At 36.3% G+C, this 144179-nt stretch overlaps 1 pseudogene; it reads left to right on the top strand.

Annotated features, from left to right (window-relative positions):
* The first annotated feature begins 81638 nt into the window (after positions 1-81638).
* LOC122127001 lies at positions 81639-81738 on the top strand (annotated as a pseudogene).
* The last annotated feature ends 62441 nt before the right edge of the window (positions 81739-144179 follow it).

Raw genomic sequence — 144179 nt, 5'->3', positions numbered from 1 at the left:
CGGTTTTTTGGACTCCCATTCCTTCTGTTGGGTTCCATTCAGCATTCCCTTTGTGGTCTCCCTGACTTCCTTCAGCTCTTTTTTAATGGATTCCATGAATGCCTTTAGTGATCTTTTTGCATTCTCTTCCTGCTCTCTCTATTTCTGTATTACTCTTTGATTAGCTTCCTCCCATTTGTGGGATTCCTGCAGTTCTCTTTGAGTGTTCCCAACCTGCTCACGCCATTCCTGCCTTTCTCTTTGAGTATTCTCAAGCTGCTTACGCAAATTCTGTATCAGTTTTTGAGTTGTTTCCTCACGCTTATGATATTCCTGTATGAACTTTTGGATTGCCAGCTCTCTCTCCCTCTCACACTCATACAGAGTCTTTTGTATGCTTTCTATCTTTTGATTTATCATGTTTGCCCTCAGTGTTTGTAGAGCTATCTGGGAATTCTCCTCTGGATTATTCATTATCTGTTCTGTCCCTTGATTATCAGGATTGGGAATTGAGATACCCAGATTTGCCATTTTTCTTGTGTTTTTCCGGCTTACTCTGCCCATTTGAGATGAAAATAGCACCAGTTTTGTGCTAGAACACTATCTTAAGGCAACCATCAACCAAAGTCTGAATTTGTACAGTCAATAGTCTACAGATACAATCTAGTTCAACAGATACATCTATTTAACATCAAACAACTAATGTTAATGGGCTTCGAACCGCAGAGAAGAATTTGGAAAACCAGAAATTATTAGGGTTAGGGAGAGATGTGGGTAAAAAATAGGAATAGATTGGTGTGGGGTGGCACAGGGAGAGTTAACTATGTCCTAATCTGAATGCAGGAAATAGGTTGGGTAAGATGCAAGTAGAGAGGGAGAGAAAAAGTAAGGAAAGGAAAATGAAAAGAGACCAGAAAAAATAGAAAAGTAAAAATTAATAATATTATGGAGAAACAAAAACAATCTATTTAGAGAGGAACGTGAATATCTTGATAGAAGGAGAGGGACATAGAGGAGATGTGAAAAACTTAAAAAAATGCTTAAAATATTATATAGGTATAAAGAGGTAGTACTGCTATTAAGGAATTTGTCTCAGAGGTTTTGAATTGAGTAATAAATTTGTGGATTAAGTGTGTGCACAATGGGAGATAGGGTCTACTAATTAACTACAGGTTTATCTGAGGATGTGCAGGACAAGAGTTAAGTCACATAAAGAAGAACAAAAGACAGGAAAAGGTGAAAAGGATAAGAAAGGAAGAAAAAAGATCAGAAGTTCAGTAGAGCTAAACAAAAAACAAATAGATAATTGAAAAAGAAAAAAAAGAGAAGGAAGACAAGAAAAGAAAGAAAAACGCACATTCACATATCCCTAAAATAAAAATTATAAAAGGAAAAAAAAAGGTAGTGGAAAACTTTTTTTTTCAAAAAAGGCAAAAATTAAAGATTAATAAAAGTTTTAGAAAAGAAAAAAATTTTTTTATGTATAAGACACCAAAAAAAAAAATAGAAGAAAAAAAAAGTTCTTTGATTTTTTTTTGGGAGGGGTGGGAAAAATCCTGTATCTCCCTTGTGTCTGTAACCTGCCTCTTGTTGGTGTCTCTGGTCTGCTTGTGGTCCTGTGGCTTGAATGGTTTCTTAAGTCAGTTTGTTCGAACAGGCAGAAAAATGCTCTTCTTTACCCAGGATTTTGAGATCCCCCTCCCAGGTTAGTTTAATGGGAGGGTGATCTGCTTTGAGAATCACAAAAGAGGGGGATGCAGTGATGAGGCTTTGTTCTGGGTAGAGTTGAGGCCTTTCAACAAACAGTAGCTTTTCCCTGGGGCTATTTTGTGAAAAACTCACAGATCCCAGCCTGGAGCCATTCACAGGGTTTCTGTTTTTCAATTGATTGTCCAGGTTGCTAGAGGGAGGTGCAGCCTCTGGCTCTGATTACCCACTGAGGAAAGCCACTCCTATGGCTGGCGCCCAAGCTGGGTCACTTTTCCCTGGATGGAGCTGAGTCTGGCAGGTCACGCTGCCGTTAAGTTCTTGTGACCTGCTAAATGACTCGTTTTATTCCAAGGCCTGAGTTGGAGCTAGCAGCTCCTCTGAGCTTTGTCGGTATCCAAGATGGAGATCTCTGGTACTGGGGGGCCAGAGGTGGCCTTCCCTCCTCTGCTCCCTGAGAAGGAGTGAGGATGTCGGGCTTCTACTCACGCTGAGTCTTGGTTCCTGGGTCGTCTCTGGTCTGCAAACTGCAGTATGAAGATGTCCTCTCCTTGTCAGTTCTTGCTGGTGTTGAGTAGAATCCGCTCGCCTGCTGTGTCTGGCTCCTTCGTCCCGGACTCTCTGTGGCTCAGGTATGGTGTCCTGCAGTCGCCGCCGCAACCGCTGCCAAGGCGGCGGCGGCTGCTGGCAAGTGCTTAGATGTATCTCCTTGCCTTGGCTTCCCCTCTCTTGCCTAACTCTCTGTCCTGTGATGACACACTTGGTGTGATTCTCTGGCTTAGGACTGTTCACTGGAACTCTAAATCTGCTTTCTATGCGAGAGCTTGTTCAGATTCCAGCTTCTCGTCTGCCATCTTCCCGGAACTCCATCTCTGTTTTTTTTTTTTTTTTTTTTTTTGAGATAATTGCTTGTATTTTCATGATTGAACAGTGGTCTTCAGATCACAGACTCCCGAGTAGCTAGCTCTGCTTATTCAGCCTCTGAGTAGGTAGTTAAAATTCTGGCTGTCCTCTATGCTTCACTGCTCTTTTATTCTTTTCCTGAGGTATTCACAAGCCTAAGTCATATATATGTCTAGTTGTTTTAAAATATTCTTACTACTTGACACCAGGCGATCCCATGTGTACTCTTAACTATTTAGGAGGCTTGAGAACAGAACGCACACCAAAAGTTTAGTGGACTTACTTCTCAATCTATAGCTGGGTGAATTGGATCATTTCCACCATCCTGCGCTATCTAGAGACTTAAGATTGGAAGGACTGTGAATCCAGACCAGTCAAGGTAGCAAGCTAGACAAGTTGGTGTGCAACTCTGATGCCATTGATGATGGGAAGGCTAAAAGGACAGATGAGGTGCATGTTCTTGTGGAAAGGGAAACCCGGCCTGCAAGAACAATATACCCAAGTTGAAATCCCCACATTTTCCCACAACCAAAATAAGTATATACATTAATATCCAAAAACTTAAGACAATCTGTTCTTTGCTCTAATATCAGCTTTATCTTATTTATTTTATTTTACCTAGAAAATTCTTTCTCACTTATTAAGTGCAGATGAATGGCAAATTGCCTCATTTCTTACATATTTGACTACCACTATAAATTCGTCTTATGATTATTATTAATAGTAATATATTCTGATTTATTACTTTACTTTGTAACAGTTTTTAAACGTTTTGCTTTTCTGCTGAGGTTGAAGTATTTAAATAGTATCATCAAAGTATATTCCTTGGGTATTTAGGGAAGTTTTTTAGAAAATTTTTAACCAATGGCTTCTAAGAATTCTTAATTGGTATACATATATTTTGGTTTATTTTTAATTTCAATTTAATTTTATTGTAATGGTAATGTACACAGAGGTTAAAGTTACATAAATGAGGTAATGAATACATTTCTTAGGGAAGGAACATTGTTATATCTTCCATCGATATATTTGTACACTCAAAACAAGAACTACTGATGCTTTTGCTGTTGCTATTGATCAATGGGTACTTTTGCTTCCTTTGTTCATGCATTTTTTATTATAAAATTGATATACAGAGCTTTTCCACTTAATTAAGTCAACTAAAGAGTACACTTCATTTTCTTTTCTATTTTTTTTTGGGGGGGGGTCCAGTTGTGGAGCCTGAACTCTGGGCCTGGGCCCCGTCCCTCAGCTCTTCAGCTCAAGGCTAGTGCTCTACCACTTGAACCGCAGCCCCACTTCCAGCTTTTTCCTTGTGGCTTATATGGTACTGAGGAATCGAACCCACGGCTTCATGCATGGAAGGCAATCGCTCTACCACTGAGCTATCGTCCCAGCCCCTACTTCATTTTATTTTCTAATTTTCAAATTTTGAGCTTAAATGTTTCCTTTTGTTTCTTTAGGGTAATTCTTTTTTCAGAGTTATAGGATCAGTAAATATAATTTTGCATGATTTCTACACATGTAAATTATTCACTCACATATATTTTGCTTTTAAAATATGTAACATGTGGCTATTTGAAAATTATTTTCTTAATTTTTAAATGTTTCGTGAATTTAAATACATTTATTTTCTTATAGTCATAAACATATTTGTCCAGGTAACAAATACTTACTGTATTTTCAAGAAGCACTTACTTTATTAAGAAAGCCTGCATTACCTGATCACTTTTTGGAAATATTTGTACTTGAATTTAAAAAAAGTTTGAGCTCGGCATGGTGATTTTTTGCATCCATTTTCTAGCGATGGTGGGAAGTGTAAATAGGGTTTGTAATTCGGGAGAGACTGGGAAACTATGAGACCTTATTATAAAACTATTCAGAGTGAACTGATTAGAGATATAGCCATCGCTAGTGTTATATACAGCATCTCACTATCACATTCTAAATCTTGAGTTAAAACACCAGTAACATCAATCTTTTGTCAAAATAAAAGGACACTTGTTTCAAAATGATTATTATTTAAAAGTTATTTGCAAAGGTTCTCATGTCTTCTATTAATTTTTGATTTACTTAATCTATTAAAATCCCAGTATATTGTGACTATTTTATTTCTACTAAACTTTTAAATAGTACGAGCAATATTATGATTTCATATATTAACATACTTTTACTGTTTGTGATAATTTCCTCCGTTTAATATGATAAAATCAATATTCCAAATGTGTGTATGTGGTGTGTGTGTGTGTGTTTATGTGGCTTGTGTGTGTGTGTGCTTTGTGTGTACTTTGTAATGCTTGCGAGATCACACCATTGCTTCACATATGCAAGGCCAATGGTTTACCACTGAGCTATTCTGTCTAGTTATAATCCAAATAGTGTTTTAAACCATGACTTTCAAACTTTCATTCCTAGTATGCCTTTTCAAAATTATATATGATAACATGTGATCCATATTCTATCCACGTTATCTATTTTTATTGTTATTTAGAATATTTCCACTGCCTTTCAACTTCCAAACTCTTGTGTTTGTTATTTATAAAGGTTTTACTTTGCTTCTTTTGTCTCTTCATTATTTTTCCCTTTAGAGTTTAACTATTCTTTCTCTTATTGCTTTGGAAATTAATTATCATATTCCTATTATAATTTCTTTATATTGTAACAGGTATATACAATGCTTTAATTTCTATTTTAATTTTTCCCATTTTCACTGACTTTTAGTACAAACTATTAGATGGATTAAAAAGAAACTTGTCTCAGGACACGTTATTTTTCTCCTTCTCTTCTCTGAAGTCTTTCTGTTTTGTGAAACACAATAGCAATGACATATAGCTCCTATGTGGTCCATCATTGTTTCCCCTCTCACTCTCCTCTGTTGTACAGCTCAAGTTGTTACCATTCAGCTTTGTTATGTTACAGTGTTATCTAAATCTTAACTCATTCTTGAATTAATTTTAGTTGTTTCAAGTATTCTCTGAAGACATTTTTCTATATATAATATCTGGGGTCTTGTGTTTTTACAAGGTACAAAATATGAGTGACTTTCAAACATCTAGATATCTCTGTAGAGTATTGGTCCACCTGCTCAATAAACTCGTATGTAAATTCAAGGAATACAGGTCAGTTAGAACAATCTTGTAAAATGGTGTAGCTTCAGCCTTCATACTAGCTTTGAATCTTTTTACCATGTTTAGTAGTAAAGACAACATAGTTTTACTACAAGAACAGACACATAGAAGAATGTAACAGATTGGTCAAAAATAAATTCTCAGTTTATGGTTAATAGATTTTGAAAACTATCCTATGACTTTATGAAATAAAAAATAGAATCTTAAATGGATGTATTGGCACTATTTTCTCTCGAGATTTAAAGAATGATCTTAGACTACTACCTCAATCCCTTTTTTTGTTTCTTTTGTTTTTTGTCACTCATGGGGCTTGAACTCTGGGATTAGGCGCTGTCCATGTGCTCTGCAGATCAATGCGAGCACCCTACCACTTGAGCCACCGCATCACTCCTGGCTTTCTAGTGGTTTATTAGAGATACGAGTCTCATGGACTTTCCTGCCCGGGCTGGCTTTAAACTGTGATCCTCAGATTTTAGACTCCTGATTAGCTAGGATTACAGGCATGACCTACAGGCACCTGGCCTACCTCAATCCTTTTACAAAAATTTAAAATAAAAAATGATTATCAAACTAAATGTGAGATGTAAAACCCTATAAGAGATAATCGTAAAAATTCATGACATTGTATCAGTAAAGGTTTCTAAATGGAAAGCATTAGTGGCTAAAGAAAAGCAAGAATATACTGGATTATATCAAGTGATAGCCTTTCATAATCCAAAGGACACTATACTCATAATTCAAAGAACACTATAACCGAACTATATCCAACAGATAGAGGTAACATATTTGTTAATGCTAAAATGTGAATGCTACAATGATTCTGAATCTTAAGTATTTTTATATCTTCTAATTCTATAGCATTTTTCCTGAATAGGATATTTCTTTAAAGAACATGTGTAAATTAATAGTCAATAAGAGGAGCATATGAAATAAGTTCCTCTTTAGTATCTTAGAAAAAAGAAAAAGAAAAATCACTAGTATGACTCTAATATAAAAAGATGACACAAAATATAGTAATGCATTTGTGGAGGAATTCATAAACTACTCATAATGATCGATTTGTATAATACTGCAATCATTTTAGCAAGCAAGTTTTCAAGTCTCAAAGGTCAAAAAGAATTGTATAGGATCAATTCATTACACTTCTATGAATGTATTAAAGAGAAGTAAAAAAAGTATTTAGACAGGAATTGTAGTTCATTGACAGTGCACTTAAATAGTATGTGTGAGACCCTGGAAAAAATCCCCAAAATCAAATTTTGAAAATACACACTATAGAGGATGTATGCTGGACAAATTCCTGTAACAGAAGTTTTTATCTATTTTAATGTCTGTTCTAAAATTTTTAGCATTTCTATTTGAAGAAATGCAAGTTTGTGAAAATTAGGCTTTGAAAACCTAGGAAGGTACAATTCACTTACAAAGCACTAAAGTGTATACAATAAAAGGAGATAGTATATTGCAAGTGAATTACATGTCAGCAAATAAACTATTGTTAAAAATTCTTCACACAAAATGCAGAATACCTAAATAGACGTTTTGGGTTTTGGCTAAAAACTCTGTAAAATACAGCGTTTAAAACAAACATGTGATTTCTGTTTATTTTAAGGGTCTTTTTGTCCGTTATTTTGAGTTTATACAGAGATATCTCAATCAAGAGGGTATGTGATAACAGGAATACCTAGGAATTATGCATCATTTATAAGTAATTGATAACCTTTTCCGGACGAAACTTTTAGCAAATGACAGAAGACACAAAACTATTCATCAGCATTTTATGAAAGCCATTGGAGCATTAAAGTAGGAAAAAGCCAAGTAAATATTTTGCATGTATTCTATTGGTCTCTCTTTAACTTGAAAGTTACAGATTATGTCTTTTTATATTCTATTGGGACAATGATCTGCTGTCACTTATTTTTTTCTCTTCCCCTTCTTTTGCCCTTCCACTTACATAATTATTATTTAAAGAGACATACTTGACCTTGCATTTCTAAATATTTCAAAATTATCTGAACTACTTTATACTTCTGGCAGGCTCCTATATCTTTCTCAAGGGAAATATTTTTGACACTACCATTTTTATCCTCTATGATATTGGATATCTTCCTGCCTAATTCATTGCAAGATATACACGAGACTCATCCAGATATCTCAAAACTTGTACCACCATAAAATCCTATCTTACTTAGAAATCATGCTTTTAGAATGTCTGGGGAGGTGGCATCTCTCATTTTTGAATGACACTAAGTGATACGTATATGCAGTCAGGTTTTAAACCAATATGCCACTCAGTAGATAAACGAATTGACAAAATGTGGTTTATGTATGCACAGTGGAATTCTATATTTCAAATTCATACGGAACTGGAAAAACTTGGAAAAATCCTACGAAGTAAAATAAACAAGACACAAAGAAACAGATTCCGTGGTTTCCTCATTTGTAATAAGTAGGAAATGTCTAGAATAGAAAGAAAAGAAAAAGAAAAAGAAATGTGATCTTAGCCACTAGTTCATTGCTAGTATAAATCCTGCTCTCTCGACATGGACTTTTTTCCAGTTAAGTCCATGGTGTTATATCTGACTGGCTTGGAACCAGAATTATTCTTCCATTCTACTTTTTACAAATTTGCATGATTACCTATCATGATTTAGAGCTAGTAGAAGAAAGAGTGTGGTCTCATCCTTCATGTTCCACTTAGTAGTAATGCATTCTCTATGTCACTCCCATAGATCTACATACTGGCCTTGGCTTTATTATTTCAACGCTGTCTTATTTGCAGAGTCTTCTATAGAGTATTGAACCATTATACTTAAACACAGAACTTCTCTTTCTCCTATTCCTATTGTTTCTCCTTCTGTTAACTTATGTACACTTGGGTAATAATGCACAACACAAACACTGACAACAAATGTTTCTGAGAACCTTCTTCCCACTTAAAATTTGTCTTAATTTACAGAGCACTTAGGAAATTTGAACTTAATGTACTCCAGGATAATGTTTTTTTTCATGTTTTTTTTAATTGTGAAAATGGTTGACAGAGGGGTTAGAGTTACATAAATAAGTTAATGAGTACATTATCTACCGAACATTGTTACTTCCTCTTTTGTTTTTCCCCTGTCATCCCTTTTCTCCACACTGCCCCAACTCTCCCCTCCCATCCCCAACTAGTAAAGTTCATTTTCAACATAGTGTCTTGTTCATCTCATTGTAACAATGGGTCATACTGTATACTTCTTTCAGCATTTTATTTCCCTTCCCCTCCCCACATTAGAAAAATGTATATGCAAGTTGCAGCTCACCGACCTCAAATACAGTGGAAACGGGTTATACCATGGAGGAAGAAAATAGAAGAGAAACAAAAAAATCACATAATACATGTTAGATACATTAAAAACAATAGTAAGAAAGAAAAAACAAGTTGTGTCCATATTTGGGGTTCATTTCACTTTACATCGTCTTATATGGCCATATGTACGTGGATAATGTTTTATAAGCCATATAAATTCTATATTTTCTCATTACTAAGTTGTCTCTGAAACACGTGTTACCTCATGCCCAAAGATGTCTATGTGCTATCTCAATGAAGCCAGAAAACATTCATTTTCCTGGAGCAATACCGTAGATTGTTACCGGAAGTAAGTGGAAGGAACTTTTACAGGAAGTAGAAACTGAATCCAGGAGAGAAATTAAACATAGAGAAATGATAAAGTTCAAGTTAATTTGTGCTCTCATTTTTACTGTACAAGAATATAATCCAAGGTTTGAAGGGAACTGTGTCCCTAACTTTTTCGAGTGTGCATTTTAGCCATAAAACTTGTCTGTAAACTTCTAGTTGAGAGTATTACAAAAGGAAACAATATGCCGTTTAAGGCCAGCATGGAAAAAAAGGAAATAACATTGTTTTACATTGTTCTACTACAAAGAAACAAAGACATGGAGGTTTTAAAATGTCTTATGCATGAATATTTAACTCCTGAGATGATTCTCTTGTTGCAAAAGTCAGATATCCATCCTTTATTCTGGTCCTGAGTTCGCCATATCAATAAGGATTCCAAAAAGCAGGATCCAGTGAGTATGATCAGCAAAAGGAGCCTCTTTTCAAAGCAGTGCTTTAAGGATGGTCCCAAAGAAATATGTGGGTTTTTTGTTTCTTGTTTGTTTGTTTAGTTTGTGCTGCTTCTGGGGCTTGAATTCAGAGGCTGTACCCTGTCCCTGAACAGTTGTCTTTCCTGCCCACCTGCCCCCAAAGCTAGTATTCTACTGCTTGAGCCAAAACTCCACTTCTGGATTTTTGGTGTTTAATTACAGATAAGAGTTTGAAAGACTCTCCTTCCTTTGTTGGCTTTGAACTAAGACAGTAAGAAAATCAAGTCACATTAACTGTACGGACTTCTCTTTTGAACCAAGAAATAATAGATGAAGTTTATTATAAAGGTAATATTTGACAGTTTTTAAAAGAAGAGAATATGTGCAGCAAAGAAGCCATAAGTTAAATAACTCAGCAAAAGTAGGTGCACTGAGTCGTATTGGAAAAGTTTTTCTCCATGGGAAGATTACTATTGACTTCACAGTTTCTTTTGGGGAAACTTCAGGTACATTTCACATTTTTGTTGGTCGTGGGGCATGAACTCTGATCCTGGGCATGTGCCTCAGCTCTTCAGATCAAGTTGGGTGCTCTGCCACTTTAGTTACAGCACCACTTCCGGGTTTCTGGTAGCTAATTGAAGATGTGTCTCATGGACTTTCCTGACCAGGCTAGCTTTGAACCACAGTCCTCTGGTCTCAACCTCCTGAGTATCTAGGATGACAAGCGTGAGCCACCAGCACCCGTCTCATATTTGCATTTATGTGCAATTAATGACACTGTAGACAAATAATGGAAATTTGAATCAAGTGATGACATTGCAGCTTTTCAGAAAATTTGAGGTAGCAATAAATATGTCATCCTTTTCCATGTTGTTATATTAATGACTCATGAGCCATTGGACTCTTAATTTAGCATCCTCTGAGGTCTGCATCAGTGGACTTAGTATAATTAATTTTTAGTCAATAAATAGTGAAAGACTGAGATTTTTAGAAAGCAAAGGAGATCAGATATGAAAGAACAACATAGAATGCGAAAAAACTTATCTCACAGAGATTAAGAACTAGCCTAAGTGATTTAGAATGCTAAAGGAATGAGGAATAAGCCTACTTAATAACTAGTTCTTTAATAACCAAATATGGTTCCCTAGAACAGTTTCTGGTATAATTTAGTTATTATTATCATTTATTTCTTGCATCTGGATTTATTCCTTCACTTCTATCACAACTATTAATTAGCTGGTGCATTTTTGGTGCCAAAACTGACCAAAAATTTTCCAAATCTCACTTAGACTTAGATTAATCCTCACCTGATGTCTAAGCACATTCTTGACATTAATTGCCGTGACCTACTAACAAAATGTTTTTTTTCTCAATGCAGTCTTCTAATATAGGTAAAGTATATGAATTAAGAACTATTGTTAGGTCATAGTTGGAAGGAGCAGTAATATATTCCAAGTATAGGTTCTTTATTTGGCATTTACTAGTTAAATGAATTTTTTTGCCAGTCTTGGGGCTTGAACTCAGGGCCAGGGAACTCTTCCTGAGATTTTTCTTGTTTTGCTTAAGGCTAGCACTCTACCACTTGAGGCATAGCACCACTTCTTTTTCTGTTTATGTGGTACTGAGGAATTGAACCAAGGGTTTCATGCATGCTAAGCAATCACTGTACCATGAAGCCACATTCCCAAAGCCTTAAATGACTTTCTTAAGATGATTTTGCTTTTTCATTCCATTACTATGTATTATAACTTAGGTTAGGTGGTAGAAAAGGAAGTGAAAAACAATACTAAGCCCAGTAAGGCTGACATTACTGTCACATCACTAAGGAAGTACAGTGTTAAGACCTTTAGGACTCATAGGGCTCTTGCATGTGACATTATTATTTTACATTATTACATAATATTTTACATTATTATGTAAAAAAACATTAACACTCATTTCCAACATCCATAACATTCTGTTTCCACTTTCAAGTTCAAGAGCCAAAAATTTAAGCCTTTTTATTGATTGGATGTGTTTCTTAGGAAGGAAGAATGAGGATGTGGAAGGTGATGTTGGAAACATATGTATATTGGCTCCCAGTCCAAATTTTTTGCATTTTTAAAAAATATTACTGATGAACTCCTACATCTTCTTGATTATGCTGTCTGCACAAGATGCAGATAAAGGAAGACATTTATTCCGGTGGATCGTCACATATATTAACAAAATCCAGTTCTGGAAAAAAAAATTACTAGTATAAAGTATTGACTATAAAATGGTTTCTTGTCCTAGCAGAACAAAATGCAGTATTGAAATGTTTAGTCCAGCTTTCTTTGAGATTTTATGCTGTCTCAGTATCAAGATGTTCTCTAATTCCAGTAATATACAAGCACAAAAGATCTGATTTGAAGATCTCAGTAGTTTTAGAAACAAAGGTACATAGTAGCTTCCTTCATGCAGAGGCATGTGATGGCATGTATGACTGATTGAATTGTACTTATCTTTTTTTCCTCTTCATCTCATGTTGCATATTTTGGCATATTAATCTGTCCTGCATCAGCTTCCTGTAGGTGAGATTTACCTCTACTCTGCAATGTCAAGATGGGGCATGTGACTTACTTCGGCTTACAAAAATGAACCAGAAGTGGTGAAAGGCTATTTCTAGGGGAAGATTTCTATCCCATTGTCTGGGTCTAAGAGTTAACTTCTTTTCCCTTAGCTATAAAAATAGCATATTTCCAGAGGGAATCTTTTTTCAATTTATATACTGGAAGAATATAGCATGTGAAATTGAGGCAAAACACAGGAAGAATTAAGCTAATATTAGAATATGATATTAAGATATTAGTTTCTTACTATTCTTGTATACCTTTATGATAGTTGCCTACAGCATATCAGAATTTTAGAAATACTAAACAAGTACTAAACAGATAACACTTCCTGTTTGATGCTATTACATTTATTACATTTATTTTTTAAATAAATAAGCATTCTATATGTGGTCACTTGAGGCGTTAACTTTTTCTATAAATGTGTTTAATCACTCTAGAGCACTGTATCTAACATCCAAAACCATTATCCAGACCTTGTGATTGAGATGAGGAAGAACAAAATATCTAGATTTCTCACTTCTCTTTTCCTCTTCTCCTTTTTCTAGTGAGAATTCTCATTCTTTCTCCACATTCTCCTATTAATAAAGGAAGAATGAGACATTGTGCATATCAAGCAAAAGGCTTCAAAGCCAGAATTTTATTCTTTCAGAAATAGATGAAGTAAATCACAATGGCTAAAGGAAGAAGGAAAACATGATTTTTTCCCCTTATTAGTTTCAACAATAGAGTCTGAACACAACTCTAAATATTTAATAAACCATTTGCTTTGGCTAATTTTTAAAAATATAGTGTTTTAAAATAAATAATTTTAAAAATTAAAAAATTTAAATATATAGTAATTTGTTGTTTGCTTTTGGTAGGCATGAAATAAGACTGCATTAACATTGTGTGAGTTGAAAGGCTAAATTTTATCTGAATCTAAACAAAATGAAAAATATATGATGTTAAGATAAATAGCTTTTAGGTACATTTTCAACATGACATACACACAGGGACATTTTTTCCTTTTCCTCTCCACACTTCAATAAGCATTTCATGTAATCCAAATAGCTGTGTTTATTTCAGAAATAGATTAGACATAAAAAAGTTAGAAGAAGAGAACCAGGATTGGTGGTACATTCATTAAAAATAGCAGTCAAATAACTATTAAACATAATTCCAAAATAATAACAAACAAATGCTCTTGAAAAGAGGAGATTGTAAGCAGAATATACAAAAAGTGATAGTGCCAAAACTGTTTCAGGAACTGTTCTCTGACATTTAAGATTTCTAGTACATGACAATGTTTTAATCAGGATTAAAGGCTTTCAGGAACTAAATTTTTTTAGTTATATTTCATTGAAGAAATACCTTTTCAAAATTAATGAAAAGATAACAGGTTATAGTAGAAAGAATGCTTACACACTCATTGTGGTAGGCAGTAAAATACCTGTCCAAAATATCTATAGTCCCGAAATATCTAATCCATCAAATGTAGATTTACATTTTATATATGTTTGTAAAATTATCACCTTTCATTACCTAAGGAACACAAATTTGAATAATTATCAGATGGGGAAAGTATACTCAAAAGTCCCAGCTGTAATTTGAGTGGGACATTATTAGGTAAGAACCATCAGAAAGTTGTAAAGATGCTACATTAGAAGATAAAGGAAAAGACAACAATCCAGATTCTGAAATTTCTGGAAAGTGGAACAGGAAGTAAATGCCTTTTCCACTAGAATCATCTGGAAAAATTTCAGTTCTGTAGGGGGCTCAATTTTAATCTAGTGAGAATTATTTTAGATTTCTGTCCATTAGAAATTTAAAATGATAAATACGGATTATTCAAGCCAATTAACTTGTAGAAATATTTTACAGAAGATTTGATTTAGTAAACTAACTCAACTACAGCCTCTCCTGATGCAACTACAAGGTTACCACATGTCCTAGTTTCTGAGAATAAGAAAATGTTGCTACCAGGTTTGTACACTTGTATGATATATGTACTACTAAGGGCCTTGCATTAATGAAGTCTTGAAATTCTAAATAATATTTAAATAAGAAGGTCCATTTCTTCATTTTCACATTTGGGGATCACTAAGTACCAAAATTATATAGAAGGCTAGGGTAAGAATATAGAAATGAAATCTGTCTTCTAATATTATAAAGATGATTTATCTTACTTTGATTCACAGTTTGTAAGGTAATAAAAAATAAGGTAAAACAGAAATAGTAAGTCAATTTTATATCTTTTCTAACTTTCCAACAGAAATTAGAGAATCCAGTAAAGATACAGCAATCCCAGGATGATATAGGATGTTATAGGATCACTAGATGGTGAAAAAAAGGTAACAAAAATGGGTCCCCTGGAACAATGGGAAACAAAATCTACACCTACACATTGTGATTTAGCTAGAAAATAGTTTCTACAATGCTAAGTCTTTATATTTTAGGTTTGTTTACACAGCAACTTTACTCTCTTAGGAAATGACTCCTTATTAATACTCAAGTGTTTGCAGGTTATAACCCAGCAACAAATAATGTTTCTAAATAGAAACAAGCATGATACTAAGAGTAACCAAGGCTACTTGCATTGCTATAGCTGATAAAGAAGTATGATCTTGGGGAATAGTGAAACAATCTTGAACTTTTTCATACCTTTCCTCTTCTCTAACATGAGAAGTCATAGTCTAGATATGTCTCATGGACTTTCCTGCCTAGGCTGGATTTGAAATATGATTCTCTCCTGTCAGCCTCCTTAGTAGTTAGGGTTACAAGCATGAGCCATTGGCGCCTAGCTATATAATTATTTTTTACACATTTATGAAGTATGAAGTGGCAATCCCATTCATTTATATGTTGCTTAATGATCAAGCTACATCGTATCCATTAATTTCTGCCTGTAACATTTCTTTATAGTGTGAATGCTCAAAAATTTATCTTCTGGCTGATGAAATATCTAATCTTAACTATAATCACTTTGCCTCTTGTAGTATAAAATTAATATATTTACTTTTAGTCACAAAAGTCTGCTAATTAAAGTTATATAAAACATGAATTGTAAAGTGAAAGAAATTCATAGTTTCATTACTTGTTTAAAGAAAATGATAATGCATTTTTTTCAATTATATTTCTTTGGAATGTGTAATATTCATTGATTTAACTTAAAATTGATAGCAATTACATCATATCTAGTTGATTCAAACTTGTATTTAAAAATTGTACACTTAACACAAATATACTTCCACTTTCTTCTAACACATAATTAAAATAACAGTATAGGAAAGTTTGGTGTTAGCTGTTCATGTGTAGAATCATAGAAACTCAGGAGGCTAAGACCTGAATATTTTAATTCAATATCTGTCCAAACAGACAAAAATGTGAAAACTTATCTCCAATTATCTAGCAGGAAGAAGAAGGTGAGGATGTGGTTCAAGGAATAGCGTGTCATAAGCCATTAGCAAATAATACAACAGAGACCATTAAACATTGAGTTCAAGCCCTAAAAATGGCAAGTACACAAAAGACAACAACAAAAAAGTAATATGAACATCAATAATAAAGACAAAATAGTAGAAAAGATCATGGGAAACGTTGTGTGAACATCTTGAATTCAGAAATCATTTGACAGAATTTTGATTCATGAGAGGTAAAAGTCACAGTATAATTTGGACAATCTCATTGAAGTCATTTGTGTTGAAACCTGGCTATTGGGTAACATGTGAATGAGCAGACTGGATTACCTGACATAGCAGACATTGCCTGTAACTATACACCATCCACTCTGGAAGAATCTAAAATCGTGCTTGTTAATTTAAAAAGAACCTCATGCTAGAGACTTTTTGGTCCACACAGACTGGGGTCCTTATTTTGAGGCTTCAGACCAGTGCTTTTATTTATAAACACTCCTGTTTTACTCTCCTTCACTGGTGTAGCTATACCTTACTAAGCTGGCACCAAGCCACTCCCTAGAAATTGGGCAAGAGCATTTGCTGATGCTCTTCCAACTTCTCTCTGTGGCTCTTGATAGCCAGACTCTTGTAGCTAAATGGGTTACTTTGATGTCCAGGTGGCCTCAAACTGGAGATAAACATGTAATGGATATGTCAACATGAGTTAGTTTCAAACTATGATCTTCAGATCTGAGCCACTATGCTCAGCCCAGTATTTCCAGTAAGTTACTTAATCTTTCTGACACTCAGATTCTTCCTGTGTGGAAAGTGAAAAGAATTACTTTGTGGACCTAAGAATCCAGTTGGAGTTATGACTGGGTGCAGGAAGTATAAGTGTTCAGGATGTGTGGACAGAGTCTGACACTCTCATAAAACTACTGGTATTTATATTTAAATGAATTCCAGGAATTGGAAACAAGAGGGATTTTTCTGTTCTTGTTTATCTTTTTATGGACATTGAAGGAGCCACAGAAATTCAAGGAGAACAGGAAAACAAATGCAGCAGTTGTACTCTGTAGATATTATATTCACAATGAGCTATACGTCTTGTGGACAGGGACAGGAGGGAAAATCAGAGAGAGAACAAAGTGATGAGATTGTCAAACAAGAAGTGAACTCGTTAGTGGCTTATAAAATGGTGATCTGTATGTACACTACCTTAACAAAAACCATTTGAAAAATCCAGGTTGATTATTCTCTCTTCCAATTTTTGTAGAGGCCCTTAAAACTCAGGCTCACCTGGAGTTTTTGAAGGTCACATTATATGATAATTAATGTAGAGTCTGAAACTCTTAAGAAATGTTATAAAAATATTTCATTCTTAGTGCCTCTTTCTCTTTGAGTGGTGATTCTATATGTTGTAATAGCTAAATTTTTACTTTTTGTTTTTAGTACTTGTCAGGTGTTGAATTCTTCTTAATGCTTTGTGACAAAGGCCTGCTATATATTGGCACCCTGCCCTTAACTAAAATGGTAATTAATCTTTGAAATTAATGTACTTGAGTATGAGTTTTATTTATTGATTTAATTTGTCGGTGGTGGTGAACTCTGGGCTTTGATGCTATTCCTCAGCTCCTCAGCTCATGACTAGTGCTCTACCACTTGAGCCACACTACCACTTCCATCTTTTTCTGCTTAGGTGGTGCTGAGGAATCAAACCCAGGGCATCGTGCAATTAAGGCAAGCTGTCTACAACTGATGCACCTTCTCAGCCCTTATGAGTGTCTACAACTGACCGCCTTCTCAGCCTCTATGAGTTGTATGTTTGTGCACGGGTCTATCAAGCAAATCTATTGAGCAAATGTATACATTTGCCACTAGACATATTCAAAATTATGAATTAACTGATATTTTAATGAATAAAACTGTTAACATTCATACTAGGAAGTGTTGGTTTCCCCACTCTAAAAACATGGAGGAGGGTATTTTAAACTAAAACTACAAAAGAAATTTTAAGATCTTGTTGCTAACAAATGTGTCCAGGTATTATTACATTGAACAGAAAATTCAAAATAGTTTTCTTCATGAATACAGAGATCAAAGGTCTTATAATTCTTATTTCAAAATGCAAATTAAAGGGGAAAAACAGTCAGGAGGTAAAATTTATGTTGAATGTTAATAGTTAAAGAGGAAAAGAAGATCCTAGATGACAAACTAAAGACAAAGCAATATCAGAGCACTATATGCTCAATATTAAATAAGAAGATTTAATTGAAAAATTGAGCTGGAATGTGCACATTAGACAAAAGCAAGAAATCAGAGCCTACCACCAACAAAGAAACACCATAATGCATATCTCAGAAAAAGGAAAAAATTCCTTGTCCTTGATTTCAATGATACATATAACCCCCCTGCACACACACACACACACACACACACACACACACACACACACACACACACGAATGTATACAACAGCTCAACCTACTCACATTCGTTCAACATGAATCAAAGATCTTTCTATAATATTTGGAACATTAAAAGTTTCTACTCTTGTAAATAATTGATAACAGATGCATAGGCAAATATCTTCTGAATAAAACTCTGTTATGTAAATGAGAATTTATGATGGTTATATCTACTTAAAATATCTCTCAATCTCGAAAGAATTAAACAAAAGACAATACAAATTTGGGACTATATTTCTACCAGCTGTTCTGCAAAAGCTTAATAAGAAATTATGAGATCTAACATTAAATACCAAATTAATACAATTAATACATGTGTAGGTGAAGTGAAAGACAGTGATCAGAGACCTATGCTGCCTCCAATTCCCAGCAGGCTGCACACTGTGATACCTTTGATTCTGCTGTGCCAGGCCCAGAGTTCTTTTCCCTAGAGCAGTGGCCCTGCTGAGGTTGGGGATGGGAACTGTGTGGAGAGGGAGGAGGCCACAGGAGAAGCCAAGCTTTGGTTGGGGCTGAGGGTGGTGGGAAGCGGATAGTGGGGAGGCCCTGAAGGAGGCTGTGAAGGGAGGAAGAGGCAGTTGGCCAACAGCTCATGCAGCAGCAGCCTTAAAGGCAGCTGCTTTCTGGGGAGTGTCTGTGAGGTGTGGAATTTGGGGTGGATTTGCTAGGGCCTGTTTGCTTGGTGAGAAGAGGAAGAAGTCTCGAGGCCCACCAAAACAGATAATGAAAAATGAGACAACCAATGGCTGAAGAATTTCAAGAACAAAGGCAGGGACTTATAGGTAACCTCTAGGGCCAGTGAGGGCAGCAAGGCTGGGCCTGTGGTTGTCATGCCTCTCTCAATGCCCTTGGAAGTGAGGGCCAGCTCTGCTGTGGGCTAGGCCTCACTCTTGCCTTGAAGCAGGCACCAGAAATTGTCAGCACAGCCTCAGCCTGCCCCAAGGAGGTGGCCTGTTGTGGGTGCTGTAGCCTGGGCAGCTGCTAGGAGGCTATACACAGCAGGGCAGAGGAAGCATATTTGGTAGGCTCTGCTCCAGCCCAGCCAAGCTCAGGGCCAATTGGGAAGTTCCAGCTCTGGATCAGGACCATCAGGACCAGGCATTTTTCCCTAGACAAGTAGGGCCTCTGGGGACTTGTGCAGTGGCTGCCACGTGTGGGTTGTGAACCTCCTTAGAATGGCCGAGGAGTCTCAATGAAGAGGTGCATTTGCCTCTGTGCCTCTCCCATCTTCTGGATTCTTGCTCTCCTCCTGCCTCCTCCCTTGTCCAACTACAGGAGTCAACTTCTCCAAGCCACTGAGAGGCCATCCTGGAGATGCTCACAGGGCTTTCCAGGCTGCTTCACTATGCATGCAGGGGTCACAGGGTGCCATCCTCCAGGCAAAGCATACCCCCATTTCAGCTTGGCCACCCCTGCCTATGGGACCACGAACTGCATTCTTGCACAGAAAACTAGGGGTACACAAGGCCGTCCTGCAGTCTAAGGCATCCTTTCCTTCCTCTTGCTCAGGTGTGAAGCAGCTGTGGAGCCAACTGCAACATCATGTTTGATTATCTAAAAAGAAGAGGAAAAAAGCTTCATTGTCCCAGATACAGCTGCCCCTGGGGTTCTCTGTGTACACTAGTCTTGTGCTTAGATAAGGATCCCCAATACCACCACGGAGGAGTTCTCATGCGACCACATTACAGTCATTTATTGCAAGCTTGAGCCTGGAATCACAACTGTCACCATTGCAGTGTGTCAGAGTTGAGAGCCCCAACCCTTCAGTTAACTGGGTAATTTTATAACAATCTTATTGGCTAGCAAGTGCAGGCTAAGCAATAAGCAATAATTTGTGGAGGAGAAGGGAAAAAAACAAACCGTTTAAATAGGGATACAAGTGGACCCATTGCAACAATGAGATGTACAAGTTCTTATGGTGAAAAACCAACTTTACAACTTTGGTGGGGGGGAGGGGGAGGAGGATTCGATGGGGGGCGGGGGATGGGAAGGGATGGGAGGGGGAAACAAAGGAGGAGGCTACAATGTTTGATAGGAAATGTACTCTTTATCTTGCCCATGTAATTGTAACCCCTCTGTACAGTATTTTCACAATAAAAAAGTTAAAAAAAAATTTAAAAATTTAAAAAAAATCTGTAACTTTAGGTACTTCCCTTCATCCGCTGATAGCTATTGCTAGGGGAGTTGTGGGTAGAACGTTATTGTGACATTTCACGGTTTTTCCAGGAACCTGAGTTCTAACTTTCAGTAAAAGTCTACTTACAATGGGTACTTTCAGTAAAGGTCTTCACAATGGATACTTTCGGAGTATTTGGAGTCTAAGTCCAGAATGCCTGTACTTTGGCAAAGGCCTCTCACTAGCCTGTGTTTGTGTGTGTGTGTGTGTGTGTGTGTGTGTGTGTGTGTGTGTGTGTGTGCGTTGTGTGAGAGAGTCTGACACAGCTGAGGTTTGGGGTAAAATATTCCTTCGCTTTAGCATTGAGTTTTGGTATCTATTGTTTGTCCCAGCCCCCCAATTTTGAGTTCTAAAGTTGTCCTTCTAAATACTTTCATCCTTTGATCTTCTTGATATTCAGATTCCTAAGGTCTGCTTGTGAACTTCAACATTTGCTTCATGAAGGTGATGCCTTTCTTCTAACTCTTATGAAACACTTTGCTCTCTTTAAATGCAGTTTGTGCTGTGTTAGTGGTTTTACTTAGCCCAGACTGTGGTGGCTGAGGCTGTGACTGTTAATTCTGAGATTATTTTAGCCCAATATGGGATACTATACTTTCAGTATATCAGTGAAAGAAGTTCAGCATCTTTATTGAAACAATTTCCTGGCTGTAAATACAAACACAAACATCCAGTGATATAAATGTACAATCTGTTGTTTTTAGTTAATTGTGCACCACTGTAATGAAAAAAATCTTTTTACAAACTAAAATGAGTATTTGTAATTGGAAAAAATCAAATGTTATAAATCTTATAAATTGATCAAATACCAAAAAAAGAAAGACACTAATCAGGAATGAAGTACAAATGTAAGTGTTTAATAAATAAATGAAATGTATGAGATTCATATCTACATAGCAAATACGAAGGAAAAGAAAGAGGACAGTCACTGAGATCCTATCTTACACACCAGAATAGCTATCACCACTCAAATAAATAAACTGCTGGAGAGGTTGAAATAAATCAGGAACTATATTTGGTTTTGTGGCATTGTAAACTAGTGCAACCCATAGGGATATCTTAATGGAAGTTTACACAATACCAAAAAGGCAGATATATTGATGTCCTTTACTGCAATTGGATACATATTGAAGGAATATAAATCAACATGAACATCCATGTTCATGGAGCAATATTCATAGCAACCAAGTTGTGTAATCAACCTAGATGCACTAGAAAGAGGGAATTAAGAAAATGTGCTCTTCATAGCTATAAACATGTTCTGGTATATGAGAAGTGAATGTTTCTACTGTATCATTGCTAAATATTTTGAATATGTACCTAATCCTACTTTCACTACTTTTTGTGGCATTGTGTTTTTGCTTTAATGAGGAATGTCCATATTCATTTTCAGACCAGTTACAATAGGTTGAAGATATCCTATAATATGTGGATATTATATCAAAATTTAAATATATCAATGAACACATAGAGGACCATCATATATAGTTTATAATTTGAAGCAATTTTAAGAAGGCAACAGTTGGGGAAAAAGACGATGTTAGAAGCTTAGAAATACACAGACATGGAAAAATATTTGCAACTAATTACTGCTAATAGTAAAACATTTTCCTCAAGTTTTAACAATGAAACTATTAAAATAATACTTAATAACATCAAATAAATATGCCATAGAAGAAAATGTACTGAAGATATACGTTTCCCTATAATTTGTTTTACTTTATAACAAATGGATTAGAAGAAAGTGTAATTACACGTCTGAAGATGCTTACACTTTCAAGTGTCATTGATTGAATCCAGCAAAGGAAAGTAACAGAGAAGCAGAGAGTAAGAACAAACTGGGGTATGGATAAAGATACTCAGTAGATCTTTGTGAGGAAAGAATGTGCTCCGTTTTCCTGATCAAAATAGAGCTAGGACAGCTAACTTTTGACAGAACACTTGTAATGTAGAGTAGTGAAGTTAGTACTTTAGGTAGTAATTTATTACTTTTATTCTCTAATCTTATGATGTGATTCCCAAATGATGTGAGTGATGGTAGATTTTCTTTTTTTTGGGGGGGGAGGTGTCTGGTCGTGGGGCCTGAACTCTGGGCCTGTGCATTGTCCCTCAGCTCTTCAGCTCAAGGCTAGCGCTCTACCACTTGAGCCACAGTGCCACTTCCAGCTTCTTTCTTTTTGCTTATGTGGTGCTGAGGAATCGATCCCAGGGCCTCAGGCATGAAAGGCAAGCGCTTTATCACTGAGCCACCTTCCCAGCCCCCGATCCTAGATTTTCTGAGCCCTTTTTTTCACCCAAAGTTTCTAATTCCTCACCCTGCCAATGGTTCTTCTGCTACTCTCATTTCTCCTTGTTTCTGAACTAAACTCCTGTAACCTTTTGAATCATGAGAAAGAGCTGGAGAAATATGAGGATGTCTTGGAGTCTGAGCTAACATCCATTCCAGCTTGGAGGATCTGGTGAAGGACTACCACCTGGGTCTCAGAATCAGATATTAATTGACCTCTTTGGAAATGGAGAAACTCACTCCCCCAGGCAGATTCTGTCATTCCTTGACTTTCTCTGAAGAGATTTGCTACGAGGGCACAATTAAGAGAATGAGATTTCCCATTGTCAGAAGGAACAGGTTGAAAACTAAAAGTGGCCTCAGGTCCCAAAGGGCCAGTCAAAAGCCAAGAGATCACATTTTTCTCCTCAGCAGGGACCTTCGGGTAGGAATAGAGTCTGAGCAAAGTCTAAGATGGAGATAAACTGAGAGTAGGCCTAAGGAGGAAACAAAAGAATGACCCTCTCTTTGACTACAAGGGAGTTGTGTAATGAGACATGACAACTTCCTTCATATAATAAAATTCACTAGGTAAGTTATCTCACTGCCACTTTGAAGGAGGTCAGTTTCCCCAAAGGAAACTGTTAAATGTTGTGACTGCCAGTTTTCTCTCTAGGCTGTTGTCTCTCTCACCCCTTCTAATGTCAGGAATGCATTGCTTCTTTCAGGCACTCAACTACTTGTCCTGGCTCCTAGGCAGGAATACTGTAGGCTATTCTTTGGCTGACCTCTTGCATTTAAGGTAGAAAAGACCCAAGCTCTGCTCATGCCAAGAGGTAGATGCAAGAGATGAATATAAGCTCAGATTTGTACAGAACAACAATCATGTTGAAAAAAATTAAATTAAATTAATAGTTGAGTAATTTAGGGTTTATAGCCACAAAATTTAGGTAATTATTAGGAATACATCTAGAATCATGGATTAGGAAGAGAACAGTGAAGTAGGTTCAGGATACAATGGAAAAGACACAACATAGCCATAACAGGAGATGAGAGTTTGAAGGAACTATTGGCATAGGTCCATTTACTATCTTAGGAGTGACCTTGGATAGGAGGGTTTTAGAATAATATCTAAAAGAGAGGGACTTGCTGGGCACTAGTGGCTCACATCTGTGATCCTAGCTACCCAGGAGGCTGAGATCTGAGTATTATGATTCAAAGCAAGCCCAGGCAGAAAAAGCCAGAAGTGGTGCTGTGGTTCAAGTGGTAGAGCATGAGCCTTGAGCTCAGGGGAAATGCCTAGGCCCTGAGTGCAAGCTTTAGGATCAGCAAAACAACAAGAAACAATAATGATAAAAGAAATAAAAGAAGGACTTAAAGATATGCGATGGAATGATGATCATGTGTAACTGTTTAGGGAACATAAAAAAGGAGACAATATGTGGAGCAAAATGATATCTACTTTTTACTAATCAAGGATGCAAAGCAAATGCCAAATTCCTCTTCTCAAAAACTTCCAAACTTGGGCTGGGAATGTGGTTCAGTGGTAGAGTGCTTGCCTTGCATGCATGAGGCTGTGGGTTCGATTCTTCAGTGCCACATAAGCAGAAAAATCCAGAAGTGCTGCTATGGTAGGGCACTAGCCTTAAATTGAAGAGGTGAGGCACAGTGCTCAGGCCCAGAGTTCAGGCCCCTTGTCCGGCCTAAATAAAAACAAAAGAATAAAACAAAAGAAAAAATCTTCCAAACTTATTTTTTCTCATAATTGAAGAGAGGCTTTTTTTTACAGAAATTTTCCTTATCTAGCTCAAGGTCATCAGAACTTCAGTAGACTTTTCCTGTTGAGATGTAATGCACCTAACTCTACTGAACCTAATCATGGCTAGGAATGTATGGACATCGATACGTTTGTTTTATTTTTCCTTATAAATATATAATACTGTCAGTTAGTATATATAATATATATTATAATATAGAATATACTATACATTATATAATATATTAAATATATTATAACATGTATTATGCATTAACAGACTTCCTAGTTTTAGATGTAGGAACAGGCGACATATTGAAAGAAAAACATTTGAATCTCTGGGTTATTTCTGTACTACAGGACAATACCAGGATTCATTCTTATTACCCAAAGAGGAACATAGGAAAGTGATGCCCATGGATGTGGTTCTCTGGATTTTGGAAATTGTGATCATATACATATGTATATATGATATATATATATATATCATATATATATGAAATATCGTTTAATAATAGTGAATTTGTAAAACTATAACAACAGATAAATAAGTGAACACCTATGTGCACACACTCCCAGTCACTTTCATCTACAAGAATTTCTTTTCTATGCTCCTATTCACCTACACAGAGAGTACATGAATTGCCCTTGAATTGTCCTGGAAGATCTTTATCGGGATACTGTAACTTCACATCCTTTGTTCCCTAAGTAGCCAGATGTTATGTATTCAATAACAAAATTGTTTCAAGCAAAAGTATCCACCCTGACACACAGAGGAACTTGGATTTCAGAAATGCCACAAATAAGTGGGAGGTACAGCAGTACTTTTCAAAATTGAATAGATTACATATTTATTAGAAAGCTTGTAAGAAAAAAACTTCAGTGTAGGATGATACACTTGAAGAAAACTACAGTTTAAATTACATATAGGCGGGATCTGCAATAGATAATAAATAAGACTAAAAAAAATTACATATGACATCAAATTACAAAGTTCCAGGGCATTTTCCCTACTCTTGAGAACTAGAGTAATCCATATTAAAAATAAATAAATGAAAAGATGAATGTTTTATATCAAATTTCAAAACCTACTATATGTTATACAAAGGAAATGCAATAAGCATGCATTTTACAATCTAGTAACATCATATGGTATGAAGAATCTGTATTGATTTATAAATATCAATACAATGCAGTTAAAACATTCAATATCTAAAATGTCAACTTAGCAGGATACTTTGAATCTATGGTGTCTATTTTGCATATTATCAAGCCCTATCCATCCCACAATGGCAGAAGGCTCTTTTGAGAAAATCCAGAGACCAGTCTACTGTGAGTGCTCAATGTAGACCTGTTCCCATTCTCTTTTATTTGGGCATGTGATAGACTGACTATCTGTTAACTTGCCAAAGGCACAATTTGGACAGGCTTCCAGTAATGATATTTTAGCTCTCAGAAAAAGAGGGAAATTGAAGACAGAGGGAAAACCTACCAGATCCCTGAAAGATTTCTATCATTGTGCTAATCTTGTAGCTTTCTACTTACACTTGAACAAACTGCAGTAATTGCCACTCCAACCACATGTCCAAAAAGTGGCTTTCCAAATATTAGCCTATTTTCACTTTGGTAAATCAAGACACACTATTGTGGCTCCGTTTTACTTAAACTATCAGCTATGGTTGGCCCAAAGGATAATTGAACTTACCAATATCTTAAATTTTCGGTCATCACACAATCACTTCATAGCTCTTAAACATTAAAAATACCTACCCATATAAGTCTGCATTGCATACTTATTATTGTTTTCCTTCATTTGTCATGTTTTACATATTTGTGTATCCCAGGGCTTAGCTCTGTCATATTCCTTCTCATGGTTGTTACCACTGAGTACAGTAATTATTTCTGTATTTTTTCTCCAGCTCTGTTTTCTTTAATTCAAGTCCTTAATAGCGTCCTGTCTACTGACAACTACTAACTACTGATTTTAGAAAACTCAAAAGATCCCAAAGTGAGCTTTGATTTCTATCTACAAACCAATACCTCATTACTATTTGATTGATAACTCTTCCAGCTGTCTTGTCAAAATACCTTGGAAACATTTCAGACTTACATACTTTTTCACACCTCATATTTAATCTATGACCAGATTTCGACAAATTAACTCACTGTGTATTTTAGGAACCATATATATATATATATATATATATATATATACACACACTCATATACCATATATATATGCATATATATATGGTATATCAGTGCTAGTACTATGACTTAAATTTAGGGCCTAGGTTCTTTTATTTTTCTTTTTTTTGAAGGGGGTCCAGTCGTGGGGCCTGAACTCTGGGCATGGGTGCTGTCCCTCAGCTGTTCAGATCAAGGCTAGTGCTCTACCACTTGAGCCACAGCGCCACTTCCAACTTTTTTCTTTATGCTTATGTGGTGCTGAGGAATTGAACCTAGGACCTCATGCATTCAAGGCAAGCGCTCTACCACTGAGCCATCTTCCTAGCCTCTTACTTTTCTTTTTTGTTCAGGCCTTATTTGGTATAAACATCACCTACAATGTCATTACCCACACCCTTTTCATTTAAAAATATGTATATTCTGTAGCAATATTATTGTCATTATAACCATAATTAGGAAGATAATATGGGTTTATCTGCTCCATACATCTTGAAAGCTAATGAATGTGAAACTTACAGAATATCCTCAGATATGCCTGGTGGAAACCTGGATTTGAATTATGGGTCTATAGCTGATCAGTATTAGGTACTTGGGAAATTTGTTTGGCCTTGTTGTCTACTTCTGTTTTTAATAAAATACTTAATTCATTTACTAACTGGAAGAACTATCATGAGCACTAAAATTAACCTAATGCAGATGCAGTGTTTGGAATGGTGTCTGAACATTGTGTAGTAGGTCCCAAAGAATTCAGCTTCCATCAACATAGTCACAGCATCCTTCCTGAAGGCCTTAAGAAATATATACCCAACTGATGTTAATATCTGTGAAAATTTGTCTTTACAAAAAAGGTCTTTTCTTCGTATGAAGCAATTAAAGTAATGTTGGGGCTGTCCTGTGGCTCTTACTCTGAAAGAGTTTTGCTTAAATTTTATTCTTACTCTATTAGTGGTAGCAGTAGCGTTCTTTAGTGCTACCCTTCATTTTTCTAGTTCTGTCTTCCATTTGGAATACTATTGTAACTTAGTTTATAAACTTTGTTATCAGAATCAATAAATTACAACTGCTGAAGTTTTCAATAAAGAGACAAATTTAGGTATGCATTACATTTTATGTGCTTAATACTTTCCTGAAAGTATTCCTTTTAGGTTATATATCCCTAACAAACTATTTTTTAAGATTTCTTATATGATTTATAGATTTATTATATGATTCTTATATGATTTCTTAGAGATCCATAAATAAAACATCTCAGAACAGGAAAAGAGTAGGTAAGAAGTAATAAAATACTATTATGGTGTCTTAATGGCTAAGTGTAAAGAACATGTAACAAAACAGTTGGTAGATTGATTTGCTCTTTTTTCTATTCTCTCACCCTTCATTGTGGAAACCTTCTTACTATGAAGTGCCAAGTCGTCTGGACCTTTCAAGCCTGGTCTCAGTGACAGAAGTGATGGGATTAAGACATGTGCTCCTATGACTGGCTTTTAGGAAGTTCACAATAAAGCAATACCAGTACATATAAAGAAACTTTTGTGAGTGATATGTATTGACTTCCTCAATTGCCAAAATTAAATTCATATGTCAAAACATCAAATTACTTACATTATAATATATGCAGTTCAACTGGCATCACTAACACTTCAATGAATCAAATGCAAACTAAAAGCTCTATATCAAAAACCAACATCTAAGGCAGTGTTAGAAATACAAGACGAAGCACAATAAATCTAATGGAGTGAGATCTTTAACACTGGCAATGAGCAATGATAGCTGAAATTTTAGCCAAGCTTGGAAAGTTCAGGTGTCTACTACTGATGTGATTAGAGTTGCGGAGTTGACCTTGGTATTAAGATTAGAGGTAAAATTCAAAGGCAGCTAAGGTTGCTGCAGTATTGTAGCTTGATATAGTGTGGCCCTCCCTGATAATGGTAAAGTACAGAGTAGAAGCTAAATCAGTAAAATGTATAGGAAGAATTTTTCACTGAGAATAATTGCAGGGTGTGATCATCACTCTTGCATTGAAAATGTACAGCCCATCATTCTACTTTAAACTATAGAGTATTTCTGATCTGAAGACAATTATAACACACCAATGTGCTGTGAGTGCTGAGCAGTTTAGTGTGTATTACTGTAATATATGTAAAATCTTTAGAGGTATGGAGTGGACTGACCCTCACACTTCATTCTGTGTTGTTATATTTCATGGAGAAATGTTCATAATTATGCAATTCACATTCATCTTAGTCTGAATCAGGCAACTGAGATAAGACATTAGGATCATCACTCCAGTGATGAGGTTTGTGACCTATGAAATAAATAACATTATTTAACAATGTATATGCATTTCTGAAAATTTATGCAATACCAAATACCCAATGTACAAAAGGGACAATTGTCCATCGCTTATATTATCAGAAGTTAAGATACCCCTGAATTATACTTTCTTGCTAGAGGATCATAGGGTGACTGCTGATGTTTGGTACCTTTTCAGGTGCTCCTATACATTTGTGAATTGTTTTGGGGGAAGTGTTTTTCCATAGTTTGTTTTGAGGTGTTCAAAATTTCAGTATTGTCACTGACCACAACCATGGAACAGCAAAGAAGATAGGATACCTGGCCAAAGAACTGAGAAATCACAGGAAGTGATAGGAAAGTAGACACCAGAGGACCCAAAGCCTCACTGCCGGCTTCCGGAACCCCAAATCCTGCTTAACATGTTTATATTCATTCTACTACAGGGGTGGGGTAGTGAGTGATTACAGGTGTATTCACAAAGGAAGGCATGAATCTAGCTTGTGGTTACAACTATTAACTGAGTTATTGTTTGTATACATAGTGATAATTGAATCCCTTATTTTTTAGGGAGCAGAAGGGAGCAATAGTCATTACAACCATAGCACAGACATCCATCTGGTCTCCAAAGTCTTAAACTTTTAGTGTCCAACAGCTCTAACAAATACTTTTGAGGTAATAATCTATACCCCTGTCTTCCCTTAAATGTTTGACCTTTACAGAGCACAGCTCTCAGCCTTTTGATTGCCATTTGAGATGGCTTCCCAATATATCCCTTTACAGGTATAACAGTTTGACTCTAGAATCCCTCAGAAGTACTATTACAGATGGGTTATTTTTAAAAGGATATTTGTTTTCTAGGGTAGGTTCACTTTTTTAAATTTTATTTTATTTAAATGTACTGTACAGAGTGGTTACAGTTACATGAGTAAGGTAAATTCCTTGTTGAATATTGTTACCCACTCCATTGTTGTTCTCCTATCTTATCCCACCCCCCCACCCCTAACCCCCCCACCCCAAAGCTGTAAAGTTCATTGCCGGTATATTGTCTTGTGAATATCATTGCTGCAATGGGTCACTTCTTTCATCCTTATGTTATTTCCGTTTCCTTCTACAAATCAGATAATGTATATACAAGATGGAAGTTACCAGAATCAAGACAGAGATGTCCAGGGATAAATCAAAGAGAAATGAAATAAAATAAGATCTAGATACACTACTTTACCGATATCAAGGTTGATATCTGAAAAAAAAAGTACTTGTTGTTTCCATGTCTTGGAGTTCATTTCAATTAGCATCATTTTGTATGGTGAAATGTACATAGCTTTGGGGCCAGCAATCCCACTCATGGGCATTTGTCGAAATTATCTTTAAATAGCTAATGGATGAAGAATGGAATTGAAAATAGCAGAGGAAAACAAATCAACATGCAGGTATTATGATTTTATAATTCTAATATGAAAGAACTGAAGCTTTTGTTTCATGAAGAAGAAAGTTTAGCCTGTAATTTCAATGAAAGGCATCAGTTGTAATGAGTCTAAAGTCTTTTCCTCCAAGATATCTAAGAGTACTATACTCATCTTCTGAAGAGTAAGTAAGTAATTATTTTAATTAGCTTTGTTTAAGATTAATTTACTTGAAGAAAATAAGTTAAAATATCTTCTCTTGGTCTGGGAAGGTGACTCAGTGGTAGTGTTTGCTTTGCATGCAAGAGGCTCTGGGTTCGATTCTTCAGTACCACATAAGCAAAAAGTAAAGAGCCAAAGTGCCACTGTGGCTCAATGGTAGAGCCCTAAACTTGAGCTGAAGAGCTGAAGGACAGGGCCCATGCCCATAGTTCATGCCCCAGGACCGGACTCCAAAAAATAAAACACTAAAACTACCAGCACAAGTATGTTTTTTGCAGCATTGTTACCATATCTAAGATATGGAACCCATCCGGATGCCCCTCAATAGATGAATGGATCAAGAAAATGTGATATATATACAGAACGGAATTTCATGCTTCTATCAGAAAGAATGACACAGCCCCTTTCTTAAGAAAATGGAAAGACTTGGGAAAAAATCATTACGTGAAGGAAGCCAGACTCAAAGAAACATAGGCTCTATGGTTTCCATCATTTTCATTAATCAATATGTGCTTAGGATAGTCCTGGCAGATAAGTTCATTTTTTACACTCTTTTTTTTTTTTGGGTCCGGACATGGGGCCTGAACTCTGGGCCTGAGTGCTGTCCCTCAGCTCTTCAGCTCAAGGCTAGCACTCTACCACTTGAGCCACAGTGCCACTCCGGCTTTTTTCTTTTTGCTTATGTGGTGCTGAGGAATTGAACCCAGGGCCTCATGCATGCAAGGCAAGCTCTCTACCACTGAGCCATCTTCCCAGCCCCCTATTTTTTGCACTCCTAATATTCGCTCTGTGTGTGTGTGTGTATGTGTGTGTGTGTGTGTGTGTGTGTGTGTGTGTGTGTGTGTGTGTGTGTGTGTGTTTGTGCAGTAATGAAACTTGACTCGGAGCCTCAAAACCTTGCTTGTTTTTTTTCACTCATGATTGACTGAATCTGTACTATTTTAACTAAGGTTTTATTCTGTGTTTGTTTGAACAATTGAACATAAACGGTCATGGATTGCTACCCCAGCCATCTGTGAACCATGGTCTTCCAATCTCAGCCTCATTAGATGAGATACTGGCATCTAGCTCTATTTCCAACTGTCATTTGCTTTGTTTTGTTTGTTTTTGTTTTTGTTGCTTTTGTGCATCCAAAATCTGTATGGAAAACAAATCATTTATAATCAGGACTATTCACATAAAATGTGTGTTGTTTAAAGATTACCTTAATAATGTAATCCTTTTGCATCCACATTATGTGATTTGATTTTTTGAACTCTATTGTTGCAGTCAAGTCACTTATATATAATTTGAATTTTCTTGTCTTGGTATGATAGGGTGTTAGGTGTTTAAAAACAGAATTTATCAAGGTTTAACTCTGCAATACTGAAGCAACACCTTTATGATTATTCAATGTCCTGTGAATCATAAGTTTATCACTACTTGAGGCACCATATGAGCACAGTTTCCTATAATACCTACACATATTTTAGACCTCAATGCCATGCAATGCACACTTCCGCCAAATATGCAAGGTCATCCTTTGTAATTTTCCATGGATTTTCACTGTTCTTCTCTCTACTCTCCAGTGCTAAGTCCTGTGATGGTCATGTTGATTTTCTCCCCTGTTACATTCATCATTGCATCTTGGGAGCTACTGGTATGCATTACTGTACTTCTGTCCATTCTCCTTGTGCTTCGGCTTGTACCGCTCTCACCTTGAAGGGCTAAAAATTGGGGATATTTGCTATACTATCAGACATCTATCTTTACTTTCTAAAAATACGTTCATTGAATTCCTTCTGTAAAGTATAATGTCTTGAAAATTATTACTGCATTTTCATGGCTTTGTTATTTGGCATAAGGGAAGAACATAGATCAGTACTGTAACTTAAGTAAAAGATTATTGCAATCATGCTTCAATAGATGTTGTTCATTGGATAATGTTTACTTCAAGGTCTGCCTGCCTGCTTCCTTTTGACTGTTTTGTTTATTTTTCAATGTAGTCTTTTGTTCTGGAAAATAAATATGGGCCTAGTGAAGATCAATTCCTACTGTAATTAGTCATTAATTTTATTCCAACCTCATTTCACAGATCCTTCTGTGTTTCTTAAGGGTCTTTGTAGTGCTTCACATTTTTAGATATGTTTTAACATCGATGCATCCAATGATGAAGACACATTCCTTAAGTCACCATTTTGATGACTGAAAATAAACCAATCTACAATCTCACTAGATGGCAATTTTCTGGTTTTAAATTCTTTTAGATTAAAATTGATGCTGGACAACAAACATTCTGTGTACAATTTTATATTTTCCTAATTATTTTAGTATACTTCCCAATATTATATACAGTTAAAACATTATCATTTACTTAGTTTCAGGATTTCTAAAACAGTCAGAGTAATAGTTCTATTCATTCACAATTTTAAGATAATAGAGTGTCCATTATGACCAAGTGAGATATTTAAAAATTTTTATTTGTAGTCCTTAAAGGTTGTGTTGGGGAATCAAGTCCAGTGCTTCATATGTCTTAGTCTACTGTGGGCCTCTGATCCTGATGTGACCTGTGGTTTTATTTTGACACAACGGGAATACAGAAAAATTTCACTAGGAAGGAATTATTACTTGCTTACTTTCTCCAATATCTCTCGCATACAGAAAAGTAATATAATTCTACACTGACTGAAAATGGTGTTCCTATTAGAGTAATTGTTTATTTTTTGTACCCCACTCTTCACTAAGTCTTGTCCCTTTCCTATCCCCCCTCCCATAAAACTTGACTGGATCCACTGGAAACCCACTTCCAGTCAGCCTCATCCTTAAAAAGCTCAACCTTAACTAACCTACCCCTGGTAGTCCTGCTATAAACTTTCAAAGGCCTGACTGCAACCAGAATCCTTCCTGAAAGTCCTCCTCTGCTGCAGGGAATGCCTTCTTCCAATCCACCCCTTCCTGGAATCCCTGCTCTGCACCACCAGAAACCAGGCCACATCCATATCTCCTCCTATGATCCACCTTGCTGCACCAAGAACCCCGCCTACATCGAGCTCCTCCCTCTAATCCTAACTTCATCCACCAGATACCCCATACCTAACTATTCTATTCCCTCAAAGTCCCATTGCTCCCATATTCTTTTACCTCCAAGCTCCTTTCGTCCCTTTCATACCCCACTCCCAACCAGACTTCTCCCTCGACCCCTCTTGGTTTCATCAGAAACTCCATCCATAACTAGTCTACTTCTAAGTGGCCTAACGTCTCAAACCCAGCCCTGAACCTACCTCTTCCCACAAAGCCCTTCATGCTACACCAAAACTCTCCACCACTCTATAACTGCCCTTGTAGCACCGCCTTGGTTGAGCAGAAGCATCTCACACAGCCCATCTCCTTCCTGGAAAGCCAGCCCTGCTCCACCACAGGCCTCTCTACCTCCCATATCTACTCTCTCAATGGCTGCATTGTTCCCGAGATGAATCCTCCTCTTATTGGCTCCTCCCACAGATCCACAACCTACTCAACCAGTTACCCTTCCCATAATTACCCTACACCTCTGTTGACCTTCCACTCCTTCTCAAAGTTCCTCTTCCAATTAACCCCATGGCTCCAAGCCCTGACCTACTCTAGAAAACCCCCACTAGACAACCCCACCACACTATCCCATCTCTTGACGCCCACATTGCTCCACTGCAAACCGCTGCATCTGTTGGCCTCCCTCTGGAAGCTTCACCAGGCTCAAATGTAAATTCCTGTCCCTTCCTAGTCCCTTTTTGAAGGTTGCCTTGCCCCACTGGAAACCCTGTCCAAAGTCTAATGTCCTGCCTTACAACACTGAAATCCCCACCCAACCTTACTCCACTTTTCGAAGTGGTGACTGGCTACACCAGAAACCCTGTCCTAACTAGTCTAGTCCACTGGATCCTAGCCCTGCTCTCACCAAGCTCTGGTCCGGAAAAATTCCTCCATACATTGTTTCTACATCCTGCTCTGCCAGAAACCCCACCTCCACCCTAACACATTTCCCAAAGGCCTGCCATTCTCCAACAGAATCCCCGCCCCTTACTAGCCCACTTTTTCCTAGCACCGCTCTGCCCTCTCACAGACCCTGAAAAGCCTCTCCCTCATAGCTCCGCATTCCTGCACCAGAATCCCCACCTTTTGTCTGCCTCTCGCCTTCATTGTCTTCCATGCCTTATGGGAAACCTCACCCTACATATCCCACCAGGGCTCACAGTGCTACACCACAACCCCTCCTCTAAGTAACCTCCTCCTTTGTAGCCTTGTTCTTCCTTTTCAAAGCTCTGTCCCAAAGAGCCTCTTCCCCAGTGACCATTCCTTCTTCCACTGAAAACCAATCCACCTGCCAGTCTCCATCCTTAAGTCCCACCTACTCCACATGAGACCTTGCTCCTAACAAATCTAGTCTTTCCTGTCCCCTCCCTGCTGTCTCAAAGCCCTACACAGACTGGCTTTCACCCACAAAGCCCCGCCCTGCTCTACCACAAAGGCTGTGCCAATACCAACTCCTCCCTCCCTTGAAACAGAAAGGGCTCCAAGAGAAACCCCACACCACCTCATCCTTTAAGTTCCCACCTAGTAAATTTTATTACAAATGTGATTTTATAATGGTCACAGAATTCATACTAATCAATATGATAAGAAAGCAACAAAAATTAGATAGCTATTAGATGCCTTAGTGTAGTTTGGGGTTCTGTTACCAGGTAGATACGCATTGTGTGAAAATGTGTGAAGATGATTCCTCTAACTGGAAAGCATACTTTGAAATATCAGTAAGGTTTCATAAGTGGTCATTTTATTTCTAGAATTTTCGTGCACATTTGTGTCCATTAATTTAAAAATATTAGTTATTTTAAATCCTCTGGTTTGGTTGAGTAAAGAGTACTAAGATGTAAAAAGATGACTTTCAAATCATCTCTCTAATGAATAACTTTGGACTTGCTTACTTTACTATGTACCAGAGTTTTTAGTAACAGAAATTCTCTACCAGAATCCACTTTGAATTTCCTCCTTTCACTAAAGTGCCCTTTGGGAAAGATTGAAGTGAGATTATACAGGTAGAATGCCAGAAATAAAAATGTATTTGAGATCGTAACAAAATCATGATGAAGACACTACCCAATGTGGTTTAAAATTTCTAATGAAAGGAACTTAAGCATATTTAACTGCAGACTTTCTGAAGACTAGAAGACAAAAATATAAGAAATGCCCTCTTATACCACGGTTCTGAAAACAAAACAAAACCAAGGAAAGACAACATAATGAGACAGAAGGGAATGAGGAACTTGTACATGTGTTATAGAATGGAAAAATACACTGAATCAGGTAAAAATAATTTTGGTCACAATGCCTTGTTGTTCAATATATTTCATTGTATATACTGTTCTTTGTTAACCTGTGACTTAATAAAGGTCTCAACAGGGATCTGCCAAGGTAATTGTATAGTTAGTCAATTTCATCATTGCAAGGTCATCAGGACGATAAACTCCCACACACATTAACATACCTGCAACAGCACTAGACATACATTCCCATTGTTCCAACAGGGTAAAGCAGACCTGTATTTAACCCAAGCTTTGTATGTGGTATGCTATGGTTTTTTCAGGCTTGATACAAAATGTCTTTGCCCAGAATTAAATGATGGTATTTATAGCTAAAATGATTTAGGGTCATTGTTAACTTCTAACTCATGCTGAGGTTTTTATTTATACCTCTCCTTTTCCCTTTCTTTTTTCTTCCCTTCCTTTCTTTTCTTTCCTTTCTTTCTTTCTTTCTTTCTTTCTTTCTTTCTTTCTTTCTTTCTTTCTTTCTTTCTTTCTTTCTTTCTTTCTTTCTTTCTTTCTTTCTTTCTTTCTCTCTCTCTTTCTTTCTTTCTTTCTCTCTCTCTCTCTTTCTTTTTCCTTTCTTTCTTTCTTTCTTCCCTTTTCTTTCCTCTTTTAGGAAGTGAGTATGAATTTAGATATTTTGTTTGCTGAACAAGTATTCTACCTTTAGAATATCCTTTTTCGATTTATTTACTTTTCTTATAAGTTATCCATTTTGCTGAGGGGCGAACACAGGCTAAGTTCTTCACTTCTGTCTGCCAAGTAGCGGGGATCACAAATGCATTCCAACATGCGAACTTTTAGGATGATATGAGACTATTATTATTTTCCTTGCACACTGGTTCTGATCTGTGATCCTCTCAAATTCTACCTCTTCAATTAGTGATATGAGTTCCAGTAACCTGCCCTCAGTATAGATCGTCTAAATGAATTATTGAAGGCAATTTCACTTTAATCTCTTTTTTTGCCAGTCCAGGGGCTGTTATAATTTTATTTCTAGACAAATTTTGTGTTTACATGCACATTAGCTTTAAAATATTACTTTTCCCCCTTTTTTCCTTTTTAATTTTCTTGGTCAAGCGGCTTGAATTCTGGGTCTGGGCACTGTCCCTGGGCTCTTCAGATCAAGGCTAGCACATTACCAATTGAGCCACAGTGCCACTTCTGGTTTTCTGGTGGTTAATTGGAAGGAAGAGTGTCATGGATTTCCTGCCAGGGCTAGCTTTGAACTACTAACCTCAGATCTCATCTCCTGAGTACCTAGGATTACAGGCATGAGCCACTGGCACCCAACTAAAAATGTTACTTATTTTAAGTTCTGTGATTTAGTTGAGGGAGTAACATGAGTGTCTAGAAAGTAACTTTCAAGTTACCTCTCTAAATAATTTCAGTGTTTCATTCATATTTATTACAGTTATTAATAACAGAAACTCCCAAAGTAAAAGAATAATCCTTCATTTTCTCCTTCCCATAGGTACTGTTGGAAGAGAATGAGTGAGATCTAAGACAATATGCACTTGAAATTATGAAAAAAAATATTTTGATAGTACATAAATAGCCAGATAACATAACGTGCTTTTCATTTTCTAAAGAAAGGAATGTCATGAAAGTATATTTATTGGCAGGCTTTTCACCTCAAAAACAAAGAAAAAACAATATCATATAAAATCAGAAGGGGATCAGCAACCATGTAAGTGTTATATAGCATTGGAGACTTTAAGACATGAACTGGTTCAGGTAAAGTAATACTTTGGGAAAGTTATCTGTTCGCTAAATTTATTCATTGTAAGTTTTTAATTTTTATTTACATGTCAGTTAATATATAAATGCATACATGTGAGATATATATATATATGTCAGCAGTATCTGTCCAGTGAACTGTATGTTTATGTATGGTTAGGTAATTTCATCATGTCAAGTTTATCAAGAAGATGGACTTCCATAAACCTTAACAACCCTGCAACACCACTGCACATGTAAACTTAAGTGTTCACCATTGTAAGCTAGACCTGTGTTTTACCAAAGCTTTATATATATGGTGTTAATTTTTCATTTAGTCTTGACACAAAATGTGTGTGCTCCTCGAAATAAATGATGGCATTTATAACTACAATAATTTAGTGTAAATCTTTACATTGAACACATGCTCAGTATGAGTTGTTCTTTCTTTCCTTTTCTTATTTTATCTTTAGGAAGTTGATTTGAGTTTTGATGTTGTGTTTGCCAGACAAGTATTCCACCACTGGAGTCACTCCACCAATCCTTTCTAGTTTAAGTTACTTTGCTCATAGAGTAGCCATTTTTGCACCCAACCCCAAAAGCAGGGAACATGATTGCATTCCAATATCCCTACCTAGTAGGTTGATATGGGTGATACTTTGCTTCCTAGACTGATTCAGAACTGTGATCATCTCAAATTCTCCCACTTTAGTTAATTGTGTGAGTTCCAGTTCTCCCTACTTCTAGAAGATAGGACAGTCATAAATGATTACAGGTAATTTGAGTGAATCATTGGCTAACATAGGTGATTTGATATTCAAGTGTGGGGTAAGTTTGAAAGTATAATCACAGTAGTCACATATTTTGCTAAGTAATTTTGGTTCACATTAATAACACATCTTGACCAGAATTAAGGGCTTACTTTTGCTGTCTATGTCATTTGGTAAAATAAACTTCATGTCTTCCATGTGGGATAAAGAACTTTGAATGGTCTGATGTGCTGGTTCACATCTATAATCATGGTTAGCAATCAGAAATAAATAGATCACAATTTGAACATAGCTTAACCAAAAATTTAAGAAGTCCCAATCTCAACAAACTAGTGGACCATGTTGAATCATGCCATTAATCTCAGCACCACAAGAGGTTGTCTCTGCCTAATACCTGTGTCACTTGAGTAACTGGGACTCTTGGAGACAGTCACCTCTACTGATGCAGAAACTGGGTTGAGAGTTAGCAAGAGGAGGGAGGAGTCTGCCCCACCTTCCTAAGGTTGACCTCACAGAATGCAGTGAGCATGCTTGCTTTCTTCCTCCAAATGGCTTTAGATGCCATGCTGCTGAGTGTTCATTATTTGATTCCAGTGACCTGTGGTAGAGGTATAAGGAAACATTAAATAAATTTCACATATGCCAATTGAGCTGCTCTCCCAGCCTGTGAGTTCAACTCAGCAAGTGTTTATTATTTGAGAGTTGAGAATACTGAGGTAGGGGAGAGAGGGAGGGTGAGTGAAAGATAGGAGAGATAGAGAGAGAGAGCTGGGCGCTGGTGGCTCACACCTGTAATCCTAGCTACTCAGGAGGCTGAGCTCTGAGGATTTCGGTTCAAAGTGAGCTTGGGCAGAAAAGTTGGTGAAACCCTTATCTCCAATAAACCACTCAAAAACCAGAAGTGGAGCTGTGGCTCAAGCAGTAGAGTGCTGGCTTTGAACTCAAGAGCTGAGGGTAAGTGCCCAAGCCCAGAGTTCAAACCCCATGACCGACCAAAAAAACAAAAGAGAGAGAGGGGGAGGGAGAAAAGAAAGGAAGAAAGGAAGGCAGAAAGAAAGAAAGAAAGAAAGAAAGAAAGAAAGAAAGAAAGAAAGAAAGAAAGAAAGAAAGAAAGAAAAAACAAAAGAAAGAAAGAAAGAAAGAAAGAAAGAAAAAGAAAGATAGAAAGAAAGAAAGAAAGAAAGAAAGAAAGAAAGAAAGAAAGAAAGAAAGAAAGAAAATGATTGAGAATGAATTGTTTGGAGTCAGGAGTCATATGTCAGAGCTACTACCTGTATTTGGCGTTAGGTCTGTTCCAGGTAATGTAGACCCTATGCAGAAACCTTTCCACTTCTTGGCTAAGTTTCAACCCTTTATATGTTGCCTAGTATTTGGCACACCTGGAGGCAGCCAACTCCCTATCCTGTTAAGTCACAACCTGGTCAGCCTCTGGTCACACTTTCCATCTGACCGGAGGTGAGTCCCAGAACGTGAAGTCACATCCAGATCCAGTGTGGTCAGAGTTTCCCCCAAACAGCCACACCTCATCTGGTCCTTCACATAGATACATCCTTGCCCGAGGTTGGGTCGCCCCATTTATTTAACATGCCTTTCCACCATGTATGGCATGGGCAGCAGTTCAGTAAATAAACTTCTTTACCTGACTGAATACCGTGTGGTGTTCTCTTCATTGGCTACCTAATGAAACTCACCTTATTAATATACTTTACACTTCAGAGTTTCTAGTTATGAATCCATGAGATCAGTATCTACAAAACATATTTACTAACATTATTTAACAGTATAATTCTGCCTGGAATCTTTAATAGCAGCGTAATTAACCATAAAGTCTATTTTGTTTGCTTTGCTTTGCTTTGTTTTTGCCTAAAGTAATAGAAGAGTTGGTGAGACAATCTGTGTGACGACTCAGGGTCTGTGTTGGAGGGGCAGAATGATGCAGGCTCCAGCCTCAGGATTATCTGAGGACTGTGTTTATGTATGTGGAAAGCTCTTGGCATGCCGGACTATAGAGGGAACATGTTCTCTCTCCCTATCTCAAAGCTCATGTCAGACTCCTGGGAGCTGAGGAAGTAGCTCTTCTACTTACTTAAGCATAGACTAACAGCGAGTCAAGCATTTTCCTGAGTACGGGGAAGTGGTTTGAGCTTGCTCTAAAATAGTTTAGATAAAAATATACAAAGACTTTGTCTTATTGTTTAAGCAAAATTGTTTCTGTTGAAATGCTTTGTGTTACTGTCTCCTGACTAAATCTTGGCAAAGATAAACTTGCTTGTCTTTAAATACCCACTAGTGATAAAGCACAGAATGAAGTGGCAATTGCTGTTTGCACTCTGCAACCCCTGTGTCCTGGTGATTTTCTGTCACTTACCCAGGGACCCCAATGCCTTAGACGTTGACAACTGGCACCCAAACAGGGACCCTGCAGTGTTGAATTCAGGAAGGGATATTCATGTAAGTACTTTTAATTACAGGTTGATAGGACAAGGTAAGTCTACAATGTACTTACATATGCTAAAATATTTACTTGCTGCTTATGGTGTAACTATTTCTTCTTTTGACATAGAAATGTGTATTAATGTAGTTAGGGAATGGAATCCTTGGTTCCCCGACAAAGGGACGTTAGATGTTGATAATTGGAAATGAGTAATGTATAATGTAGAAAGAGCTGTTCGAGAAGGGGAAAGGAGTCCTGCTAGATTTTGGTCCATTTGGGCTATGTTACATAACCTTTTTAAAGCTTTAAATGAGAAAAGATTAATAACAATCTTAAAGAAAGAGGCCACCCCTTCTATTGTAGATTTACTATTGGACTCTGAGGTTAAGGACGCAATAGATAAGGATGCATCACAATTAACAGAGAAGAAACAAGAGGTAAAGAAGGCTGAAAAAGAACAAACTGAAAGCGTCAATAGAATGTCTGTGCAAATGGAATTGATTTTATCAAGATTACAACATATGGAGTTAGAAATTAGCAGAGTGAAAGGAGAATCTGAGAAAGTGAAAGTAACACAGCCTTCCACTCCTCTGCTTGCCGAAGTAATTTTTACCGCGTCGCTCCCTCACAAAACAGAAGGCTCAGACAGTGAGTTTGATGATGAAATGCCTATTTTTTCTTATCCTGTAAATTGACCACCTCCAATGAATGATATAGCTCAACCACCCAAATATGAGGGTGTTGCTGTCCATGATATTGGTAAACGTAAGAAGGTAGTGACGTTGTATGGTCCTCAGTCTCATTATGTTAAGGAATTGCTTAATGGGCTTGCCCAACATTACAATAATTTTGCTCCTGAGGACTGGAAGATGCTTTGTAGAGCCTTGCTTAAGGAACCTGAATACCTACAATGGCAAATGTGGTTTACTGAGTTATATACAGAAAGGACTAGACAAAATGCACAGAGCAATAATCCATGCCTGCATGTCAAAACCTTTCCCATGTTGAGTGGAACAGAACAATATGCAGATGCTCATATGCAAGTGAACTCTCCTGAAGAGATCCATGAGCAGTTATGAGACATAGGTATTGAGGCATGGGAGAGGATTCGGCTGGTAGGAGAGCATTATGGCTCCTGGACTAAAGTAATTAAAAAACCTAATAAACCATATGTTGAATTTTTATCAAGATTGACACTGTCCTTGGAACGTACTGTTGTGGGAGAGGCTACACTGCAACAACTACTAGGCATGTTGGCTTATGAGAATGCTAATGAAGACTGTAGACGAGCCCTATTGCCTATTAAAGAATCTGGGGATGTAAATACATATTTAAGGGAGTGTAAAGACATTACATCTGAATCCCGGCATATGCAGTTATTTGCTGAAACTATGGCCACTACCTGGCATGCTTTACAAACCAAACCCTCTAATCTAAATTGTTTTGGATGTGGTCAAACGGACATATAAAGAAGAATTGTAAAAAAGGCTACTGATGTTAACAAGAGAGGACCAGGAATTTGCCCTAAATATAAAAAAGAAAGCAATGGGCAAGAATGTGTTGATCAAAAATAGACAATTAAGGAATTCTTATAAAAAATGTTTACCCTATGCAGGGAAACTCACCATCTGGCCAGCCCGGGGCCCAGAATTAATAATCGAGGGTAGCCAACAATTTTCCTTCCTGGTCCCTGCCACAGCCCACAGCACTGCAATGGACATGCTGATTCATTCATCTACAGAGAGGCATATTGGTTTAAAACATGCTTGCATGTAAGTATCAATTACGGTCATTCAAAAATGACAGATGCCACCTCCCCAGACATACTAAAATCATGGTTTCTAAGTAAGGTAGGATTTTATGGTGGTACAAGTGTTGGGATATCTGGATGAGTCTAATGTGTATCTTGCACTGAATTAGGCAGGAAGATATCCAATATCATGTGGGATAAAAATGGTAGTGAGAAGATATTCCCTTGAGAAAGGTATAGGAGGCTGCCAGAAGTATGAAGAAATTCAGATAATTTTGAAGGATTTAGAAATGCAAGCTCAAGTATGTCTCTTTAAGTGGAAGGGCAAAAGAAGAGGAAGAGAAGAAAATAACTGAAAACCGATCATTGTCCCAACTTACAGTATAAAAAGCATAACCCATAACTTCCAAGTTAAAGAGAGACCAATATAATACATCCCACATAATTTAGATACATGCAAAATATTTACTTGGCTTTTTCCCACTTTAATGCTCCAAAATAAATAAAGACTTATAAGACATGTTATGTGATTGTCATTACTTCAACCTGAACACTAATTGTGATGAGCCCTCTTTTTCTCAGTATGCTCATGGAAAATACTCCCTAAATTGATGATATTGTGACTGATTAGAGAGTCAGCGTAATGGGTTTAATGCAGTTTTTTTTCTCAAAGAATCCAAATATATTTTCTGACGCTGTACTTTGAACAGACCCTCACACCTGAGCACATTATTTGAAATTGTACATCAGCATTTTCTTGGCACATTCTACTTTGTGCCTTTGTCTTTTTTGCATGTTCCTTTTGATTGCTCTATTTCCACTTCATCTGTACAAACTGCTAAGGACATTGTTCAGCTACCACTTCTTGATTGCAAACACCCAGTCTATGTATGAAGGTACTTTGTCCATGTTAACCAATAGGGTAGTAGTCACTCTCTGAGGAGAAAAGTTCCACAGTATAACTCTATGCCAACATTAGAGGGTGTAGAATTTAAGGTATTTTGAGACAAACAGTGATATTTGAATTGAAAGGCTCCTTAGGGACATTTTCTTGGAGCTCATTAGTTTACCCAGGAGAAATATAAATGTCCACACACTTTAGAGCTAATTAGTAAGTATCTGAATTAACACTCAATCCTAGATGTTGTGTTATTACAAGTCACCATTGTATTATTGTTACATCAGAATCCTTCCCTACATGAATATATTTATCAGAAAATGAAAGAAAGGCATTAAAACAAAATGTCTTTTCTTTTTAGGCATTTAGTCCTTGTGGTGAGGGTAATGTCTGAACTCTTCCATTCAGTAAAAGTTTGAAGTTTATAAGAGCACTTCCTACATATAAGAATTTGTGGCAGGTTCATTGAGAGGGTTATTTCAGCATGGAGATATCCCTAACAAGAATTATATTTAAATAGAGTATATGGCAGTTATGACGTATCAATGGCTATTGAGGCATTTTCTATTCTAAAGAAGAATAAATTTGTGGAGTCTTTAGTAACATCAGTAAAACTGTATGTTCAACCTATACTTGGTATTACTTGTCCTACATTTATAATGATTAGGCTGATAAGATATCCAAACATATCTAACGATATTTCAATAAAATCCCAAACTGATGAAGATACATGGGGCCCTCATTGGAACTGTAGGGCAAATTAGGCTTATCTGTGTTATAGTTCAATCCATAATCTCCTGGTTAAACATTCTTCAAAAATATTCACAGAATATATGTAAGTAAAGGTCATGACAGTTACATCTGTATAATACTTCTAAGGTCAGGATAAAAATATATGTTCCCAACATTTAAAATCAACAGGATCTGTTAAATTCATGGATCTAGAATTTTATGGCTTCACATTCACATCTCAAAATTTCATCAATATGACTTGCATCTCTACCATTTCACCAAAACACTGTTCTTATTGAACTTGTCTATGTCCTTTTACTTTTCAAGTCCAAATAGCATATTTCCTTCAATGTCTCTGTAACAGTTTTGACCTTTTCTTCCTGCCAATTCTTTCCTTTCTTACTTCTGTAAATCTGTTTTTATTACTTTCTTGTTTCCTTATCTCTTTCTTCCAATTTTGTCCACACTGGTGCTCACATTGCTACACTTATGTCATAACTTTTCTTTTCTTCTTCCCTTTAATAATGCTCCCAATTTTATCATTCTTTTTCATATTCATGGTCATGGATATTTTGATAATATCCAAACAGTCCTATCTTTGCATCTGTTTAATATAAACTTTAGAACTCTTAGAGAGTTTTTCCCCCTAAATCCATCATTTTCACCTGTAATCCTTATCACCAAGAATATCAATAACACATTTTCCTGGCTATAGATGTAGAACCCTTTAGATTTCTTCTTACCCTTCTACTCCCACCCATTATATAAGATGAACGATCAAGATTTTCTGTTTCTGTTACTAATTTGAATTCCTTTTTTTGTTGTTGCTTTTGTTGGTCGTGGAGCTGGAACTCTGGGCCTGTGTGCTGTCCCTGTGCTCTTCAGCTCAAGACAAGCACTGTACCTCCTGAGCCACAGCACCACTTTCACCTTTTCTGGTGGTTTTCATTGGAGATCAGAGTCTCATGGACTTTTCTGCTCGGGCTGGCTTTGAACCGTGATCCTCAGATCTCAGCCTTCCGAGTAGATAGGATTACAGGAATGAGCCACTGGCGCCCAGCACTAATATGATTTCTATGTACTCCTTTTCATGCTCCTGACACAAGTCTGTTTCATGTACTCATCACTTGTCACCCAGTCTTAAACAACATTTTACAAAGTATGTTTTTTCCCCATAGTCTTTTCATATTGGTCCTCTCCATAAACAAATTACTGCTCCTTGTAAATATGCAGAGGGAAGAGCTCAGACACAAATTCTAGTGTCATTATTTACTCACCACATTGACTGTTGGCCTTACATTTCTCATCTGTAAATGGATGTAATCTACCAGAAATATTGAAGAATACATTTGCTTACTCCTAGAGCCAGAAAAAAGAAAAGTGAAGTGTCCTTACATTTTCCACCTTAGCTTACAAATAAGGAAAGAGTCAAATTCAGTTTGTTGGTATAAAGTCACAAATTGTTTCATGCAGAAATAAAAATAAAATTTACCTCCTGGCTCTAAGGGTTGTGTCCTTTTAAGGCAACTACAGATATGTAAGTGGTATTATGTAAATTGGGTCATGTGTCTACATTTGTATTGAAGAACATACTCAACATATCATTGGAAAACATTGTTTATTGAATAGTATCTATGTGAGAATTACTTGAACTAATCACACTAAGTTGAAAACTAATCTTAGTCCATCAAAATTTTCTTATTGCTTTATGTGTTGCCAAGTGTTCTTCATAAATTTACACATAGATTTTCTTCAGGGAACTGGGTTGAAACTAAAATTGACCAAGGATTTCTGCCTAATGAGTGAAGCATGCTTGAGGCATGTGTTGTTACCGTCTAGGGATATATAACTAAGCCACTGGCTATGTGGGTGGTGAAAGGCTTTCTCCTCAGTTCCCAAGGCTAGAACAAACAAGATCATTTGATAACAAAGCACTCAGCTTATTATATTTTATCTATGTGGGATAATAAACATGTGAAAATAAACGATTTTATTTATAATCAAACAATACCACCAAGAAAAGTGAGTATACATTAGAGAGACTGTAAGAACAAGAATAACTTAGGGATTTACTGTCTCACCTGATTATGTGATTGTATTTCTTGATATTGAAACTCTCCTCTTGTTATTCTTATTGTATGTACTCCAACACTGTTTATTATTATGTATTTAATGTGGGAAATCTAGCTTCAAAGATGTCTAAATTTTTTCCTTTTCAATCATATCATTGTCATTATCAGGGTCACTCTGGTCATCATCATCTTCAACAAAATTATTATTAGCATCATAAGTGCTAATAATAGAAAGTGTGGTATGTGTCTATGATTTTGAATTATTTGTATTTTGATTAATAATTTTAATATTACCACTGTGCATGCATCCATGTTAAATATTTGAATAAAGAAAGGAAAAAAACTAAACCATAACAGGTAACTTGACTATGTGATTATAACAAATTATTGAACAGATTTTTGTAGCATTGCACATTTCTAACCTGTAAGAATTAACTTCCTCTCTCCCTGTCATTACACACAAATATTTAAGTGTTTGAACAGAATTTTTTCAATAATATACTATAAATATTACTACAACATCATGTGTATATCTAAAATTACCTTGAAAATAATATATTCTACTTTCTATTGAAATATTAGTCATTTTACTCTAGGAAACTTTTGGAAAAATAGACTATATATCTTTGAAATGAAAAGGGTAAAAAATAGTAGTCTCAAAGGTTTAGAGGGAGTGTATATATTCAGAAATATATATATTTATGTGTGTGTGTGTGTGTGTGTGTGTATAAATGTTATGTGTAAAAAGTCATATATTTTTAGAGGGAATTTGTCATCATATATATAAATTTATGTATAGAATTTTGTGCATTATAGTGAAACAAACATCTTAAAACGTAACTAAAATTTACAAAAAATCATCAAACCAAGTGCCAGTAACTCATGCCTATAATTCTAGCTCCTCTGGTGGCTGAGATCTAACAATTGTTTTCACATCTAGCCCCGACAGAACACGTTAGATTCTTATCTCCAATTAACCATTCAAAACCAGAAATTAGCCCTGTGCTTTAAGTTGTGCATTGCTGGCCTTGAGCACAAAAAAGCTTAGGGACAATGCCCAGGACATGCAAACAATAACAACAACAACAACATGTCTCACATTAATTTCACAAAAGCATTTTTTAACAGTTGTGAACATTTCTTAGAAACATGAATACATGCCCCTGGAAAATTTTAAGTAAAAAGGATAATAGAATATTTATGTCTATTTTAAAGACATGACTATTTAGGTTGTTTAAGGTATTTATGTAATGATTAGGAATTAAGAATAATGATAGGTAGGTAATAATTGGGACTGGTCTTTTATTCTGTTTTATGATAGTAATAAAATGATACCTGTAATGATTATATAAAATTACTTTTGCTTGGTATTTGAATTATAATAAGTGATAAATATTTTTGAAGATTTTTTATTGTGAAAATACTGTACCAAGGGGTTACGATTACATGGGCAAGGTAATGAGTATATTTCTTTTCAAGCATTGTTGCCTCCTCCTTTGTTTCCTCTTCCCATCCCTTTCACCTGCCCCCACACTGATCCCCACTCCCTCCCTCCCCTATTCCCCTCCCAAATTTGTAAAGTTAGTTTTTCGACATAACAAAAAATAACTCCAGATTTCACTGTATTTGATGTTGGTATAATTTGTAGAGGGGAAGAGAAAAAACAGTTTAAATAGGAATACAGGTGGAACCATTGCAACAATGAAATGTACAAGTCGTTATGTTGAAAAACGAACTTTACAACTTTGGTGGGGGAGAAGGATTGGGTAAGGGGAGTCTGGGAAGTGATGGGAAGGGGAAACAAAGGAGGAGGCAACAATTCTTGATAAGAAATGTACTCATTATCTTGTCCATGTAATTGTAAAACATCTGTACGGCATTTTCACAATAAAAAAATACCTCTCAGTCCTATCTCTCAACATTACCAGACTTAACTCTCCAATTAAGAGACATAGACTGTCTAGTTGGATTAAAAAGCAAAATCCTTCTATCTGCTGCCTTCAGGAGTCACACCATAAAAACACATTTTGAAAGTGAAAGACTGGAACAAAATCTACCAAGCAAATGATCCCCATAAACAGGTGGGAGTTGCAATCCTAATATCAGATAAAATAGACTTCAAATTAAAATTAGTGAGAAGAGAAAAAGAAGGTCAATATATACTAATTAAGGGATTGCCACTTCAGGAGGTTATTACAATTTTAAATATCTATTTGCCAAACAATGGAGCATGCAAATTTATCCAAGAAACACTACTTTCCCTCAAAGCTCACATAGATCCAAAGACATTAATTGTTGGTGACTTTAACATACCACTATCCCCACTAGATAGATCAACTCGGCAAAAACTCAATAAACTGCAGATCTAAACAACTGCAAGGATCAACTAGATTTAACAGACATCTAACGAATATTTCACCCACCAGTATCAGGATACACGTTTGTCTCAGCACCACAGAGAACATTTTCAAAAACTCACCACATTTTAGGTCACAAAACAAAAGTCCAAATTCAGAAACTTTGAAGTTATACCTTGCATTCTCTCAGAGCACAGGAAATAAAATTAGAATTCAATGCCAAAAGCCACCAAAGAAAGTCCTGTAACACATGGATGCTGAAAAACACACTGTTGAATCATGAGTAAGTCATGTAAGAGATTAGAAAGGAAATTCAAGTGTTCGTGATATTCAACAAAAATGAACACACAAATTACCAGCTCTTCTGGGACACAGAAAATGCAGTACTCAGAGGCAAGTTGGAGATACATGAAACCAACAATTTAATGACACATCTGAACCTCCTTGAAAAGGAGCAGCAAGATAAACCCCAACCAAGTAGATGGAAAGAAATAATTAAAATTAAATAAGAATTAAGTGAATTAGATTCCAAAAAAAACATAGAAAGAATCAACAAAACAAAGAGTTGGTTCTTCGAAAACATTAACAAATTTGACAGACCCTTAACAAATCTTATCAGAAAAAAAAAAACTCACCCAAATAAATAAACTCAGAGATGAGAATGGAAACATCACCAGAGAAACAACCAAGATTCAGAACATTATAAGGGAATACTTCTCAAAACTATGCTAATAAGTTTGAGAACTTGGCAGAAATGGACCTTTTCATAGCAAATATTGACATGCTGAAACTAAACCAAGATGAGTTAAACCATTTTCAGAGGCCCATATCAAGCATTAAGATAGAAAGAACAATAAGAGCAGTCCCATCTAAAAAAAGCCAAAGACCAGACAGATTTAAATCAGAATTCTACAAGGCCTTCAAAGCAGAGCTCACACCAATAGTACTCCAACTCTTCAATGAAATTAAAAAGAAAGTTCACTACAGAACTTATTCAATGAGGCCATCAAATCCCTCATCCCCAAACCAGGCAGGGACTCGTCAAAAAAGAGAATTTTAAACACATTTCTTTGATGAATATTGATGCAAAACTTCTCAACAAAATTTTGGTCAATTGACTTCAACAATTCATCCAAAAAATAATACACCACGATCAAACAGGATTCATTTCAGGGATGCAAAGTTTGGTCAATATCCGCAAGTCAATTAATATAATATATAGTAACAACAAGAGCAAGGATAAGAACCACATGGTTCTCTCAATTGTTTGAAAAAAAAGCATTTGACAACATCCAACAAACCCTTTATGATGAAGGCTCTGGAAAAATTATGAATCCAGGGACCATTCCTCAATAGAATAAAGGCTGTATATGACAAACCTACAGCCAGCATTATACTTAATGGTTAAAAACTAAAGCCATTTCCTCTTAAATCAACAAGGGGACAACGGATTTCTGGGTCATAGCAAAGCTCTATGTGCAGTCTTTTGAGGAATCTTCATACTACTTTCCAAAGTGATTGAACAAATTTACACTCCCACCAAGAATGCAGTAAGGTTTCCTTCTGTCCACATCTCCTCCAGTATCTGTTGTTATTAGAGTTCTTGATTTTAGCCATTTTAACTGGAGTGAGGTGGTTTCTCAATGATGTTTTTATTTGCATTTTTTATAGCTACGGAAGTTGAGCATTTCTTCATGTGTCTATTGGCCATCCTTCTTTCCTCTTTAGAGAATTTTTTCTTTATGACTTTAGCCCACTTATTTATTGTACAGTTGTTTCTTTGAGGATTTGTACTTGGGGGGGGTTTAATTTTTTGAGTTCCAAGTATATTTTAGATATGAGAGCCTTGTCCGTTGTATGGCTAGATAAGATGTTCTCCCAAACCGTGGGCTTTCTATTGATCTTGCTAGCTATGTCCTTTGCCATGCAGAAGCTTTGAAATTTCATGCAATCCCATTTGTCCAACCTTTCTTTGATTTGTTGTGTTCCTTGGTTTCTATTAAGAAAATTTCGGCCTGTGCGGCATTTACCCAAATGTTCACAAACAAGACCACAATAAAGCTACCAGCACGATTATGTTTATTGCAACATTATTTACTATAGCTAAGATATGGAACCTCAGTAGATGCCCCTCAGTAGATGAATGGATCAAGAAAATGTGGTACATATACACAATGGAATTCTATGCCTCCAATAGAAAGAATGACATTGCCCCATTTGTTAGGAAATGGAAAGGCTTGGAAAAAATTATATTAAGTGAAGTAAGCCACTCCCAAAGAAGCATAGGTCCCTTGGTTTCCCTTATTAGCAATATCTAGTATATGTCTGAGTCAAGCAGAAAAGGTCAGATAATTTGATGTTAGGGAAATGAACCTTAAGATATGTATTCCAATGTTATTTTTTCTTGCATGAGATTTTTCTAACACATTTGTAAGATTATTTCTTTGTTGCTTTGTATCTCTCTCCCCCACAGTATGACCCCTGTTTTCACTGTATTTGATGTCGGTATAATTTGTGGAGGGGAAGGGGGAAAACAAATCGTTTAAATAGGGATACAGGTGGACCCATTGCAACAATGAGATGTGCAAGTAGTTTGTGGAAAACGAACTTTACAACTTTGGTGCAGGGGGGGAGGTTTGGGTGGGGGCGGGGGGAAGATGGGAAGGGCTGAGAAGGGGAAACAAAGGAGGAGTCTACAATGCTTGAGAAGAAATGTATTCATTATCTTGCCCACGTAATTGTAACCCCTCTGTAAATTATTTTCACAATAAAAAAAGAAGGGGACAAGGATGTCCACTCTATCCAGTGTTTCTCAATTTAGCATTAGAATGCCAAGCCACAACAATATGAACAATAAGACAAGGTGCAAACATAGAATTGATCCAAATAGGGAAAGATGAATAAAACTCTCCCTCTTTGTAGATGACATGATCTTGTATTTAAAGAATCCCAAGGACTCCACTCCCAAATTACTCATAGTGATTCAAAACTTTGGCAAAGTAGCCGGTTATATAATTAACCCTCAAAGACAATGGCTTTTCTCTAATCCAACAATGAGAAAAGTGTGGCTGAAACCAGGAAAACGACTCCATCTATAATAGCTCCCCCAAAATAAAACACCTAGAAATTAACCAAAAAGTGAAGGACTTTTTGATGGAAACTTTTTGTTTCTTTAGCTCAAGGCGAGCACTCTATCACTTGAGGCAGAGCACCACTTCCAGTTTTCTAGTGGTTTATTCGAGATAAGAGTCTCACAGACTTTCCTTCCCTGGCTAGCTTTGAACCATGATCCTCAGATCTCAGCCTCCTGAATAGCTAGGATTACAGGCTAGCCACCAGTGCCCCGCTGATGAAAACTTTAAAAACTTGAAAAAGAAAATCAAAACAGTTATTAGAAAGTGGAAAAACCTCCCATGCTCCTGGATTGGAAGGATCCACATCGTGAAAATGTCAATACTTGCCAAGGCTTTCTACAAATTCAATGTGATACCTATCAATATTCCAACCTCATTCTTCAAGGAAGTAGAAGACGCAATCCAAAAATTCATACGGAGCTATTAAAGACCCCGAATAGCAAAAATGATCAAAAACAGAAAGAAAAGTGCTGGAGGAATATCAATTCCAAATTTCAAACTCTACTACAACACCATTGTAATCAAAACAGCTTGATACTGACACAAGAACAGACTTCAGTAACAATGGAATATAATTGAAAATCCAGAAATCAACCTACAGACAAATAGCCATCTAATATTCGATAAGGGAGCTAAAAATTAGAATGGAAGAAAGACAACCTCTTCAGTAAATGGTGATGACAAAATTGGTTAATCACTTGTAGAAAACTAAAGCTAGATCCTTATATATCTCCCTGCAAAAGAATCAACTCCAAATGGATCAAAGACCTGGAGTCAAAGCAGACACTCTGAAAACATTACAGGACGGAATTGGAGAAACTCTAAGTCTCCTTGGCACAGGCCGAAATTTTCTTAAAAGAGACCCAGAAAACCAGCAAATCAAAGAAAGGTTGGACAAATGGGATTGCATGAAATTGCTGAATTTCGGCATGGCAAAGGATGAAGCTAGCAAGATCAATAGAAAGCCCAAGGATTGGGAGAAGATCTTCACTAGCCATACAATGGACCAGGGTCTCATATCTAAAATATACCTGGAACTCAAAAAATTAAATATCACAACAACAAGTCCTCAAAGAAGCAACTGCACAATAAATAAGTGGGCTAAAGACTTAAAGAGAAACTTCTCTGAAGAAGAAAGAAGGATGGCCAGTAGACGCATGAAGGAATGCTCAACCTCCCTAGCTATAAAATAAATGCAAATCAAAACAACATTCAGATTCCACCTCACCCCAGTTAGTATGGCTATAATCAGAAATTCTAACAACAGGATGGTCTGTGGACAGAAGGGAACCCTACTGCATTGTTGGTAGGCAGGTAAACTTGTTCAACCACTTTAGAAAGTTGTATGGAGATTCCTCAAAAGACTCCACATAGAGCTCCCCTATTTCCCAGCAATCCCATTTTTGAGCATTTACCCAAATGATAAAGACATGATTATTTTAAAGCTACCAGCACGAGTGTGTTTATTGCAGCATTATTTACCATAGGTAAGATATGGAACCAACCCAGATGCCCCTCAGTAGATGAATGGATGAAGAAAATGTGGTATATATACACAATGGAATTATATACCTTTATCAGAAAGAATGACATTGCCCTATTTCTTAGGAAATGGAAAGACTTGGAAAAAAATTAAGTGAAGTAAGCCAGGCCCAATGAAACATAGGTCCCATGGTTTCCCTTATTTGCAATAACGTATATTTGTGAGACAAGCAGAAACGGTCAGATAAGTTGATGTTAGGTGAAATGAACCCCAATATAAGTATTCAAATGTTTTTTTTTCTTTCTTGTGATTGTTTCTAACATTTATAAGATGATTTCTTCGTTGCTTTGTATGTCCCTCCCCACAGTATAACCCCTGTTTTCACTGTATTTGATATTGGTATAATTTTTGGAGGGGAAGGGTAAAAACAAACAGTTTAAATAGGGATACAGATGGACCCATTGCATCAATGAGCTATACAAGTGGTTATGTTGAAAAATGAACTTTACCACTTTGGCCTGGTGGGGAAGTAGGGTGACACGTGGTGGGGGGATGAGAATGGATGTGAAAGGGAAACAGAGGAGGAAGCAACAATGCTTGAAAAGAAATGTACTCATTACTTTGCTCATGTAATTGTAACCCCTCTGTACAGTATTTTCACAATTAAGAAAAAGAAATATACTATTCAGAAAAAAATATATAGAATTAGGGGCTGGGAAGGTGGCTCAATTGTAGAGCGCTTGACTTGCATGCTTGAGGCCCCGGGTTTCATTCCTCAGCATCCCATTATCCAAAAGAAAAAATCAGCAAGTGGCACTGTGGCTCAAGTAGTAGAGCACTAGCCTTGAGCTGAAGAGCTGAGGGATATTGCCCAGGCCCAGAGTTCAAGCCCCATGACCGGACCCCAAACAAATATATATAGAGAGAATTATAAGATATAAAAATACTTAAGACTCAGGATCATTGTAGCATTAACATTGTAGCATTAACAAATATGTGCCCTGTATATGTTGGATATATTTTCACTTCTGTTATAGTGTCCTTTGAATTATGAAAGATGATCATTTGATGTTATCTGGTTTATTCTTGCTTCTTTTAGCCACTAATGAGCATCCTGAGCATCTAGGATTACAGGCATGACATACTGGTGCATGTTTGTCTTTCAATATTTTAAGGGTTTTCCTCTTTCCTTTGAAATCAAACATTGTCCTGTCAGTAATTCTGCACATTCTAGGCTGTTGTTCTCGAAGATAAGCATCTGTTTGATGGGTAATTGTCCTGTTCATTGTGTTTGACATAGTTTTCATTGTTTCTATTGATTTGCTCTTCCTAATTATTTCATATGATGATTAGAATATTTAATATATAGACTTCAGTTTTGCCTCTATGGAGATTGTAGAAGTCATGTCAAAAGAATGATTTAAAAGATTATTATAGATACAGCATTGTGAACTTTATACATAAAAACGAAAAAAAAAATTAGTTGGTCTTTATTCCTATGAAGAAATTTTAAAAATAGGATTTAAATTATATGGTAATATATTTTTAAATGTCATATGAACAAAAAATATGATAATCAGCAAAATTTTCCGTAGGTGACTGTCCCATTTTTTCCCCTACCCCACTTTTCCCTGTTCTGGAGCCTAGAAAGGAAAAGGAAAATTTGTGTTGATTATTAAACATTGTGAATTTCTCAAACTAGCTTTTTAGAAGCTCTAGAGGCTTGAGACGTAGAACTGTGTTGGCCCTGCACTGGATCTTCAGCAGTGAGAAAGAGGAGGAGGAAGAAGAAGAAGATGAAGTAGAAGAGGAAGAAGAAGAAGAAGAAATAAGAAGAAAGAAGAAGAAGAAGAAGAAGAAGAAGAAGAAGAAGAAGAAGAAGAAGAAGAAGAGAAGAAGAAGAAGAAGAAGAAGAAGAAGAAGAAGAAGAAGAAGAAGAAGAAGAAGAAGAAGAAGAAGAAGAAGAAGAAGAGGAAGAAGAGGAAGAAGTGGAAGAAGAAGGAGGAGGAGAAGGAGGAGGAGGAGAAGGAGGAGGAGGAAGAGAGAGGAGGAGGGGGGAGGAAGAGAAGGAGGGGAAGGAAGAGGAGGAGGGGAAGGAAGAGGAGGAGGGGAAGGAAGAGGAAAAGGAGAGAGGAGGAGGAGGAGGAGGAGGAGAAGGAGGAGGAGGAGGAGGAGAAGGAGAAGGAGAAGAAGAAGAAGGAGCCGGAGAAGGAGCCGGAGAAGGAGAAGGAGAAGGAGAAGGAGAAGGAGAAGGAGAAGGAGAAGGAGAAGAAGAAGGAGAAGAAGAAGAAGAAGAAGAAGAAGAAGAAGAAGAAGGAGGAGAAGAGAAGAAGAAGAAGAAGAAGAAGAAGAAGAAGAAGAAGAAGAAGAAGAAGAAGAAGAAGAAGAAGAAGAAGAAGAAGAAGAAGAAGAAGAAGAAGAAGAAGAAGAAGAAGAAGAAGAAGAAGAAGAAGAAGAAGAAGAAGAAGAAGAAGAAGAAGAAGAAGAAGAAGAGGAATAGGAGGAGGAGGAGGAGGAGAAGGAGAAGGAGAAGGAGAAGGGAGGAGAGAAAGAAGAGGAACAAGGAGGAGGAAGAGGAAGAAAAGTAGGAGGAGGAAGGGAGGAAGAGGTACAGAATCCAGTAAGACAATTATAACAGTAATTAATAAAAATAGAAAAATTGTAACAACATACTGTAAAAAGAAAAAGTAATGTGAAACGGATGTGGAAATGCATACCTGTAATTCCAGGAAACAGAAGCCTAGGCAGGAAATTAATCAAAGAGATGTACAGTGAAACTTTAGCACCAAATGAACCAAAAATAATAAAATAAATGTATTATGTGAATGTGGTCTCTTTCAAATTATGAGATGTTTTTCCATTAATCTTTTCAGAGCACAGTTGAGCACAGGTAACTTGTTGGGTCTTTGTCCATCCCACGAAAGACGGACGGGGTCCGAGGAAAGGTAAGTGTGGTGCTTGCCCATTCTCCAGCCTCCCTCAGCCTGGGAGACAATAAGACACAGCGGGGAGCCAAGTCAAACAGGAAGAAAACTTGTTTATTAACAGAGAGCAGCCCTTTTTAAAGCCCAAAAAAGCGAGTGGTATGGCAGGGGAGGAAGAGGAACCACTCACTGTCAAGGCCACACTCTATCATGCACCTAAGCTTTCACGGGCTGGTTACACACCGAACATAAGGTAAATTGGGCTCTGCCCACTCGACTCCCTCTCAGCGCCATCTTTGCTGCCCATGTGCTCTGCAGTACCTAACTACAGAAGGGGGAATTACAGTGAAGGGGACTACTGTATAATTGTTTTTTGAAGAGAAAAATGTACCTTTTTTTAAGGTTCTTTTCTGAGAAGAAAAACCATGCACAATTCTTTTGCCTTTGTCTGAAACTCTAAGATAGTTTAACCTTCTCAACTAACCATCTTATCACGTGCATACTGGAAAGGACAAGCACTCCCAAGCTAGCTTAGTTGTGTCATCGAGCCTTTCCAGGGCAACAATGCTTGATAAGAAATGTACTCATTACCTTGCTCAGGTAATTGTAACCTCTCTGTATGGTACTTTCACTATTAAAAAGAAAAAGCAGAAGTACAAACATGATTTATTCCTGAACAATCAAGCTTCCTGTAGCCTGGTTCACTCTTCCTATTTTGCTCCCAGATGCCCATAAGACCCTGGTTTGAAGACATATTCTGTATTGTCAGGTGTGTGAGATAAATGACTTCTTTAGAAGAAAATGTGAATTTGGAGATTGAAATTGAGAAGGGAAATCAAACTATTCCATCTTTTTTACTAAGGACCAGAAAAAAATGATATGTGCTTACATGCTGAGAGTAAACAACTTTTGCCACCTGTGGCAATGAATTTTTGATGCTGTTGTGAAATGTGTCTGACATGTGTCCTGAACCCTAACTCCATATTTTCTGAGAGCACCACCTCTTCAGAAATTCTGATTTGTACTGCGAATATTTACTTCCTGTAAAATGTAGTTGCTTGAATATTTTCATTTTGTGAAAGCTTGGTTAGTTTGATATTGTTCTCTCAGTTGAATTATAAGCAAGCAAAAATGAATTGAACCTGATTAAATGAAGTTCTTTCTGCCCATTTACTCTGGTACAGATTTCTCTGATTTAGGAAATCTACATTTTAAGTCATTCTGGATGACTAACTAGGTCTGTGTATGTGGATGAGTCAATAAGAATTGCAGACTTTGCCACATTGATTTTGGAGCAAATAACTACAGCTGGTAACTGGGCAATGATTCAGAAGACAGCTGAGGCTGAAGCCATGAGCTCTCCTGCCTGTGTTCAGCTCCCAATATCTTTTAAAACACCCTTCACTTCCCATTCAGTGGTTTCTTTTTATATCCAAAAAGATTTCTGGAGCTTCATCTTATGCTGTCCTCCTAGTATGCCAACATAAGGGGAGTCAAAGCAAGCAAGGCAGATGTGGCAGAGGGATTTTTTTGGTCGGTTGTGGGGCCTGAACTCTGGAACTGGGCATTGTCCCTCAGCTCTTCAGCTCAAGTCTAAAACCGCTGATCTAAACAACTGCATAGATCAAATAGATTTAACAGACATCTACCGAATATTTCACCCAGCTGCAACAGAATATACGTTTTTCTCTGCAGCACATACAACATTTTCCAAAATAGACCACATTTTAGGTCACAAAGCAATCTTGTCCAAATTCAGAAATATTGAAGTTATACCTTGCATTTGCTCACACCACAAGGGAATAAAATTAGAACTCAACACCAAAAACCACCAAAGAAAGTCCTGTAACACATGGATGCTGAACAACACACTGTTGAATCAGTGGGTCAGGGAAGAGATTAGAAAGGATATTCAAATGTTCATGATATTCAACAAAAATGAGCACACAAATTACCAGCTCTTCTGGGACAAAGCAAAGGCAGTACTCAGAGGCGAGTTTATAGCTTTGAGTCCTACATAAACTAATTGGTGTAATCTAAAACCAACAATTCAATGAGACATCTGAACCTCCAGGAAAAAGAGCAGCAAGATAAACCCTAGTCCAGGAGATGGAAAGAAATAATTAAAATTAAATCAGAATTAAACGAATTAGGATCCAAGAAAACCATAGAAAGAATCAACAAAAGAAAGAGTTGGTTCTTCAAAAAAATTAACAAAATTGAGAGACCCTTAGCAAATCTTATCAGAAAAAGAAGAAAATTCACACAAATAAATAAACTCAGAGATGCGAATGGAAACATCACCACAGAAACAACCAAGATTCAAAACATTATAAGGGAATACTTTTCAAAACTATGCTAATAAGTTTGAGAACTTGGCAGAAATGGACTTTTCATAGCAAATATTGACATGCTGAAACTAAACCAAGATGAGTTAAAACATTTTAACATGCCCATATCAAGCATAGAGATAGAAACAGTAATAAGAGAAGTCCCATCTAAGAAAATCCCAGGACCAGAAAGATGTGCAGCAGAATTCTAGAAGGCCTTCAAAGCAGAGCTTACACCAATAGCCCCTCAATGAAATTAAAAGAGAAAGTCCACTACAGAACTCACTCTATGAAGACATCATAATCCTCATCCCAAAACCAGTCAGGGACTCATCAAAAAAAGAGAAGTTATAGACCCATTTCTTTGATGAACATTGATGCAAAATTTCTGAACAAAATTTTGGCCAATCGACTTCAACAATTCATCCAAAAAATCATAAACCATGAACAAACAGGATTCATTTCAGGGATGCAAAGCTGGGTCAATATACGCAAATCGATCACATCAACAAGAGCAAGGATAAGAACCACATGGTTATTTCAATAGATGCAGAAAAGGTATTTGACAAGATTCAATACCCATTGATAATGAAGACTCTAGAAAAACTAGGAATCCAGCGAACATTCCTCAATACAATAAAGGCTGTATATGACAAACCTACAGCCAGCATTATACTCAATGGTGAAAAACTAAAGCCATTTCCTCTTAAATCAGGAATGAGACAAGGATGTCCATTCTCACCACTCCTCTTCAATCTAGAATTAGAATGCATAGCTACAGCAATAAGACAAGATGCAAACATGAAATGGATCTAAATAGGGAAAGATGATGTAAAACAATCCCTCTTTTCAGATGGCGTGATCTTGTATTTTAAGAATTCCATTGATTCCACTCCCAAATTATTCAAGCTTATTCAAAACTTGGGCAAAGTAACAGGGTATAAATTTAACCCTCAAAAATTAATGGCTTTTCTGTATGCAAAGAATGAGAAAAGTGTGGCTCATATCAGGATAGCAACTCCATTCTTAATAGCGCCACAAAAAATAAAATACCTAAGAATTAACTTAACCAAAGAAGTGAAAGACCTCTATGTTGAAAACTTTAAAAGCCTGAAAAAGGAAATAAAAACAGAACATAGAATGTGGCAAAAACTCCCATGCTCCTGGATTGGAAGGATCAACATCATGAAAATGGCAATATTTCCCAAGCTATCTACAAATTTAATGCAATATCTATCAATATCCCAAATTCATTCTTCAAGGAATAGAAGAGACAATCCAAAAATTCATATGGAACAATAAAAGACCCTGGATAGCATAAAAGATCATTAACAGAAAGAAAAGTGCTGGAGGAATATCAATACTAAATTTCAAACTCTACTACAACACCATAGCAATCAAAAAAACTTGGTAATGGCACAAGAACAGACCTCAGGACCAATGGAATAGAATTGAACCTACAGATATATAGCCATGTAATCTTCGATAAGGAAGCTAAATAATTAGAATGGAAGAAAGACAGCCTCTTCAGTAAATGGTGCTGGCAAAATTGGTTAATCACTTGTAGAAAACTGAAGCTAGATCCTTACATATCACCCTGCAAAAGAATCAACTCCAAATGGATCAAAGACCTCAGAGTCAAAGCAGACACTCTGAAAACATTACAGATGCAATAGGAGAAACCCTAGGTCTCCTTGGAGCAGGCTGAAATTTTCTTGATAGAGATCCGGGAACAAAACAAATCACAGAAAGGTTGGACAAATGGGATTGCATGAAGTTGCAGAGCTTCTGCATGGCAAAGGACATAGCTAGCAAGATCAATAGAAAGCCCATGGTTTGGGAGAACATCTTATCTAGCCATACAACGGACAAGGGTCTCATATCAGAAATATACTTGGAACTCAAAGAATTAAATCCCCCTACAACAAATCCTCAAAGAAACAACTGCCCAATAAATAAGTGGGCTAAAGACTTAAAGAGAAACTTCTCTGAAGAAGAAAGAAGGAAGGGCAATAGACACATGAAGAAATGCTCTCTAGCCATAAAAGAAATGAAAATCAAAACAACATTGAGATACCAGCTCACCCCAATTAGTATGGCAAAAATCAAGAACTCCAATAACAACAGGTGCTGGAGGGGATGTGGACAGAAGGGAACCTTAATGCATTGTTGGTGGGAGTGTGAACTTGTTCAACCACGTTGGACAGCAGTATGGAGGTTCCTCAAAAGACTTCACAGAGCTCCCCTATGACCCAGCAATCCCACTTTTGGGCATTTACCCAAATGTTTCCAAAGAAGACCACACTAAAGCTACCAGCACAACTATGTTTATTGCAGCATTATTTACCATAGATAAGATATGGAAACAACCCAGATGTCCCTCAGTAGATGAATGGATCAAGAAGATGTGGTATATATACACAATGGAATTCTATGCCTCCACCAAAAGGAATGATATTGCCCCATTTGTTAGGAAATGGAAAGACTTGGAAAAAATTATATTAAGTGAAGTAAGCCAGGCCCAAAGAAACACAGGTCCCATGGTTTCCCTTATTTGCAATATCTAGTATATGTGTGAGTCAAGCAGTAAAGGTCAGATAATGTGATGTTAGGAAAATGAACCCGTAGATATGTATTTTAATGTTTTTTTCTTTCATGCCTTTGTTTCTAACCCATTTATAAAATTATTTCATTGTTTCTTTGTATGTCCCTCCTCCACAATATAACCCCTGCTTCACTATATTTGATGTCAGTACAATTTGTGGAGGAGAAGGGGAAAAACAAGTAGTTTAAGGATAATTGTGGACCCGTTACAACAATGAGAAATACAATTTGTCATGTCGAAAACAAACTTTACAACTTTGGTGTGGGGGGGAGGATTGGTTGGGGGGTGAGGGGAGGCTGGGAAGGGATGTGAAGGGTAAACAAAGGAAGAGGCTGCAATGCTTGATAAGAAATGTACTCATTATCTTGACCATGTAATTGTAAACCCTCTGTACAGTATGTTCACAATAAAAAATAAAAATTAAAAAAAAGAAAATACACAATACATCAATGAATAAGACACAAAATAAAGAGAATGACTACACCAAACGCAAGATTTCGCCCACCCATGTTTGGAAATATAGATACTTTGTTTAATTTTGAATTTATGACTATTTTGACCCCCACCAGGACTCCATCTCAGGTCCCAGAAATGACCGACCTCCTTAGTGGCTCATAGGCTGGTGTGCTCACTGTGACCCATTCACCAATTGGGCCTGATAGGCCTTGGGTCTCATTGAGGATGGAAAATGCTATATAAGCAACTCAATAGCCATGGGAATAGGTTGCCATCCATGCAAGCACAGTTATATCTGTCAACATATTCAATAAAATGCACAATACATCCATGAATAAGATAAATAAAAAATTAATAAAAAGTGTAACTACACTGAATGCAAGATGCATACCACACCTGTAGGTAGTTGGAGATCCTTTGTTTAAAAAAGGTGGGCTTGCTATTTTGTTCAGTGCTGGGGCTTCAAATCAGGCCCTGGACCAAGCCTGACATTCTAGTCTTCAAGGATGGTGAGCTTCCCCTTCCCCCTCAGTGCAACAGAGCTATCCAAACCTGAGTTCAAATCCCAGCACTCACAAAAGATTCATCCTGATGTCAGAAGCCAGTTGTTGTATACGTTTTCCTCTCCTGTGTAAGTCCTGAGTCTCAACTAGGAAGGGGAATTCATAGGCAACCCTATAACCATGGAAACAGGTTGTCATCCATGTCAGCACAGTTAAACCTGTCACCTTACTTAGTAAAATACACAATACCCCCATGAAGTAGAGATAAAATAAGGAGAAGAAGTTCACCGAACACAAGATGCTGTACACACATGTATGTCAATATAGATTGTATGTTTAAATTATGAATTCATGACTATAGTGGACCACCCTGGTGATCAATGTCAGATCTTGGGAATGGCCTAGCTCGTTAGTTGCTTACAGGTTAGTGTGTTCACCTTGACTTATTGGCCAATTGGTCCTACTAGGCCCTGAGTTAAGATCCCAGCACTACCAACAAGTGAATCGTGGAGTAAGAAGCCAAGTGTGAAATTTGTTTTCCTTTTCTCTGAATATCCTTGGTGATCCTGAGAATCCTGGCAAGATGGAGAACATTTCTATAAATCTAGATGCTCTGTGAAAGGATATCATCAATGTAATACATGGAAGGGGTTTCATCATAGTACAATCAATGGTAAATAAATGAATAAACCAAAAAATACAAGAACAACCACACCAAACATGTATGGACTGAATATCTAAAGGTAAGTATAAATCCTATCTTTACAATGTATATAAATAGTATGTTTCCAGGGCTGGGGCTTGAATTCAGGACTAGTGAACAGGCCTGACTTTCTTATCTTCATCCCCATTGCTGCAGGTTTACCCAGATCCTGAGTTCAAATCCAAAGCCTGGAAGAATAAACAGCCTGAATTGCAAGCCAGGGAGCTAAATTTTTTTATTTTACTTTTCTCAATATGGCGCTTGAACTCAGGTCGTGGCAACTCTGCCTCAGCTTTGATCACCGTAGGCTGAGGTACAGCCACTAGATCTACAGCTCCTCCTGGGATCCTAGACCCCCAGGCCTTGTAGGGAAAGCAATGCACAGAAAAAATATGGCCATTTATGTTTTCTTCCTTTGCATGGTGACCCTCATGAGTCTGAATGACACTGTTGCAAAGGGTACTTCACCTTGCATTGCTGAAGGCTGCCAGACTATCAGGATTAACAACGGAATGTTGTCAATGTCACAGTTGAATGAATTGATCATGGATGATGCTCTATAAAATTAGACAGCATCATTTCAGGAGGCTGATTTGATTCAATATTTATGAAGCATTGAAAGAATATTATTACTTAAAGGAATGCAATAATTTCAGGACACTGATTTCATTAATAGTTTAAGGATGAAAACAATTAATTAATTACATTGAGGCATAATTAATACCCAAGAATTGGTAAGAATGTAGTCTATATAATGGAATAATGTATAGACACCTTTGACACTCTATAAAGATATGTATTTATTAGCATACTGCCATCTGCATGTCAATCTTTTCTTATTTTGGTAACCCGTGGGGGTTACCAAAATAAGGTCCTGAGAACACTGAGGTCCTGGGAACACTGTGTCAACTCAATTTGCCCCAGGATTGCATGCTAACACTCACCCATTCATGAATTGGGCCTTGTAGGCTTGTAGGCCTTGAGTTCAGATGCCAGCACTACCAACAATGAATCATGGAGTAAGAAGTTGATGGTGACACATGTTTTCCTTTTCTGTGAAAGTCCTGGGTGTCATGAATGAAGTGGAATACATATGCAGACTTATATCCTGTGTAATCAATGTAATCAATGTTTTATGTTCCATAATAGTCAATAAAATAAATGGTCAGCACATGAATAAAACAAAAAAATAAAATAACTATACTGAATGCAATATGGAGTCATCCTATGTATATAAATATAAATCATATATGTAAATTGTACATGAATAGGATGTTTTCTAGTGGTGGGGATCTATTTTAGGCATAAGGAACAGACCTGAATTTCTTGAGTTCAAGGAGGTCAGCTTCCCATTCCCACACAGCGCAACAGAGTTACCAAGACCATGAGTTTCAATCCCAGTCCTGGCAGAAAAATGGCACCTTTGCAGTATGTGAGGACCAATTCTTATGTATTTTATTATGCCTAAATTTTATGAATGTTATTGTTTAAATGCTTAATAAAGAATTAACTAAAATCGATCAGTGTCCTATAATATAATTGTGTATAATTTTACCCTAGAATCATTCAAGAACTGCCCATTCAATCATGACATACATCACATTCCATTGGTATTCATATGGATAAGAATGAGTTCCTTAGGATCTCCTGCCATTTGGAGGTGGCAGGACCAGTATTCCAACTGTGGGCTCCAGCTCCCACCACTTCAACCTGGGGATAAGGTACTCACCGGTCTGTCTAAGAATATCAGCAAGACCAATGATTAGGCAGGCACCAGTGGCTCTCAGCAGTCCTCCTTGATACTTACAAGGCTGTGATGGGAGGATCATGGTCAAAGTCATCCTAGGCAGGAAAGTCTTTGAGACCTCTGTCCATCTTCAGTTCCAACAAAGCCAGAAGCCCTGGGCTCCAGTGTGGAAGGCGAGCCTTGAGCAAAAGCAGCTCACAGACTGTTCCCAGATCCTGAAGTCAAGGTCCGGGTCTGGTAACAAACAGACATACACAACAACCTTTGCAGCCATCCAGCTAAAGCAGGTCACCCTCTTGTGTCCAACTGAATTGGTCCCTGGGAAAATGGCTGGGGGAGCTTCTGTCTTCTAGACTCTGCTCATGCTGCTTGCATCACAGAATTCCAGCCACACCCCCATTATTTCATGGTTCTTTCTGACCAAAGGGATACCAGAATGGTGGCCACGCCCACATTCCATGCTGCCCAGTAGCACCTGGATTCCCTCGGTTAGTTTACAACACTACCAGCAGTTGAGGAAGGTAGAGGTGGCTGAGTGGTGAGGAAGAGACTCAAAGCGACTTTGGATTATAGTAGGAAATTGAGATGCCTGCCCACACCCCGGCTTCCTTCCCTCTTCCCAAGGTGCAGGATTTCAAACCTCAGGTAATGGTGCATTGCCAGCCCGCCTAAAGCCCTGACCTGGTCCCTGGTTCTCTGCTCTTGGCCCATCTGTTTTCAATGCCGCTGCCATTGATGCTTGCCCCACCTGGAGCAGCCTCCAGAAGATTTTCCCAGAAGCACAGGTGAGTGGCTGCCCCCAAATCACCACTACCTTGGGTCAGACACCCCTCTGGGGGGCACCATGACCCCCTACTTGTTTCCTCACCCTGGCTCTGAGGAGCCACCTTTCTGTCTTGGGCATTTCTGAAACAGAGACTCAATATATGCTCTGGTTGGACTGGATTGAGGTCCTCCTATCTGGGACAGGTATGCTCCACCAGACCTGGTCCTCTGTAGTTGGGATGATTGACATGTGGCTCCATGCTCAGTCATCGATGTAGATGGATTATCCCAAACTTTTAGTCAACAGCAGCTGATTCTTGACCACAGGGGAAGCTCTGGGTAGGGCCACAACCATCAGACCTCATTCTCCTCACAGGACAGTTTTAAGGAAACAAGGGATTTATACAGAGGGAATCTCTGGAGCATGGCTTGGCATGGAGGGAGTGGCCTTTAGAGAAGGTTCTCGGCAGTTCTGTGAGCAAATGACAGGAAGATACCCGCAAAGGGCTCAGGTGGGGTCAGTTATTAATCATGCAACAGGTGGGGATTTTGAAACAAAACATGGCTCTCCCCATGAGGAAGGGGATCCTTCACTGTGTTGAGTTTTGCATCTGGGGAAACTGAGGCACAGAGAATTCAGGTGATCTCCTTATGACTTCAACTTCACAGGAAGCTCGGCCTGACTTCACTACCATGCTCCCAAGGTGCTATTCAATCCACTTCTTGTAGTAGGAAGTCCACTTCTTGTCAGTTGTGGGGCTTGAATCCTAGGCATGGGCGCTGTTCCTGAGCTCCTCAGCAAAAGACTAGTGCTCTACCACTTGAGCCCACAGCACCACTTCTGGTTTTCTGGTGGTTCTTTGGAAATAAGACACTCAGAGCCGTTCCTGCTGGGGATAGCTATGAACCATGATCCTCATATCTCAGCCTCCTGTGTAGTTAGGATTAGAGTTCTGAGCCACCGGCACCCTATTTAATTGTAATTCTGACTTTTCTCTCTCTCTCACAAAAACTGGTTGATGGGTGCTGGAGGAGGGGGGCCAGCATCCCCATGTGGCTGGAATCCCTCTCATTCTGGAGGTGGGCTATGGGTCAGGAGCTGTCTCGCTTAGCCTGTTGAAACAGCTCCCTGAGGTAAGACCCACTGTGCCCTGGCTAGACTGTGAAATTCGTTGTCCATCCAGCCTTACTGGACTTATTGTATTGTATTGCTTTCTACATCATTTTCTAGCACCTGGACAAACTTATGATACATAGTTACTGAATGAAAATGTAATGCCTTCTTAGAAAGTCATTTAGGGCTCTGGGAATGTGGCTTCATGGTATGGTGATTGCCTCGCATGCATGAAACCCTGGGTTCAATTCCTCAGTAACACATAAAAAAGAAAAACACTGGAACAAATGCTGTGCCTCACGGGGTAGAGTGCTAGCCTCGAGTAAAAAAAAAAAAAAAAAAAAAAAAAAAAGTTCAGGAATAATTCCCTACCCCTGAGTTTAAGCCCCTGGATTGGCAAAAAAATAGTAAATGGAAAATAAAGAACCCATACTTGAAATATATAATTGCTCCTTCCGTACTGACACCTGACAATGGCCCTTAATTCATGTACTTTACTTAGGATACTGTGTTGAAAAGTTTTGTTCATTAAGTCACAGCAATTAATGCCAGGAATGTGCTTAGATGTTAGGTGAAGATTTATTCTGGAAATTCAATGATTCCAGGATTTTGTGTCATCACTGCTAATCATAAAGTGAAAATAATCTGTGTGATTTTGAAATCTTTTTGGTCAGTTTTGGCACCAAAATGGCAGAGGCTAATTAATAGTTGTGACATAAAATAAGGAATAACTCCAGATGGAAGGAAAAAATGATAGTAACTAAGTTTACCAGAAACTGGTCTAGAGAAGCATTTTTGTTTATTGAAGAACTAGTTAAGTAGGCTTTTCCTCATTGCCTTTAGCATTCTACAACTCTTAGTCTAGTTCTTAATCTCTGCGTGATAAATGTATCTCCTTCTATGCTGTTCTTTCATACCTTATCTCCTTTGTTTTCTAAAAATCTCATTCTTTCTATATTTCTCTATGAACATTTCCTGATATTAAATACACCTATACAGATGTCACAGGATGCTAATGTAAGGGTCCCATAGCTCATAAGTCATTAATTTAACAAAATGGAAAAAGAGGACATATTTACTGCTACTTCAATTTTTCTGAAAAGCTGCTATGTTATCATTTGGTTAAAAATTCCATTCTTTGTCTACACAGTGTCATTCAGTGCAAATATATGCAAATATGAGCTGGGTATTGGTGATTTACACCTGTATTCCTAGCTACACAGGAGGTTGAGACTAGAGGATTGTGGTTCACAGCCAGCCTTGTCAGGAAAGTCAATGAGACCCTAATCTTCAATTAACCACCAGAAACCCGGAAGTGGTGCTGTAGCTAAAGTGGAAGTGCGCTCAACTTGAACTGAAGAGCTGAGGGACAGTGCCCAGGATCAGAATTCAAGCCGCACAACCAACAAAAAAGTGAAATATGACTTTAAGTTTCCCCAAAAGAATCAATTCCAAAATTATTCAGTGCACCTACTTTTGCTGAGTTATGTTATGGATTCTTTGCTGGACATATCTAAAAACAAATTGTTTAGGGATACAGGTGGACCCATTGCAACAATGAGATGTACAAGTCGTTATGTCAAAAAACGAACTTTACAACTTTGGTGTGGAGGAGGATGGGGTAGAGGGAGAGGGGGAGTATGGGAAGGGATGGGAAGGGGAAACAAAGAAGAGGCAACAATGCTTGATAAGAAATGTGCTCATTATCATGCCCGTGTAATTATAACTCCTCTGTATGGTATTCTCACAATAAAAAAAAGAAAAAAAAGTCAAATATTAGCTTTACAATAAACATCTAATATTTCTTCTTTGAAAAGAGACGTCTATACAGTTGATGTCATTTAGCATTACTGCTACGTCGAACACGAAGTATGAGGCCACTGCCTTTCTAAATCATGCTTGCAACTTTGTAGACAGTAGAATGGAAGCATAATTCTGTTTCCAATGCAAATCAGATAAAAGAGCATGGACTTAATTGGAAAAAAGTCCATCCTCAGAAAGCAGGGATTATAATAGCCATGAACTGGTGGATAAGATCACATTTATTTTCTTTCCTTTACTTATATATTTTTTTGATGGTGGTGGTCTTGGCACTTGAATAAAGGGCCTGGGAGCTGTCCCTCTGCTATTCAGCTCAAGGCTAATGCTCTATACTTGAGCCACAGTGCCACATTCAGTTTTCTTGTAGTTAATTGGAAAAAGAGTCTCCGGGACTTTCCTGCCCGGGCTGGATTTGAACCCTATCCGAAGATCTCACTACCACCCAGCTTAGGATCACATTTCTTTCTTTTTTTATTTTAATTTTTATTTTTTGTGAACATACAGTACAGAGGGGTTACAATTACATGGGCAAGATAATGCATACATGTCTTATCAAGCATTGCAGCCTCCTCCTTTGTTTACCCTTCCCATCCCTTCCCAGCCTCCCACCCCCGCCCACCCCGCCCAATGCTCCCTCCGCCCCCTCCACCAACGTTGTAAAGTTCGTTTTCGACATGACAACTTGTACTTCTCATTGTTGCAACAGGTCCACCTTTATCCTTAAACAACTTGTTTTTCCCCATCTCCTCCACAAATTATACCGACATCAAATAGAGTGAAAGCAGGGGTTATATTGTGGGGGAGGGACATACAAAGAAACAAAGAAATAATCTTATAAATGCGTTAGAAACAAATGCATGAAAGAAAAAAACATTAAAATACATATGTAAGGCTTCATTTTCCTAACATCACATTATCTGACCTTTTCTGCTTGACTCATACATATACTAGATATTGCAAATAAGAGAAACCATGGGACCTATGTTTCTTTGGGCTTGGCTTACTTCACTTAATATATATTATTCCAAGTCTTTCCATTTCCTACCAAATGGGGTAATGTCATTCCTTCTGGTGGAGGCATAAAATTCCATTGTGTATATATACCACATTTTCTTGATCCATTCATCTACTGAGGGGCATCTGGGTTGGTTCCATATCTTAGCTATGGTAAATAATGCTGCAATAAACATAGTTGTGCTCCTAGCTTTAGTGTGGTCTTCTTGTAAACATTTGGGTAAATGCCCAAAAGTGGGATTGCTGGGTCATAGGGGAGCTCTATGTGAAGCCTTTTGAGGAACCTCCATACTGCTTTCCAAAGTGATTGAACAAGTTTACACTCCCACCAACAATGAAGTAAGGTTCCCTTCTGTCCATATCCCCTCCAGCATCTGTTGATGTTAGAGTTCTTGATTTTTGCCATTCTAACTGGAGTGAGGTGGTATCTCAATGTTGTTTTGATTTGCATTTCTTTTATGGCTGGGGAGGTTGAGCATTTCTTCATGTGGCTATTGGCCATCCTTCTTTCTTCTTCAGAGAAGTTTCTCTTTAAGGCTTTAGCCCAATTATTTATTGGGCAGTTGTTTCTTTGAGGATTTGTTGTTGGGGGATTTAATTTTTTGAGTTCCAAGTATATTTTAGATATGAGACCCTTGTCCGTTGTATGGCTAGTGAAGATCTTCTCCCAATCCGTGGGCTTTCTATTGATCTTACTAGCTATGTCCTTTGCCATGCAGAAGCTCTGCAACTTCATGCAATCCCATTTGTCCAACCTTTCTTTGATTTGTTGTGTTACCGCGTCTCTATTAAGAAAATTTCGCCCTGTGCCAAGGAGACCTAGGGTTTCTTCTATTTCATCCTGTAATGTTTTCAGAGTGTCTTTTATTCATTTGGAGTTGCTTCTGGTGCAGGGTGACATATAAGGATCTAGCTTTATTTTTCTAGAAGTAGTTAACCAATTTTGCAAGCACCATTTACTGAAGAGGCTATCTTTCTTCCATTCTATGTTTTTAGCTCCCTTATTGAAGATTAGATGGCTATAGGTCTTTAGGTTCATTTCTGGGTTTTCAATTCTATTCCATTGGTCCTGAGGTCTGTTATTATGCCAGTACCAAGCTGTTTTGATTACTATGGCTTTATAGTAGAGTTTGAAATTTGGTATTGATATTCCTCCAGTAGTGTTCTTTCCGTTGAGGAGCCATTTTGCTATTCGGGCTCTTTTATTGTTCCATATGAATTTTTGGATTGCCTCTTCTATTTCCTTGATGAATGAGGTTGGAATTTTGATAGGTATCGCGTTGAATTTGTAGATAGCCTTGGGAAGTATGACCATTTTCACGATGTTAATCTTTCCAATCCAGGAGCATGGGAGGTTTTGCCATTTTCTAAGTTCTGTTTTGATTTCCTTTTTCAAGATTTTAAAGTTTTCATCGTAGAGGTCCTTCACTTCTTTGGTTAAGTTAATTCCTAGGTATTTTATTTTTTGAGGGGCTATTACAAATGGAGTTGCTTTAGGATCACATTTCTAACAGTGTACACTCAACATATGTAATGTGCATGTTCATCTATCTTTATATGAATTCTTGAGTTAAAAATCTAGGCTACAGATTAGCCTTTACACTCATAAAATATTTGTAATTTAAAAGTTGATACTACTGGAGAAATAAAACCTAAGAATATAAAGGAGTCTCGGAAGTTCAGTTTGCATCCAGTCTGGGCAGAACAGTCTTTGTGAAACTATATATAATTAACCAGCCAAAAGCTGGATTGGAAGATTCGCTCAAGTTTTGGAATACCAGGCATGAGCAAGATTGCTGAATAAGATGTTGAGGCTTTTGCATACATACATGCAATCATACAAATATATACAGAGGCACTTATATGTTCACAAATACACATATGAAGCAACTCTCAGAATATTTGGAAAAGTTAGAAAACAATAGAAAATATGTCCTGAGTAAGACTAGAATCAAGTGATATTTTTTAATGTTAGAAAGTCCTCAAGTGAACTTTCTTCAAAAAAGTTTAAGGCTATTACATAGATAGGGACCAGAGATAATAAGAGAGTCACGTAATCATTATTAAAGGGATCGGATCTGTGGAGGAATGAATCAGAGACTCCTGCAGGTGCATCTGAAAATGTTCATATCCTGTGTCAAATGTTAGAACATCTTTGAAAAGTGTACATGAACACTCTGAGCACTGCAGTGGATAATATTAGTGAACAGTTCAGAATTGCTAGTCTGTATCTAGATTAAATAAACAAGAAACTATGGAGGGGCAATGTGATACAAGGCTAGAATTCTAGCACTCAGACTAAGATAGGAGATTAGATAGTGGAATTACACAGTGATACCTTCGCTGGACCAGGTAGTATAATTTTGTCTTAAAAAAAGAAACCAAACAAGAAAGGAATACAAAGTTGGACATTTGGGCTAATTTTGTCATTATGTTTTGAGAAGTCAAGTTTCCTATTGAAATGCAACTCATATATAATCCTCAGTTGTGTTTGAAATGCTCTATTAATTACAGACCTTTCTTAGATGCAAAATGGTTCGTGATTCCCATCCAAAATTTGAAAAAGTAAGTAATCATCACTCTGTTAGTTTCCAAGGAAAGGATGAAGGATTACAAAAACTTAAGCCTGGAGAAATAGCAAAGTTAATCTAATGAAGTACTATATAGATCTTGCTAAATTAGAGTTTAGATTTAAAATAAATATTTTGGTTTTGTTTGTAATTTCATATTCTATAGGATACTTACAAAATTCTTTTTAAGTAGAGTGTTTAACTGACAAATTTACAAATGTTTCTTGGATTCTATTTGCCTAGAATATTCTTTCATGAGATTTATAATTAGAACTCAGTTAATAGAGAATTCCAACACTTAATGTATAAAATGATAATGTGAATAATGTAGACAGAGTTGCCAACAAATGGATGATATTAATTTATAAATTTAGAAAAAGAGCAATTTTTTGAAGCTTTGGTATAACATGGTATGAAGAGAATAATTGTTTGACATCTTTCTTCTACCTGTATGTAACACAGGAAGCAAATTCCTTAATTGTGTGCCTCTGTATACAGTGAGAAAAATGCTAGGTTTGGGATTTGTTTTTATTTTAGTTTTTGTTTCATTGGTTTGTCCTAGGGCTTGAACTCTGGGACTGGACACTGTCTCTGAGCCTGTTTATTCTCAAGGCTCGTGCCCTACCACTTCAACCTCAGTTCACTTGTGTCTGTCTTTTGCTGAGAAGTTTATTGGAGATAAGAATCTAGGGAACCTTCCTGCCTGGGTGGGCTTTTGTCAACTTCTACTGCATTGGGGTCCCTGGATAATGGCAACGAAATCACCAGGACATAGGGGATGCAGAGTGCAAACAGAAATTGCCACTGCATGCTGTGCTTTATTTAAGTGGTATTTAAAGACGAGCAAGTATGATCTTTGCCAAGATTTGGTCAGAAGACATTCACACAAAAATTTCAAGATACATTTTTACTTGACCTATGAGACAATGTCTTGGTATATTATTATTTAAACTATTTTAGAGCAAGCTCAAACCACTTCTTCAATATCAGGAAAATGCTTGACCAGCTGCTCATCTATGCTTAAGCAAGCAGAAGAGCTACTTCCTCAGCTCCTAGGAGTCTGTGACATGTGTTTTGAGACAGGGAGAGAGAACATTTTCCCTCTCCAGCCCGGCATGCCAAGAGCTTTCCTAATACTCAAACATAGTCCTCAGATAATCCTGAGGCCAGAGCCTGCATCATTCTGCCCCTTTAACATAGACCCTGAATCTTCACAATTTCCTTCTTTTTTCTTTTGTTTTAAAAGTAAAGCTTTCCACAGGGTCATCATAGACGCCTGCATTGGTTTCATAAAAATGAAATATAACAGTACAAGTGCAAACAAAATAATAACAATCATGTAGTGACCATAGTTTCAGCAAACACCTGCATACTCCTGGATTCAGATGTAAAGTCTTTGCAGGCCTTTAAATATGTATTCACTTCCCCAGATTCTTTAATAGGCAATAGGGATCGTCTACAGTCCTCATTAGCATTCTCATGAGCCAACATGCGCAGCAGTCGTTGCCGTGCAGCCTCTCCCACAACAGTACGTTCCAAGGTCAATTTCAATCGTGATAAAAATTCAACATACGGTTTATTAGGTTTTTGAATTACTTTAGTCCAAGAGCCATAATGCTCTCCTACCGGTGGAATCCTTTCCCATGCCTCAATACCTATGTCTCTTAACTGCTCCTGGATCTCTTCAGGAGAGTTTACTTTTATATGAGCATCCACATATTGTTCTGTTCCACTTAACATGGGAAACGTTATGATCTGCAGGTGTGGATTACTGCTCTGTGCATTTTGTCTAGCCCTTTTTGTACATAACTCAGTAAACCACATTTGCCATTGTAGGTATTTAGGTGTCTATAAAGCATCTTCCAATCCATGGGAGCAAAATTATTGTAATGTCGGGCAAGCACATTAAGCAACTCCTTAACATAATGAGACTGAGGACCATACAACTGCCTTCTTAAGTTTATCAATATCATCAACAACAACACCTTCATATCTGGCTGGTTGAGCTATACCATTCATAAGGGGTGGTCGAATTACAGGATAAGAAAAAATAGGCATTATATCACCAAACTCACTGTATTTCTTTCAGATGCAACCCTTCCAAATGTTTAATAGATGCATCATAAATATTAGAAGCACCATCATTTGTAAATTGTTTACCAAAAATATCATGTACATTAAATTGTAAATGAGCAATCAATTGAGGAGCTCTAGAATTTCCAGTTAAATACTGCTGTATTAAATTCTAATCATGTAGAGATGTGTTATATTTTACATTAGTAATGCAAAAGGTAGTAAAATTCCAATCACATTTTAACAATAACTTTTTCCACAACCAATAACGTTTTTCCTAACCATCCCACTGTCTGTTTAAGAATATTAATCTGTGTTTATAATAGAGCATCAATTTCTACCTGTGAGACACACAATTCATGTGAATCCCGGTGCCATTCTTCCACAAAGTGCTTAGTTTGTAACGCAGTGTGTAGGGCAATTCCAGACACCACAGCAACAGTGGTAATAGCAATTAAGTTTAAGATCACAGATACAATGGCTCCAATCATACGCTTTGTTCATTTTAGTAGTTTGGTAAAAAAATTCAATAACAACACTATCCAAAGGATTTTGGGACCATTCTCTTCCTAATTTAACAGGTAGCCAAATATGAGTTCTTCATTGTAATATCATAGTACTAACACTGTCATTAAAATTAAGAGAGGAATTAACGCAAGAATAAGGAGACAATTAAAACAAGAAATAGTAGGAGAAAATGTAAAATTCCCCACGAAAAATACATAAGGCAGAGGTACAAAAGCAGTTACATCATAAGATTTGAACAAAGTAAAATTATAAGTGGACGCAGAGTTCGACGTCCTTGAAAACGAACCATTTGATAGCATCACGGGTTTCAGCACCACTCTGACCTTCCAAAGATGAGTCTGAACAGCAGTGGGTGCAGCCATGAAAGCCCATCGAACATCTGCAATTCCTCCATCTCCCCAGGCCATCAGTTGATATCCAGTAAGTGATTCATTAATGGCTTCCAGCATCTTAGTAACATTTGATAAATCACATCTGGTAATATTCCATTCTGAACATGTGTTAATAAACTGTCCAAAAGGTCCCCAATTAATAAAGTTATTGAACACTTTTCCAAATTCTCCTCTACACTCTTGCCACACAAAAGGCTAATAATATTTTAAATCAATATAAGTAAAATCGGGACACATAGGTAAGGATAACTTGCCATCAAAGGTGACACTTTCCCAGCTACTATTAATAGACCAAGTAGTTAATCGCTGCAGCTGTGTTCTAGAATTGGAAGTGCGTTTCCCAGGTAAAACCCAATGTTGCCAATTCATAATTAAACATGGAGGAGGCCCCAGACAAACAGGCAAGGGATGAGTATAGTAAGTAAAATTTAAAAAGCTACCATCATCCTTATTGTAAAATGTCAAATTATTCCAAGGAGGAGATAAAACAGCAGGAACATTATAGACGGTTATATCCATGTCTCCCCAAACAACAGGTTCCAATAAAGGAGGGTTAGGAACAAAGGCCCAATAAGTTAAATTAGCATTAGCATGGACAGAGTTTACAGTAAGCAGGGCACACATGGCCAAGAACAAGTTCTCAGCCGTGACAGGTTTACCACTGCATTGTAACATCTTTTGTCCTTCTCCAGTCAACTTTTTAACCTGCCCCAAGGTGGATAGTGGGGATTTCTTTTTCCTCAACTGGTGGCCCATTCCTTGCATGATACGGGGCTGTCCTCACTGGGCCGCGTCTGTATCCATCAGGCAGGAAGCTAGTATTGTTTCCATCCTGTGTAGACACAAAACTCTATCCTCGCCCCTTATGTAATAATGTTCCTAGTTGCTATTCTGCATCCAATGCAATCTTAATCCATACGGGAGCATTTAAATAAGGTTTTTCTGATATTTGTTCAAAATGGCACTCAGCTCTAGTTAAAATATCTCCTTGTGGTAAGTTTAAAATATTAAGAACAAAAAGAGCTTGATGTAAAATTATTTTAGGATTTTGCATGGAAAACCACAAAATATTCATACCTTCATCCAAACTTTTCCTTCTTTTAAATTTTTTGATTTGTTGTTTTAGGGTTCAAGTATGCTTCAGCAAGCAGAAGAGATACTTCCTCAGCTCCCAGGAGTCTGTGACATGTGTTTTGAGATAGGGAGAGAGAACATTTTCCCTCTCTATCCTGGCATGCCAAGAGCTTTCCTAATACTCAAACACAGTCCTCAGATAATCCTGAGGCCAGAGCCTGCATCATTCTGCCCCTTCAACATAGACCCTTAGTCTTCACAATCTTTGAACTGTAATCTTCCAATCTTCACATCCTGATTATTTATGATAGTTAAAAATGTATAAATATAAATAATATTTTCAAGAATACCAGTGGAGGAAAAATGATGCAACCCTGTTTATAGTGGTGTTCTTTCCAGAATATGGAGGGCATCACATTAGCAGAGGTGCAGTGTATTTTCACAATGGACATAAGCTATTCTTGATGTGAATTAAGGGAATTTTGAGGTGCACCCTACAAGTTGGAAACTGGTGGGCTAGGATGACTTTATGGCATAAATCTTGTGATTGATGGTCATAGAAATAATAGCTTAATCTGATAAACAACTGCTTACTCTTGAAGAATTAATTATAACATGCTTCATAGTTTTATCCCATATCAGAATATGTCTCTTTTTCTGTTCACTTCTCAGTCTGTAACACCCCATTGGAAAATGCATCTACTGCAGAATTACATAACATGCAAACAGGTATATTTTGAATCTCTCAGGTATGGAATGTTCAGAATTTGAAAATGAGTAGTTATTAGTCATAGGAATTTTGAAGAACACATACATTCTTTCCTATTAACAGCTTATTTACTTTTAAAAGTTATGGGTTTCCATAGAATTAAACTGTTTTCTGTTTTAGTATAACAAAGTATTAATTTTTTCTATTTTCAAAATATTGCCAAGTATATTTTGAAAAAATTGTCTAGTTGGCTATCATTCAAGTTGATGACCCTCTGATAAAGAAGGGTTAATTAATTCAAATTAGATGCCAAATAATACTGATTTTTAAAATGTTACTACATAAAGAATAATATTTACTCTACCAAAACAGTGAAATTTTATTTCGTCAGCTTATTTTTTAAATTTAATTTTAATGTGAAAGTGATGTGCACTGTGGTTACAGCCATTGTAAGGTAGTGAATACATAACTTTTCAAACTTGTTATCCCCTCTCATTTTTCTCAGTTTTTCCTTCACCCTAATACCCCTCCCAAGTTGTAATGTACATTTCCAACTTATTGTCTTGTGAGAATTGCTATTACATTGGTTTGCTGTTTGTCCTTTGTCTCGCCATTTTTTTTTGTTCCTGTTCCCTTCCCTAATTAAGGTAAATGTATACACAATACACAGGGTACCAAAATCAAACACAGCAGGGGATAAACCATATAGCAAAATCTCAAAGAAAATAGAGATCACATAGTACATAAAAAAAAACAACTGCAAATAACTATCTGTTTCCATATTTTGGAGTTCATTTTGCTCAGCATCAGCTTATATGGTCAAATATATGCATAACAAAGCCCCTGGAAAATAGTAGTTTCATGGACACTATATCATGAAAACAACCTGTCAACTGTTTTTGATGTTAAAGGTGGGATTAAGATTGGTGAATTCACGATTCTGATAAAGGAATTTCAAAAGAGTTAAAAATTTATGACAGGTAAATTTTAATTGTTCAAACTTTTTAACAACTTAGCCTATTAAGAAAATTTAAAATTGTCTGGGAAAATAGGCTTTCATGCAAAGAAATCCATGGAGACTTAGCTGAGAGGGAGCAATGTGGGTGAATATGGCTCATTTTCACACTAAATAAACAAATCTCACAAACCTTGCTGTAAATCCTATAGGTTCCCTTGAGAATTGTCCTTACCCAGGAAATATACTCTCACTGTATGAAACAAAGTTGTAGTGGAATTTAAATTCAAAGTTCTTTTAAAAAAAGACATCAAAATTTGTGAATTGACATTTAATTACCAAACAGAAATTCTCTGAAAAAGAAAATATAATTCAAAATCACTTGACTTTATTAAAAGTATGAGAAAAGAGTAATGAAGAGAGATGAGACAAACCATAGAGGACTGTTTTCTCTCCGGTGGTGTAATGGGTTCTTGATCTTGATTCTTCCATTCTATCTTCATAAGCTATAAAGCCACAGCTCAGGACTGGAGTAACCAGTTCAGACAAAGAATACTCACAGAATGGGGGCTGGGAAAGTGGCTCAGTGGTAGAATGCTTCCTTTGCATTCCTGAGGCCCTGGGTTCAATTCCTCAGCACCACATAAGCAAAAAGAAAAAAGCCGGAAGTGGAGCTGTGGCTCAAGTGGTAGAGCGCTAGCCTTGACCAGAAGAGCTAAGGGACAATGCCTAGGCCCAGAGTTCAGGCCCCATGACTGGACCAAAAAAAAAAAATACACACAGAAGAAAGTATTTGCAGTAGATGTAGGTGATTTATAACCTTAGACAATCTATTTAAATCTCTTCAAAATTCTCCCCTACCCTAAACTGCCCTCTTTGAACAGCTTTGTTTACTTTTCCCAAGACTGCCCTTCATTAACTGCTTAAAATTTTGTGAGGTCATACACATACTTTCTAGAGATTGCTGTTTGGTTGTGATTTTTGTGTGTTTTTGTTTGTAGTTGTGTTTTTAACTGAATTTCAAAAGGTTGTGCAAGTGTGTTGCATTAAATATGTCCATCTAATTGTCCAATGCTCCTGGATCATTCTCAATCAACCCTTCCTCCAAGATTTATTTCAGATTTACCACTTCCTTTATTACATGTGTACATTGAGTATTCTAGCTGTACTTGCCCCTTGTTCCATTTTTCATTCATTCTATGTCTTTACTATTATTCCTTTCTGGTTTCAACTTCCTGATAGTCATTCTGTTAAACTGTTAATACTTTGAAAGGTTTATATACATTTCATGGAGTTTCAATCCTGCATGTTCCTGAACTGATGTCAGCGTATACTTCCATAATTCATTCATCTGTAATAACAATTAGGAAGACTGGAGACGTGAAGCACCTAAACATGATTTTATTCTCATCTTTTTGGAAGATTAATCTTTAGTCAACAAGAAAGTTTAAAAATCGCTTAGAATTTATAGCTACCAGTTTTTATAAATGGCTTTGTGCAATTGTGTGTGATTATTTTATTTTACATGGGATATTTTCTACTACCTATAAGTTTTGGAAAAAGAAGAAAACTAAAATTTACTACTATAGAGGAATATGATAGAAATAGAAGATAGATTGTAGATTTGTCTCATCTGTGATCAGTACCCATTTTCAAGACTTAAAGTCATATTTCTTACTATGTTAGACAGATAGGGAAAATATTTGATAAGGCAACACATGATAAGGCAACTATTAGTGACTTTTTAAAATGTACCTTCTTATGTGATGAAATTTACTTTATTAGCTAATATTTGGGTTTGAATTATGGAAGGCTGATCTATTTAACACATTTCTGGAACAACGCAAATGATGGGAGATACTATTTCTACAATTTAATGAATGGTTGAACTTATTTGGCATTAGTGCTGGGTAAATAAATCAACTCTATTGTAACTTGATTCCTACACTTGAAAAACTTTTAATGTCACTATCATCTACTTGTCAAGTGTTATTTTGGTGAATATGATTCTAAAAAGTTTATTTGAAAAGGAATATACTTTCAGGAGATTAAATGTATGTTATCATTGGTTTGAGAATGACAACATTTTTATACTACAGAACCAAGTTTTACTGAAGTACCAGTGTTTTGAAGCACTAGGGTCTTCTTAGTTAATGTTTTTCTAAATTATATTTGACATCTAAGTCAAGTTTTCCTAGCCTTGGTAGAACAATTATGGATCTATCATTCCAGGAAATTTTTTGGCCTACTTATGCTGGACTGAAATCTTTCATTCATCATTAGGAGAGGGATATTAAAAATAATCTTGTGACATTTGTGATTTGTTTACTCATATGGGCTTGTCATCTGTAAATTGAAAGTTTGAACTACAGTACTTTCTCTCATATTTTGTGGTCTCCTCTTTCATTTTAAGTTGCCTTAAATTACACAATTGCTTATTGCTAATTACTGCAAGGAATTGGGACCCTGAAATATTATAGGAAATGGAAAATTGAGATGGGTCTTCAATTACTTTCTGTTAGCACGTTGGATTGGACAAGGTGAGAAGACTTGCCATTGTTATCTGATGATGCAGATAACCTGGGACCTGGTATCCTCGGACCCATGGGTACTGCAGAAGAATAATAGCTTTTAGGCATAATATGAAGAAAAACACTTTGGGACCAGTGAGTTAATACAATAAACACAGCAGCAGTGTAAAATCTCTTCTAGATTAGAGAAAAACAATACTGTTGTTTTTTTTACTATGTGAATTCAGAAGACCAAGAACACTTAGAAGGTATCACAAGTTTATACCAAAGACATTGCATTGATACTTTTTATATTCGAATATATATTCTAAACCTAATTATTTATGTTCCAATCTATTTATGGGAATAAATTTCAATTTATTTGTCAAATTATAAACTAATTCTAGTAAGATTCACTGTGTGAAATTTAAGATCAGCACATATAAATATAAAATATATAAGTATATATAATATAAGAAATTGTTATGCATTGTTCTGTTGTGGTTTGGGTATCAAAGGCAAATCTGTTTTAAAGTATTATTCCATTATCTCTACCACAGTTTTTGGTGGAGTTAGATCTAAAGCTTTACCATTTGTAAATTTAAAGCCTGGAGGCAAGAGGAAACACTTTGATTAAAACATTACCAATTTAAGGCCTAATATCAAGGAGAAATATATAGACTTCTCCAGGAGCTATGGAAATATTTGGTGATAGAAAGTCAGTAGTGTAAGTTCCTGCCTGGTTATATGGTAGACAGGCCAGGATATTAAGTAAACATGCATATGAACAAATTTTTCACCTTCTTGCCTTTAGGTACTTTTGAAATAATAGGTATAATAAACAATTACATATATATTTTTGTTGTTGTTGTTGTTTGGGTCCGGTCGTGGGGCCTGAACTCTGGGCCTGGGCCCTGTCCCTCAGCTCTTCAGCTCAAGGCTAGAACTCTACCACTTGACCCACAGCACCTCTTCCGGCTTTTTTATTTTGCTTATGTGGTGCTGAGGAATCAAACCCAGGGCTTCAGGCATGCAAGGCACGCACTCTACCACTGAACCAACAATTATATTTTGATAAAATACCTTCTATTCTGAACACTTCAGTCTGAAGTGTTCATCTCTCTATGATCCCTTGTAACTAAGATTAGTTTTGTTCCAGTAAGACAATCTATGCTGTCAGTGTAAGATATTCTGGTTGGTCTGTTCCTAAATGGAAGAAGGGTAAAGGGTCAGGAAGACAATTATGCCACTGAGACCTCACTTAGGAAATTTTAAGCTGCAGAAGTTTAGAAGTAGATCTTAACCAAGGTTTACTTTGAATCCATTAGCTCCACAAAGATAATTCAGTTGATAAATAAGTACTTGAAAAGCCATCACCTTTGGACTTAGCTGTAAAGGCTTCAAAATATGATCAAATTTAAAATGAAAATGACAAAATAGTCTGACAAAAAATTGCAAATGTGAGTAATCGACCAAACAATATGATTTTTCCACTATACACAGAAATTTAGAGAAATAAGATCAATAGCATTTTTAGGAACAATAAGGGTTCCTTGTTACAAATAGGCAACCACGGATATGTGCCTGTATAAAGATTGTATCAATAACTACTTAAATTTAGAGGATACTACATGCTTCAGCAGCAGGTCTACCCAAATTACAACAATACAGAGATTAAAATGGTACTTGCACAAGAATGGTATGAAAATTTGTGAAGTATTCCATATTTTTAATTCTTCAAATGCAAGAAATGAAAAACAGTTGTTAAAAAGTTGATTACAAAAATATAAGTGTAACAACACATGTAATTCATAGAATTAAAGGCTAGTTTGACATCAGTGTATTAAATCTTCACCTTAGAAAGGCCCTTACATAGCATAACCTTTATAAAACTTGAAATTAGATAACATTGTCATTTTATCCCAAACAAATAAAATTTAAACCATGCTCATAGGGGGTTCCGGGAAGATGGTGGAGGAGAAGCTGAAGGCTAAACAAGCTCTCGCATAGAAAGCAGTTTTAGAGTTCCAGTGAACAGTCCTAAGCCAGAGAATCACACCAAGTGTGCCATCACAGTACACAGAGTTAGGCCAGAGAGGGAAAATCCAGGCAAGGAGACAGATCTGAGCACTTGCCAGCAGCTTTGCCAGCACTAGCAGCGGCAGCCACAGTCGCCATCCTGTAACACAGAGAGTCCAGGACAACGGAGCCAGATGTGATGGGTGAGCAGATTCTACTCAACACCAACAAGAACTGACAAGGAGCAGACGTCTTTATCCTGTAGTTCACAGACCAGAGACGATCCAGGAACCAAGACTCAGCGAAAGTAGAAGCCTAAGGTCCTCACTCCTTCTCAGGGAGCAGAGGTGAGAAGGCCACCCCTTCCCCCCACAACCGGACATCTCCATATTGGATACTGACAAAGCTCGGTGGAGCTGCTAGCTCGAACAAAGGCCTTGGAAGAAAACTAGAGTCATTTAGCCGGTCACAAGAACCTAAATTGACCTGCCAGACTAAGCTTCACCCAGGGAAATGTCACCCAGCTCAGGTGCAAGCCCCAGGAGTGGCTTTCTTCACTGGGTAATCAGAGCCAGAGGCTGCCTCTCCCTTTAGCAGCCTTGACAATCAATTGAAATTCAGTAAACATAAACCCGGAGAGTGGCTCCAGGCTGGGCTCGTGAGTTTCTAACAAGCTAGCCCCCGGGAAAAGCTAATGTTTGCTGAAAGGCTTCAACTCTACCCAGAACCTAGCCTCATCACAGCATCTCCAAACGAGGAAAAAGCCATCTCCCTCTTTTTTGATAATCAAAGCAGATCTCCCTCCCATTGAACTAAGCTGACAGGAGGATCACAAAATCCTGGGTAAAGCAGAGCTTTTTTCGGCCTGTTCAAACAAACTGACTTAAGAAACCAACCAAGCCACAGGAAAATCAAACACCACAAGCAGATCAGATACTCCAACAATAGGCTGGTTACAGACACAAGGGAGATACAGGATTTTTCCCACCACTCCCAAAAAAATCAAAATGTTTTTTTCTTTTCTTTGTACATTTTATAAAAAAAATTTTTCTAAAACTTTTTTTTTAATTTTTAATTTTTACCATTTTTGAAAAAAAATGTTTCCTAGTAAGTTTTTTTTCCCTCTTATACTTTTTATTTTAGGGGAATATGTGTGTGTGCATTATTCTTTCTTTTTTCTTCTTTAAAAATTTTTTTTGTTTTTTGTTTTGCTCTGTTGAACTTCTGATCTTTTTTCTTTCTTATCCTTTTCACCTTTTCTTCTCATTCGTTCTATTTTATGTGACTTGTTTTTCTACACATCCTCAGATATACCCATAGTCGATTATTAGACCTTATCCTCCATTGTGTACACACTTAATCCACAAATTTATTACTCAGTTCAAAACCTCTTAGTCTTAAATTCCTTAATAGCAGTACTACCTCTTTATACCTTTATATTTTAAGTCTTTTTATTTTTAAGTTTTTCACATCTCCTTTATATCCCTCCCCTTCTGCATTATATCTACGTTCTTTTCTCAATATTTCGTTTAAGAGTCTGCATAATATTTCTAATTTTTACTTTTCTATTTTTTCTGGTCTCTTTTTTTCCCCTTTCTCTTTCTTCTTTTTTCTCTCTCTACTTTCATCCTATCCAACCTATTTCCTGTTTTGAGATTAGGACTTAGTTAAGTTAACTCTCCCTGTGCTTCCCACATCTCTCTATTCCTAGTTTTTACCCACATCTCTCCCTAAACCTAATAATTTCTGGTTTGCCAAATTCACATTTGCAGTTCGTAGCCCATTAATATATAGTGGTTTGACGTTGAATAGATGTATCCATTGAACGAAATTGTATCTGCAGACTATTGACTGTGCAAATACATACTTTGGTTGATGCTTGCCTTAAGTTAGTGTTCTAGCACAAAACTGGTGTTATTTTCATCCCAAATGGGCAGAGTAAGCTGGAAAAACACAAGAAATATGTCAAGTCCGGGTATCTCAACTCCCAGATAATGAATAATCCAGAGGAGAGTTCCCAAATAACTCTACAAACACTGCTGGCAAACATGATAAATGAAAAGATTGAAAACATACAAAGGACTCTGTATGAGCTTGATAGGAAGAGAGAGGAGGCAAACAAAAGGTTTATATAGGAATATCCTGATCGTGAGGGCGCTACTCAAAAACTGATAAAGGATTTGCATGAACAGCTTGAGAATGCTCAAAGAGAAAGGCAGGAATGGCATGAGCAGGCAGAACATTCAAAGAGAACTACAGGAATGGCGTCAACATGAGGAAGCTAAGCAAAGAGTAATACAGGAATTGAGAGACCAGGATGAGGATACACAATGATCACTAAAGATATTCATGGAATTCATTAAAAAAGAGCTGAAGAAAGTCAGGGAGACCACAAAGGGAATGCTCAATGGAACCCAACAGAAGAAATGGGAGTCTAAGCAAACCATAACCAATCAACTAAGTGATTTGAGAATAAACACTGAACACAAAATTAAGGAAGTAAAGAAGTTCATACAAGATCTAAAACAGATCTTCAACAAAGAATTTGAAGGCATCAAAGCTGACCAATTAGAAGGAAAAGAGATAAAAAACAAAGTAGAGAGTCTTGACAGCAGGTTAGATCATGCAGAAGATCAAAACTCGGAGACTGAAGACAGCCTAGATGTTATAGAGAAAGAAGATACAGCCATCCAAGTCAAGTCCAAGAAATATGATAGATCTATCCAACACTTGGAAGACACCATCAGAAGGCCTAATCTGAGGATTATGGGTGTAGAGGAACACCTAGAAACAGAAGTTAATCGTCTTGGAAATTTGTTTAACAGGATCCTAGCAGAGAACTTCCCAAACATGCAAAAAGATAGGCCTATTCAGATACATGATGCTTTTAGAACTCCAAATAGACCAGACCAGAATAGGACATAACACCATCACATTGTAATCCCCACAGGATGAATTCAGACCAAGGAAAAGATCCTTAAACATGTCAAGGAGAAAAGATCAATCACCTATAAAAGGAAACCAAAGAGAATCACCTCAGATTTCTCAACAGAGACAATCAAAGCAAGAAGAGCCTGGAATGATGTATGCCATGCCCTAAAGACAAACAACTATCAACCAAGAATACTGTACCCAGCTAAACTCTCCTTCATAACTGAAGGCCAAATAAAAACCTTCCATAGCAAAGAAAAATTGAAACAATACATCTCCACCAAACCAGCCCTACAAAAGATTCTTAAAGATGTCCTACACATAGAAAACCAACAAGACCACAATAAAGGCCAGGAAAATGCACCCAAACTGAGAATCCAAGAACATAGGAAGAACCAAGTTTTCATAGACCCCAAGAAGGTAGATAACATGGCCGGAACTCCCAAATACCTCTCAGTCCTATCTCTCAACATTAACGGACTTAATTCTCCAGTTAATCGACATAGACTGTCTAGTAGGACTAAAAAACAAGAACCTTCTATCTGCTGCCTTCAGGATTCACATCTTGCTGGTAAACACAAACACATTTTCAATGTTAAAAGCTGGAATAAAATATACCAAGCAAACGGCCCCAATAAACAGGCGAGAGTTGCAATCCTAATATCAGATAAAATAAACTTCCAATTAAAATTAGTGAGAAGAGATAAAGAAGACATAAAGAAGAGATAAAGAAGGTCGCTACATATTAATTTTAAATATCTATTCCCCAAACAATGGAGCACCCAAATTTATCCAAGAAACACTACTTTCCCTCAAATCCCACAGAAATCCAAAGACAATAATTGTTGGGGATTTTAACACACCACTCTCCCCACTAGATAGATCAACTCGGAAAAACTCAACAGAGAAACCGCAGATCTAAACAACTGCATAGATCAAGTATATTTAACAGACATCTATCAAATATTTCACCCAGCAACATCAGAATACAAGTTTTTCTCAGCAGCACATGGAACATTTTCTCAAATAGACCACATTTTAGGCCACAATGCAAACTTGTGCAAATTCAGAAACATTGAAGTTATACCTTGCATTCTCTCTGACCAAAAGGGAATAAAATTAGAACGCAACACCAAAAGCCACGAAAGAAAGTCCTGTAACCCATGGAGGCTGAAGAACACACTGCTGAATCATGAGTGGGTCATGGAAGATATTAGAAAGGAAATACAAATGTTCATGCTATTCAACAAAAATGAGCACACAAATTACCATCTCATCTGGGACACAGCAAAGGCAGTACTCAGAGGCAAATTTATACCTCTGAGCTAATACATCAACAAATTGGAGAGATCTGAAATCAACAATTTAATGAGACATCTGAACCTCCTTGAAAAAGAGCAGCAAGATATACCCCAATATAATAGATGGAAAGAAATAATTATTTTAATTAATTTATTTATTTTAATTAAATTAAATCAATATTAAATGAATTAGAATCCAAAAAAAAAAACTATAGAAAAAATCAACAAAACGAAGAGTTCGTTGTTCGAAAAAATTAACAAAATTGACAAGCTCTTCACAAATCTTATCAGAAAAAGAAGAGAACACACCCAAATAAATAAACTCAGAGATGAGAATGGAAACATCACCACAGAAACAACCAAGATTCAGAAAATTATAAGAGAATACTTCTCAAAACTTTATGCTAATAAGTTTGAGAACTTGTCAGAAATGGACCTTTTCCTAGCAAATATTGACATGCCAATACTAAAGCAACATGAGTTAAACCATCTTAACAGGACCATATCAAGCACTGAAACAGAAACAGCAATGAGACCTCCAATATAAGAAAAGTCCAGGTCCAGATGGTTTACAACAGAATTCTACAAGACCATTAAAATCAGAGCTCACAGCAATACTACTCCAAACCTTCAATGAAATTAATTGAGAAAGTTCACTCCCGAACACATTCTATGAAGCCATCATAACTCTCATCCCAAAATCAGGCAGGGAATCATCAAAGAAAGAGAACTATAGACCCATTTCTTTGATGAACATTGATGCAAAACTTCTCAACAAAATTTTGGCCAATCGTCTTCGACAATGCATCCAGAAAATCATACACCACCATCAAACAGGATTCATTTCAGTGATGCAAAGCTGGGTCAATATTCGCAAATCAATTAATATAATTCATCACATCAACAGTGCAAGGATAAAAACCACATGATTATCTCAATATATGCAGAAAAAAGAATTTGACATGATCCAACACCCCTTTATGCTGACGGTTGTAGAAAAATTAGGAATCATGGAACATTCCTCAGTAGAATAAAGGCTATATATGACAAACCTACAGCCAGCATTATACTTAATGGTGAAAAACGAAAGTCATTTCCTCTTAACTCAGGAACAAGATAAAGATGTCCACTGTCACCGATTCTCTTCAATCTAGGATTAGAATTCCTCTCTACAGCAATAAGACAAGATGCAAACATAATGGTGATAAAAATAGGGAAAAAAGAATTAAAACTTCTCCTCTTTGCAGATGACATGATCCTGTATTTAAAGAATCCCATAGACTCCACTCCCAAATACTCAAGTTGATTCAAAACTTTGGCAAAGTAGCGGGATATAAAATTAACCCCCCAAAGTCAATGTCTTTTCTGTATGCCAACAATGAGTAAAGTGTTGCTGAAATTAGGAAAGCAGCTCCATTTGCAACAGCCACACAAAAAATAAAATACTAGGAATTAACTTAACCAAAGAAGTGAAGGAACTTTATGATCAAAACTGTAAAAACTTTAAAAAGGAAATCAAAACAGAACTTAGAAAATTGGAAAAACTCCCATGCTCCTGAATTTGGAAAGATCAACATTGTGAAAATGGCAATACTTCCCAAGGCCATCTACAAATTCAATGCGATACCTATCAAAATTCCATCCTCATTCTTCAAGGAAATAGAAGAGGCAATCCAAAAATTCATATGGAACAATAAAAGACCCCAAATAGCAAAAACGCTCCTGAACCGAAAGAACACTGCTGAAGGAATATCAATACTAAATTTCAAACTCTACTATAAAGCCATAGTAATCAATACAGCATGGTACTGGAACAAGAACAGACTTCAGGGCCAATGGAATAGAATTGAAACCCAGAAATGAACCTACAGACCAATAGCCATCTTATCTTCTATAAGGGAGCTAAAAAATTAGAATGGAAGAAAGACAGCCTTTTCAGTAAATGGTGCTGGCAAAATTGGTTAACTACTTGTAGAAAACTAAAGCTGGATCCTTATCTATCACCCTGCACCAGCATCAACTCCAAATGGATCAAAGACCTCAGAGTCAAAGCTGACACTCTGAAATCATTACAGGATGGAATAGGAGAAACCCTAGGTCTCCTTGGCACAGGCCGAAATTTTCTTAATAGAGACCCAGAAAGACAACAAATCAAAGAAAATTTGGACAAATGGGATTGCATAAAGTTGCAGAGCTTCTGCATGGCAAAGGACATAGCTAGCAAGATCAATAGAAATCCCACAGATTGGGAGAAGATCTTCACTAGCCCTACAACTGACAAAGGTCTCATATCTAAAATATACTTGGAACTCAAAAAATCAAACCACCCAAAAACAAATGCTCAAAAAACAACTACCCAAATTTATAAGTGGGCTAAAAACTTAAAGAGAAACTTCTCTGAAGAAGAAAGAAGGATGGCCAATAGACACATGAAGAAATGCTCAACCTCCCTAGCCATAAAAGAAATGCAAATCAAGACAACATTAAGATACCACCTCACCCCAGTTAGAATGGCAAAATTCAAGAATTCTAAAAACAACAGATGCTGGAGGGTATGTTCGTGGGAGTGTAAACTTGTTCAACCACTTTGGAATGTAGTATGGAAGTTCCTCAAAAGACTCCACATTGAGCTCCCCTATGACCCAGCAATCCCACTTTTGGGCATTTACCCAAATGTTTACAAACAAGACTACACTAAAATTACCAGCACAACTATGTTTATTGCAGCATTATTTACCATAGCTAAGATATGGAACCAACCCAGATGCCCCTCAGTAGATGAATGGATCAAGAAAATGTGGTATATATACACATTGGAATACTATGCCTCCATCAGAAAGAATGGCATTGCCCCATTTGTTAGGAAATGGTAAGTTTTGGAAAAAATTTTATTAAGTGAAGTAAGCCAAGCCCAAAGAAGCATAGGTCCCATGGTTTTCTTATTTGCAATATCTAGTATACGTCTAAGTCAAGCAGAAAAGGTCAGATAAGGTGATATTAGGGAAATGAACCCTAAGATATGTATTCAATTGTTTTTTTTTCTTTCATGCGATTGTTTCTTATGCATTTATAAGATTATTTCTTTGTTTCTTTGTTTGTCCTTCCCCCACAGTATAACCCCTGCTTTCACTCTATTTGATGTCGGTTTAATTTGTGGAGGGGAAGGTGAAAACAACTCGTTTAAATAAGGATACAGTTAGACCCGTTGCAACAATGAGAAGTACAGGTTGTTATTTTGAAAACGAACTTTACAACTTTGGTCACGGGGGGAGGGGTGGGGGGGAGGGTTGGAGGGGAAGGAGGGGGGAGGATGGGAAGGGATGGAATGCGGAATAAAAAAATGTTTTTTTCTTTCATGTGGTTGTTTCTAACACATTTATAAGATGATTTGTTTGCTGCTTTGTATGTCCCTACCCCACGGTCTAACCCCTGCTTTCACTGTATTTGGTGTTGGGATAATTTGTGGAAGGGAAGGGAAAAAAACAAAATCATTTAAATATGGATACAGGTGGATCCTTGCAACAAGGATATGTACAAGTTATTATGTTGAAAAATGAACTTTACAACTTTGGCCTGCTGGAGGGGTGGCAGGGGTAGGGGGTAGGGGGAGAGTAGGCGGAGGTGAGGGGTTGGGGGTGCAAGATAGGAAGGGATTGGAAGGGGAAACAAAGGAGGAGGCAACAATTCTTGATAAGAAATGTACTCATTATCTTGCCCAACTAATTGTAACCCATTTGAATGGTATTTTCACAATAAAAAAATCGTAATTTTTAAAAAAAAATAAATATAAAAAAATTAAAAAAGAAATAAAATTATATAAGGACCTTAGGAAAAGGAATCTTAAACTTTTTCTCTATGGAATGTAATCTGAAAGGACACATTTATTAATGAACCTATATATTATAAAACAATGTAGACTTCAAAGTACTATATCTAGAAGACAATGAAATAGATTATGGACTTTATACAAACATAGATACTTTTTTAAGACAAGCACCAGGAATATCTTTAGTTTCTATACTATTCATTTCAACCAATAAGTTAAAATTAAAAAAATCACAAATTCTGCAGAAATCATTATAGATGCATACAAACAACTTTTGAATATATTTTGCCATCAAAGTCAGGCAATTCACGTGGAAGAATACTATGGAATCCATCAATTTTTAAATTAAGATATTGCTGTTGCTTTGTATATGAAAATATTTTGTAGGGACCGAAAGGATGGACTGGCACTTTTGAAATTTAAGAAACTTAACCAAACCATTTCTACATAGGAGAACAATTTGTACAGCCATCCACAACTTCAAGGAGGTAGTGATACATACTTATCCTTTTGGTAATATCAAATGCAGTTACTTCCAAGTTGTTCTTCAGGCCCGGTTTGATATAATGAGGATTGGTATCTCCATCATGATGAAGTAAGGAAGAATCCATTCTGGTGTTACTCCACATATAAGCAATGTGCAGGGGTGCCAAGCCATTCAGAGTTATTGCATGAATATCTGCCTTGAGCTACCAACTCATGGACATGTCTAAATGTCCACTCTAGGCTTCCCGATGTAGAGGGGTATACTTACCTCATCCCTAGTTTACATATGAGTGGCCTTTTTGGAAAGTAGTCTTGGCACTGTAGTAAGCCGATTAATTTCGGCATACCAAAGAAGAAATTTGCATGGATCCTTCTCCATTATTTTCTTGCAATTGATACCATTCCTCACATTTTTATCTTGTTCCTTGTCTTCATCAGAATTGCCTAACCAGAGACTTTGAGTACCAGTGGGAATGAGGTGTCTATGTATTTCCCCAATAGTTCACATTGGTTGAACTGGTCAGAAAAATCCGGTGAATTTTCTGCATATGTTTTTTCACCATGATTTATTTTCTCTTTTTCCATTTTTACTATTCTAAATTATTCTAACTGGAGATTAGTCAATTGATAAAGAGCAGAAGAAAGATTTTCCTCCGTATTCAAATGCACAGACAAAATATGGAACAGTGGTGTCTTCATGTGCAGCTTATTCTAGGAAGGAGAAAATAGGAAACAATGCCTTCTACGTAAATGATTTGGGAAATACCCTGATATAGTGTAAGAGAACTTATTATTCAATATATGAGCTTTAAGAGCTTTCTAATAGTTCCATTATTTATTGGTACCCAACATTAGAAAAAAAATGTATAATACAGTAGTAAAATAGAAGTCCTTTGCATCACTATTTAAATTCCTTGTTTTTGTAAAGACACTTGTTTTCATCTAAAAAGTAGGCCTATCTATTGTCTTCAAGTGATTTTGATGATTGAAGACGCTTAATGAGAAGTCAAAATGTATTAGTAGTCCTTTGATATCAATTAAATTTCATTTTTCTTCTTGGAGAATATAATGATCAAAGCAATAGTTCAGAATCAGCAAGCAATAGTTCAGCATCATGCTTATAGTGCAAGTGGATCACCAATAAGTAATCCTCAATACCATTTTCCACAAAGGTTTTTCTCAAATACAATCTGCCTGCCTTCTCTAGCTGCTTTCTTAGCCTGGACCTGTTCTTTCATTGTGCAGGAAAAGTGTGATTCAACTGATTTCAGTCATTTTTGTTCTTTTAATTATCAAGGATTTAGATTATTTTTTAAAAAAATTAGTTGTGGGGCCTGAACTCTGGGCTTCGGCACTGTCCTTGAGCTCTTCAAATCAAGGCAAGCTCTCTACCACTTGAGCCACAGAATCACTTCTCTGGTTCTGTTTATGTGGTGCTGATTTGGGAAATGGTAGAGCAGAAAGTGAAATGATGCAACCAAAAATATAAAAGCAAAATAAATTAGGACAATTATGGAACAACCATATTGTCTATGAGAATCATGAAAGAGAGAGAGGAAGAGAGATACAGATGTACAATGACCTAGCTAGCCACAAAATCAATGCTTCTGATCTATTTACAAAGCAAACAATTTTATTTTTTATTTGTTAAAACAGATGGAAATAGAATTTATGTATTTACTTGAAATTAATACATACATTTTTAGTCGCCTACATAAAGAGACATAGCTCTGACCAAATTACAGACAAAATCTTTATCCTTGGTCTGGGAAGGTGGCTAAGTGGTAGAGTGCTTTTCTTGTAGCTTAATACAGTGCGGATACTACTTGCCAAAATGGCCACTCATATGAATACTAGGGATGAGGATGAGTATACCCCTCTTCATCGGGAAGCCTAAAGTGGACACTTAGACATTGTCCATGAGTTAGTTGCTCAAGGCAGATATTCATGCAATAAATCTGAATGGCTGGACACCCCTGTACAGTGCTTATATGTGAAACATATTGCAGCACACACAAACACACACACACACACACACACACACACACACACACACACACAAATCATCAGATTTCTTCTTAAGTATTTTTTGTGTATGGTCTTAAGAAGAAATTTACATTACTAACTTGACTTTCTGACAGAACAATATAATCAATGTACATCTTGTTTCTATACTCTCAATATTAAATTGCTATCTAAGTATGTGTAATAGATAAGTATAGGAAAAAGTAGGAGCCACACTGGTGGCTCATGTCTTTATTCCTAGCTAATCAGAAAGACAAAATCTGATGATTGTGGTTTGAAACCAGACCAAGAAAAATAGTCCATTAGATTCTGGTTTGAAAGTAACCAGCAAAAGCTAGAAATGGAGCTGCCTTACAAGCAGTAAAATGCTAGCCTTGAGAAAACTAAAACAAAAAAATAACAAATTCTGGGACAGAGCTAGGCCCTGAGTTCAAGCTCTTGTAGTAGTATTTAACTAATGAAGGAATGAATTAATTACCTAAAATAAAATAAGTGGTCACATGTGGAGGGGCAGGTAAAATGTAACAACCCTGGTGACTGGAATATGTATTATTTTGTAATAAGGCAAACTATCATTTGTCCTAATCACTACTACTTTATTTGAACTTTTTTGTACAATAAACCCTGAATTTGGCATGCGTGTATATGTGTACATGTGCACACATGTGTGTTTAAGTGTATGTGTGTGTGTGTGTGTGTGTGTGTGTGTGTGTGTGTGTGCTGTTGCAATGTTGCTTGCCAATATGAACAGGGTGAGACTGAAAAGAGCTGTGTTGAAATGTTTTTTATTTATCAGTGTTCTATCCTGTCATTTCAGTGGAACCATCCTTTTGTACATTTTATTTGTTAATAACATCATCATAATCAAAGCATTTACAACATTAAGTTAGATAAAAGATCATTTTCAGCGCTTAGTATATGTTAGGTAAAAAGATACACATATAATTGGGTAGTAAGTTATTGCTGTAAGATGACTGTCAGTTCAAAATATGTATTTGACCTCTTAAATTGGTTATATTTTTAAGAAATACTCATGAAGTGATTTTGACTGACTTGAACAAATAGGTATTACTCTCTGGTTATTTCTGTGAAACACAAGGTGGATAAACTCTTTCTGGATTTCTGTTGAAAATAACTTTCTTTGTAAGATCATATCTATTCACACTAAGATAATAAGCCCCGTATTTTTTAGGTTTGAATATACCATCATATTGACTAAAAATCTGTATTGTGGCTATGCTTGTTAGATATATATTTCAAAAAAACAAACAAAAATATGTGTCACCTCCAGATTGTGGATGCATTTGAAATTTGTACATACAAAGGTTTCTTCATTAATAGTTCTTTTGTGGGAGTAATATCACAACTTTAACAAATAAGGCTTTTCGAATATGTTTTCCAATATAAATAACATCCCAGAGCGAGTCTTGCAATTTCTGAAAACCATTTAAATATTTTACTATTATTTTAGTTCATTGACTATACAGCTAAAGACATTTCTGAAATAAATATTGTTATGATCTGAAAATGTAAGTGGGTATATAGGCTTTTTATGCATCATTTTATGAAAAGCCAGTTTTTATGAAACTAAAAGAAATTGAATAAAAATGTAAGTGAATTGGGTAACCTAATTATTAGTATAATTTTGTTTTCTGTTAACACAGTCCTTTGAATGTAGATGATGGAGTTAAATTATTTTTTGTCTCACAGTGCTTCAGTTATTTTTAGATTATTTGTAGTTATAAAAATGAATTTGTAGTATAAATAAAGGTCTTTTAAAATGATTAGGATTAATCTTGTGCTTTGTATTCTACTCCCATGAAAATGAGTTATTTTCAAGTGTTAATAGTTTATAATTGAATCTTCAGTATCATAAGAAATTTTGAAAAAATTTGGTAGTATTTATGTCTTTTTTTTTGGGAGGGGGTCCGGTAGTGGGGCCTGAACTCTGGGCACTGTCCCTCAGCTCTTCAGCTCAATTCTAGCACTCTACCACTTGAGCCACTGCGTCACTTCCAGCTTTTTTCTTTTTGCTTTTGTGGTGTTGAGGAATTGAACCCAGGGCCTCATGCATGAAAGGCAAGCGCTCTACCACTAAGCCACCTTCCCAGCCCTTCATGTCTTTTTAAAACAATAGTATTCACAAAATGGAGAGTCTTTAATTCATACTTAGTGTCTATGATTTTTAACCTCTCATTCCTAACATTAATGATAGGTCAGAGTGCATTTTTGGTTATAGGAAAAATAAAATATTTATCTAGGGTCCAAGGTGATTTTTATATCAGTCTTGCTTTAATAGCATTTTAAATGTTGGGTATAAAAAGCAATCAATATACTTCTAATGGTAAACAACTTAGTTGAGCTACAATATGGAAATGATTGGTCCATAATACCTGTAGTCTGTTTCCATCAGGAATTATGGAGATCATTCTTTCAGTAAGACAGTGTTAAACAGAGATAGTGTCCCCAGGCAATTCAGTATTTAGTGAAGGGTTAAAATACGATTTCTACTATTTTGAGCTAGAAATCAATAATGTTATACTTTAGCAGTTCTTTTCACCAGGGAGGTATGCATTGATTTTGAACTTTGAGTATTCATATTACAGTTCCCTATTTTCTAACAAAGATAAAGTGAAATATTATGAGTGTACATAATAATTCTGGGAAATTTTCCTAGAATTTGTAGACTAAGTGCTGGTATTTTAGTCATAAAATAGAATGAGGTTAATTGATACAGTGGGAGAAGAACCTCAGGCTAACACTTACCATGTGTGCAATGTTGTACTAGTAATTCTAACTCTGAAGACTTCAATATCATCATCTGAGAATTAAAAATGTAAGGAGCTCCACTTTATGCAATTATTGTGGGGATTAAATTATATACCATAGGTAAAGTACTTGGAAAAACAATCAATTAGCATTTGGCACATTCTACCTGTTATTTTATCATGTGATGAAATCTAGCATTTTTACTGTGATTTTATATGTGCAATGTGATGGATTGATATTCATTGCATTGATCACTTTTCTGTCACTATGAGGAAAATACCTGCAAAGAAAATTTCTGAAGAAGAAACTATTATATTGACTCATGGTTTAAGAGAACGCAGTTTAAGATCAAATGTCTCCATTGTTTTTAATCATGTTTTTATTATCTTAACTAGTTGTACACGGGAATTTCCATTCAATAAATAAGTTTTTAAAGTATAATGGATCTTTATATAACTTTTCCTACCCTTCCAAACCTCACCCCGCTTTAATTTTTTCTAGTTTCATATTATTTCCATTGAATATAATGTCTTCACTGTTACTCCATAACTCTCTTTATTAATTCCATTTGAATTCCCCTCACATCTTCCAAGTGATAGTTTACTGGTATTTATTTTTTTGGATTAAAATTCAATTTTATAAGAAATTACACCTTTTAAATATTGCTCTGAAAAATGAAAGCTTTGGTTAATACTGTTGTTTAACTTGCATAAAATTCTGGCTTCCAAATACGCGACAGAACATGGGTCCTTTGTGTGTCTGGCTCTGACTTGGTTTACTTAACATAATTTTAGATCTATCCATTTCTTTGCAAATAATGTAACAGTCCTCATAATGGATAGGTGCAATACAATTGTGTATATATGACACACTTTCTCCAATCATCCTTCCACCAAAAGGCATCTTGGCTGTTTCCATAACTTTTTTATGGCGAATAGTGCAGTAATGAAGATTGTTGTGAAAGTGATTTTACTGTAACCTTTTGGAAGAATTCATCACTATCATTCTGGGAGCAATCCTCTAGCCAGTTTTCCAAAATAAATACATCCTTCCCTTCATCTCCATCACAAAGTATTGCAAGTCCTCCAAAACAAACTACCCCATACAGGTCTCAATAAGCTAAAACCACACTGTGCCCATATTCTTTCAATACATTTTCAATAATTATATAAATTTAGTGAGAACCTTCTATGTACTTTCCTAATGTGGGAATGAGGGACATAAAAACAGAATAAAAGAAAGAAATATGCATTTTAATTAGATATTATCATATTTAAAATCTTTTTCAGCTCTAACAGCCTCACTTACTATTATTTTAATCTTTATTTGATTACTTCATCTATCCCCTAAATTATAACAGGTGAGTTAAATACAGACAAAAAGTGTGGTTTGATTTTGACACTCATGTGCGAGGATGCACAATATGGGCAAATAGATGGATTGGAATTAATAGCAATTATCCATTTTTTTTAACATAGAGATAGTTTTCCCAAACTGATTCATATTTCATTCAACAAAAAGAAACATGTAACAATTCCCTTTGTTTTCCTCCTCATTAACTTTTGTTTCCATTTTATTTTATAATCAATGATGATTTCATATATGTACTGTAGATACAAAAATATGTTAAACTATTTCTATCCCTATGTATTGATATATACACACATGCATATATTACTCAGGTTACAATGATAATTTATAACTTCTGTAACTATACAATTTACTAAATTATTAAAAACATCGATGACTCATGCCTGGAATCCTGGTTACTTGGGAGGCTGAGATCTGATGAACATGGTTTAAAGCCATCCTGGGCAGGAAAGTCCATGAGCCTCTTATCTCCAAACAATCAACAGAAAATCAGAATTGTAACTGTGGCTCAAAGTAATAGAGTGGTAGCCTTGAGAGACAAAGCTCAGGGACATCACCCAGGCTCTTAGTTCAAGAACTACAATCTACCCAAAAAAATCTATTTAATTTACACCTGTATAAGTAGAGTATTTCCATCACCCAAATGTACATCCATGCTCATTTGCATGGTAACTCTGTTTTGTCTGAAGTAACACTAAACATTATCACTTAAGTATAAAGCTTTGGAACGTGGGTTCATTCTATCTCTCTCATAGATTTTTCTTGACTCAAACACTCAAGTGTTACAATTATTCCAATTATTTAAAATCATAGCATTTTTTCTTTAATACCCCTAATATTACAGTTAGAATTCAGTGTCTTGTGCCCCCTAAATAGGTGTTCTTACCACTTTGTCATGTGCTCAGCCCTAAATTATCCTGATTACTTTTCAGATAGAAACTGGCTTCCTACCTGTATATGATCTTGGCCTCAGTACACTTTATATTATTCTTCCTGGAATTTAGAATAATAAGTGCATGGTATTATGTATAGACCATTCTGTCTAGTCGGATTTAGCCACTGTTCTCACAACAGTGCACTCCCATGTAGTCAGGATTTTCAAAAGCTTGTCATAGCTGATTTTTTTAAATCTTGGCATTTCCTGCAGGTACTTGAATACTGAATTAATTTGTGTTTTCTTGTATTGTTTTGTTTTATTTGAATGTATGTTTTGAGTTGTTCCTTACTTTTCCTTTTGTTTCTTTCACTCAAGTTCTTACCTAAAGTGCTGAGAAAACAATTCTTCTTTCTCAAGATAGGGTGAACATTATTTATTCCAAATTTCAGTAACATTTAAACACCTTCATATTTATGAATGGTATACAAACGCTAAGCGTAGAGAAGGGTGTTTTTACTTTCACGGTAGTTTTGTCATACACAGATCATGAAATATATGAAGATAATATAACTACAGATGCATGCCAAGAGGAGAAAACCCTATTATTAATTGTTTGACAGAGGCTTCCCTTCTAGTGAAAGAAATATATTACTTGATGCAGGATTTCACAAAATCATATTGCTAGGAGGAACCTAAACAATTATGTAATACTGTAGACTTCAGAGTGATGAATTGACTTCCTGAATAATTTACTTTTGGGTCAAATAAAAGCAGGCTTCCAAAAAGAGAGTAGATTTTAGAGAAACATGATGAATTTTATGTAAATAAGTCCTTAGCTGATTTTGTTAATTTGTGAACTAATACAGGGAAATAAAGTACAGCAAGGTAAAAATTAAAGAACTTCACATTGAAATACTCATTTGTGTGTGTGTGTGTTCATGTGCATGCAAGTATGCAAACGCACATGGGCATGTGCTTATGCATGCATTCATCATTCTTGAGGCTTGATAGTGTCTGGGAACTATTACTCAGCTTCTGTGCTCAAGGATAGTGGTCTACCACTTCAGCCACTTCTGTTTTTATTTTTAGATTATCGCTTGTATTTTCATGATTGGACTGGCTTTGAACAGACTCCAGTAGCTAGTTAAGCTTATTCAGCCTCTAAGTACCTAGTTAAAATTCTGGCAGTCCTCTATCACTGCTCTTTTATTCATTTCTTGAGATAATCACAAGCCTAAGTCATATATATGTCTAATTGCTTTAAAATAGTTACTGCTTGATACCAGGGGTTCCCATCTATACTCTTACCTACTTAGGAGGCTTGAGAACAGAACCCAGGCCAAAAGTTTAGTGGAATTCCTTCTTAATCTACAGCTGGGTGCATTGGATCATTTCCATCATCCTTCACTATCTAGTTACTAAGATTGGAAGGACTGCGGATCCAGGCCAGTCAAGGTAGCAGGCTAGACAAGTTGGTGTGCAACTCTGATGCCATTGATGATTGGAATACTAAAAGGACAAATCAGGTGCATGTTCTTGTGGAAAGAAAACCCCTATCCTAAAATTAACCACTGATTTGACGCTGACCTAGCAAGAAAAATATACCCCAAGTTGAAATACCCACAATTTCCCACAACCAAAATAAGTATACACATGAACATTCAAAAACTTAGTACAATCTGTTCTTTGCTCTAATATCAGCTTTATCTGATTATCATATGATGTGACAGAATAGTTTTTTCATTAAACTTATGATCATTTAAAAGACATAGAAAATTCTTTCTCATTTATTAAGTGCAAATGAATGGCAAATTGCCTCATTTCTTACATATTTGACTACCACCATAAATTCGTCTTATGATTATTATTAATAGTAATATATTCTGATTTATTACTTTAAACTTTTTGCTTTTCTGCTGAAGTTGAAGTATTTAAATAATATCATCAAAGTATATTCCTTGGGTATTTAAGGAAGTTTTTTAGAAAGTTTTTAACCAATGGCTTCTAATAATTCTTAATTGGTATATATTTTGGTTTATTTTTAATTTCAATTTAATATTATTGTAATGGTAATGTACACAGGGGTTAAAGTTACATAAATGAGGTAATGAATACATTTCTTAGGGAAGGAACATTGTTATATCTTCCACGGATATTTTAGTACACTCAAAACAAGAACTACTGATGCTTTTGCTGTTGCTATTGATCATTGGGTACATTTGCTTTCTTTGTTCATACATTTTTATTATAAAATTGATATACAGAGGGCTTACATTTAATTAAGTCATCTAAAGAGTACACTTCATTTTATTTTCTAAATTTCAAATTTTGGGCTTAAATGTTTTCATTTGTTTCTTTAGGATAATTCATTTTTTTCAGAGTTGTAGAATTAGTTAATTTATTTTTGAATGATTTTTACACATGTAAATTATTCAGACACATATATTTTGCTTTTATAATACTTAACATGTGACTATTTAAAAATTGTTTTCTTATTTTTTATATGGCTAATGATGTTAAATAAATTTATTTTCTTATACTTATAAACGTATTTGTCCAGGTAACAAATACTGTATTTTCAAGAAGCACATACTTTATTAAGAAAGGCTTCATTATTTGGTCACTTTTTGGAAATATTTTTACTTGAATTAAAAAAAAAGTTTGAGCTCGGCATGGTGATTTGTGGCATCCATTTTCTAGCTATGGTGGGAAGTGTAGATAGAGTTTGTAATTCGGGAGAGACTGGGAAACTCTGTGACCTTATTATAAAACTATTCAGAGTGAACTGATTAGAGATATAGCCATCGCTACTGTTATATACAGCACCTCGCTATCATATTCTTAATCTTGAGTTAAAACACCAGTAACATCAATCTTTTTTCAAAATAAAAGGACACATGTTTCAAAATGTTTATTATTTAAACTTATTTGCAAAGGTTCTCATTTCTTCTATTAATTTTCAATTTACCTAATCTATTAAAATCCAACTATATTGTGGCTATTTTATTTCTACTAAACTTTTAAATAGTACGAGCAATATTATGAATTCATATAACATACTTTTACTATTTGTGATAATTTCCTCCGTTTAATACGATAAAATCTGTATTCCAAGTATGTGTATGTGGTGTGTATGTGTGTGTTTATGTGGTTTTTGTGTGTTTGTACTTTGTGTGTACTTTGTAATGCTTGGGAGGTCACACCATTGCTTCACACATGCTAGGCCAATGTTTTACCACTGAGCTATACTGCCTAGTTATAATCCAATTAGTGTTTTAAATCATGACTTTGAAACTTTCTTTCCTAGTATGTTTTTTCAAAATTATATATGATAAAATGTGATCCATATTCTATCCACTCTAGCAATTTTTATTGTTACTTAGAATATTCCCACTGCCTTTCCACTTCCAAACTCTTGTGTTTGTTATTGATAAAAGTTTTACTTTGCTTCTTTTCTCTCTTCATTTTTTTTTCCTTTATAGTTTAGCTATTCTTTCTCTTATTTCTTTGGGAATTAATTATCATATTCCTATTATAATATCCTTACATTGTAACAGGTATATACAATGCGTTAATTTCTATTTTATTTTTTCCCATTTTCACTGACTTTTGGTCCAAATTAATAGATGGATTAAAAAGAAACTTGACTTAGGACACTTTACTTTTCTCCTTCTCTTCTCTGAAGATTTTCTGTTTTTTGAAACACAAAAGCAATGATATATAGCTCCTACAGGGCCCATAATTCTTTCCCCTCTCACTCTCCTCTGTTGTACAGCTCAAGTTGTTATCATTCAGATTTATTGTGCTACAGCATTATCTAAATCTTAACTCATTCCTAAATTAACTTTAGTTGTTTCAAGTATTCTCTAAAGACATGTCTCTATATAAATATCTAGGGTCTTGTGTTTTTACAAGGTACAAAATATGAGTGACTATCAAATATCTAGATATCTCTGTAGAATATTGGTCAACCTGCTCAATAAACTCATATGCAAATTCAAGAAATACAGGTCAGTCAGAACAATCTTGTAAAATGGTGTAGCTTCAGCCTTCATACTAGCTTTGAATCTTTTTACCATGTTTAGTAGTGAAGACAAACTAGTTCTACTATAAGAGCAGATACATAGAAGAATGTAACAGATTTGTCAAAAATAAATTCTTAGTTTTATGGTCAGTAAATTTTGAAAACTATCCTATGACTTTATGAAATAAAAATAAAATCTTAAATGGTGTATTGGCACCATTGTCTCTCGAGATTTAAAGAATGATCTTAGACTACTACCTCAATACTTTTTTGTTTTGTTATTTTTTTTGTCATTCATGGGGCTTGAACACTGGGCTTAGGCGCTGTCTGTGTGCTCTTCCGCTCAATGCGAGTGCCCTACCGCTGAGTCACAACACCAGATCTGGTTTTCTAGTGGTTTATTGGATTTAAGGGTCTCATGGATGTTCCTGCCCGGGCTGGCTTTCAAATGTGATCCTCATGATCTCAGACTCCTCAGTAGCTAGGGTTACAAATATGATCCTCAGGCACCCGTCCTACCTCCATCTTTATACAAAAATTTAAAATAAAAAATTGATTATCAAACTAAATGTGAGATGTTAAAACCTATAAAACATAAATATAAAAATTCATGACATTGCATCAGTAAAGGTTTCTAAAACTTTGACATGGAAAGCATTAGTGGTAAAGAAAAGCAAGAATGAACTGGATTATATCAAGTGATAGCCTTTCATAATTCAAAGGACACTATAACAGAAGTGAAAACATATCCAACAGATACAGGGAACATATTTGTTAATGCTACAATGTTAATGCTACAATGATTCTGAATCTTAAGTATTTTTATATCTTCTAATTCTATATAAAGTTTTTCCTGAATAGGATATTTCTTTGAAGAACATATTTAAATTAATTATCAATAGAAGGAGCATATGAAATAAGTTCCTCTTTAGTATCTAAGAAAAAAGACAAAGAAAACTCACTATTCTGACCCTAATATAAAAAGATGACACAAAATATAGTAATGCATTTGTGGAGAAAATGATAAGCTCTACATAGGAGAATGATTTGTATAATACTGCGATCATTTTAGCAAGCAAGATTTCAAGTCTTCTAAAGGTCAAAGAGAATTGTATATGATCCAGCCAGTACACTTCTATGTATGTATTAAAGAGAAGTAAAAAAACTTGTTTGGACAGGGAATGTAGTTCATTGACAGTGCACTTGAGTAGTATGTGTGAGACCCTGGAAATAATCCCCAAAAACAAATTTGAAAAGACACACTATAGAGGATGTATGCTGGACAAATTCCTGTAAGTGAATTTTATATCTATTTTAATGTCTGTTTTAAAATTTACAGCATTCCTATTTGAAGAAATGCAAGTTTGTGAAAATTAGGCTTGGAAAACCTATTAATGTACAATTTACTTTCAAAGCACTAAAATGTATACAATAAAAGGATATTATATATTGCATGTGAATTTCATGGCAGCAAAAAAAGAAAACTATTGTTAAAATACTTCACACAAATTGCAGAATACCTAAAAAGATGTTTTCAGTGTTGGCTAAAAATACTTTGTAAACTACAGCATTTAAAACAAAGATGTGATTTCTGTGTATTTTGAGTGTTTTTTGTCCGTTTTTTTTTTTTGAGTTCATACAGAGATAACTCAATCAAAAAGTGTATGTGATAACTGTAATATCTAGGAGTTATGCATAACTTATAAGTAATTGATAAACTTTTCCGGAAGAATCTTTTAGCAAATGTCAGAAGACCCAAATCTATGCATCTACATTCTATGAAAGTCATATGTTACTTCCTCAATCCAATTGCTTTTCTCTACTTTGCTAGGAAAAAAATTATTCTCAAGGTAAGATCCAATAGCAACGAAGAGAAACAAAATACATAATCATCTTGATTTATTTGTGAAAATATCAAATGAAATAAAACAATTCCACTTAAGCGACTCCAATATTAGTACCTATGAAGATGTTCCTGAATACCAATATCCAAAGAATTTTTGGAATTTTAATTTCTACCAACATATAAAAACTAGAACAAGAAAACAAATATAGCCTTTGAGCAAACCCTTGGACTAATTTTTTTAAATTGTTTTGAAAATACAAAAGAATTGATCCCATTAAGAAAATGATTTGTTTTGGAAATCAATTAAAAATGTTTATTAATTATTTTAACTCAAATACTTAACAAGAGTATTTTTATACAATCATTACAAATATCATTTTATTACTATAGTAAAATAGAATAAAATACCAGTCCCAATATATTATCATTATTCTTAATTCCTAATTATTACCTAAATATCTTAAACAAAATAAATAGTCATGTCTTTAACATAAACGTAAATATTATATACTTTTTACTTAACATTTTCCAGGGGCATGTATTCATGTTTCTAAGAAATGTTCACAGCAGTTAAAAGGTGCTTTTGTGAAATTAATGTGATATATTCTGTTGTTGTTGTTTGCAAGGCCTGGGCATTATCCCTAAGCCTTTTCATGCTCAAAGCCAGCATTCTACAACTTGAGGCACAGAGGGAATTCCTGTTTTTGGTGGTTAATTGGAGATAAGAATCTAACAAGTACTTTTTTAGTGTGTTGGGGGGGTCCAGTCGTGGGGCCTGGGTGCTGTCCCTCAGCTCTCCAGCTCAAGGCTAGCTCGACCACTTGAGCCACAGAGCCACTTCCAGCTTTTTTTTTTTGCTTATGTGGTGCTGAGGAATCGCATCCAGGGCCTCATGCATGCAAGGCAAGCGCTCTACCACTAAGCCACCTTCCCAGGCCCCTAACAAGTACTTTCCGTCTGAGCTAGTTTCGAACACAATTCTAAGATCTCATTACCCAGAACAGCTTAAATTATAGGTGTGAGTCACTGGAGCTTGGTTGGATGTATTTTTTAAATTTTAATTATGTTTTAAGATTTTTGTTTCGCTATAATATACATCGTTCTACACATAAATTCAGATTTATGTATATATTTCTGATGACAACTAATCTCTAAAAATGTATGTCTTTCTACATATAATATATATATATATATATATATATATATATATTGCTGAAGACAGACTTACTCTAAAATTTTTATGCTATTTTTTGACCTTTTTCACTTCAAAGATATACAGTCTGTTGTTCCAAAAATTTCTTAGAATAGAATAACTAATATTTCAATAGAATGTAGAATCTATTATTTCAAGGGAATTTTAGATATACACATGATATTGCAGTAACATTTACAGTATATTACTTGAAATAATTCTGTTCACACTCTTAAATATTTGCATGTATTGATGGGGAGAGAGGAAGTTAATTCGTACTGGTTAGGAATTTGCAATACTTCCAAAATCTATTCCATAATTTGATATAAGCACATAGTCAATCTACCTGTTATGGTTTAGTTTTTTTTGTTTCTTTATTTGTGCAAATTTTTAATATGGATGCATGCACAGTGGTAACATTAAAAATATTAATCCAGATTTTGTGGGTATTTATATTTCTCTTGGGAAAACTAATGAGCTCCAAGAAAATGTCCATAAGGAGCCTTTCAATTCCAATGTCACGGTTTGTATTAAAATGCTTTAAATTCTACACACTCTAATGTGGACATAGGGTCATATTGTGGAACTTTTCTCCTCAGAGAGTGAGTACTACCCTATTGCTTAACATGGACAATGTACCTTCATACATAGACTGGGCTTGTGCAAAGAAGAAGTGGTAGTTGAACAATTTTCTTAGCAGTTTTTACAGATGAAATGGAAATAGAGCAACTATGAGCTCAAAAGGAATGTGCAAAGAAGACAAGGACACAAAGTAGAATGTGCCAAGAAATGCTGAAGTATAATTTCAAATAATGTGCTCAGGTGTGAGGGTGTGTTCAAAGTACAGATTCAGACAATGTACTTGGATATCTTGGGGGGAAACCTGCTTTAACCTATTCTGGGATAATTGTACAAGTACAAGCCCCTAACTCTGACTCTAATCAGCCAAAATATCATCATCTAGGGACTATTTTCCAACTGCAAAGTGAGAAGAACAGTTAGTGTTCAGGTTGAAGCAATGGCAATCACATAACTTTTCTATAATTATTCAATTGTTTTGGAACATTAAAATAGGAAAAAGCCAAGTAATTATTTTGCATGTACCTAAATTAAGTGGGATGTATTCTATTGGTGTCTCTTTAACTTGAAAGTTATAGATTATGTCTTTTTATACTCTATCTTGGGACAATGATCTGCTGTCAGTCATTTTCTTCTCTTCCCCTTCTTTGCCCTTCCACTTACGCAATTGTTATTTAAAGAGACATACATAAGCTTGCATTTCTAAATTCTTCAAAATTATATGAACTACTTCATACTTCTGGCAGCCTCCTATATCTTTCTCAAGCGAAATATTTTTGACACTACCATTTTTATCCTCTATGATATTGGATATCTTCCTACCTAATTCAGTGCAAGATATACATGAGACTTATCCAGATATCTCAAAACTCGTACCACCATAATATCCTATCTTACTTAGAAATCATGCTTTTAGAATGTCTGGGGAAGTGGCATCTTTCATTTTTGAATGACACTAAGTAATACTTATATGCAGTCATGTTTTAAACCAATAGCCACTCAGTAGATGAATGAATTGACAAAATGTGGTTTATGTATGCACAGTGGAATTCTATACTTCAAATTCATACGGAACTGGAAAGACTTGGAAACATCCTACGAAGTAAAATAAACAAGACACAAAGAAACAGATTCCGTGGTTTCCTCATTTGTAATAAGTTGGAAATGTCTAGGATAGTCCTAGCAGTTGAGCAGAATTGCTCAATAACTATGTTTGTATGACCATATAAGATGATGATGAGCAAAATGACCTCCTGGATATGGGAACAGAATTTTCTGTTTCTGGTTGTTGTTTTTAATGTACTATGTGATTTCATTTTTCTTTTGTGTTTTCTCTTTGGTTTATCCCCTGTTATATTTGATTTCTGTATCTTGTGTATTGTATATACATTTATCTTAATTTGACAAGGGAAGAGGCACAATGAAATGGCAAGACAAAGAACAAAGGGCAAACCAATGCAATAGCAATACTCAAAAACAACATGTTGGAATTTTACATTACATCTTATGAGCGGTGTAGGGGTGAAGGAAAACTGTGAGAAAAATGAGGGAACGAGTAAAAGTTCAACATGTTATGTATTCACTACCTTACAATTACTGCAATCCCTTCTATATATCACCTTGATAATAAAATTAAATTAAAAATGAGCTGCATAAAATATAATTTCACTGTATTGGTATAGTAAATATTATTCTATGTGTATTACCTTTTTAAGAAATGAACATTTTGGCTACTAATTTGAATTAATTACCTCTTTATCAGAGGGTCATCATCTTGAATATTATGAAACTATACAATATTTTCAGAATATACTTGCCATTATTTTGAAAAAAACATTATTTTAGTATTGACTCATACTAAAACAGAAATAGTTCAATTCTATGGAAACCCCTAACTTTTCAAACTGAATAATCGTTTAAGAGAGCAGAGTATATGTGTTCTTCAACAATCATATTATTACTAACTACTCATTTTCAAATTCTGAACATGCCATACTAGAGACACTCAAAACAGTACCTGTTTGCATTTTATTTAATTCTGCAATAGGTACAGTTTTCAATGTTGCGTTACATATTTAAATTCAAGAGAAAAAAATAGCCACAGTCTGGTGGAAGGTAAAACCATGAAGTATCTATATTAATTCTTCTAGGGTAAAGATTTGTTCATCAAAGTAAGCCATTATTTCTATGGCCATCAATCCCAAGTTTTATGCCATAAAGTCATCCTAGCTCAACAATTTCCAACTTGTAATGTGCACCTTAAAATTCCTTAAATTCACAACATGGCAAGCATATAACTATTGTGAGAAAATACTAAACTTCTGCTAATGTGATGCCCTTCGTATTGTGGAAAGAACCCTACACTAAACTTTGCTGCATCATTTTCCACCCAGTGTTATTCTTGAGATCAGAACACTTGCAAATATTATTTATAGTTATATATTTTATCTATCATACATATTCAGGAGATCTGAATTTCTGAATATTAAGATCTGAAGACTCTGGTTCAAATCCCACCCAGGAAGGAAGGTTCATTAGATTCTTACCTCCAATAAACTGCTCACGAAAAGCCTGACACAAGTGGCACTGAGGTTCAAGTGGTAGAGCAGTAGCCTTGAGCAAAAACAGGCTCAGGGACAGTGCCCAGGCCTAGAAGTTAAGTCCTAGGACAAACCAAACAACAAAAACAAAATAAAAACAGACCCTAAGCCTAGCATTTTTCTCATTGTATACAGAGGTACATAATTAAGGAAATTTCTTCCTGTGTTATGTATTGGTAGAAAAAAAAGAGGTCACACAATTACTCTCTTCATAACATGTAACACCAAAGTCTCAAAAAATTGCTCTTTTGCTAAATTCATAAATTAATAGCATCAATTTGTTGGCAACTTTATCTAGATTATTCACATCATGTTACTTATGAACTGTTGAAATTAACTATTAACTAAGTTCTAATTATACCTCACTTGAAAGAATATTTTAGGTAAATAGAATGCCAGAATCATTTGAGAATTTGTAAATTAAATCTTCTACTTAAAAACAATTTTATAGTATCCTATAGAGTATTAAATTACAAACAAAAATATTTATTTTAACTCTAAATTCTTATTTAGCCAGGTCTACAAAGTCCTACATTAAATGAACTTTCCTATTTCTCTAGGCTTAAGCTTTTGTAATCTTCATCATTTCTTTGGAATCTAACAGAATGATTATTGCTTTTTCAAATTCTTGGTTGGGAATCATGAGCTCTTTTGCATCTAGTAATGTTCTGTAATGAAGACGATATTTAAACACAACTGAGGATTATATATGAGTTGCAGTTCAATAGGAAACTTGACTTCTCAAAACATAATGACAAAATTAGCCCAAACTTCCAACTCTGTGTTCCTTTCTGATTTATTTTTTATTCCTTTCTTGGTTTGTTTTATTGAGACAAAATTATACTACCTAGTCCAGTGAAAGTATCACTATTTACCTGTTTAAGTCTGAGTAATAGAATTTCTGGCTTGTATCACATTGTCCTACCATAGTTTGTCGGTTTATTTAATCTACATACAGACTAGCAATTCTGAACTTTTCCAATAAAATTTTCCACTAGACTGATGGTTCAGACTGTTCATGTACTATTTTCAAAGATGTCCTAATATTTGACAAAGGATATGAACATTTTCAGATGCACGTGAAGGGGTCTCTGATTCATTCCTTCCTGGATTCGATCCCTTTATTAATGATGACTTGACTTTCTTACTATTTTTGTTCCTACCTACGTAATATTCTCAAGCTTTTGGGGAAATTTCACTAGAAGACTTTCTAATATTAAAAGTTATCACTTGATTTTAAGTTATCACTTGATTTTAGTCTTACTCAGGGCATATTTTCTAACTTTTGTACAGAATATGAGAGTTGTTCCATATGTGTGTTTGATCATATAAATGCCTCTGTGTGTATGTGCGTATATGTATGTATATATGTATGCAAAAACCTCAAGCTCTTCTTCAGCAATCTTGCTCATAACTAGTATTCCATCACTTGAGCCATTCTTCTTTTTTTTTTTTTTTGGTCCAGTCGTTGGGCCTGAACTCTGGGCTTGGACGCTATCCCTCAGCTCTTCAGCTCAAGGCTAGCGCTCTAACACTTGAGCTACACCGCCATTTCCGGCTTTTTTCTTTTTGCTTATGTGGTGCTGAGGATTGAACCCAGGGCCTTATGCATGCAAGGCAAGCGCTTTACCACTGAGCCAGCTTCCCAGCCCCTTGAGCCATTTTTCTAATGCATCTTTTGGCTGGTTAATTATAGTGTCTTTGTCAAAGACTGTTTGCCCAAGCTGGATGCAAACTGAACTTCCCAGACTCCTTTGCATTCTTAAGTTTTATTTCTCCAGGGGTATCAACTTTTGAACTACAACCATTTTTGAGTGTAAAACCTAAGCTGTAGCCCAGGTTTTTAACTCGACTTCATATAAAGATAAATGAACATACACATTACATAGGCTGATTGTACACTGTTAGAAATGTGATCCTAAACAAGGTTCAAGTGGCTCACACTTGTAATCCTAGCTAATTAGGAGGCTGAGATCTGAGGATTTCAGTTCAAATCCAGCATCAGTAGGAAAGTTTCTGAGGCATTTATCTCTAATTAACCACAAGAAAACTGGAAGTGGTGTGGGGCTCAAAGGTAGAGAAAAAGTTTCGAGCTGAAGAATAGAGGGACAGTGCCCAGGCCCGGAGTTCAGGCCTGACTACCATCAAAAACATAAAAAAAGAAAGAAAAGAAAAAAAAGAAATGTGATCTTAGCCACCACTTTATTGCTAGTATAATTCCTGCTCTCTCGAAATGGACTTTTTTCCAGTTAAGTCCATGATCTTATATCTGACTTGCTTGGAACCAGAATTATTCTTCCATTCTACTTTTTACAAATTTGCATGATTACCTATCATGATTTAGAGCTAGTGGAAGAAAGAGAGTGATCTCATCCTTCATGTTCCACTTAGTAGTAATGCTTTCTCTATGTCACTCCCATAGATCTACATACTGGCCTTGGCTTTATTATTTCAACGTTGTCTTATTTGCAGAGTCTTCTATAGAGTATTGAACCATTATACTTAAATACAGAACTTCTCTTTCTCCTATACCTGTTGTTTCTCCTTCTGTTAACTTATGTATACTTGGGTAATAATGCACAACACAAACACTGACAATAAATGTTTCTGAGAACCTTCTTCCCACTTAAAATTTGTCCTAATTTACAGACCACTTAGGAAATTTGAACTTAATGTACTCCAGGATAATTTTTTTTTCATATTTTTTATTGTGAAAACGGTGGACAGAGGGGTTAGAGTTACATAAGTAAGTTAATGACTACATTATCTAAGGAGCATTGTTACCTCCTCTTTTGTCTTTCCCCTGCCATCCCTTTTCTCCCCAGCATCCCAACTCTCCCCTCCTATCCCCAAATTGTAAAGTTCACTTTCAACATAGTGTCTTGTTCATCTCATTGTTACAACAGGTCATACTGTATCCTTGTTTCACCATTTTATTTCCCTTCCCCTCCTCAGATTAGAAAAATGTATATGCATGATGCAGTTCACGGATATCAAACAGTGGAAACGGGTTATACCATGGAGGAAGAAAATAGAAGAGAAACAAAAAAAAATCACATAATTCATGTTAGATACATAAAAACAATAGTAAAAAGAAAAAAAACAAGTTGTGTCCCTATTTGGGCGCTCATTTCACTTAACATAGTCTTATATGGCCATATGTACATGGATAATGTTTTATAAGCCATGTAAATTCCATTTTTTCTTGTTACTAAGTTGTCTCTGAAACACGTGTTACCTCATGCCCAAAGATGTCTATGTGCTATTTCAATGAAGTAATTAGAAGGAACTTTTACAGGAAGTAGAAACTGAATCCAGGAGAGAAATTGAACATAGAGAAATGACAAAGTTCAAGTTAATTTGTGCTCTCATTTTTACTGTACAAGAAAATAATCCAAGGCTTGAAGGAAACCCTGTCCTTGACTTTTTCGAGTGTGCTCTTTACTCATAAAACTGTAAACTTCTAGTTGAGAGTATTACAAAAGGAAACAATATGAAATTTGAAGGCCAGCATAGAAATAATGGAAATAACATTGTTGTACCATGTTCTACTGCAAAGAAACAAAGACACGGAGGTTTTAAAATGTCTTATGCATGGATATTTAACTCCTCAGATGATTCTCTTGTTGTAAAAGTCAGATATCCATCCTTTATTCTGGTCCTGAGTTCGCCATATCAATAAGGATTCCAAAAAGCAGGATCCAGTGAGTATGATCAGCAAAAGAAGCCTCTTTTCAAACCAGTGTTTTAAGGATGGTCCAAAGAAATATGTGGGGTTTTTTTTGTTTCATGTTTGTTTGTTTAGTTTGTGCCGCTTCTGGGGCTTGAACTCAGAGGCTGAACCCTGTCCCTGAACATTTGTCTTTCCTGCCCACCTGCTCCCAAAACTAGTATACTACTGCTTGAGCCAAAAGTCCACTTCCGGATTTTTTGGTGTTTAATTAGAGATAAGAATTTGACAGATTCTCCTGCCTGGGTTGGCTTTGAACTGAGATAGTAAGAAAGCTAATTGACATCAAATATATGGACTTCTCTTTTGAACCAAGAAATATTAGATGAAGTTTATTATAAAGGTAATATTTGACAATTTTTAAAAGAATAGAATACATCCAGCAAAGAAGTCATAACTTAAATAATTCAGCAAAAGTAGGTGCACTGAATCATATTGGAAAATTTTTTTTGCTTGGGAAGATTACTAGTGACTTTGTAGTTCCTTTTGGAGAAACTAAATTTATATTTGACTTTTTTGTTTGTCGTGGGGCTTGAACTCTGATCCTGGGCACTGTTCCTCAGTTATTGAGCTCAAATTGAGTGCTCTACCACTTTAGATACAGCACCACTTCCTGGTTTCTGGTGGCTAATTGAAGATAAGTGTCTCATGTACTTTCCTGACCAGGCTAGCTGTGAACCACAATCCTCTGGTCTCAACCTCTTGAGTAGCTAAGATGACAGGCGTGAGCCACCAGCACCCGGCTCATATTTGCATTTATGTGCACTTAATGATACTGTAGACAAATAATGAAAATTTGAATCAAATGATGACATTTCAGCTTTTCAGTAAATTTGAGGTAGCAATTAATATGTCTTCCTTTTCCATGCTGTTACATTAATGACTCATGAGCTATTGGACTATTAATTTAGCATCTTCTGATGTCTGCGACGGTGGACTTAGTATAAATAATTGTTAGTATAGCAATATAGAAAGCCTGATATTTTTATAAAGCAATGGAGATCAGATAGGAAAGAACAACATAGAATGACATACAATTTATCACACAGAGATTAAGAATTAGCCTAAATGTTATAGAATGCTAAAGGTAATGAGGAATAAGCTTGGTTGATAACTAGTTCTTCAATAACCAAATATGGTTCCCTAGAACAGTTTCTGCTATAATTTAGTTATTATTGTAAGGTCCACTCCTGGATGGCTAACACACTCCACCCTCCTCTCAGCAAAGTCTCCACCCAGTACCTGCATTACCTAGGCAACTGGGACACCTGGAAGAAGTCACATCTGCATCCACTGAGGTCACATCTGAATTTGATGTGGCCACACCTTTCTGCGTTCATACCCTAGATAAGGCCTAGCCCAAGCCCAGACGCCCTCTCTCTGCTCTTTTCTAGCTCTTTCTCATCTCTTTCCTTCTCTTCTCTTTCCTAGCTCTCTCTTTCCCACCTCTTTCCCAGATGCTCTCTTTTCTAGCTCTTTTTTCTCTTTTCTAGCTCTTTTCTCTTTCCCAGCTCTTTCTCTTTCCCGCATCTCCCAGCTCTCTTTCCCATACCTTTCCCCAACACGTGGAGGACCAAAATGGCCTGGTGCCATCTGGAACGAAGAATAAACTTATTCCTTTCCTGAATACCACGTGCATGGTGCTGTTCTTACTCAGCTACCTCTTTTTAAAAAAACGTAACAATTATCATTTATTTCTTCCATCCGGGTTTATTCCTTCACTTCTATCACAACTATTAATTAGCTGGTGTCTTTTTGGTGCCAAAACTGACCAAAAAGATTTATAATTCTCACTTAGACTACCCTACACATTGTGATTAGCAATGACCACTCGAAAGCCTGGAATCTTTGAATTTCCAGGATTAATATTCACCTGATATCTAAACACATTCCTGACATTAATTGCCGTGGCTTACTAACAAAACCTTTTTTTTTTTTTATCAACACAGCCTTCTAATATAGGTAAAGTACATGAATTAAGAACGATTGTTAAGTCATAATTGGAAGGAGCAAATATATATTCAAATATAGGTTCTTTATTTGGCATTTAGTGGTAAATGCATTTTTTGCCAGTCCTGGGGCTTGAACTCAGGGCCAGGGAACACTTCCTGAGACTTTTCTCTTTTTATTTTGTTTAACGCTTGCACTCTACCATTTGTGGCACAGCACCACTTCCTTTTCTGTTTATGTGGTACTGAGGAATTGAACCCAGGGTTTCATGCATTCTAAGCTATCACTGTACCATGAAGCCACATTCCCAGAGCCCTAAATGAGTTTTTTAAGATGGCATTACTTTTTCATTCCATTACTATGTATTATAACTTAGGCTAGGTGGTAGAAAAGGAAGTAGAAAACAATACTAAGTCCAGTAAGGCTGACATTCCAATCACATCCCTACAGAAGTACAGTGTTAAGACCTGCAGGACTCATAGGGATGTTGCATGTTATGTTATTATATAAAAAAAACATAAAAAGTCATCCCCGACATCCATAACTTTCTGCTTCCACTTTCAAGTTCAAGGGCCAAAAATTGAAGCCTTTATAATTGATTGGGGATATTTCCTAGAAAGGAAGAAGGAGGATGTGGAAGGTGATGTTGGAAAAATATGTATATTGGCTCCCAGTCCACATTTTTTGCATTTTTAAAAAGTGCTACTGATGAACTCCCACATCTACTTGAATATGCTGTCTGCACAAAATGCAGATAAATGAAGACATTTATTCTGGTAGATAGTCACATGTATTAACAAAATCCAGTTCTGGAAAAAAAGTTACCAGTATAAAGTATTGTCTATAAAATGGTTTCATGTCCTAGCAGAACAAAATGTAGTGTTGAAATGATTAGTCCAGCTTTCTTTGAGATTTTATGCTGTCTCAGTATTAAGATGTTCTCTACTTCCAGTAACATGGAAGCATAAAAGACATGATTTGAAGATATCAGTAGTTTTAGGAACAAAGGTACATAATACTTTCCTTCCTGCAGAGACATGTGATGGCAAGTATGACTGATTGTATTATATTTCTCTTCTTTTTCCTCTTTATCTCAAGTGTTGCATATCTTGGCATATTAGTCTGCCCTGCATCAGCTTCCTGTAGGTGAGATTTACCTCTACTCTGCAATGTCAAGATGGGTCATGTGACTTACTTTGGCTTACAAAAATGAACCAGAAGTGGTCAAAGGCTATTTCTAGGGGAAGATTTCTATCCCATTGTTTGTGTCTAAGAGCTAACTTCTTTTCCCTTAGCTATAAAAATAGCATATTTCCAGAGGGAATCTTTTTTCAACTTATATACTGGAAGAATATAGCATGTAAAATGAGGCAAAACTCAAACACAGCAAGAATTAAGCGAATATTAGAAAGTGATATTAATGTTAGTTTCTTACCGTTCTTGCATGACTACAGCACATCAGAATTTAAGAAATACTGAACAAGTACTAAACAAATAGATAACACTTCCTGTTTGATGCTATTACATTTTTAAATAAATAAGCATTCACTATGTGATCACTTGAGGGCTTAACTTTTTCTATAAATGTGTTTAATCACTCTAGAGCACTGTATCTAACATCCACAATCATTATCAAGAACTTGTGATTGAGATGAGGAAGAACAAAATATCTAGATTTCTCGTTTCTCTTTTCCTCTTCTCCTTTTTCTAGTGAGAATTTTCATCCTTTCTCGAAATTCTCCTATTAATAAAGGAAGAATGATACATGTGGATATCAAGCAAAAGGCTTCAAAGCCAGAGTTTTATTCTTTCAGAAATAGATGAAATAAATCAGAGTGGCTCAAGGAAGAAGAAAAACATGATTTTTTCCCCTTTCTAGCTTCAACAATAGAGTCTGAACAGGACTCTAAAAATCGAATAAACAATTTGCCTTGGCTAATTTTTTAAAAATATTGTTTTTTAATAAATAATACTTTTAACAATTAAAAAATTTTAAATATATAGTAATTTGTTGTTTGCTTTTGGTAGGCATAAAATAAGACTGCATTAACATTGTGTGAGTTGAGAGGCTAAATTTTATCAGAATCCAAACAAAATGAAAAATATATGATGTTAAGATAAATAGCTTTTAGGTACATTTTCAACATGACATACACACAGGGACACCTTTTTCCTTCTTTTCCTCTCCACACGTCAATAAGCAGTTCATGTAATTCAAATAGCTGTGTTTCTTTCAGAAACAGATTACACATAAACAAGTTAAAAGACAAGAACCAGTATTGGTGGTGCATTCTTTAAAAATAGCAGTCACATAGCTATTAACCATAATTCCAAAATGATAACAATCAAATGCTCTTGAAAAGAGAAGATTGTAAGCAGAATATACAAAACGTGATAGTGTCAGAACTGCTTCAGGAGCTGCTGTCTGACATTTAAGATTTCTAGTACATGACAATTTTTAATCAGGATTAAATGCTTTCAGGAACCCATTTTTTTCTAGTTATATTTTATTAAAGAAATATATTGTTCAAAATTAATGAAAGCATAACAGGTTATAACCTGTAGAAAGAGTACTTACACACTCATTGTGGTAGGAAGTAAAATACCTTTCCAAAATATCTATAGTCCCGAAATATCTAATCCATCAAATGTTGATTTACATTTTATATGTAAGGTTGTAAAATAATCACCTTTCATTACCCAAGGAACACAAATTTGAATAATTATCAGATGGGCAAAGTATACTAAAAAATCCCAGATATAGTTCGAAAAGGACATCATTAGGAAAGAATCATCAGAAAGATGTAAAGATGCCACATTAGAAGATAAAGGAAAAGACAAGAACACAGATTCTGAAATTTCTGGAAAGTGGACCAGGAAGTAAATGCTTTTTCCACTAGAATCACCTGAAAAATATTTTAGCTCTGTAGGGGGCTCAATTTTAATCTAGTGTGACTTATTTTAGATTTCTGTCCTTTAGAAATGTAAATGATAAATATGGATTATTCGAGCCAATTATATTGGAGAAATAGTTTACAGCAGATTTGGTTTGGTAAACTAACTCAACTACAGCCTTTTTCTGATGCAACTACAAGGATATCACATGTCCTAGTTTCTGAGAATAAAAAAAGTTGCCACCAGCTTTGTATACATGTATGATGTACATACTTCTAAGGACCTTGCAATAATGAAGTCTTGAATTCCTAAATAATATTTAAACAAGAAGCTCCCTATATTCATTTTCACACTAAGTACAAAAGTTATGTAGAAGGCTAGGGTAAGAATATAGAAATGAAATCTGTCTCCTATTATTATAAAGATAATTTATATCATTTTGATTTACAGTTTCTAAGGTAATAAAAAAAAGGTAAAACCGAAACAGTAACTCGATCTTGTCTCCTTCCTAACTTTCCAACAGAAATTAGAGAATCCAGTAAAGATAAGCAATCCCAGGATGGTATAGGATGTAATAGGATCACCAGATGGTGAAAAAGAAGTTAACAAAAATGGGTCCCATGGAACAATGGGAAACAAAATCTACACCTACAGATTGTGATATAGCTAGAAAATAGTTTCCACTATGCTAAGTCTTTGACATTTTAGGTTTGTTTACACAGCTACTTTCATCTCTTAGGAAATTACTTTATTAATACTCAAGGGTTTGCAGCGTATAACCCAGCAACAAATAATGCTTCTAAATGTAAACAAGCATGATACTAAGAGTAACTAAGGCATTGCTATAGCTGATAAACAAGAATGATCTTGGGGAATAGTCAATCTTGAACTTTTTCATAACTTTCCTCTTCTCCAACATTAGAAGACCTAGTCTAGATATGTAAAACATTAATAAAGGATTTTTATATTTTTTGTCGTTTACACTAAAGCAAATACACTTTTCCTTTTTGCAAACCTGACTTTGAAAGAGTCAGAACCTCACCATTATTTTATAGACAAACGTTTACTGCTTTGACTTAGGTGTTTCTTGACTTTGGGTGTTGCTCTTTATTATTTTGGCAACTACATAGAAAAACAAGATAAATCCATTTTACTTATTTTGGATTGTTCAAAGTCAAGCTGCCTTCAGTTTTCTGTTCCCTTCTTCACTGCTAATTGAATTTAATTATTGCTCTTAAATGATAACAAAAACGTTATACTTTAACGTATATTCTCATTGAATCCAGTGAAAACAGCAGTGTCTGCGATTGTTATATAATTGTTTTCAAATATTTTTCTTGGCTATTTTCATTATTGCCTTTGTTCCTGTCTTCTAATCAGGAAAACAAGGTTACACAAAAGATCTTCCTAAGGAATAGGATGTTAGGCAGAAAAAAATAGATATATAATTAAAGGTTTTCATCTCTTAAGAGACTGAAAAGATCAGAAGACATTTTGTTATAACTTGTACGGTTAAGATGACTTGAAAGTTTTGGTTCTTAAACTAAGTGAAATGCATGCAAAATGTTACAGTTGTTCCAAAAAATGATTATGGTTTATACTTTTATGCTTCAATGAGATGAAACCTCTTACAAGGTTGGAGGGCATATTTATTTTAGGGTAGAAGGGTTAATGTTAGAAAGCCAAGGGAGATTCCTAAAACAACACTGCCTATCACGTATCAGTTAATTATACTTATGACATATAAGTATATAAACATACAAATATGAATTGAGTGAGAAATATGTGATTTACACAATTGATTCAATGACAACTAGTATATCTAGTGAGGATCTAAAAGTCTTATAATGCATATTTTAACATTTATGCCAAAATATTTGTTTATTTGTAACTGTTTATTTTTAATTTTTGTCAGTCATGGAGCTTGCAATCTTGACCAGGAGGATGTCTGTCAGGTCTTCAGCTCAAGACTAGTGCTCTACCACTTGAGCCACAGTCAGTTTTCTGGTGGGTCTTTGGAGATAAGAGTTTCACGGTCTTTCCTGCCTAGGCTGGCTTTGAACAATGAGTCTCACCTCTCAGCCTCCTTAGTAGCTAGGGTTACAAGCATGAGCCATTGGTGCCTAACAACATAATTATTTTTTACTCATTTATGAAGTATGGAGTAATAATCCCATTCATTTATATATTGTTTAATGATCAAGCCACACCATATCCATTAATTTCTGCATGTAACATTTCTTTATAGGGAGAATGCTCAAAAACTTTTCTTCTGGCTTGATGAAATATCTATTCTTAACTATAATCACTTTGTTTCTTGTAGTATAAAATTAATATATTTACTTTTAGTCATGGAAGTCTGCTAATTAAAGTTATATAAAACATGAATTGTAAAGTGAAAGAAGTTCATAGTTCCATTACTTGTTTAAAGAAAATAATTATGCAATTTTTTCAATTATATTTCTTTGGGAATGTGTAATATTCATTGATTTAACTGTTAAAATTGATAACAGTTACATTATATCAAGTAGATTCAAACTTGTATTTGAAAATTGCACACTTAACACCAATATTCTTCCACTTTCTTCTAAGACATAATTAAAATAATGGTATAGCAAAGCTTGGTGTTAGTTGTTCATGTGTAGAATCATAGAAACTCAGGAAGCTAACACCTGAAAATTTTAGCTCAATATCAGTCCAAACAGACAAAAATATGAAAACATATCTCCAATTATCCAGCAGGAGGAAGAAGGTGTGGATGTGGCTCAAGGAATAGCGTGTCATCAGCTATGAGCAAAAACACAAGGGAGACCATTAAACATTGAGTTCAAGCCCTAAAAATGGCAAGTACACAAAAGACAACAACAAAAAAGTAGTATGAGCATTAATAATGAAGACAAAATAGTAGAAAATATCATGAGAAATGTTGTGAAAACATCTGGAAGACAGAAATTATTAGACAGAATTTTGATTCATGAGAGGTAAAAGTCACAGTATAATTTAGATAATCTCATTGTAGTCATTTGTGTTGAAACCTGGCTATTGGGTAACATGTGAAAGAGCAGACTGGATTACCTGACATATCAGACTTCGTCTGTAGCTATGCATCATCCCATTCTGCAAAAATCTAAAATCGTGCTTGTTAATTTAAAAAGAACCTGTTAGAGACTGTTTGGTCCACACAGACTGGGGTCCTTATTTTGAGGTTTCAGACCAGTGCTTTTTGAATAACCACTCCTATTTTACCCCTCTTCCCTGGCGCAGCTATACCTTACTAAATTGGCACCAAGCCAAGGCTTTGAACTAGACCCCCCCCCTGCTTTAGTCCCTCCCTTTCTCTAGCTACAACTCAGTTCACATACTATCTCTCTTTTAGCATTAGTTATTTTCTTACTCATCCCCACCAGAAAACTCTTATATTCATGTAAACCCACTATAAATAACCTAGTTAGAAAACTGAGAAAGGCATTGGCTGAGACACTCATCTGTAGGTTTGCTCCCTAATAAATCTGTGCTACACTATCTTTTTTTTCATGGCTTTTGAGTCTGACAAATGATTGATTTGGTTTGATGCAATCCCATTTATCCAGACTTACTTTTGAAGTTTTGACCTGTGCCAAGGAGCCCCCATGTTTTCCCCTAACTCCTCCTGTTAACATTTTCAAGGTATCTGGACTTACATTGAGGTCTTTGATCCATTTGGAATCGAATATGGTATAGGGGGATAAATAAGGATATAACTTCAGTTGCCTGTGTACAGCCAATTCTACCAGCACATCTTTTTGAAGAGGCTCTTTTTCTTCTATCCTGTGTTTCTGGCTTCCTTATCAAAGATTATGTACCTATTGGTGTGGATTAATTTCTTGTGCTTCAATTCTGTTGTATTGATGGAATTCTGCGCTTCCATTGGATAAAATGGCATTACCCCAATCCTGAAGAAATGGAAAGACTGGGAAACAATGATATTAAGTGAAATAAGCCACATCCAATTAAGTATATGCTGCATGGCTTTCCTCATTTCTAATAACTAGATATATCCATAAATCTACAAGGTAATGCAAATGATAATAAATGACATATAATTGCACTTGGATATGATTAACAGCACTCTAAACATTCACATGGCAAGAACAATGGAAGCTTTTCTTAGGAAAGGATCACAATGGCTCAATAGCTATGTGCATATGACCAGATAAAGTAATGCTTATTGCAATGAACTCTAAGAATCAATCATACATGTGAAATACATATATATGCATATAATTTTAAAAGATGTCATATAACAACCGACTTCCCTGTAAACTCAACAGCAACATTCTAAGTTTAGAAGATAAAATTGTGGAAAGTTTTCAACATATAAACTAAAATGCATAGAGGAGAAATGAGAGAAAAGATAAGATGGAAAGTAGAATAGTTAACTACTGAAGAATTCATAAACAATTTCCAAAAGTATACAAGAGAACTTGGGTACAGCTCAGTTGTAGAACTAGACTAATATATACAAAGCCATGGGTTCAATCTCCAAGAAGGCCTAATAATAAGTTAATAAACAATGGTAATACAATAATTACTTGAAATAAATGCTTTCATATTAGAGAGGCCTGAATCCTCAAACAGTAAATAAAATATTCTCAATTCTTGTACCCAATTACATGAAACTACAAGGATGAAGAACAAATAGTTTCCTTTTCTGTCCTTTCCTTTCCTTTTTGTTTTCTTCTTTTTTTTCCTTTGATAATACTGGTGCTTGAAGTTGCTAAGGCTCTAACCACTTTATATTATTTTTCAGGCCAAGCCTTCCTTGAGCAATGATCTCTTACCTATGGCTGCCACAAACGTGAGTAACAGGGAAATTACACTATATCTAGCTTACTTTGGTTTGGTAATTTCTCACTTCTTTTGTAAAAATTGGCCCTGATATCAATCTTCTAAGTCTCTGCTTTCTAATTAGCAAGGTATATTTCATCTCAAGCTTGGACCCAGACTAGTTCTCAATGTAAACATTCAATATTGACTTCTGTTTTCTTGATATCATTAAATTCTATTGAGGTTAGTATGGATCTTTATGATGTTATAAGAACACAGAGATATTCCTTGAATACTTTTCCCAGTTTTTTAAAATATTTATTGTAAGACATCACAAGTAGACATTAATATTTCACAAGTACCTTAAGCAGCATTCAGTTGTTTTAATTATTTTGTTCACATATTTAATCCAATATAATATTATCAACTCTATATGAATATACTAAATTTACAGATACGTTTCATTACTAAAAATGAGTCTGTCTCATGCTATTCTTTTATAGTTAAACCCACTACTTCTCTTTGTCCCATCCCAAACCTGTTTCATCCTGGTAACACACTTTTTTTCTCTGACTTCTAGATCATGCAATAAATAAGTTTTTAAGATTGCCTATACATATATGATAGATTATTCCCAATTATTGTATTCCTTAATATTGTATTGCATTCACTCGAGTTGCCTTTTGGTTCTGTTATTAGAGAATGTAGCACAATTCTTTTCCATTCACCTGAAGAAAGCCTGAACTGATTTCCATTTTTTAGAGGAAATAATGCTGCTATAAACCTCTGTGTTTTGGCTTTGGGGTGAATGTTATATTTTATTTCTGTGAGACAAATCCTGAAGAGCTCAATTCCTGTGCTATTCTATGGGTTACATATTTCATATTCTAGGAACCTGTCACAATGTTTTCAGAAGTGGCTTTCCCATTTGACATTCCTGCCATGATCCACAGTTTCTCTGTTTCTTGATAGCATTTAGCATGGTCATTATTGTATTACATGAAGTTATTCTCATCCATATTTTATGATGTCATTTTAGTTTTAATGTGCATTTATTAGATGACTAATGATGATTTTCTTATGCTTATTTTTCACAAGATGTATTTTGTTTGTTTCTAATTTTTTTTTTAACAGTAGGTTTTGAGAGTTCTATGTAGAGTCAGGATTTGCAAATATTTTATCCTTGACTCTGGGTACCATTCATTATCATCATCAATACCATCATCATCATCATCATCATCATCATCACTATTAGTATTACTACTATTACTTTTGTGCATGTATGTATGGTCCTGGGGTTTGAAATCAGGGTCCCTGAGAATTGTTGCATTTTGTTAGCAATTTACCCTTTGAGTCATGCCTCACTACTGATTTTTGTAAATTAATCAGAGATAAGATTCTCAGGGACTTTATTTTATGGGCTGGCTTCAAACAGCAATACTCAAATCACAGCCTCCCAAGTAGCTAGGATGAGATACATGAGCCCTCTGCTCCAAATTGTATTCGCTACTTGTATATGAGCTTTCACAGACCAAATTTTATTTTACACTTTTATTGAGTTCTACTATATCAAGTTTCCTTTCCTATAAGTTTAATGCCTAAGTTAAGAATACTTCATCTCCAAAATTGTCAAGACATCTTTCTTTGCTTTACATTTACATCACTCTTTTTGTTTTATATGCCATGTTTTAATCCTGCTTGAAGTTAATATTTGAATAAATTGTTATGTTTAAGTCAATGTTCATTTTTTAATTCTCCCCAATACTGGCTAACCTATCACCGCTTATTAAAGAGAATATCATTCCACAAATATTTGGTTTTACTCCTTATTAAATATTCCTTGATAATAATTATGTGGATCCAACCTGGTGCCTTATAGACCCATTGAGCTGTGTAATCTTTCCTTTACAAACATAATTTTACACTAACAGCTTTAATATTGGACAGAGAAATATATTTCAGTTTATATTCCTTTGTCAATGAGTCAAAGAGTGCTGGTCAGGTGTTTTTAGAAATTGTCAAATACTTATTAATGCCAATGAAAAACTTTAACTTTCCTGAATAAGTTATCAAAAAACTGAAATACACATACCAACAACCAAAGAACATGAAAAGATCATATCATGCCTAGACATTGCATACATATAGAGATTAATGGAAATAGAAACATCAATAAGATAGCCCTGCACAACCACTATGTAGAAATTGGAATCCTTATACATTGGTGCTTGGCACTTAAAATGATATGGTCAGTTTGTTAAACATACTGGAAATCTTTAAGATATTATACATAGTGTTGCCTCTATGATCCAGCATTTTCAATCATAATTTTATATACAAAATATATTTCAACTTATGTCAAATGAGACACATGTACAAGAATAGTTATTGCAAAACCTTTTACAAGAGAATATAATAAATTGTTGAAATGCCCATTGAGGATTTAATACAATTATACACATGCATGTAAAACAACATGAAATAAATTTACATGGAATTACTTACTTGGGAAACACTAATATTGCATGTGAAAAAATGGATAAACCAGACCAAAATTTCTCTTTTTTTTTGGTGGGGGGGGGGGGGTCCCGTAGTGGGGCATGAACTCTGGGCCTGAGCGCTCTCCCTCAGTGCTTCAGCTCAAGGCTATTGCTCTATCACTTGAGCCACAGCTCAATTTGAGTATTTTTTCTTTTTGCTTATGTGGTGCTGAGGAATCAAACCCAGGGCCTCCTACATGCAAGGCAAGCGCTCTACCACTGAGCCAACTTCCCAGTCCTATACTATATTTTCTATTTACAATGAGATGTACATATCATTATGTCGAAAACGAACTTTACAACTTTCGTGCAGGGGAGTACGGGGAGGATTGAGTGGGGGATTGGGGGGAGGATGGGAAGGGATGGGAAGGGCAAACAAAAGAGGAGGCTACAATGCTTGATAAGAAATGCACTAATTATATATGCTTTTTTAAATTGGCACATCTGTAGTGGTAGACTATGAAATAAAGTTTGGTCAAGTGGAAGGTATTTTCAAATGATGACAAGAAGTGACTACTACTAAATATTGGAGTATTTCGAGAGGGCAGTGATGATAAAATGTTCTAGAACTGAAGGAGATGTTCATAGTCCAACTCTTAGACATTCTATGAATCATTGTACTTTATTGAAGAATTGTAGATTGCATTTACACTAACCTTAGGAAAAATTTTAGAATAGTAGTGGGTGAATCTGAGTGATAATTCAGAATTTAAAATCAGAGAATTCTGTAATGAGTGAGTTTAGTATGTTGATGAATACGACTACCAATAAAATTTTATCTGTGACATATCATCTGAGTGACTATGTATGATATTGTGAGCCAGTAAATATTCTACAAAATTATGTAAATTGAGGGATGAAATAGGATTGAGAGGGATGAGGGATAATGAACCTCAAATTGCATTGTATTAGCCATGAAATGTGTCTTAGTGGTAGACTGTTTGCCTTGCAAGTATGAAGCCCTGAGTTTGATTCCTCAGTACTACATAAACAAAAAAAAGCTGAAATTGGCACTATGACACAAGGCGTAGAGTGCTAGCATGAGGAAAAGAATCTCAAGGACATTGCCAAGGCCTTGAGTTCAAGCCCCAGGACTAGCCAAAAATAAAAAAGATGCATTGTTTTAAGCCAGGCACTAGAGGCTCACGCTTGTTTTCCTAGATACTCAGGAGGCTGATGATTGAGGTTTGAAGCCAACCCTAGCATCAAAGTCTGTGAGATTCTTATCTCCAATTAAATCTCAGAAAAATCTGAAATTGCTGCTGTGCCTCAAGTGATAGAGTTCTAGTGTTCATCCAAAGGAGCTCAAGGACAGCGCTCAGGCCCAGAGTTCAAACCTCAGGAGAGAAAAAAGAAAAAAACTCACTAAACACTATTCATAAACTGCTTTGTCAAACTGCAATTCCCATTCAACTACTTAAAGTTAATTTAAAAATATGATAAGTATAAAATACAAATCATTTTGGGATCAAGACATAGATGGAATTGAAAGGTTGTTTACAGGGGACAAAGTAAATTTTATATCAGGAAGTTTGAGTTGAAATTTGTTCTTCAGTCTTCTTACATCATTTATGAAAGTGACAGTACTGCCAGTTATGGGTCAATTTCCTTGAGGAACAGATTGAATTCTGCTTTCTTTTCATAGGAAACCATACAAGTAATTTTTTGCCTCTTTTTTTTTAATTGTGAAAGTACATGACATAGGGGTTACAATTACATGGGCAAGGTTATAAGTACATTTCTTATAAAACGTTGTTGCCTACTCCTTTGTTTCCCCTTCCCAACACTTCCCATCTTCCCCTCACTCCCCCCCCAGCCATAGTTGTACATTTTATTTTTTGAAATAAAATCTTGTACATCTCATTGTTGCAATGGGTCCACCTGTATCCCTATTTAAACAATCTCTTTTTTCCCTCACCTCCAAAAATTATACCAACATTAAATACAGTGAAAGCAGGGGATATACAGAGGGGAATGGACATACAAAGCAATAAAGAAATCATCTTATAGGTATGTTAGGAACAATCTCAAGAAAGAAAAAAAAATTGAATCCTTATCTTGGGGTTCATTTTGCCTAACATCAAGTTAACTGACCATTTCTGCTGGTCTCAGACATAAATTAGTTACTGCAAATAAGGGAAACCATGGGAGTTACATTTCTTTGGGCCTGGCTTACTTCACTTAATTTTTTCCAAGTCTTTCCATTCCTAACAAATGGGGCAATTTCATTATTTCGCATGGAGGCATAGAATTCCATTTTGTATATATGCCACATTTTCTTGATCCATTCATCTACTGGGGGGCATCTCGGTTGGTTCTATATATTACCTTTGGTAAATAAATCTGTGATAAACATGGTTGTGTTTATAGCTTTGTTTGTGAACATTTGGGTAAATGCCCCAAAGTGGGATTGCTGGGTCATAGGGGAGCTCTATGTGGAGTCTTTTGAGGAACCTCCATACTAGTTTCCAAAGTGGTTGAACCTGTTTACACTCCCACCAACAATGCAGTAAGGTTCCCTTCTCTACAGATCCCCTGAAGCATCTGTTCTTATTAGAGTTCTTGATTATAGCCATTCTAACTGGGTGAGGTGGTATCTAAATGTTGTGTTGGTTTGCATTTCTTTTATGGCTAGGGAGGTTGAGTATTTCTTCATGTGTCTATTGGCCATTCTTCTTTACTCTTCAGAGAAGTTTCTCTTTAAGACTTTAGCTCCATTTGTTTTTGTCCTTCCCCTCCACAAATTATACCAACATCAAATACAGTGAAAGCAGGGGTTATACTGTGGGGAAGAGACATTAATAGTTATGTTGAAAAACGAACTTTACAACTTTGACGGGCGGGGGGTAAAGATCAGATTGGGGGAGGTAGGGGAACTATGGGAATGGATGGGGAGGGGAAACAAAGAGGAGGCAACAATGCTTGATAAGAAATGTACCGTTATCTTACCCATGTAATTGTAATTCCTCTGTATGGTTTTCTCACAGTAAATAAAAAGAAAAATAATAACAAAAAAAAGAAATGTACTCATTACCTTCTTCATGTAACTGTAACCCCTCTGTACAGTATTTTCATAATAAAAAATAATTTAAAAAAAAAGAAAAAAAAGACTTTCGCTCACTTATTTATTGGGCAGTTGTTTCTTTGAAGACGTATTGTTGGGGGATTAAATTTTTTGAGTTCCCGTTATATTTTAGATATGAGACCCTTGTCCGTTGTATGGCTAGTGAAGTACATCTCCCAATCCGTGAGCTTTCTATTGTTCTTGCTAGCTGTGTCCTTTGCCATGCAGAAGTTCTGCAATTTCATGCAATCCCATTTGTCCAACATTTATTTGAATTGTTGTGTTTCTGGGTAGCTATTAAGAAAATTTCAGCTTGTGCCAAGGAGACCTAGGGTAGCTCTTACTCTGTCCTGTAATGTTTTCAGAGTTTCTGCTTTGACCCCGAGGTCTTTGATCCATTTGTAGTTGATTCTGCTGCAGGGTGATATATAATGATCTGGCTTTAGTTTTCTACAAGTAGTTAACCAATTTTTTCAGCACCATTTACTGAAGAGGCTGTCTTTCTCCCCTTCTAGTTTTTTAGTTCCCTCATCGAGGATTAAGTGGCTATAGGTCTGTGAGTTCATTTCTGAATTTTCAATTCTATTCCATGGGTCCTGAGGTCTGTTCTTGTGTCAGTACCAAGCTGTTTTGATTACTATGGCTTTGTAGTAGTGTTTGAAATTTGATATTGATATTCCTCCTGCAGTGATCATTCTGTTGAGGATCATTTTAGCTATTCGGGGTCTTTTATTGTTCCATATGAATTTTTGGAGTGCCTTTTCTATTTCGTTGAAGAATGAGGTTGGAATATTGATAGGTATTGCATTGAATTTGTAGATAGCCATGGCAGGGAGTGCCATTTTCACGATGTTTATCCTTCCAATCCAGGAGCAAGGGAGGTTTTTCCACTTCCTAAGTTCTGTTTTGATTTTCTTTTTCAGGTTTTTAAAGTTTTCATCATAAAGGTCCTTCACTTCTTTGATTAAGTAAATTTCTACATATTTTATTTTTTGTGCACTATTATAAATGGATTTGCCTTCCTGATTTCACCCACGCTTTACTCATTGTTGTCATACAGATAAGTCATTGATTATTGAGGGTTAATTTTATACCCTGCTTCTTTGCCAAAGTTTTGAATCAGCTTCAGTAATTTGGAAGTGGAGTTCGTGAGATTCTTTAAAATCATGTCATCTGCAAAGAGTTTTATTTCATCTTTCCCGATTTGGAACCCCTTTATGTTTGCATCTTGTCTTATTGCGGTAGCTAAGCATTCTAATACTAAGTTGAAGACAATTAGAGAGTGGACATCCTTGTCTCATTCCTAAGAGGAAATGGCTTTATTCTTCCACCATTAAGTATAATGCTGGCTGTAGGTTTGTCATATACAGCCTTTATTGTATTGAGTAATGTTTCCTGGATTCCTAATTTTTTCAGACCCATCATCATAAAGGGTTTGATGGATCTTGTCAAATGCTTTTTCTGCCTGTTGAGATAACCATGTGGTTCTTATCCTTGCTCTTTGTTGATGTGATGAGTTATATTAATTGATTTGTGTATATTGAACCAACTTTGCATCCCTGAAATGAAACATGTTAGATCATGATGCATGATTGTTTGGATGAATTTTTGAAGTAGATTGGCCAAAATTTTGTGGAGAAGTTTTGAATAATATTCATCAAAGAAATGGGTCTATAGTTCTTGTTATTTGAAGAGTCCCTGCCTGTTTTTGGAATAAGGGTTATTATAACTTCATAGAATGAGTTCTGAGTCCGGTAGTGAATTTTCCCTTTCAATTTCATTGAAGAGTTGGAGGATTATTGGTTTGAGCTCTTCTTTGAAGGACTTGTAGAATTCTGCTGTAAATCCATCTGCTCCTGGGCTTTTCTTAGATAGGAGGTCTCTTGTTGCTGCTTCTATTTCAATCTTTGATATGGGGCTGTTAAGGTGGTTTATCTCATCTTGGTTCCTTTTTGGCATGTCCATATTTGCTAGGAAAAGGTCCATTTATGCCAAGTTCTCAAACTTATTAATATAAAGGTTTGAGAAGCATTCCCTTATAATGTTCTGAATCTTGTTTCTGTGGTGATGTTTCCATTCTGAATTTAATTATTTGGGTGTGTTTTCTTTTTCTGATAAGATTTGCCAACGGTCTTACAGTTTAGTTAATTTTTTCGAAGAAACAACTCTTTGTTTTGTGGATTCTTTCTATGGATTTTTTAAAAATTCTAATTCATTTAATTCCTATTTAATTTTAAGTATTTCTTTCCATCTACTGGGTTGGGGTTTATCTTGTTGTTCTTTTTCAAGGAGGTTCAGATATCTCATAAAATTGTTGGTTTTCGATCTCTCCAATTTGTTGATGTAGGAACTCAGAGCTATAAACTTCCTTCTGAGTACTGCCTTTGCTCTGTCCCAGAAGAGCTGGTCATTTGTGTGTTCATTTTTGTTGAATATCATGAATATTTGAATTTACTTCCTAATCTCTTCCATGACACACTGGTGATTCAACAGTATGTTGTTCAGCCTCCATGTGTTACAGGACTTTTTTTGGTGGCTTTTGGTTTTGAGTTCTAATTTTATTCCCTTGTGGTGTGAGAGAATGCACAGCAAAACTTTAATGTTTCTGAATTTGGACAAGTTTGCTTCATGACCTAAAATGGGGTCTATTTTGGAAACTGTTCCTTGTGATGCTGAGAAAAACATGTATTCTGATGCTGCTGGGTGAAATATTCGGTAGATGTCTGTTATATCTAGTTGATCCATTCAGTTGTTTAGATCTGCAGTTTCTCTGTTGAGTTTTTGCCTATTTGATCTATCTCGTGGGTATAGTGGTGACTTAAATTCTTCAACAATTTATGTCTTTGGATACATGTGAGATTTGAGGGAAAGTAGTGTTTCTTGGATAAATCTGGGTGATCCGTTTGCCAAATAGAGATTTAGAATTGTAATATCCTCCTGAAGGGGAGATCCCTTAATTAGTATGTAGCGACCTTCTTTATGTCTTCTCACTAATTGTAATTTGAAGTCTATTTTATCTGATATCAGGATTGCCATTCAAGCCTCTCTATGGGGGCCATTTGCTTGGTAGAATTTGTTCCAGCCAGCCGGGCGCTGGTGGCTCACGCCTGTAATCCTAACTACTCAGGAGGCTGAGATCTGAGGATCGTGGTTCAAAGTCAGCCCGGGCAGGAGAGACCGTGAGACTCCTATCTCCAATAAACCACCAGAAAACCAGAAGTGCCTGTAGCTCAAGTGGTAGAGCGCTCGCCTTGAGCTGAAGAGCTGAGGGACAGCACCCAGGCCCAGAGTTCAAGCCCCACGACCGACAAAAAAAAAAAAAAAAAAAAAAAAGAAAAGAAAAAAAAGAATTTGTTCCAGCCTTTCACTTTCAAAATGTGTTTGTTTGTATAAGCTAGGTGTGAGTCCTGAAGGCAGCAGATAGAAGGATCTTGCTTTTTAATCCAACTAGACTGTCTCTCACTTAATTGGAGAGTTAAGTCCATTAATGTTGAGAGTTAGGACTGAGAAGTGTTTGGGATTTCCTGCAATGCTATCCAACTTCTTGGGGGTTGGAGCAACTGGATTCTTCCTATAGTTCTTGGATTCTCTGTTTGGGTGCGGTTTCTTGGTTTTTATTGGGGTCTTGTTGGTTTTTTATGTGTAGCACATCGTTAAGTATTTTTATTGGGCTGGTTTGTTGGAGATATATTTTTTCAGTTTTCCTTTGCTATGGAACGTTTTTATTTTACCTTCAGTTATGAAGGAGAGCTTAGCTGGGTACAGTATGCTTGATTAATAGTTGTTTTTCCTTAGGACATGGCCTACATCATTCCAGGCTCTTCTTGATTTAATTGTCTCCACTGAGAAATCTGAGCTGATTCTAATTGGTTTCCCAATTGATCTTTTCTACTTGAAAGATTTAAGGATTTTTTCCTTGGAATTGATTCTGTGTGGATTATAATGTAATGGTGAGATATCCTGCCCTAGTCTGGTCTATTTGGGGTTCTAAAATTTTCTTGTATCTGAATAGGCCTATCTTTTTGCATGCTTGGGAAGTTCTCTGCTGCGATCATGTTAACCAAATTTTCTAGACCATTAAATTCTGTCTCTAGGTGCTCCTCTACACCCATTATCCTCAGATTAAGCCTTCTGAGTGTATCTTCCAAATGTTGAATAGATCTATCATATTTCTTGGATTTGTCTTGGATAGTTGTATGCTCTTTCTCTGTAATAACCTGGCTGTCCTCAATCCCTCAAATTTGCTCCTCTGCATGGTCTAACCTACTGTCGAGACTTTCTACTTTGTTTTTTTATTTCATTTCCTTCAAATTGGTCAGCTTTGATGGCTTCAAATTCTTTGTTGGAGTTTTGTCTGAGATCTTGTATGAACTTATTTACCTCCTTAATTTGGTGTTGTGTTTATTCTCAAATCACGTACTTGATTGGTTATGGTTTCCTTGTACACCCATTTCTTCTCTTGGGCTCCATTCAGCATTTCCTTTGTGGTCTCCCTGAATTCTTTCAGCTTTCTGTTTATGGATTCCATGAATGCCACTGTTCATCTTTGTCTATTGTCATCCAGCTCTCCCAAGTCCTGTATTACTCTTTGATTAGTTTCCTCATGTACATGCATTTCCTATAGTTCTCTTTGACTGTTCTCAGCCTGCTCATGCAATTCCTGTATTTCTCTTTGACTGTTCTCATCCTGCTCATGCACTTCCTGTATCAATCTTTGAGGAGCTTCCTCACTCTCATGAGATTCCAGTATTAATCTTTGGTTTGTCTCTCTCCCTATCAAGCTCACATTGAATCCTTTGCAGGTTTTCAATCTTTTCATTCACCATGTTTACCAGTAGCGTTTGTAGAGATTTTTGGGAACTCTCTGTGGATTATACATTAACTATGCTGTCAACTGATTTTCCTGAGTGGGAATTCAGATAACTGGACTTGCAATTTTCCCTGTGTTTTTCCGGCTTGTTCTGCCCAGTTGGTATGAAAGTAACACAAATTTTTTGCTAGAACAAAATTTTAAGGCAAGTATCATCAAAGTTCTGTAGTTGCACAGACAAAAGTCTGCAGATACAAACTTTTTCAACAGATACAATTTATTCAACATCAAACATCTATGGCTTAATGGGCTAAGAACAGCAAAGAAGAATTTGCCAAACCAAAAATTATTAATTTTAGGGAGAAATGTGGGCAAAAATAGGATGAGAGGGATGTGGAGAGGTAAAAGGAGAGTGAATTTAACCAATTCCTAATCTTAGAGAGCCTTGGCAAGAAAGTTTGTGAGACACATCTCAATCACACACACACACACACACACACACACACACACACACACACACACACACACACACACAAAACCAGAAATAGAATTGTGGCTCAAATGATAGAGCAATACCTTTGAGGAAAATAACAACAACTAAGGGATAGGTCTTGAGTTAAAATCACAAGAACAAAACACACACACACACACACAATATTATGTCTAAATGCTTATTTTAGTTTGAAGAAATGAACAATATCAGGAAAAGTAATATTTGTTACATATCTTGGAACATTTGAGAAGTTGTTTTTAGTATAATTTGTCTTAAGATATAACATAGATTATTAAAATCAATATTAATCTACTTAATATTTATAATTACTCATAACACCTTAGAGTACAACAGTTGGGATTTTTTCTATTGCCATAAGAAATATTCTGAGTAAAAGGAAGAGAGGAATATAAGATGAAAGAAGAAAAAAAGAATGAAAGAAAGTACGAAAGAAAGAAAGAGAAAGAAAGTACGAAAGAAAGAAAGAAAGTACGAAAGAAAGAAAGAAAGGAAGTACGAAAGAAAGAAAGAAAAAAAGAAAGAAAGAAAGAAAGAAAGAAGGAAAGAAGGAAAGAAAGGAAGGAAGGAGAGAAAGAGAGAGGTAGGGATGTAGGGAAGGAAGGAGGAAGCAAAGAAGAAAGGAAGGAAGGAAGGGAGGGAGAAAGGATGGGACAAAACAATTTAATTCATAAAATCTATTTAGCCCAACATAAGCTCCATGTAATGAATCCTTTAATAAAGTCAAGTTTGCAATTTTCACTTCTTTGCATGTTATCCATGCATGAATGAACCTACAAATAAATGATCATAAATAACTAGGTGAATCTGTTTGCATTTGTAGTAATATGTATGCAAATCTTTTTCTCATTTTTTATACATCATCAAATAACTATTTACAAACACTTCACATTTAGTTATAAATATTTTAAAAACTGATGAAACTAAAGGATTTCAATATATTATATAATGTGAATACAAGTATTTTTAATGTTATTAATATTAAAGTCTTCATGTTATATTAATTATAAAAAATTTATTATGCATTTTATCAGATTAATTAGCATCCTCTGATTTTGGTGTCTGTGGGAGTCCTAATAGCAGACCGTAATTAAAATCAAATGAAATATTGATTTGAGATTTCCCCAATTGCTTGATGTAGGCATTCAAAGGTATAAATTTTCCACTAAGTATTGCATTTAATATGTCCCAGAGGAGCTGGTATTTTGTGTGTTCATTTTTGTTAAATTCCAGAAACTTTCAGATTTCTATTCTAATCTCTTCAGTGCGCCACTGGTCATACAGCAGTGTGTTGTTCACTCTTCATGGGTTTGACCTTTTTTTTTTTTTTGCTTTAGCTGTTTAATTTTAAGTTTATTCTGTTGTGGTCTGAAAAGATATGTGAATTCAATTAATTTTTTCCTTCAATTTGGACAGAATTTCTGTGTGACATAGGACAGGTTCTATTTTGGAGAATCTTCCATGACCTGCTGTGAAGAATGTATATACTGATACTGAATGTATATTCTGTAGGTGTCTATTAAGGGTAGGTGGTCAATGTATTTATTTAGTTCTTCAGTTTCTTGGTTGAGTTTTTCCAGTATAACCAATTGATGGGTTGAGATGTGTTTTTAGGTTGTGTAGTATTTGGTTGATGATGTAGGGTGGTCCAGGATTCAGGGCATTGATATTTATACTTGTTATATCCTCTTAATTGAGAGTTGCCTTTATCAACATGTAATGTCCCTTCCTAATAATTTTAATTTGAATTCTATTTTATCTTATTTTAGTAATTCTACTGTGGCCTGTTTATGGTGTCCATTTACTAGAAAATTTTCCTTCCAGCCTTTCAGTTTGAGTATGTTTGTTTTTGTCAATAAAATGTATCTCTTGTGGACACTGGATGGATGTCTTGTTTTTTGATACTACTATCTGATCTGTTTTCTAATTGGAAATTTAATTCCATTGATAATGAACATTAAGACTGAGAAATATCTGATAAGCCCTGCTATGTTATACCACTGCTGTTAGGAGCTGTGCCTCATCTACGGTTAATATATTTACCTTGTTCTCTGGTAGGGAGCATTTTATATAACCAGTTCCTGTTCTTCTTGATCTTCTCTATATAGGGTATATTTAATTAACTTCTACCCTGCTGATTTGGTGGAGATACGTTCTTTTAAGTTTTCTTTGTCATGAAATATTTTTATATATCCTTTAAATGTAAAGGAGAGTTTGGCTTGGGACCGTATTCACGATTGGTAGTTGTTTACCCTTAATGTTTGTCATATATTATGCTAGGCTCTCCTTTTTATGACTAGAAAAGTTGAGCATTTCTTCATGAGTCTAATGGCCATTTTTATTTCCTCTTCAGAGAAGTCTCTCTTTAAGTCTTTAGCCCACTTAGTTATCGAGTAGTTCTTTGAGGATTTGTTGTCAGGTGATTTAATTTTTTGAGTCCTAAGTAAATTTTAGGTATAAAACCTCGTCCGTTTTATAACTCATGAAGATCTTCTCCCAGAACGTGGACTTTCTATTGATCTTGCTAGCTATGACCTTTGCCTTGCAGAAGCTCTGATGTTTCATGCAATCCCAATTGTCCAAACTTCCTTTGATTTCTTTTGTTTCCTGTTCTCTATTAAGAAAATTTCGTCTTGTGCTAAAAAGCCCTAGAGTTTCTCCTATTCCTTCATGTAATGTTTTCATGGTGTCTTTTTATTTTGAGGTCTTTGATCTATTTGGAGTTGATTCTCGTTCAGGGTGATATATACAGATCTAGCTTTAATTTTCTACAGGTGTTGAAGCAATTTTGTCAACACAATTTACTCAAAAGGTTGTCTTTCTTCCATTCTATTTTTTAGCTCCCTGTTCAAAGATTAGGTGGCTATAGGTCAGTGGGATTATTTCTGAGTCTTCAGTCTTATTCCATTGATCCTCAGGTCTATTCTTGTGCCAGTACTAAGCTGTTCTTTTACTATGGCTTTTTAGTAGAGTTTGAAATTTGGAACTGATAGTGCTCCAGTGCTGTTCTTTCTGCCATGGATTGGCAAACCCACAGCTAGCATTATACTTACTGGTGAAAATTTAAAGCCATTTCTTATAAATTCAGGAATGGGATAAAGATGTCTGCTCTCTCCAATACTCTTCAACTTAGTATTAGAATGCTAGCTGTGCCAATAATACAAGATGCAAACTTAAACGGATCCAAATAGGGAAAGATAAAGAAAAACTCTCCCTCTTTGCAGATGATATGATCCTGTATTTAAAGAACCGCACGGACTCCACTCACAAATTATTGAGCTGATCAGAAACGTTGGCAAACTAGCCAAGTATAAAATTCACCCTCAGAAATCAATGGCTTTCCTGTATTCCAATATCAATAAGAATGTGGGTGATATTAGGAAAGCTACCCCTTTTTAAAAGCCACACAAGGAATAAAATATCTAGGAGTTAAGAAGTGAAGGACCTCTATGACGAAAATTTTAAAAACCTGAAAAAGAAAATGAAAGCAGAACTAAGGAAGTGGGAAACCACCCATGCTCATGGATTGGGAGGAAAAACATCATGAAAATGGCAATGCTGCCAAAGGCTATATCCAAATTCAATGTGATACCTATCAATATCCCATCTCAATCTTCAATGAAATAGAAGTAATCCAAAAATTCATATAGAACAATAAAAAACCCAAATAGCACAGAGGTTTTTTAGTGATTCTCATTTTGTAATACCACTTTGATTCTACAAAGTAATCTATGGATTTTAACTTTCTTCTCTCCCTTTGGATAAAGCTCAGAAAAACCCTGCCTCTATCTCCCAAGACACTTAACTCTTAGGCCTGGACAATTGTTCCTAGATAGTGGATTACTTAATTGTATTTTGAATGCATAAAACATGCATATAAAAATCTCACATTTTGATCTCATGAGAAAACAGCCTTTTTCCACTCTCAAATTTATTTCATGAAAGGCATTTTTAGAGAGAATCTGTTTTCATTTTTAGATGAAAGGCTTGTAGGAAACTATTTTCATAATCTGGCTCCTCCTCCCGCACCTCAACACCTAAAACACAAATTTCAAAATGCATTTACAAGCAACAATACAAAAACCAAACACTGGGAATGCTTAGATGCAGAACATTTTACAAAATCCAGAATATAACTCTGCTGTCTGAGGGAGGAGCCCTCTGAATAAATTAACAAACAAACCCAAAAGAGCATCCAGGAGTATCGGATGTGAGTGTCCCTGGCTGCTACTCCATGGACAAGGAGCATGGAATGGCTTCCTAAGCCTGCTGGCGAATGCGTGGAGGAGTTTCCTTGCCAGTCTGAATACAAAAGTTGGCATCACCCCGCTTGGCCTGTTTTTTTCTTTGTCTTTTCCCCACAGCGGAGCAGAATCAACCCCTCCTCCACGGCTGATAAATATTGTACAAACTGATCCACAGAGTGGCATCTGTTCAGTCTGCACTCCTTCCTAGGTGGGTGGACTCTGTCCCATAGTGTGCGTATGCTCCCAGCGGCTGATCCTTATGGACCCGGCCCAAGGGGCAGGGGTGCTAGATGTGAGTCAGTGGCACTGTGTCATTCATGCAGCAGCCGCCAGGTTGCTGCCCTAGCCCAACAGCAGGTGCACCCTGATCTTCTCCCACAGTCCCAGGCGAGAGGTGCTCACAAGGGCCCAAGGTGGGCAGGCTTCCACTAGGATCCTACTTCACCAGAGGGACCAGCATGCCAGATGAAGTGGCTGCCGCCTGAAATAATTATTAATTATTTAATTAATTGTTTAATGGAGCAGGTTTTTTTTTTTTTTTTTTAACCAGTTGTGGGGCTTGAACTCTGGGCCTGGGCACTGTCCCTAAGCTCTTCAGCTCAAGACCAGTGCTCTACCACTGGAGCCATAATGCCACTTCCAGCTTTTTCTGCTTATGTAGTGCTGAGGAATTGAACCCAGGGCCTCATGTATGCAAGGTAAGCATTCTACCACTGAGACACCTTCTCAGCCCTGGAGCAGTTTTAAAGAAAATGATTCACATTACTGTATGATATTATTGGAGAGTAATTTTTCTTCCATATGTGCCCAAAGCACAATGAAATGTATACAGATTTGAACTCACGGTTGGAAGAGTGTCCTACATACCACTATAAGTATTGTGGCATTTGTCCGAATTGACAGAATAGCTTTCTAGGACATCTAATCTGCTATGTCATAGACCTTTTGTAGCCACCTTGTTTCCCCATACAGGCATGGCCCGGCTTCCTTGCCGCCCCCTGTGCATTTAACAGTTCCGTTAATATGCAGTAGGCTCTCTTGTACAGCCCCCTGTCACTCTATGTCCCCCCCCCCCCACAGAACACGTATGCACAATGTTTCAGATTGTAGGCTTAAAAAGAAACATATTTAGGATTCATGAATTCTAGAATATATCAAAAGCACTAACATTTTAATAAAGTTAGAAAAATAAGTAGAATGAGCATTTTATAACCATCAGTACAAAAAGAAAAATACATGTTTTCCCAGGAATGGGGGAAGGAATCTCTAAATCTAGATTGGCTTCTAAGTTGCCTCAGAAAGAAATTCTGCCTTAGAGTCCTAAAAGGGATTTACTTCCTCATTAAAGACAGGGTTTTCTTCACGAGTCCAAGGAGGGACAGATTCTAATTTCTCAATTGGAAATTGGATCCCCTGCAGGAGGACAGATTGGTCAGGATATTCTGTGAGGAAAGATTCCCTTTCCTCAACTGAATCTAGATTTTGGACCTCACTTATTGGTTTTCTTGAAGATACACTGGGGTGATTTTCCATTAGCACACATTTACCCTGCATACCAAGACATGTCTTTTTGACTTGTTTGGAACTAATCTAGGTGGATTATGAACATCAATGGAAGATATTCTGGATCTTCTTCTTCCTTGGTGGTAAGTGCAGGTACACCTGCTTCACATGTGGGGTTCAGAACCAGTGGGATGTCCACAAGACTCAAAACCTGCTTAGCCCTTTCTATATATTAAAAAAATACCCTCTATAACCACATGCTGTCTGGAGATCAGTAATGGCTTCTGATCTCCATGAGTCATCATAAATGACATCACTGATGAGTTCTTTATCTGGAGATCTGCAGGAGCTGCTGTGATGCAAACCTGAGCATGGAAATAGGTACAGGAGTCTTAGAACTCAAGTTAAGGTGTGACTAAACTTTCATGAGAATCTAATGGGGGAAGCTGTAGAACTTGAGTTTGGACTGAACACTGATGAGGGATGTTTCTAACAAGTGGCTACTTCTAAGTTCTTTCAAAGGAGAACAGATATTACCTGGCAAAGAATATCCATAAAAGGATATTTTGCCAATCTGGGGAGTACTAAGGGCTCTATGCCCATCCGGCCCATGCCTAGAGACCCAGGTTCCATCCATACTCACCAGCTCTGACGTATCTAAACAAGGACTTCTTCCACTTTTTCCTGGTCTCATGGGCCATGCGTTCCTCTAGCTGGTCCCGAAGAATATTTAAGCAGAAGAGCAAGTCTGAAGAGGGCATGTGGAGCTTGACATACTGTGTAAGTTCTTTCAGGGTGTGATGGTTCTTGTTCTCATAAAAATTTTCAAGGTAGAAGGCCATCCACATAGGGAAGATGGAACAAACTATGCTATGGGCAGATTGGTGATAAGGAAAATGAGAGCCTTTCCTCCCCATCCTGAGCTTTGTACTATAGCCTCTTTCTGGCGGTACTTACATGTTGTAGGAAGAAACTCCTGAAAGCAGGATGCTCCTCACAACCCACTTCTAGAAATTTCTCAAATATAATCATCTAAAATTCTCCCTATGATAGGAGGAGAAGGTTGTTTCCCCACTTGATCTGACTTGCTATACATAGCCCTCCTCGTCATCCATGAGAGTCCAAAACCACAACCACATCCACACTGTGTAAGCTACGATCCACTGAAGTGCCAAGCCTCAACCCCCTGGTGAAAATCACAACTGGTGTGCAAAAAGGAAGTTGACTTTGATTCAGAAACCTCAAAGATACCCAGTTTTCAAAGACAGAACTTCTCTTTGTGCCAACGTCCACTTACTTCTTCATCTTGTTCATCTTCTTCCCAGCTATGGTAGAAGGATCTGTACCAATGGGAGGAGAGAAGGAAGTTAACTCTATGCTTCTCCTTTTCTAAACTAACAGGACACACATGGGACTGGTTAAGTCACATATGGTAATGTAAACATAACAGACAAAAAGTGGAGATATGTCTATACAATTTCATGGAAATTCTGTGAAGATGCTTATTAGCATCTGTCCAAATAAATGTCCCATGGCTCATGCCTCTAATCCTACTAATCAGGAGGGTGAGATCTAAGGATCACAGTTTGAACCCAGTCTAGTTTGGAAAAATTCTAAAGACACTTATCTTCAATTAACCAGCCAAAGGCCATACCTGGACTTGGGACTTAAATGGCAGAGTGATATGAATGGAATAGCATTCAGGCCCCAAGTTCAAGTTCCATTCTTTCTTCCATCTATATTCCTTCAAACACCTTCAAGAGAGTGATTTCCTAGGTGAAGGTGGAGGTTGGGTGACACTGGCTCATTCTTTAATCCTAGTCTCTAAGCAAGCAAACTGTTAAGGCTCCACTCGCTTCTGAGGAAAATGAAATGTTCTGGCAGGCCACTCCTAAGGAGTTATCCAAGGAGTGCACTTCTTTGTCTCAAGCCAAGCTCCTGTGATTAAACCCCAGTGAAACAGTCTCAGAAAGGTCCTGGGTTTGAATGAGGAACACTCACTTTTTAAACAATATCCAGCAACTGCTCCATTGTCCCCCACTCTCTTTAGTGGTGGTGGAAGTTTCCAACATAGAAGAGATCACCTTTCTGGTAGGCAGGGACCAGGTCCATTACCAGCATTTCCAATAAGCCAGAGTCCAAGCTCCATATATTGTAAGGCACATTCAGGGTTTGGGAAGACTCATTGTCACACTGAGGTAGTAAAAAGAATGGATCTTTGAAACATGGAAATGGGAGTACACTTCAAATTGAGTAATAGAGTGAATTGAAAAGTACACAGTAAATATTTTCTCAATATACACATATAAAAGCACACAAGAAGAAGCCTGTACTGTGGGCTAGAATGAGATTAAATAGGTTTCCTGTTATAGTTACACCTGGCCTGAGTTGCCTTGTGATTCCCTTGGTTTCTTCTTATAAAAAGGACTGAGACATTGGATTCATGGTTTGGCACTGATCCAATGTCTGCAGTATCGAGTGAGGCACTCAACCTCTCATGCCTGGGACCTGACTCTCTTGAGCTTTGAAAACAACAGAGGAATGTCTTTCTTGTTCCTGAGCCACAGGTCAAGTGAGCTAGCTTGAGCTGACTGTAAGTTACAGTTGCCTGGCTCTCAGAGTTCCATATTCTATTCCATTGTGAGGGAAGTAGTGTCATCTCTCAGAGCCCAATGATCTAAGCTGCTTACTCACATAAGACCATCCCAAAGACAAACTGGAGGCTGAACTTTCCCCTCCCACATCACTCTATACAAATGTGGACATTGTCAAATCCAAACACCCTCAGCTAGGCCTAGGAACCAGCACAGTCTCAGCCTCAAGGAAGCTTTCCTATGTAAGATCCATGCCTTATTTGTCACTATTCCTCTCATCCTGCAAAACTCATTTTGCCTCTCAGGGGCCTCTCAGCCTGCCATGTGCTTCTTGCATCTATTTCTGATATCTACTTCCTAGGACACTGTTTGGTTTATGTTTCCTAATCTTCTGTTTGCTCTTGAAGCCCCTGTGTGCTGTAATCTGCCAAAAAGGCAAGTACTTAGAGGTGGGAAAAATCATAAAAATATTGAAAAAAATCTTACACATATAGTCAGACATTTTTACACGTATACATTCTTTTAAGATAAAAGACTATTTTTGATACTTTTGCATATTTTATGACAGAGGGGAAGGAGAGAAGAGAAGAGGTGCTGCATTGTCTTCTCATAATTCAATGATTATTATTTTCTTGGGGGGGGGTGTCCAGTTGTTGGGCCTGAACTCTGGGCCTGGGCGCTGTCTCTCACCTCTTCAGCTCAAGGCTAGCGATCTACCACGTGAGCCACAGCACCACTTCTGGCTTTTTTTCTTTTTTTGCTTATGTGGTGCTGAGGAATCGAACCCAGGGCCTCATGCATGCAAGACAAGCGTTCTACCACTGAGCCACCTTCCCAGCCCCTCAATGATTATTATTTAAAATTATAGTTGAAGGAATGTAAGATTTAAAGATAAAAAACGTGCTCCTGTTCTTTTTATAAGCTAGTCGTTTATAAAGTATTGTTCACTAAAGTCTTGTCACCTGTGTCTCATGAATTATCCTCCTCCTTCAAAATAATCAAGAAAAACCTTCACAAATAAGTGGGCTGTTGTCCGATCTCTGGATAAGAATTTAAGATACAATATTGCCTGTCACTCTGTGTGTGTACAACTGTGTGTGTGTTTGTGTGTGTTTGTGTGCAAATGTGTGTCAGTGCGTATGTGTGTTTTAGGACTTGAACTCCGGGGCTATATGACAATCACAAGTATCTTTCCTTTAACTGTAGTGCTACCAATTGTGCCACAGTTCTGCTGCAAGCTTTTTGTAGTGAACTGGAGAGGAAAGATATACAATTTCCTGCTCAGGCTATCTGAACTAAATCTTAGGTCTCAACCTCCTGATTAGCTATAGTTATAATTATGAGCCTCCAGAACCTGGTGATAAAGCATTGTTACTGGAGGCAGTGGGGTTGAAAGTTTCAGTTGAGCCTCACAACACTCTATACCATAATACAGCAACAGCAGCCGGGTGCTGGTGGCTCAAGCCTGTAATCTTAGCTATTCAGGAGGCTGAGATCTGAGGATCGTGGTTCAAAGCCAGCCCGTGCAGGAAAGACCTTGAGACTTCTATCTCCAATAAACCACTAGAAAATCGGAAGTGGCGCTCTGGCTCAAGTGGTAGAGTGCTCGCCTTGAACTGAACAGTGCAGAGACAGCGTTCAGGCCCTGAGTACAAGCCCCATGACCAAAAGAAAAAACAAAAACAGCAACAGCAAAGCCATATATCAAAATACAGTAATAAGATGTAATTAGAATATAAGTTAGTGATATAGTCTGCTAGCATAACTTTCAAGAAACCTTGGTCTTAATACTTTAGCATCACAAAACCAAACAAAATGAGATAATTTTAGTAGACTCCACAAATTTTTAATTCCATCATATAATAATTTCAAAACATTGTAAAAACAGGAAAACATTGATAATTATAAGGAGAATGTAAAAAAGATAAAAGATGGCAGGTTATGAAATGGAAAATTCTTGTCATGGTGGATATATGGTAGTGTTGTCATGGTGAATATGCAATAAAGTTCTTCGGAACCGCAATAGATAAATGTATATTAACTACACATAGTCTAAATTGTCTCTAACTCTATTAACTTCCCATTTTTAATGCACATTATCAATGTATTCATGTTTTTGAATATTCCAAAATAACTAGCAGAGTCAGAAGGTTACCAAAATACATTACCTTCAATGTTTTAGGAGATAAACGTGCTAAATATATTGACTATTCTATATATTAAACATATAGTATGTTATCATTGTACTCTCTAAGTATGTACGTACACTACTTCAAAGTGAAATGGAATACAATATGGTTTTGCCTATAAAGCTAGCTATTTGGTATATCAATTCAAGACCAGTATAGTTTTACCTGCAGTGCTCCCCAGCTTCTGGCTATGTGTGATGGAATACGTCTATCATCCCAGGTCCATGGGAGCTGAGAGCAGGAGGATTTCAATTCCATGGCATTCTAGGCAAGAACTGGCACATGGCTCTATCTCAGCCAAATAAGGTTCAACACTGGTTAGCACTTATCACCCTCACCTAGGTGAAAATAAAAATAAGAGCATTGTAGTATAACAAACAATATTAAAACATGCCAATAAAACCCAACATGAACAACACACACCTAGTGTTTGTTTCTAATACCTGTAATCCTATTAGCTAGGATTATATATGTGCCAGAGGCACCAAGTAGTTCATCATTTTAAAAATGAGTATTTGAAGCCAGGTGCCAGTGTCTCATGCCTGAAATCCCAACTACTCATGAGGCTGAGATCTGAGGATTGCAGTTCAAACCCAGGAAGAAAAGTCCCCATAAGACTCTTTTTTTTTTTTTTTTGCTCGGCCTTGGGGCTTGAACTCTGGGCCTAGGCGCTGTCACTCAGCTCTTCAGCTCAAGATGAGCGCTCTACCACTTGAGCTACAGCGCCACTTCCAGTTTTCTGGTGGTTTATAGGAGATAGGAGTCTCACTGTCTCTCCTGCCCGGGCTGGCTTTGAACCATGATCCTCAGATCTCAGCCTCCTGAGTAGCTAGGATTACAGGCGTGAGCCACCAGCGCCCGGCCCCATAAGACTCTTATCTACAATTAACAACTCAAAAAACAAAAGTGGGTCTGTGGCTCAATTAGTGCTAATTAACTTGAGTACAGTCTCAGGGACAGTGTCCAGACCCTGAGTTCAAGCCCCACCACTGACAAAAAAAATAAACATTTTGATATCTGAATTTCTTGTGAATTAAAATGCCTGTGGTGGTATACAATTCTACAGACTACTACAGATTTCATTATATTTGTAGTCAGAAAAAGGACATTTTTTTCATAAACTAGGGCAGATTGGTCTTAATTAGAAGAAATTGCTGGACTCATACATAATATTTTCTTCCAATAGTACCTATGGGAGGGAGAAAATGAAGGATCATTTTGTTACTTTGGGAGCTTCTGTTATTAATCACTGCAATAAATATTATGAAAATGTCACTCTGAAATTATTTGCAGATGACTTGAATGTTACTTTTCTGCACACTTATGCTACTCCCTCAACTAAATCACAGAACATAAAATAAGTAACATTTTAGCTGGGAGCCAGTGACTCATGCCTGTAATTCTAGCTAATCAGAAGCTGAGATTTGAGGATGGTAGTACAAACCTGGCAGGAAATCCATGACACACTTACCTCCAATTAACCACCA

Source organism: Dipodomys spectabilis, unplaced genomic scaffold (assembly GCF_019054845.1).
Source record: "Dipodomys spectabilis isolate Male_0828 unplaced genomic scaffold, ASM1905484v1 ptg000295l, whole genome shotgun sequence".
Lineage (NCBI taxonomy): Eukaryota > Metazoa > Chordata > Mammalia > Rodentia > Heteromyidae > Dipodomys > Dipodomys spectabilis.
The sequence above is the reverse complement of the archived record's forward strand: the minus strand, read 5'-3'. Positions and strand labels throughout refer to the sequence as shown.